At 37.2% G+C, this 121,896-nt stretch overlaps 1 protein-coding gene across 1 annotated transcript; it reads left to right on the top strand.

Annotated features, from left to right (window-relative positions):
* Window positions 1-55,497: 55,497 nt before the first annotated feature.
* Window positions 55,498-121,620, top strand: LOC131036203 (uncharacterized). The gene is made up of 3 exons (XM_057968047.2): window positions 55,498-56,196; window positions 99,370-99,518; window positions 121,086-121,620. The coding sequence occupies exons 1-3, from the start codon at window positions 55,972-55,974 to the stop codon at window positions 121,228-121,230; spliced, it is 519 nt and encodes a 172-aa protein (XP_057824030.2). The 5' UTR covers window positions 55,498-55,971; the 3' UTR covers window positions 121,231-121,620.
* The last annotated feature ends 276 nt before the right edge of the window (window positions 121,621-121,896 follow it).

Consider the following 121,896-nt stretch of genomic DNA (forward strand, 5'->3'; position numbering starts at 1 on the left):
TTTTTAAAGATAGTAATTGGGAGGTTAGGTGGATAAGAACATGACGATTCTTGCAAATACATGACAACTGCTAGGTCTTTCCCCTAATTATTTGTTCATCAATATTTTATACATATTTTTTCAAAGAATAAACTCAGCTTCAACTAGAGTAATTGTAGTCTTGCTTGGTATGATACAATCATGAAGCTAATGCCAACCCAACAACCATAATTTTTATAGACACCCAGAATTAATTATCTCTTGTAACATGGTTAATTTTATTAATAATGTTAGCCTCTTTATCCTTCCAAAATATTAATTTATCAATTAATTATATTCTCCTTCCCTTCAAAAGGTTTGATTTATTTTAATAAATCAAATTTAACCTTAGCCCATGAGCTACATTTTTTTTTTTTATCAATAAATAGGATTATATTCTATTAATCATAAAAAAAAATACATCATCCAATTTTCAAAAATATGACGAAAGTTTAATGCATTATCAATAATGCATGAATCCCTTAACTTGCAATATATTATCATTCAAACACTACATTCCCCTTCATATAATTCCTAATATCCATTTGAAAACATCAAAAAGAGATGAGCAAAAAATATTTTTAGAAATAGATCCATTTCATGGAGGAAAGATTATCTCCTTGCCTTTCTCGCTGGAGGCCTCGGTCCGATTCATTTCTGCATCTTTGTCCTCAATGTCATTGACGTGCTCCCTCGGGGGGGAATCCAATCCACAGTGTATGTTTGGTCTATCTTTTTCTCTCCTTTCTTGGTCGGCCCCTGTTGCGCTTGGTTGGTGAAGAGCTTCCCAAATGGGAGGGCTTGGATTCCCTACTACCCCACTTCGACATGTCCATCCTCAATTATTGCTTCTCCCATGGCCTTAGAAATTCCTTCACACCATGTAAACCAGTTTATGCAGCAGTGCATCTTGCCTACTTGTTACAACTAGTGTTCCAAAATAAGTATAGGCGTAACGAGGGTTTGACGTCACTTGCATACAACCATGCACCATTCGAGCACACAAAACCTGCACCACCTCTTGTCATACAAAGGAAACTATATAGGCCACCACACCATTCTTCTCTCACATATCCTCGGATTAACCATTCGGCATGTTCTTTGCTTTCTAGTTCCAGGCACCAAGCAACGAACATGGAGGCAACTTCAACGTTTGCCTGATACTTAAATTCCCCCCACAAATACTCATCACCTAACACAATCTTCACCCATAAGAAATGCGTGTTCTTCAAAGAGGAAGATGCTAGTCATTCTCTCGTCCAAAATCGGCCCCCAAAACGTCATCATAGGTCGTGACACTCTGGGGGAGAATTTTGGCTCCATGCTTTCCTACTTCTCTACCCATTCGGCAAGGCTTTGTCTATGGTGAGAAAAAACTCATTGACAGCTAAAAAACTTAGCTTCTTTTTGTGACTTACCCAAGAAGCCAAACCCACCAACATCGCATACAATCAAGGTCATTTACTACATTAATTCCTTGATGCGAGCCAAAATCAATGGGGGAGACGTTGTCTTCCCTCACATGTGTGAGTAGGTGTATGTCGTCGCCTTCTACTTACCTCGCCACCCTGATTTGAAAATTATCGCCAATTCCATGCCATAGTGAGATGGCATCGTATCAACAAGCATCTAAGCTGGTTGTCCTTTTGTCCTTCACATTAATGTCTTTTGCTCACCTGACTTTTCATGGCATACTTATCGTTTGAGTGGTTAACCATTGGGAGTAAGTATTTCCCATTTGACTTCGCCAACTTGGAGTTTAAATGCTTGGTTGGCACAACCATCCGCTTCCTGATTCCCTACTCTTAGAGTATGTGAAATTTTAGGATTTTGGAAATGATTAAGGATGCTTCTTATCCACCTAACCTCCTTATCAATCCTGCAATTATGGGTTTCACTACGGATTAGAGCTTGTGTAATGACTTGAGAATCCCCTTCGAGATGAATCCTCTCTATCCCTGGTCTTTTTCCTAGTTGAATTGCCAGTGAAGCGACTTTCACCTCCACTTCATTGTGAGTGCCTTGAAATAGACGTTGTGCGCCTCTAGCTAGTATCACCCCATCGCAATTTTTGGAAATGCATCCCGCACTTGATGGTCCCAGATTACCTCGGGAAGCATCGTCAAAATTGACCTTAATCCACCCCGGCTCCAAAGGTAGCCAAGTAGTAGGATTTTTTTTTGAAACTAGAGGATTAGCCCTCAAAGACCCATTAACGGGCATGAGCTACATATTACTCTAAACCAAATTAGTTAATTAATTCTTGATTAATCAACTAGTACCCTTGATTCCTACAAACCCTCCCAGTAAACTCATTAATTAATGACTAATTAATTAGTGGTTTAGGATGACTAATCCTTATTAACATTTCTTTCCAATTTTAAATTCTTAACACCTACCTAAGTCCACATGTGACACCCCCCTTAAATGAACTTACATGCACAAGTCATTCTTTGACCATGGGTGCTCACACACATGTGAGAATGTTGTTCCCAATAGAGTTGTTAGCAATAGCCAAGAGGGAAGACTGAGAGGGGAGGGGTGAATCGGTCTTCACTAGAATAACAAACTTGACCACAAAATACAGATCTGATAAACTGCAGCAATAAGATAGATAAGAACAATACACAAAACCAAGATTTTGACGTGGAAAACCCGCTTAAGGGAAAAACCACGATGGGAACCTACCCACAGCAAGATGATACTCTGCAGTAGTATGTGAAAATATTACAATGGAGAACGCACATGCATTCAAGCACATTGCCTAGAGCTCACTACTGAAATAATATTTGCCTGGAAGGCTACAACCCTCATGGAAGTCTCACTGACTTACAATAAGATTCAGACTACAGTCTGGAAGAAATGAACTAAAAGAATAGCATCTCCAAATGCCTGATTACAGTTTCGATTAAGTACAGATATCTGCTTTGCAACACCAATCACACCACAAACTCAACACCGAATGATAAATCACTTGTTCGCACACAAACCTCTCTCTGCTAATGCAGACACAACATCAACACACAAACTACATGACTATATCACCTATATATAAAATTCATCAACCTTGACAATAAGTTCGGCTAAACCCTCAATCCTCAATTACAAAATTACATCACACGATACAAAGATCGACCACTAGACCAATATAATGATTTACATAGTATAGCATGGTCCTAAATCAAATTCCCAAATGCACAGCTCCACCAGAAATCACTCCAAGATCAACCACAACATGCTACACCACTAGAAATAATGCATAACATGCAAATCATCACCAATTGATAGAAACCACCAAAAAATCGCACAATGATCAATGCAGATTAATAAAAAAAATAGGACACGACTAGGAAACACCAACAAGTACATTAGAATCATCGGGAACAACTGAACCAACACCACTTTTCAAGTCTTCATCGGTCAACGTCTAAAAGCTCAAGAACACAACCAATCAACAACGGTCATGAAGAAAGATAACTTGCGGAGTACCAAATCATGATCCATATGAAATGAAGATACACAAGACCATCATAATAAATATCCCAAAAGCTTAGCACCAAATCTGATCACATCGGAGTATAATGGAGGATATATCAAACTCTGCAAAACAGTGATCAGCAAACCAACACTACAAATTGGATCAAAAACTCTTCCCAATTCGCAATCACCAAAGAAATACATAGGAATATGCTAACATCAATGATAACAATGTATCCTAGTAGCAACAATGCATGACAATATCCAACTAGAGCCACCCTACATTTTCCCCTTTTCATCTATTTTTCATATCCCCCATCCTACACCTCTTCTACTTTGCCACTTTTTCTTACTCTTGTCATTCTCGTGTTCTTCCCAAGATGTACTCACACGTGTGAGCACACCTTTCCCTCTTCCCCATGTGAAATGTTATTCCCAATATATCCACCTTTGTGACACTTGTCATAAGGTTAAGCCTTCAATCCAACTCACCTCTTCTCCCTCAATCCTAGCCCTACATCAACTTTTAATCTCAACAATTTGTTGTACCTTCCAAAAATATATAAATTGGAGACTTCTTCACATCCATAACACAATCTCGAGCTAAACTTATACTACTATTTTCATTCCAAAATTCTCCCTTTGTTGTGCTGTTTGGAAAGAAATTCACATCCTAAAAGCATTAAAGAGAAAATCAAGTGGAGAAGTGTGCCTCTACTTCTAGCTCTATTTGTGGAGTAGTAAAGGTATAAGTCTTAGTTTTGCATTTATTTTGAATATTTAACTATTGTTTAAACTTAGCATTTGCCTGCTTTCATTTTGACATGCTTAATGGGATCCATGTCCCGAGCTAGTAACCTTGTTTCTTGAGTTTGTTGTAAGTTTTTGCGACATATACTATGGTTCGATGTCTTTGATCAAGATTTGGCATTTGCATCTTTTAGCGTCTACAACTTTGAAACACCATCTCCGCTCTAACAGTTTGCACAATCTATTTTGTAACTAGAATCTATTAATTAAAAGCTTTAGTGTTACTTCCAACTTGTATTTGCTATTTTTCGCTAACATCTAACAAACTTATACTTTGGAAAATAGAAGGAACTATAAAAAACACTAAGCTTATATTTTGCAAGTTTTGGAATTGACTGTGTTTTGCAGATCTAACATTTGGCATCTTCACCTAGAGAACGACGTCTGCATCTGTAGAATGTCATCTTTGCAAGTATAATTTCTCCATCTTAACTTCCTAATAGATTAATCTTTTTCATCTTTTTTTTCTATTTAAAAAATAAAAATAAAAATAAAAAACTAGGAAAAACTATATATATATATAGATAGAGAGAGAGAGAGAGAGAGAGAGAGAGAGAGAGAGAGAGAGAGAGAGAGAGAGAGAGAGAGAGAGAGAGAGATCAAAATTTGATTTCCTAGACTAGTTTTTCTTTTTCTTTTTGTAGAATGGCATATGTGCTCTTTGACATCTCTGTTGATTGACATTTGTCCCTACACTTCAGTGTCTCTGCTCGTGCTTAGGTTTTTAAATTTCCTATTAACTCTAACCACTTTGTGCAGCTTGTTTCATTTGTCCAAGACAAAATTTATCAAAACTAGTGGCCGGTGGTTTTGTAGGTTTTAACATTTACATTGCATTTAGTTACACCTAGCTTAATTAGGGGGAAGTAACTTGATCATTATTTGCATTTGTTAGGGTAGTCAAACTTATCTTAATCTAGAAAGGTGAATCAATTTTTCTTTTTCCTTTTCATTCTCATCTTAGATTACATATCATTTTGTGTTGGCTAAAGTAGTGGCACATAGTTTAATCTAGAAAGGTAAATTTATCATTGTTTGTTGTGCTTCCCAAGGTAGTATGTGTATGCTATCCATATGCTCTCCTCTTGTGCAAACTTGGGTGTCTAGAAACCAGACCTATCCTTGTTTGTGTTTATTCTAAGAACCAAAAAATAGCGAGTTTAATGTTGGACATTGTTGCTACTAGGATATGTTGTTGTCATTGATGGCAATATATTCCTGTATTTTGGTGTTCCAGTGATTACAGAGAGTTGATCTGGCTGGTTTATTTGTTTGATATGCTAGAGTTACTTGATTCAATGTTGGTTTCATGATGCTATGTGGTGATTTGATTGGGTTATGGATTCCGACATGAGGCCTGGTTTTTCAGTGTTCAATGTTGCAATGTTCTGATGTTTGATCTGTTGGGCTCCAGAATGATTACATCTTGAGTTGCAGATTTGGGAGAGTGTTTGGGATGTTCATGTGTATTTATAATTCAGATGGTTCATGATTTGGTGCTCCGCAAGTTATCTTTCTAGTCCCAGTTGTTGTTGTTTGAGTGTTCTTGAGTATCAGCGTGTTGATCGATGAAGATTTGATTAAGTGGTGTTGGTGCAACTATTGTAGATGGTTCTAATGTGCTTGTTGGTGTATCCTAATCATGTCCTATTTTTTTTGTTTGTCCACATTGATCATTGTGCATGTTATTGAGGATCTTATGGGTCTGGTGATGTTCTTCGTGTTATGTGTCAATTTCAGTGGTGTAGCGTGTTGCGGATGACTTTGGTGAGATTTCTGGTGGTGTTGTATGTTTGAGGATTTGATTTGGGTCCATGCTATGTCATATTGGAATTTGTATTGGTTCGATGGTTGATTTATGTATCGTGTAATGTAATTTTATAATTAGGTCCTTGAGGGTTGAGTTGACCTTGTAGTCAAGGTTGATGATTTGTATAAATGGGTGTCATATTCATGCAATTTGGAGATTGGTGGTTATTAGAGGTTGTGTTTGCATTATTAGAGAGTGGTGTATGTCTGAATAATAAAATTCATATTTCAGTATGAATTGTTGAGCAGAAAGTGTTGCAGAGCAGACAAATGTGCTTAACGGGAACTTTCATCAAGCATTGGGAGATGTTATTGTTTCAGTTCATGTAAACTGAATTGTTGTCTGTATATTATTGTAAGGTAGTGAACCTTCCCTAAGGGTTGTATCCTTCTGGGTTATCATATTTTGAGCAGTGAGCTCTAGGTAGTGTGCCTGAATACATGTGCATTCCCCATTGTAATATTTACACATACTAATGCAAAGTATCATCTTATTGTGGGTAGGTTCCCACCATGTTTTTTTCCCTTAACCAGGTTTCCCACGTCAAAATCTTGGTGTTACGTATGTTTTTATTATTATGCTTATCTTTATTCTTGTTTTTGTTGATCAGATCTAAAATTGTGCTTAATTTATTTAATCCAGTGAAAACTAATTCACCCCCCTCCCCCTTCTCAGTTTTCCTTCATTGTTGTTGCCAATAATTGGTATCAAAGCTAGATCCTTTGGAAGAAGCTTGATCGCTTGAGAAGATCCGGGATGGAAACCTATGTTTTCAAGAAAGAGAGTTCAAGATTTTATGGAAGTAATTGCACTGTATGGAAGGACTGGATGGAGTGTCACTTGAAGTTCCTTGGAGATGACTATTGGAAGATTACAAATAATACCTACAATATTCCTTATAATAGACCGGTTACTGTAAGTGAGATCAAGGATGTTGAACATAACATAAGAGCAAAAGAAGCATTGTTGAGTGCCCTGGCTGATTCAGAGATGACTAATGTGATGGGATTACAAGGTGCAAATGAGATCTGGGAAAATTTGGAGACCTTGTATGAAGGAGATAAACATATCAAAGTTGCTAAACTATAGAGTTTGAAAGGAAAGTATGAGATGTTGAAAATGGGAGAAGATGAGAACATATCATCCTTTATCGTTAAAGTGAATGAACTTGTCATGAACATCAGATGTGTTGGTGAAACTATTAAGGAAGATGAGATTTCTACTAAAGTGTTGAGATATTTGCCTCCTTCTTACAAATCTAAAGTTGTTACTATTGATGAGATCCATTCTGTAACCACTGTGACAAGAGACATGTTGGTTGGTAAGCTTGTTGCATTTGAGTTGAGTGAATTTGGAGAATCACATGGTAAATCTGAGACTGCATTTAAAGCCTCTATATTTGGGAAGCAGAAGTATGATCTGAGAGAAAGTTCATCTAGGGTTTCCAGATATGAAAGAGAAATGAGAGAGATAGAAGAACAAGAAAGAGAGTTAGATGAGCTGGAAGCACTTATTGCTTAGAGATTGCCTAAGGGAGCCAGTAAGTATGATGGAAAGTTGCCTTTGAAATGTTTCTCTTATAATAAGATAGGACATTTTGCTTCTAGGTGTCCTGAAATGATGTCAAAGTATGAAAAATTTGATAAGCATGATAAATTTGATAAGCATGATAGATATGAGAAGCAAGACATATATGATAAGCCTTATAAGTCTAATCGGAAGTTCAGATATCAGAAGAAATATTATTATGTTGTTGATGAAGGTGTGACAGATGAAGAGTCTGAGAATGGGAATTTAGAAGATGAATTTGTATTCATTTCTATCAAGGAAGATAATCCAATACCAATGAATTCGACAAGCTGCATTGTTGAGGAGAAAGCTTTGACTGTTAAGATTGAAGAAAAAGATGAATGGTTAGTTGATAGTAGTTGTTCACATCATATGACAGGTGATAAAAGTAAATTTGTGAATATGGAGAGGTATGATGGTGGTATAGTGAGATTTGGAGATGATAAAGCTTGTGTAATTCATGGTAGAGGTGTTATTTCTCTTGATGGTAAGCATAATACTGATGATTTCTTATATGTTGAAGGTTTGAAGCATAATCTTTTGAGTGTTGGATAGATGGTTGATAAGGGATATGATTTGCGATTCAAGAATGGTAAATGCAAGATTCTAAATGCCTCTGGTATAGAGATTACATCAGGAACTAAGACTAAAGTTAATATCTTTGATTTGAATGTTGGTGAGAAAATTTGTTTGATTGCTCAAATAGATGAAAGTTGGTCATGGCATAGAAGAATGTGTCATGTTAATTTTGACTGCATGATAAGGATAAGTTCTACTCAATTTGTTAGAGATTTGCCTAAAATTGTGAAACCTTCTAATCCAGTATGTAAAGAATGTCAATTGGGAAATCAAACAAGAATTTAATTCAAAAGTAAGTTGTATACATCTAATGGACTGTTGGATCTTGTGCATACTGATTTGTGTGGTCCTACAAGAGTGAGAAACATGCAGGGTAACATGTATTTCATGTTGTTAATTGATGACTATTCTAGAATGATGTGGGTTACCTTTCTAAGGGAGAAATCAAAAGCACTGGAGAAATTAAAGATATTCAAAGCTAAGGTGGAGACAAAAACAGGATTGAAGTTGAAATTTCTAAGATTTGATAGAGGAGGAGAATTCACATTCGGTGAGTTTGATTCATTTTGTGACAAGTATGGAATTAGAAGATAATTATTTGCTCCTAGAACCCCTCATCGAAATGGAGTTGTTGAAAGGAAGAACAAAACTATTTTGGATGTTGTTAGGACTATGTTGATTGAAGGAAATATTTTCCAGACCTTTTGGAGAGAAGTTGTTAGCACTGTTGTATACACATTCAACCGGGTGCATATAAAATGTGATTCTGGTAAGACTCCTTATGAGCTATGGTTTGGTCATGTTCCTACAATTAGATATTTCAAAATTTTGGAAGCAAATTTTATATCAAAAGAGATGAGGATAGAGGAAAGTTTTATGCAAGATGTGATGAAGGAATCTTCTTAGGTTATTCTACTAAGATCAAGGCCTATCAGTGTTACAATAAGAGGTTGAGAAAGATAATGAAAAGTGAAAATATGAAGTTTGATGAATGTCATAAATAGTGGAACAAAGCATATGATTTTGATGATTAGGATGTTATTTCAAAGCAAGTGCAGACTAAGAGCCTGAAGCAGAATGATCTGGTAGAGACAATTAATCTAGTTATTGTTATTGTCGGTGAAGAAGTTCAAAAACCAGAGAATCAAAACAATTAGAAGACTCCGAGGTATGTAAGATTAAATCATTCAAAAAATCAAATTATTAGTAAGAACAATAAAGGTGTGATGACTAGGAGAAGGATTGTTTCTGAAGAGATATGCTTGATTTCTAAGATTGAACCTAAAGATGTTGTTAAAGCTTGTAAATATGAGAATTGGATGAAAGGTATGAAAGAAGAGTTGAATCGGATTGAGAAGAACAATACATGGGAACTTGTTCTAAGACCTAAAGAAAAGAATGTGATTGGTACAAAATCAGTGTTCCAGAATAAATTGAATGAAGCGGGTGAAGTGGTTAAAAACAAAGCAAGATTGGCAAGGTATATTCATAGATGGAAGGAATTGATTGTGAGGAGACGTTTGCTCTGGTATCTAGAATTGAAGTTGTTAAATTACTTCTTGCATATGTTGCTTATAATAATTTCAAGGTATATCAGATGGATGTAAATTCAACCTTCTTGAATGGTGATTTGGAAGAGGAAGTCTACATTGAGCAACCAAATGGATTTTCATTATCAGATGAAGGAGACATGGTATGCAAATTGAAGAAGGCACTGCATGGACTTAAACAAGACCCTAGAGGTTGGTATGCTAGATTGGATAGGTATTTGATGAAGTTGGTATTCTGTAAAGGTACTGTTGATAGTAACTTGTACTTTAAGGTTGATAATGATAACATTTTGATTGTTGAAGTCTTTGTTGATGACATTATTTTTGGAGGAGATTATGATTTGAGTAAGAAATTTGTTGATGATATGCAAAAGGAATTTGAGATGTCTATGATAGGTGAGATGAAATTCTTCTTAGGATTGCAAATTACATAGACTAACAAAGGCATTTTCATTTCTCATTCTAAGTATGTGAAGGAATTGTTGAAGAAGTTTGGGTTAGCTGATTCCAAACCTGTTGGAACTCCTATGGCGACTAGATGCAAGTTGTCTAAGCATGATGAATCTCATAAAGTTAATTAGACCTTGTATAGATCTATGGTTGGTGGACTGTTATACTTGATTCAGACTAGACCAGATATTATGCATGTTGTTTGTCTTTGTGAAAGATTTCAGGCTAATCCTAAAGAAAGTCATGTTACTGTTGTGAAGAGGATTTTCATATACTTGAAGGGGATAGTTGACTATGGCTTGTGGTATCCGAAGAATGATGATTTCATGTAATGTGCTTATACTAATTGTTAGAATCAGGGAACATTGAGAGGGGGGGTGAATCAGTGTTCTACAAATTTTAAACTTGTTATTCTAATTCTTTAACCACCAGATGTATAAGAAAGAAAGTAAAGTGCAACAACACAAAACAAACAACCATGCAACCATAACACCTATATTTTTACGTGGAAACCCAAATGGGAAAAACCATAGTGGGATTTGAACCCACAATATTATTCTACTATGGCTAGTAGCAAAACAATATTACATAAGGGGAATGCACTTGCATTCAGGCTCACTGCCTAGAGCTCACTACTCAAGTATAAAGGGCTACAACCTAGAGGAAGGCTCACTACCTTACAATTGATTACAAATTGATTACAATAAGAAGTGAACTAGAAAATAGCATCTTAATATGCCAAAAATCAGTTTCAGTTAAGTGCAAAATGATCCGTTGTAACTAACCTGCTTATCTGCTTTGTTCTGCTCTGCAACTGCTTACTAGATCAACCAAGATCAAAATGCTCACGTGAAACTGCATCCAGTCACTCTAAAATGGTCTACCATATCACACATCACCCCAAATGCATCATCCAAATCGATCTTATATATCTACAATCACAAAATGAAACATTCATCAAGTCGGTCATCCATATTATGCAATGTAACGTGTAACCAAGTGTCGGCTTAGGCAAGATCTAAAAAACACATGCAGATCAATCAAATGATGTCAAAATAATTTATACACATCAGCCCTATCATTCCATGAACGAATCTGTCCATCGAAATCACCACAAAGATTCTGGACCAAAAGTGCTCTACTATCCTGAAATACCAGTGATAGATTACCGAACCACTCACTCTTTCGGTTACCAAAATCCATAACTACCGGATAGGATTTCCATGTAGAGTTGCCATCAATGAAAACCCCAATCCATTATCCATGCATTGGTATCCACCAGATGAGTGTCAATTGCCAACAATCTTCCCCTTTGGCATTGATGGCAACACTCATGAAAAATGACTAAGTGTTGAGTCAACCTGTATACTGGATCAAAAATTCTAAGGCTCCCTCTTTGACAACAATGCCAAAGTCGGGGTGTTGCACAAAAACTTATATACAAGGGTATATACCGGATATTCTATACATACTTGAAGATATCTGCAAAAAGGGTCTTCAAAAATCCTAAGTGGGTATCCCACCCATTCTTCAAGTTGTCCAAAATAGTAATGAAAACGTTGAAAACAAAAGCATATATCTCCATATCTTTCAAGTTTGACGGAACTAGTTGCACCATTGTCTTCATGCAATCTACTTTTCTACTCAACATGGTGTCTGTCCGGGGGGCAATAAGGTTTTGAAGTTCACCAACCCACCTCAGTATTTTGTCCTTTTTTGTATATAGGCTCAAGATTTCATCAATTAGAGCCATCACTTGAACTTCTATACTACTGGTAAGGGCTAAATTGGAATCAAACGACTGAGATATACCACCAAGCTTTCCCTGGCAAACACTGATCTACTTGTCTATATTTGATGTGAATTTGGGCAATATGAGGCATGACTTATATATCTTTCCTCATTCACTCAATGCCTCAAAAATTGTTTGTAGTCTTTTGTTAAATCTGACCCTATCATCTTCAATCATCTTACGAAATGTTTGCATACGCATGTCCTTGAATTTGTCCAATAATTGCTTGGCAATTGCATTTTCCAATGACTCAAAATTGGTACTGATATTGTTCATCAACTATAACAGTTTGCCAGAGGGGTTAGAATTTGGATCCAATTGTAGTTTTGGTACCACCTTTTGCAAAAAACTTACAATGTTCTCAATCAACTTTTTGTCCTCACTCTCTGACTTAACCAAGTCCTAACTAGCTTGAGCCTAAACTGTTGTAGCAACCATCAGCCTTTTAGCTGAAGACATCTATCCAATGTAAAAAGGTCTATCAAAATTGATGGAGATTTATGGGAAAATCTTTTTCCCCTTGTCCGTCGATGTGTCAATTGCCATGATGACCAGGACATCATCAATTTTCTACCTTCCCTTATTCACCTCTTTGCCCTATCCTATACCTTGTCCTTCTCTGATTCTCCTTTTGCTGCATCTTTTTCTTGATCCAGTTTCTGCTCAGTATGTGCTTCTTCTTTATCCTTTTCTTTTTCTTTCGCATCTCCTTTTCCTTCATCTTCTTCTTCTTCTTCTTCTTGTTTTGGTTATTGCAGAGAGTTGATCTAGTTGGGTTGTTTGTTTGATATGCTAGATTTACTTGATTCAATGTTGGTTTCATGATGCTATGTGGTGATTTGATCGGGTTATGGATTCTGGTATGAGGATTGGTTTTTCAGTGTTTAGTGTTGCAATGTTCTGATGTTTGATCCGTTGGGCTCCAAAATGATTACATCTTGAGTTGCAGATTTGGGAGAGTGTTTGGGATGTTCATGTGTATCTACAATTCATATGGTTCATGATTTAGTGCTCCACAAGTTATCTTTCTAGTCCCAATTGTTGTTGTTTGAGTGTTCTCGAGTATCAACGTGTTGATCAATGAAGATTTGATTAAGTGGTGTTGGTGCAACTATTGTGGATGGTTCTAACATTCTTGTTGGTGTTTCCTAGTCATTTCCTATTTGTTTTGTTGGTCCACATTGATCATTGTGTGCATTATTGAGGATCTTATGGGTCCTATGATGTTCTTCATGTTATGCGTCATTTTTGGTGGTGTAGCGCGTTGTAGATGATCTTGGTGAGATTTATGGTGGTGTTGCGTGTTTGAGGATTTTATTTGGGTCCATGCTATGTCATCTTGGCATTTGTATTGGTCTAGTGGTTGATTTATGTATCATGTGATGTAATTTTGTAATTAGGTCTTGAGGGTTGAGCAGACCTTGTAGTCAAGGTTGATTATTTGTATAAATGGGTGTCATATTCATGCAATTTGGAGATTGGTGGTTGTTAGAGGTTGTGTTTGCATTATTAGAGAGTGGTGTATGTGCGAATAAGTGAATTCATCTTCTGGTATGAAGTGTTGAGCAGAAAGTGTTACAGAGTAGACAAACGTGCTTAACCAGAACCGTCATCAGGCATTAGGAGATGTTATTCTTTCAGTTTATGTAAACCCGATTCTTGTCCATATATTATTGTTAGGTAGTGAACCTTCTCTAAGGGTTGTAGCCTTCTGGGTTATCATATTTTGAGCAATGAGCTCTAGGTAGTGTGCCTGAATGTGTGTGCATTCCCTATTGTAATATTTACACATACTACTACAGAGTATCATCTTATTGTGGGTAGGTTTCCACTATGGTTTTTTCCTTAATCGGGTTTTCCATGTCAAAATCTTGGTGTTATGTGTGTTTCTATTATGATACTTATCTTTGTTCTTGTTGTTATTGATCAAATCTAAAATTGTGCTTAATTTGTTTAATCCAATGAAAACTGATTCACCCCCTCCCCCCTCTCAATTTTCCTTCATTGTTGTTGCCAACATTATCTTCTTTCCACACTCTTGTGGAGTTTAGGCGAAGAAAACTTACATTATTTTTATTGTAAAGGTCCTACCCTTGGAGAGAACTTTCCTCCATAGAAGAATGACCCAAAGTAGTACTTCCTTCGAGTCACTATATAAATGATTGAAATGAAAGCCATGGTCTAACCGGTGAAAACCTTGTTGACAGTGCCAATCTAAAAGGGGAAGTGTTGGTCCAAAGAAATGGATGAATAACTAGGCACTACACCCAAACTTAGAGAAATGAATTCTTTATTGAGCAACTATCAAACTCCATTATTACGGTTCATATATCTTTTCAACCTGAGGATGTTAACTTGAAATGAGAAAATACAATATGTGCACTAAAAGCTTCTAGGAGGTACTTTCATCCTAAATTTGAACATATGAAATGCTATAATGAATCTTCACAAAAGGAAATACTACTAACTATATTGTAATACAAAGGGATCCTACTACTTATTTTGAAATGGAAATTTTCTAATCGAACATAAATAACTACTCTACTTTGCCTTGGCTCTAGGAACAGACATACAATTACAGTTCAGTGGCTATAGGAGAAAGTATGGGTTAACTTGCTGAAATAGAATAGAGATAACTTAGAAAATAAAAGTGCAAAAAGTAAACATCTAGAATCCTCACTAAGTGGGTCCCCTTGGATGAGTCTTCTGAAGTAGTAACTACAGAATTAGATTGCTAATATCACACAACCATATCAAATATTGGACCAAATGAAAATTGAACTTTATTCTTGTTCTCATAAATGTTTTATTAGTACAATAAACATAAACATAACTTTAACTAACTTATTAAGAAGCTCAAAGAAAGACTATATAATGACTGAATCCTAACAACCTTTCATAACAACCGCTCCACTCCTAGTATATAGGAGGAGGATTTTTATTAAAACATAAAATCTAAGAAGCAAAGAAGATGAAACTCAACACAACTCTATTCTGAAATTGCATTCATTACAACCTTTCCTAAATCTGCTCCATTATCTAACATGACAATTAATGGCAGAGCAATTTCCCCCTTGATTGGTCTTTGAAGCCTTTAAATAACATAAATATTTGGTGTCCATGTTATAACAGTCTTGACTTCTTCTTGCTTTGTTGTCCCAAACTTGTTCAGAGATCTGCCATGTTTTGTTGATGGTTTTCTTCATCTTGTTTCAACAACATAGGACTCCTTTCATCCAGCTACATCACCAACCTAGTTAATGTACCAAAAATATAGCACATTCATGATTATTAAAACACAACATATAATATCATCTAAAAATAAAGATATATTCATATTGCATCCATTAAACTACTATAACATCACCATAAGGATTTTTAGGATATAAACGATATGTTCAACATGTTGACTTAAATTTTTTTTTATCACAAAGTATATATCCCTAAGGGTATTAAAACATCATAAAATATTTGTAATAAAGATGCATAAAATAGGCCTCATCAGGAAGTACCCACATTAATGTGAGGTATATAAGTCTCCAAGTAGGGTTGGTCAAATCCTTAAGTGACTTGTTAGACATTAGAAACGTGTCAAGTCCTTGAAAAGCGACTAAAAAACTTTATTCATAAAAGCCACCCTTTTTTTACCGAACATTTTGTTGGTGTTGGTGCAAGGGGATAACATTATTCTCCGAAGTTACTCACCATATGGCTCCCTTCAGATGAGATAGAAATCCCCATCTTAGCATAAGCTACTTGTAGATTTTGGGGAAGAGGGTGATTGGGTCATCCTTCCAGTCTTGGAGGCCCCTACCTATCCTCTCTTGAAAAGATCACAAGTTTCCTCCACCTCTTAAGGTTATTGCATACTTGGGTCAACGTAGATTCTAAATTCACAAGCCTGGCACCATCGCAATGAGCTTTGACCTTAGGATGTGCAAAAGTGCTTGAAGTGTTTTTGTTTGTGTTGAGGGCAATAGAAATTGGATCTGAGGATCCTTCTTTAACTTACTTTGATCACCTAAAACTTGGCCAATGTGTATTTGTATTTGATATTTATTGCCAAGAGATTGACAGACTTGACGTTGCCCTTCAGTTTTTGTGCCTCTGTTTTGGTTTCTGCATCTAAGAAATATAGTCTTTGCCTTTCAACATCTAGGCCTGATAAATATTGTCTCCACCTGGACTTCGTCATCTATATTGTCATAAAACAAAAACATCATTACTTGACACATCAACTGACAAACAAACCTCTAACATTAGAGACAACAAACTTGTGACCCTAGGGAATCCAAATAGACCTCTAAACCAAATAATTCCATCCTAGTCACCTTCCATGTCATTATCCTCATCATCCACTTTCATTCCACTCATCCTAAAACCAATCCCCCATTATCCTCTTTAGACTTAGTAAAATCTTGATGAACCCTATCACTACTAGTCCTTATCATTATCCAAGGTCAAACTAAACAAAGTTTGTCTAAAATCCTAAATCCTTTGTGATCCTTAATTAGTATTGTGCTTAATAATTTTTCCTATCTTAATTATTACACTTAATTAACCCTAATCATTGGGTTAAAAAAATCTATATCTGATTTTTCTTAGGAACTTTGCATATCCCGAGTAAGAAAATACATAAACCAAATCAAAGACCTTCACTAAAGATCTAGGTTTACCTAGTTTTTTGCCCTTGCCTTAATCTAGATCCAAATCAAATTGAATTCAAATTAAACCTTAACCCAATCCAAATCAGATACAATCCAAAATCACCCTAATCCATCTAATCTAAAAATATATATATATACTAAGTCCAAAGGTCATTCAAATCTTCACCATTCATCTTAAGCTCAAAACCTTGTATCCAACCCATCCACCCAACATACACAAGCTAGTTTTATTTTGCTTCCTACCATCCTAAAAGGTTTGCTCTTGTATGGTCTACAAGCAAGCTCAAAAGAAAAAGCTAATGGATTCTCATGCCAGTGAGCTCCCCGATCCAAACCTCCATTATGGGGTGCATGAATTGAACCAAGAGGAAGAGGTACTAGTAGATCAACCCAATGTATCCCGGTGATCATCCTCTTTCCTAAATGATCCATATAACCAAGAAATGTTAGAAAATCTAATTAAGGCTAATCCAAGTGCCTTTTTGTTGAACCTTGTTTGACTTGGGGCTAGACTCCCCCCAAACTTTGACACTTCCATCCTTACTACTCCCACAACCGATGAGTTCCTTCATATCGCCCAACCCATTCTCAATTTTGTCCTTAACCCGTCACCATATAATTCCATTTCATCCACTACCACCAATCCGACCACCACTCCACCCATCACTTCTACATCCTTAAACAACATGGCCAACTTCATCCACACAAGCATTCCACCTCCAAGTATCACTCAAGTATCCCAACATCCTAATACTATTTCTACTACTATATCCGCATACCAATACATTAGTTCTGACATTCCCCCCACTTCTACCTACCATCCATCTACGTCCAATCCACGCCATCAATATCATCTCCTTCACCATCAACAATCTAATGACCATCAACTTAGAAATTTGGAAAAAGAGATTCAAGACATGAAAAAATTACTTAAGATCCTCAAGGATGGACATCAAAAGAGAGCCTATACATTTGAGGAGATATGTCCTTATCCTTTTGATAAATTGATTTATGTGGCTCCCTATCCTCTTAGCTTTGAAATTCTGAAATTTGATAAATATAAAGGAAAGGGAGACCCTAGAGAATATTTCAAGGAGTTCTTCATAGCTTGTTTAGAGGTCTCTTATATTTATGTCTACCTAAGGAGACTTTTCCCAAAGAGTCTAGGGGGGGCCCACTCTCACATGGTTCTCCAACTTGCCACATGGATCAATTACTTGATTTCTTGATCTAGTTGAAAAAGTTTGTAGCCCATTATAAGTATAGCATTGAGAATGACACATCCATGATGGAACTATGTAATATCAAGAAAAGAAATGGAGAGACCTTTCCCAACTTTTTGCGAAGATGGAATCACCTTGTTAAGAGATTTCCTTGGGACATTCCCAAAGCACAACAAGTTTAATTGTTTATTCACAATATTATTCCCAAAATGTCTTTCTATTAGGATTCCCAAAGATACTGAGAGGGGGGGTGAATCAGTATCTGACCAGTATATTAATTTTCTTATCTTATGACATGAAAAATAGATTAACTGTGTACCAGCAAAGCAGAAATAATGCAGCAAATAAGAGTAACAACCACAACATGAAAATCACACCATAACACAATATTTTAACAAGGAAACCCAGTGTGGGAAAAACCTTAGTGGGATTTGTGACCCACAATATTCGCTTACTGGCCAATAAGTGAATATTACTGCTACAATAGGGGCCTGCACATGCAGGAAGGTCAAGTGCCTAGAGCTCACTGCTCAATTACAAAAGAAGTCACACTGATTTACAAAAATGGATTATACTAATCCAATGTCTTGTACTACTTCAAATTAGCATCTGCTATGCCAAATTCAATACCGGTATAAGCTCTGCTATATACATAAACCCTTATCCAATAATTCACATATTAGGTCTGTTACCTTCTATCTTTCGCATCATATCCTACACACATATCATATCACACATCCCTTAAATGATCTACAATGATCTCATACATATATGAGTCATATTACAACCCACCATGTCGGCTTACAAAAAATTTTACAATTAATTACAAAATGCATTTATACAAAACTGTTGCCAGCCAAGGTGTCGGTATTCTTCTTTTCGGTGTCGGTGTTCTATATGCCGATGTAGAGTTTGTCGGTGTCAGTGCCTATGTCTTCCTACTGGTATCACATGATTGCAAGGTTTCCGTCAATGACAATACCTTCAATCATGTACAATTTCTCATTGGAGTGTGCATTTGCCAACAATCTCCCCCTTTGGCATTGATGGCAACACTCATGAGAAAAATTCAAGAATGTATCCAAAAATTAAAGTCCAAAAATCTTGCCAAAAACTATATGTCCAAAAATGTGTTATCAAAACTGTATGCCAAAAATGTATGCTCCCCCTGAGTAGATAACCTCTACTTTTGGATTTTTCTCATTTCTACTACTCCCCCTTTGACATCAATGACAAAGGTTGTCATTCGCTGTCAGTGGAGTCCTGCCTGGATTCTTGTAACCGGTGGGTTACAATCTGAAAAATATCTGTCAAAACCAAATTTAAACCATTACTGAATGATTTGTTGTCTTTTAGTGCCTCTTGAGTTATTTGTACTGTACCAGTGAATATGTGCATTTGCTCTTTCGGTGTCTTCAGTCCGGGAACCAGAGCCTCGGATATTTATTTTCTCAAAGAAATGAGGTAATCTAGTTTTGGACCAAGTCTAATTTTCAAGTCCTTTGCTTTATCCTTTATTCTCTCTTTGTCCTTCTCTAACTTCTTGATTTTTTCTTCTAGATTTGCAATCTTCTTTTCTATCTCCAAAAATGAATCCAATGTACCTATCAGATTGTCAGCAATATTGTTAATCTTATCTTGTACTTTGTTGATTTCCTTGTCTAGATCTTCTGTTAAAATATTTGTTTTACAAGAATCTCTATACAGTTTCTTGAAGTCAAAAATTGTCTCTCCAAGTTCCGGTAATAATGTGTCCATTTTCTCTTTGTTCTTCTTTACAATTTCCTCAAAGAATTTCTCTTTTTCTTTAATCATTCTTTCCTTGAATGTGTCCTCATTTATTTGATCAATAGTCAATATGTTGTCAGTGATGAACTTAGACAATGTGTCTAGTTGACCTAAAGAATCCTTAATATCAACAATGCACTTTGGTGCTATCAATTTAAGAATGGGAATGGTATCATCAATAGCCTTATAGGCTTGTGCATTACATTCTGTGATCTTCTTTATTGAATCCAATAAGACCTTTGTTACATTTGTAGGTCAGAATTCTATCATAGAAGTACCAGATGTTTGTCCAACTATCTTCACAATAGCCATGCTACCAGTTGTAGTAATCACCTTGCTTGATTCGACCTTTGGTAGGTCAGTCTGTGTTTGCATTTCTATAAGTAAAGGTTTGGGCTTTTCAGTTTTAGCTGGTGGCACTGTTTCTGTCTGAACTTGTGTCTCAACCTGTACCTATTCCGGTTTCTCCATCTGTGTCTCAGAAGGTTTTTCTGAGCTCTCAATAGCTGGTTTCTCAGGTGTAGCCTCTGTATGTACTTCTGGTTTCTCTGTTGGTTTACCAGTGGTATCCTCTATCGGTTGCTCTGTCTGAGTAGGTTTTTCTGTGTTTATATTTACAGTTTCATTTACCTCAACCTCAGCATCTGCAGCCGGTGACTCAGTAGTCACATTTGTCTTCTTGTCCTCGGTGGTTTCTCTATCAACCACAACATTTACTTCTTGAGTATCTATATTTACAATGTACAAAATTTCAAACTTAGGATTAGTATCCTCTAGTGGAATCTCCATACTCTCAGTGGCCGGTTGACTATCAGTAGTATCTACCGGTGGAGTATCTAAAGGAGGTGGGGGCACATTATCGGTTATTTTAAGGCTTGGAGGTCTGCCTACCTTACCTTTCCCCTTATCCCTATCCTTTTGATATACTTTAATAGTCTTTGGTCTAAGTAATTCTTCCTGTTTTTCTTTTCCACAAAGAATATATCCTATGCATCTGTTGTTTCCTCAGAGACTTCTTTTATTCTTCCTGCCATCAGTGATACATGTCAGTGAGCAGTGGAGAATACTGTCTGGTTTGCTTCACTGATTAGTTTATTTATTTCATCAGTTGAGTTGACTGGATGTACTACAAGTAATTTTTCAATCTTGATTTTCTTGTCTAGCTCAACGATGGCTAACCTTCTAGCTTCTAATCTCCTATACAGATCATTTGGTATTTCATCAACAACTTCCATAAAAATTTTCTTGTATATATCTAAGTGTAAGATTACACTATTCTCTATGCTTTCCTTGTCATCTCCAGATAGTGTGTTGTATATTTTGTTGATGTTTTTCAATTTTTCCATCTTCAGTTATTTCGCTCAAGAGTATCCAATGGAGCAATGTCTTGCTTTACCATCTTTTTTCTTAGGAGTCAACTTTTTTGTTGGAGGCCTCACTGCATGTTGTTTTTTCCTTGTTTTCCTGGGTATAGGTGAGGGTACCGATGAGGGTTTTCTTTTTCTATCTACCCTTTTGAATGCTACCAGTATGTCACTTTCAGAGGAGGTTCCAACCGGTGAAAGGTGAGCTTCCGGTTGAATTCCTTCCAACTCACTTTCCTTTATACCAATTTGTTTCAAGACATCTTCTTTAATTGCTTTAACCTGTCAGGTTCCTTTTCTTACTATTTCTTCGACCTTCTTAACCCATTTTCTAGATTGAATTCTACTTTCTATTGTTTCAGCATTTCTAAAAACTTTCTCAGTGGGTTCCTTCGGTGCTTCAAGGAGGGCTTTTGCATAAGTTTCAATAATATTATCATCTGTTTCATAGCCCATTTCAGTTACCCAGATAGTTCTAGGGACAACTGTCTCCATCCAGATTTCATCTTTCTTGATTACAAAATAAATTTCTTTCTGATATTTGTCCACAATAGCTTGTGATGGTCTTACTATAGTTTTCATTCAAGCCTTCAATGCTTGAAAATGTTCATTTAAGTTTTTCTCCCATATTGCTCAATAGATCCAACAGTTGCTTTCCTATCGGTATATCAAAACCAAAATCCCTTCTACCAATACTGGGTACTTGTTTAGTTATGTACAACATTAGACAAACAAGAAAATTTCCAAATCTAAATGTTCCTTTCTTATCTCCTTTGATCTTCTTCAGATTATCTATCGGGCTCATCTTTGAGCCATTCACATACATCTACTCTTGCATTATCATTAACCATGTCATAGGCACTTTTAATATATAGGCTAGAAACTGATTTCAACCTATTTGCATGTGTAGCTTTATAACCTAAGATCGTTGATAAATCTCACATTGATATCTTTTACATCGTTTACCCTTAGAGACATTTTGTCAAAAGTTGCACCTGTTAAATCCATCACTGTGTCATTTGAGACTCTTTTGGTTCTATCAGGTCTGCTACCGGTGGAAGGTAACCCTGTTACTGCCTTAACGGCTTCCTTTGTGATTTTATGAATTGAGTCCAACCAGAATAATTCACCATGTACTCTACTTAGAACAATTCTTATAATATCCTCAGGAAAATTAGGGATGCTAAGGATGTCCACAAAACCTAGGGTTTCTACTATCTTGTTTTTTGGCTTGACATTTCCATCTACATCGCAAATCATAGTCTTATACATGTTTTTGATCTCATCATTACCCAATTCCTCAATATGACAATGTATATACATCCTAGGTCCTTTAGCATATACTACTCCCTTAGGAATTTGAGAATATGCACCTATGCTACCATCTTTCTTCGCAATTTCAAGAACCAATTTGAATACGGGTCTAGGGTGCTTAACAAGCTCAACAACAGTGGGGTTTGCAATAAATTCAGGAGTGGATGAAGAAGCCATAGTTATAAATACCTCAATCTGCCTTAAGGATGAATGCTTGGATAAATTGCTTCACTTCTTCGCTAAGAATGCCTTTGCTTGGGAATTTTCGCGCTCTCAAAGATTTGAATGCTCGATGAATGAAAAAGGAGCCAAAACACTTGCTTTATAATGTTATTTTCTCCAAGTACCATATTTAATGCTCTTCAGTTAAGTCACAACTTAACTCATCTGCCGATATAGAAGTAATTTCAATTTCTCACCATCAACCGATGGAATAATAGCATGTTTTTCATTTTGTTGCTAAACCCCCTGATAGGGAGATTGCTAGGAAAGTGCTCAAAAAGGCCAATTTTCTCAATAAGTTTAATTTGTTACCCAAAAACTTGTTTGAGTTTGTTGTAAGTGTTTACAAAATCATTCTTGTGGTTATAGTGCCAAGCACTTCATGTATCACTTTCCTAACTGTTGGTGTAAATAAATATTCATTTTGGATATTATTACACTTTACTTAAGTTGACTTAGGATAATGCATCTCTTTGTAGTTTGGATTTGAGACACTTAGGGAAGTGTGCACATAGGGATAGAGCTTGTAGGAGAAATTCCACCTTTTGTGGTCTTATTTTACTGTTACACTCCACATTTGGTGGGTCATCCACCTCTTGTGGAATATTATATTATTTCTCCTACCTACCCCTAGTATTTCTTACCTACCCTTGTTTCTCATTGAGCCACATGTCATAATTGTGTGCTTGTACATCCATATGGCCTTGCCTATATTAGCAGGCCTATATTCATTGTATTGGTTAATCCAATTGATCATTTGCATATTGATGAGAATACAGTTTGTTCTTGTCATTCTATTGTCTCTCTTTTTATGCTTTTCATTGTGCCCTTGATCTTGGCAAAATCCTACACTAACGAACCCCCTCTTTTGGTGTTGGCTCACACCCATGCTCAAATCTACTCAAATTGCTCACTCCACCCATCTACACACCCTCAATATCTACTCTTTGGGATTCAACCCTCTGTTTTAGAGTGCTTTAGGAGTCTTTTGCATGGACAAGTAGGGGCAGCAGGGTTTTATTCAAGTTTTGATGCTCACAATTTAGTTTAAGGCCCATAGCCTTGGCTTACTCAACCCACCAACCAAGGGTCAAACCTCAAAAAGGGGCTCCACACTATCCAAGGTTCCATTTTACATCTAATTCACTATCTTAGGATGATCACATAAGATTTCATAAGTTCCCAAGTCCTCCTTGCAATCGGGTTCCAAAAAGTGTGTGTTATGCAGTCAAAGGGCTACTAGCCCATGGAGGGGTAATTGTCACCTTTTTACTCACCCTACCCAATGATGGGCTTCTCCTTCAATAAAATTGTTTTGGAAGGTGTTTTAGAGGTAAATACTGAAGTATTTTCATGGTTTGGTCCACTGTTAGAGCTACAAAAGGACTGTCCACCATTTTAGGCATATTTGGAGGGTTTGGTAGGGTTTAGAGCAAAAAACATTGGAAAGTCTCTCCAACTCCACTCTTCGAGCCTCTAAAATGGCTTAGGACTTTTGCCAAATCAAATAGAACCTTCCCCTGTTGTTGCTCTGCAAGCAAAATGCCAAACACTTGGCAAACAAGTGAGAAAACAGTAAAATTGCCACTGTCACTGTCTATGTGTTGCCCTTTTACCAATCAGCAATCATTACACTTTGGGACCTGCATAAAGAAGAGTTTTGGATTGGAAATACACCCCAATGAGGTCTAAAAACATTGGATAATCTCCTATTACAATGCCTTGTCAATTACAAGGCTTGGATGATGCTTCTGAAGCATTCCATAAGCAAATTGACAACATAATTTAGAAAAACAGTGAACTCATTGTTTTTTTTTACAAAGTGAGAATGATTAAATGGAACAAGCTAGTCTAACACATCAAGATGATGCTTCACACCCTTGGTCACATTTCCAAACCTCTGCCTCATTCATTTGTTCACTCCAAATTACTTTTGGGTGCAAATCTTGAGTTTTAGTTCATGCTACTAGCCAAATAACCAATACTTGCCTAGTATTCACTCAAGTCCTTCTTCCAAGAATGCTCTTGGCATAAAATAGAGCATATGTACAGTATATAAATGAATGAAAACTTGACTAAATCCATTATGTGGGATCCCAAACCTGGATTAGTCAAGTGGTGACATTTTAGAACTTCAAACCCTTGGCAGGGCAGTGAGCACACAATTTGCAAATAATTTTGTACAATCCAATTTACAAGAGAAACCAATACCAAAATCAACTAGAGAGAATTATACAACTATTATGAACACTTCCCAAAGGTACAATACAGACTATGGAGCTACAGTATAGACTATTTCATAAAGGAAGGAAAAACCAGTCATAAAAGCCAAAATTTCATGATTTCGTTAAAAAGCTCTTGCTCATACAATCACCAACCTTATTCAAGGAAAAGGGAGGTATTTTTATATTCCATCCAATTATTTATCAATCCCTTTATGGATAGGAGGCTTTCACAATTACATTTTGCAAGAAAAACCCAAAAATGACAACTTTGACAACTTTTCAAGCCAAATGACAACTCTTCTTGCTCAAAGAAGCATTTTTGACAATATAACCTTATCAACTTGTCTAAACAACTTAGAAATGCTTAAAAACATCTAACAAACATGCTTCAATGCTTTGGAAAATGTTAGAAGACCTTTTTGGCAATTTTGCACATTTTTGCCAAAAATTGTCAACTCAAAGCATGAAAGGCAAAACTTGATCTCTAGAGCCCAAAATGAGATCAAAACCACTAAAAATGACACAAAACAACCTAAAAAAACATTAACAACCTAACACAATACATTATAAATATGAAAACATTAAATACTCAAAAATGGGAGTTTCACTCTACTAGGTGCTCCTACACCATCCCCAAAGGATTTTCCTTCAGTTAGATGAAGAGTCTCCTACCGGTGGAGTGTTACTATGTTCTGTCAGTGGAGGAGTATTCCCATCAACATTCTGATTTGACTTTCTGATCCATTGATTTGAGAATTCTTTCTTTACCTCTTCAACCTTTTCTTTACCTTTCAAACTAGGACCTTTGTTATTTCTCGGTGATGCCTTACTTCTACAAAATTTTGCAATATGGCCAATCTTATTACAGACCTATAACAAGTCACATTGTTTTTCCGAATAGCTTTCCCATATCCTATGCCAGTATGTGTTCTGCATTGATTAGATAGGTGTCCAAATCTTCCACAAATATAACATCTTACATTCATTCTGCAATTTTCTGAATTATGACCGACTTTGTTGCATTTAGAACATTGACCGGTGGGCGTATTAGTGTTCTGATAATTTCTAGATCTACACTAATTTTCTCTATGACCATACTTGTTACAGTTAAAGAATTTCCCATTAAATTTGTAAGCATTAGGTTGTCTTACCTGTTTACTATGATCATGATTGTTTGCAGTACCAGAGCTTTCACCAACTTCAAAGTCAAGGCCATTTGTATCACCATTAGGTTTCTGATTATTCAGCATGTCATCAAGTTCCTCTAAACTTTTCTTGAATTTCTCCTTGTGTTGATTTGCAGTAGCCAATTCATTTTCCAAGAAGTCCTTTTGTCTCATGAGTTCAGTTTTATCATGTTCTAAGTGAATTAGATCTGTCTTTAGCATATCATTCTCATGATTGAGTCTTGTGTTTTCATTTCCAACATCATTCAGTCTTCTAACCAAGTCTTCTTCATTATTCTTTCTATCTTCAATTTCTTTACAAAATCTCATAGTCATATATTGCATCTCATTCTTTGTTGTACTGATTTCTTGTTTTAGCTTGTTTACCAAAATTAAGAGTTTCCTTTTCATCTTCATCATTCTGCATCTTTTCACAAAGTTCTCTCCTCTTGTTCCTTGCAATAGTAAAATTCTCTTGAAGTTCTTGAATAATATCCTGAGCAGCCTTCAGATCATCCTCAAGTTTTATATTCATCACTTTTTCTGCATCATAGTCTAAAAGAGTTGTTTCCAATTACTTTCTCAATTTTCCATCTCTACCGGTGTCAAGATCTTCCTCAAGCTATTAGGCTTTTGAAAATAGAGGACCAGGCTCTGATACCAATTGTTAGGATTCCCAAAGATACTGAGAGGGGGGGTGAATCAGTATCTGGCTAGTATATTAATTTTCTTATCTTATGACATGAAAAACATATTAAAACGGTGTACCGGTAAAGCAAAAATAATGCAGCAAATAAGAGTAACAACCACAACATGAAAAGCATACCATAACACAATATTTTAAGGAGGAATCCCGGTGTGGGAAAAACCTCGGTGGGATTTGTAACCCATAATATTCGCTTACTGGCCAATAAGTGAATATTACTGCTACAATAGGGGCCTGCAAATGCAGGAAGGCCAAGTGCCTAGAGCTCACTGCTCAATTACAAAGGAAGTCACACTGACTTACAAAAATGGATTATACTAATCCAATATCTTGTACTACTTCAGATTAGCATCTGCTATGCCAGATTTAGTACCGGTTTAAGCTCTACTATATACATAAACCCTTATCCAATAATTTGCATATTAGGTCTGCTACCTTCTATCTTTCGCATCATATCCTACACACATATCATATCACACATCCCTTAAATGATCTACAATTATCTCATATATATATGAGTCATATTACAATCCGCCATGTCGGCTTACAAAAGATTTTACAATTAATTACAAAATCCATTTATACAAAATTGTTGTCGGCCAGGGTGCCAATATTCTTCTTTTCGGTGTCGATGTAGAGTCTGTCGATGTCGGTGCCTGTGTCTGCCTAGCAGTATCACATGATTGCAAGGTTTCCATCAATTACAATATCTTCAATCACGTACAATTTCTCATTGGAGTGTGCATTTGCCAACACTTTATGCTTGCATGTTCAATTCCTTGAAGACTGTGAAGAAGTCACTAAGAAAGGCTTAGCCTTAGAAAGGGCATTAATAGAAAAAGGTTTGATTAAACATTGTCAAAAGGAGTCCCAAGGTTCATCCTCTAATGACAAACCTAAGTTTTGGCCTAAAAATAAGAATGTGGTAAATGATGGTGTGACGGATGCAAAACATGTCCAAACAATTCATGTACTGGTCATCCAATCCACCTTGCAATCCTTGACCTCAACAAAATCAAACCAAAACCAATCCCAACATTTTTGTCACCTATAAGCCACTGTAGTCCAATAATCAAGCAAAACATGAGTACACATGTCTCACTCAACTTATTGATGTTGTTTTTCAACAACTATTCAAGGCCAACATGGTTCAATATCCTATTACACAACCCTATTATGAGAATTGACCTAGACCTCCATGGTACAATAACAATGAATAATGTTAATACCACCACATTAAAGGTCATGACACTAAAAAGTGTATGCAATTAAAAAACTATATCCAAGACCTTATTTATAGAGGTGAAGTTGAAGTTGAAGGGGCCAAATCAAATACATCCAATGAAAATCCAAAGATTTATCAAGATCCCTTCCCTAAGCATGATAAAGGAAGAGCCTCATCGTCTCATTTTGTAGCTTATGATTATGCCAATACCATATCATCTTTTGATTCCCTTATTGGTTAAATAGAATCAACTGATGACTATATTAACAATATCACCATCAATGGCGTTGATAATCATACCACTCCCCAAAGAGGGAGAGTTGTTATCCAAGCAATACCTCCCCCTTCCGTCGATTTTAATGTAACCACTTGTAAAGGAAGGGTAACTATCCAATGGGCTCCTCATCCTCCCCCTTCATCCTCCAACGCTCCATCCATGTCTCACTATAACATCCTTGATCACTTTGGCAAAACTCTTGCACAAATTTCCATCCTTGAGCTTCTCAAGACATCACTTGTTCATAAGAAAATCCTTGAAAAAGCTTTACTTCAGTCACGTGTCCCTGATAATATTAATGGCTCGCAATTTCAAGTTTTGATAGGAAATATTGCCGCCTAGCACCAGCTCATCTTCACCTCAAAAGATATTACATCCAATGATATATCTCATAATAAACCCCTTCATATTGAGGTCATTGTACATAAGCATAAAATCAAAAGGGTCCTTATAGATGGTGGATCTAGTCTAAATTTTTGTGCATATAAGTTAATAAAACAATTGGGATAGCCCGAGGATATTATTGATTCAAAAGAAAAAATCACAATCAAGGCATATGATGGCGTAGAATGTGTCTCCAAAGGCATGACCACATTACCCCTCCAAGTGGGCCTAACAATAGTGAAAACAACATGTCAAGTCTTAGACCTTGATCTCCCATACAAAATCCTCCTTGACCATACTTAGATTCACTCCATCTAATTCATTCCCTCCAGTTACCATAAATGCCTTAAATTTAAATATTTTGGTAGGGAAATCACAATTCCCATCGATCCACAATCCTTCCAATATTGCAAACTTCTTAAAGGAAAACATACCCATCATTGCCCTCTCAACACCTCCACTTCCACACCTCCCATTGATCACTATAACATTTCCTCTATATCCAATTTCACCAAAACTAAGATCAAGGCTAATATTGTTGACAATGGATGTGGAGAATATATTCTTCAAAATACATTATATGTGGGACATCCCCTACCTCCCCTAAGTCCTATGAAAGACCTAAAGATATTAAAATATAGAAAAATCCCACCATTCATTGTGAAAATACTACCTTCCAATAGTGGGACCCATTAGATGAAGAAAATCTTGAAGCAAATGTCACTTCATGGCTCTATCTAGATGAAAATGAAGAACCCACCAATATCCCAAAAGATAAATATCCTAAAGCATCAGCCATTGTGGAAAAAATGGGATATCAAGGACATGGCTTAGGGCCTAAAGAACATGGAAGAAAATATCCTATTGCACCTATCTCCCACAAGCACAATAGATGATTGGGTTACTTCCCTGAACCTAAGTTAACCCTTGTAGGTGTTCCAACAACTCCTCTTTTCGATGTCAAGAACTTTGATGAAGAGGAATTATACAAAGTGCCCTTTGAATACCTCAATGAGCTTTCTTTTGAGATCCATGTCTACACCATTATTCCTTCCACCTCATTTGATCTTCCACTCGTATACCATAAGCTCATTGATTCAGACCAACAAGGACTGCCTACCCTTGACACATGTGTTGATGATAAGGCCCTCTTGGTACTTTTGGACATGCAAAACCTTGATGATCACACTACCTTTTATGGCATCCAAATCAACGATGATGCATACTTTGGTAGTCAAGTCAACTCCCTTAAACAAAAAAAATGAAATAAAAACCACAATTCCCCTCGTGAAAACCTCAATGAGATGCTATCGAACGATGAAAAAGTAAAAAGAAATGACGTATACCCCAGTGAAAACCTAGATTAGGTGCTAGAGGATGATAGAATTGACTTGCCTACCATGGTCCCCCCATTATGAGAGAAAACATATATCTTTACTAGAAGAGACTAAGGTATTTAACCTTGGGACTAATGAAAATCCAAAGAACACCTTCATTGCCAAAACTCTCAGTGATCAAGAAAAGTTGAATATCACAACCTTTCTCAAAGATGCACAAATTAAACTTTGCATGGTCATATGTCGACATGCTAGGTTTGGACCCTGACCTTGAGGTCCATCATCTTGTCATCCATCATCATCCAAAACTTGACAAGGAAAAATTGAGAAAGATACATCCCCAAATTTCCCTTTTGGTCAAAGCATAGCTACAAAAACGTTAGACTTGGTATTCATCCAATCCATTGACTATCCAGAATGGGTATCAAGTATAGTACCAGTTGGTAAACTAGCAAGGGGCATTCAAATTTTCATAGACTTCAAAGACCTCAATAAATCATGCCCTAAAGATGATTTCCCTTTGTCCAATATTGATATAATAGTAGATCTTATAATGGGACGTGCAGTTCTCTCCTTAATGGATGGATTTTCAAGTTATAATTAGATTAAAATTACCGCAGAGTATCAGCATAAGACAACCTTCACCACTTCATGGGGAACTTTTTGTTACCAAGTCATGCCCTTTGGACTTAAGAATGCCAACACCATTTATCAACGAGTTGTGACAACCATTTTTCATGATCTTCTACATGATACCATGGAAGATTACGTGGATGATCTCCTAGGAAAATAGAAAACAAGAGTGGCATATTTTTGTGTTAACCGAATTTTTTTAAAGTCTTGAAAAATACAAACTGTGCCTCAATCCTAAGAAATGTGTCTTTGAGGCCACATATAGAAATTTTTTAGGTTTCATTATATCAAGACGTGGCATTGAAGTTGATCCCACCAAGGTAAAAGTTATCATGGAAATTATACCTCCTATGAATCTCAAACAACTTCATAGTTTTCAAGGAAGCTTAAGTCCATTAGCAAATTCAATCCCCAACTCATAGATAAATGTCAACCCTTTTCTCATCTGCTTTGCAAGGATATAAAATTTCAGTAGAATTGTCTATGTTAGAAAGAATTCGATAAACTCAAGGAATATTTTACCTCTCCACCTATGTTAATGTCCCCTATCCCAAACCAGTCGCTACTCTTGTATATATCAGCTATGACGGTTGCACTGGGGGTACTACTTGCACAAGTTGATCAACATGTAAAAGAACGTGCTATATATTACATCGGCCTTACTCTCATGGGTTATGAGCTCAACTACATAGCTATTAAACACGCATTCCTTGTCGTGGTCTTTAGTACCTAAAAACTATGCCAGTACATGCTTAATCATAAGATCGAGCTCATTGCTAGAATTGACCCACTAAAGTATCTTCTTTCCAAAGCTGCTCTTACAAGGATAAAAACTAAATGGGTGATTTTATTGAGTGAGTTTGACAATGAATATGTGGATCACAAATCTATTAAGAGAATTTATTGTAGAAAAACTTGTTGATGCACCACTAAAGAAGATCGTCCTTTGGTTATAGAGTTCTCAAATGATGCTATCATGACCATCACACAATCTTCTCATTGGCAACTATACTTTGATGGCTCCTACACACAATATGGGTCGAGGGTAGGCATTTTATTTGTTACCCTTCAAGGAGATTATATCCCTAAGTCATACAAGAGAGCATTCCAATGTACCAATAATGTTGTTGAATATAAAGCTCTCATCACAGAACTCCACATTGCCATCAAATGAAAAATAACTAATTTACATGTCTATGGGGATTCCCAATTGGTCATCAAATAAGTTAATGATGAGTACTAGACTTAGGATAATAAGTTGTTTCCTTGACGTCGCATGGTTGAGGATCTTAAGCAATACTTCACCTTTATTCAGTTTGAGCAGATTCCCAAGGCAAACAATGAGGTTGTTGATGCTATGGCTACTATCGGATCTTCTCTATAGAGAATTTCTGGTTGAGCATCTTCTTATTCCAGGATATGATGTACCTCATGCGAACTTTGTGAGGTACACGAGGGTATCTATGGAGCACACTCAAGTGGTATAACTTTGGCTAAGAAGCTCCTTCAAATAGGATATTATTGTCTTACAATAGAACATGAGGCTCATCACCTGCAAGGTAATGGTCAAGATCATTTACAACTCAATCTCACCCTATGGGCTTATCACACCAGCATTCATACACCCACTAGAGCCACCCCATATTCCCTTGTCTTTGATTCTGAAGGTGTCCTGCTAATTGAGATTGAGCTTCCCTTGTTGCAAGTTTGATTGCAAAACATCCTCCCTAATTACAAATATAGAGTCGCATGACCTTAGGAACTACAATCACTAGATGAAAGGTGCCTCAATGCCTTGAATCACCTCCAGGCATATCAAAACTACCTTCGTCTCTAGTACAATGAGAAATTCAGAACCCGTGAATTTTAAATTGGTGACTTGGTGCTTAAAAAAAATCAGAGAAATCTTCAAGACTGAGAAAAGAAAGGCAAGTTTGAGTCTAACTGGTTAGGGCCCTACATTATCACTGCTAAGTATGGATCTAGGGCCTATAAGCTAGCAACACCTAAAGGTGAACCCTTGGATGACTCCTTAAACATCATTCACCTCAACATGTTTTATGCCCGAGTTCTCAGAGTATCCCAATTTTTGAAATAAATTAAAAAATAAAAAAATAAAAATGTTAATAATCCAAAAAAAATAAAAATGATACCAAAATACAAAAAAATAGTAAAGAGAAATAATTTCATCCATTAGTGAAAACACTTTGTAGCACTATGGGAAAGTACCATGGTGAAAACCTGTTTACAAGCGCCATGCATAGTTCACTGACTCCACCATCTATTTTGGATGCCTCTCATCCCCCTTCCCCACTCGCTATCTAATCTTTTATATAATTGTCATTTCTTTCTCACCTCCCATTCATGTTGACATTCTTCGTATTAGCTTAAAGGCATTCATTTCATACATCACTCCCCATTTGTGTAGGAGTTCTTTACCTTTGCCTCATGCATTCATTCCTCCAATCAACTTCTCCATCCTAACTCCATCTCCCACCTCTCCTTATGAGATAATCATGAATGATCCATTCCATCACACTGAGATTTATTCCCAATACATTAAGATTCCCACCAACCTAAGCTTACTTGACTTGCGCATGCACCAAACACCTGTCAACACTGTGTTCTACAAAACTAAGCTTGTATTACCTTTGCTTGTGTTCTTTAACTAGCATGATAGTTGTCCCACCATTAATCTTTTTCATCATGCCCATTGAGATGTATCCTTCCCACGATTGATAATTTAATCCAATCCTTTTCCCACCTCTTGGTAAGATATGTTTGTTAGTCATTTGCATGTGTTGTTCTTTTGCTTTGATTTTATATGTTGCCCCATGACTATACCTACTTAGGATCACCTAGATCTTTCTATATCTTGGTGTGTCTTGAGAGGTGTACATTGGGGCATGATTTATGCTGCATGACATGTATTTTTGTTTTCTTATGCATGTTCCAACAAGTCTAGCTATAACTATGAATATGCAGGTATGTCGGTGATGGTTCTCTTTTGAATATACCCATTAAGTTCCTGTAAAGGACTTTTGTGCATAAGGATGTCACCATACTCTTGTGCATCTTATATACCATCATATTTATATGTGAACTTGCATATGTGAGATAAACTTTTATTTGAGAGTCTAAGTCCACGCATAGGGTTCAAATCATTACATCCTAACTTTTATAACCAATGGTGTTGTTATCCCTTTACAATATTAAAACTAGGATTTCTCTCCACATAAATGCACAAAAATCCCATCATCCTCACTCATAAGCCTTCCATCCAACCTAGTCCATCATCAAAATCAATCAATCGGTCAAGGAAGACTCTTTACTAACTAGGGGAAGGACCTAACAACTATCTACCCTAACTTCATGCACCCTAAGTTCCTAAATGGTATGTTGGATTTCAACAATTTTTTTGGGTTTCTTAATATGTTATGTAAGAGCTTAAATCTAATGTTTCATCTTATAGGTAGTTACAATAAATATGAGAGGATTAATTATGTGCATAATAGTAAATAAGTGGTCATTTAGAAGTGATACCTGATACTTATTCATAAACGCTCTAATAATTGTGTACTACAACCACCCAAAAAAATGCACAACTAATCTAATAATAAATCTTTTTACCTATACGTATGCATAAATGTCACACCATGGTTATCAATAAATTTGCACAACTCCTCTAAATAAATATTTAAATTTCAACTATTGGATGTACAAGTGGACAACTATTGGTACATATGAAATATTTTAGTAGGCTTTCAATGATTATACATTGTTTATTTTTAAAGATAATAATTGAGAGGTTAGGTGGATAAGAACATGATGATTCTTGGTACATGATAACTACTAGGTCTTTCCCCTAATTATTTGCTCATCAATAGTTTATAGATATTTGTTAAAAGAACAAACTCAATTTCAACTATAATAATTGTAGTCTTGCTTGGTATGATTCAATCTCGAAGCTAATGCCAACCTAACAACTATAATTTTGTAGACACCCAAAATCAATTAAATTTCATTTAATTAATTATTCCTTGCAACATGGTTAATTTTATTAATCATGTTGGCCCTTTTATCCTTCCAAATTAATTAATTAAATTATATTAATTATTTATGCCCCCAATTCCCCTTTCCTCCCAAACATTTGATTTATTTTAATAAATCAAATCCCACCTTAGTCCATGAGCTAAATATTCTTTTAAACGAAATTAGTTTATTAATTTCTAATTAATTAACTAATAAACTCGATTCCTACAAACCCTCCCACTAAACTCATTAATTAAGGATTAATTAATTAGTGGTTTAGGTTAACTAATCCTCATTTGCATTTCTTTCAATTTTAAATTCTTCACACCTACCAAAGTTCACATGTGACACACCTCTTAAATGAACTTGCATGCATGAGTCATTTCAAGCCCCCACATCACTCTTTGACCATGGGTGCTCACACATGTGTGAGAATTCTCTTCCCAATAGAGCCACCCTACACTTTCCCCTTTCATCCATTTGTCATATCCCCCATCCTACACCTCTTCCACTTTGCCACTTTTGCTTACACTTGTCATTCTTATGTTCTTCCCAAGACGTGCTCACACATGTGTGACCACACCTTGCCCTCTTCCCCATGCCAAGTGTTCTTTCCAATATCTCCACCCTTGTGACACTTGTCACAAGGCTAAGCCTTCAATCCGAATCACCACTTCCCGCTCAATCCTAGCCCTGCATTAACTTTGGATCTCATATGTCCATTTTGCCTTCCAAAAATTTATAAATTGGAGCCTTCTCCTTCACATCCATAACACAATCTTGAGCTAAAATTATGCTGCTATTTTCATTCCAAAATCATCCCTTTGTTGTGCAATTTGGAGAGCAATTCACATCCTAAAAACATCAAAGAACAAATCAAGTGGAGAAGGGTGCCTCTACTTCTAGCTCTATCCGTAGAGTAGTAAAGGTAGAAGTCTTAGTTTTGCATTAAATTTGAATATTTTGTAATATCCCAGTTATTTTTTTATTTTTTTTAGGCCAATAATAATCATCCACAAATAGATAACCCCTTAAGGTTATAAAGCATAAACTGAAAACTTGCTGAAAATGCAACCCTTCCACTTTCTGATCACCAAGTGCCCAATGTGGGAAGGTGAGAGCATACAGTGAATAGTTAGATTTCAAATCTGCTGAAAGATGAAGTGGAATACAATACCGGGCAGCAAGCTAGTCCCTTCCGCTTATCCAATGGGAATGCAAGAAACTTGGCAATGAACCAACCAAGAGAAACACACAAAGGCACAAATCACTCGACCGCGATATTTCAGCGGGAGGACTAAAATTACAAACAAACTCAACTCAACCGCTTATGCAGTGGGAGGACCCTTACAATCAATCATCACTCGACCGCTTTGTTAGTGAACAGATTTTGTCTTTCTTTTAATTGAATTAATTCAAAGCTCTGTTACCCTCTTTGAAAAACAAAAAGTTCAACTAAACAGTTGGGTAAGTGTGACATACATCACTTCCCTCTGAATTTTAGATAGGTACAACTCCCTCCATTAGTTATTTAGGGAATAATCTAACTAAATAAAACCAATATACTTTTAACCTGAAAGCACGTAAGGTTGCCTACTTCATTCTTAGATGAGAGGTTGGTAATATGCAAATATTTCAAAAAAAAAAACTTTCTTCAAGATGATTCACCATGAAAATCATAAGTAATCAAAGCAAAGTTCAATAACACTGATTTCAACACTTCATAAAAATAAACAAGAGAAACAAAGTCTCTTTTCAACCAAATATCTTTCTACACAACATAGAAAGAAGCTCCAAATTAATAATAGCATTCACCATCAGAAAGATAATCACAGACAATTTGATTGGATTAATATTTGCAAAGAAACATTACTCCATGGATTCAAACTCGAAGATTTAAAACCTCAAAATGCATATGATCTTTATATGTATATTCCATGTAACAAAGACATAAAGATACACACATAAGTTCCTTCCAATTTCAGATTCTAAAAAAAAACTGATCACTTCCTTCAGAAACACAAAATTTTCTATATCTTTTTCATCTAACTGATAACTTATACTAGTCTACTATTCTAACCTATTCTATATCTTTTTCATCTAACTTATACTAGTCTTTTTGAAGAACAAAGGAGGTCTCCCTGAAAACCCGACCTCCTCTAAAACAATTATAAAACTAACAGAGTATTTAGGGGACAAATGCCTCGAAGTAATTGCAAGGTTTTTGAAAAGATTTTAAAAATAAAAACAAAGCATAAGCATCAAATTATGCTTAATCTCTAGCATCATCTCCTCTCCCACTTTTTTAGGCATCATGGGCGGTTGTAAGCTCCTGAATCATAGATTGACTTAGATTCTTCATGGCATTAGTCTTCGCCTTTGCAACTTCCTTTTCCCACCTGTGTTTTATCATTTTCTCCGCATGTTTAGGTAACTGATCATTGCTAATGAACGTCATGGATTCAATTCGGGCAATCTGTGTTATATCTTCAAAAGTAAAGTTTCCTTTGGCCCTAATTTTCTCCATGTGGAATTTAAATGCCTTTACTGCGTCCTGTGTATTCAGCCCATAAAGTCCTAGTTGCCAATCATGATCTGGGTTAACCACTTTATTATCATTGACCAAGCTATATTGGAGTTCATGGAGCTCGTAAACGGAGGATTTGGCATCAGAGATTATAGCCTTGAATGTAATTACCCGCCACGCTATGGTTTTCTTCAATACAAAGAGCTGGCACTCATCAGTTACCAATTTTATTGATTTTTCTGTTAAAAACTTAGTGGCTCCATATTTTTCTATCTTGGCGAACATGGGTAATACGTTTTCCCACTTATGCTCCTCCTTTTCCCATTGCATAACCTGATTTTGGATCTTCGCAATGAGGTTTTGAATTTCATCGCATAGCTATCTAGAATCTGTAATATATTTTTTGCCATCCTTGATCACCCCTTCAATCCATTTTTCTATGGCCTCTGCGATTCTCTTGCCTCACTGAACTTGATTCATAAGTTTCTTGTTCTACGGTAAAGTAAGATCGAAGTTTTCTGAAGCTTGCGATATAGGGAGTGCTCCAAAACAGCCTAGGCTATCAATGAATTGGGCTAAAACCTTGATGTGTTGTTTCAGTTCCTTTTTCTCTTGTCCATCTTTCTCTGACCTGGTGAGAATTTTCTTAGTCGTCACATTGAAAAGGTGGTTATCAGAGTCCCTGCTCATGTTTCTCAGATCTACTTTGGTGACTTCAAAATCTTCTGCATTTATTTCTTTACTTTCATCCTTGGGTTTATAGGAAGCAATTTCAGCAACCCATCTCCCAGTCTTTTCATCAGCGTCCAACCTGGTGGTTGTTTTGAACTTCTTCTGTCCAGGACCTTTTTCCATGTATTTAACCACCATGTCTTGAATTGGGATAGACACTGGGATCGAGCTCTGTTTCATACTTATTGAAGTAGTTAACCATTTGGGAGTTGTGCTTGAACTAGCTGTTCTTCCAGTTACTTTAGGTGGCGGTGTCATGGCTACAGTGATTGCATGGGAATTTGTCGTGTTGATAATATCACCATCAAGGTCCACGACCTCAAAAATCTGAGGGTTGAGGGTCTTGTCTTTCACCTCTATGTCTCTGACCAAGTCCATTTTCTTCTGTGCACCACTAAGTGACCTTGTAAATCAAGGAGCAGGACAATTCAAAGCAGGATTAGGCTCGTGCTTGGTGTGAGATGACTTCTTATTTTTACTTGCATGAACAAGCATAGAAGTGGGGTTAGAAAACCTTTTTGGAGAACGTAGAGAAACCACATTATCTCTTCCAGGACTGATCCTGCCTGATTTCATTGCTCTTTTCTTATTAACCCAATTTGTTGTTCTCTCCAAGACTCTTTTTGTTTTGAGTTGTATATCATCTTCTTCTTCTACATCCCAATTAATAGAGGATTTTTCAAGTTTAGTTTGATCTGGATGCCCAGGTTCAAATAGCTCTATATTATCTTCTTTGATCCCACTTATATCAAGTTTCACCTGCAGTGAAACTATCTGTCCCCAAACCATTCTCATATTTTATCTCCTGAAAACTTCAAATTCATCACAACAATCTTCCCAAAAGTCTTCCAAGTGTGGGATAGGAGGGTGCACCATCAAACCAAGGCCCCATGAAAAACCTTTATTATCAAAGCCATTCCTTCCTTGATACAGTTTGAAATTAAAATTCTTCAAGTCAGCTCCTATGCTCAACGCATCTGACATTGAACTACAAGATAAAGCGCCCAATTGAACCGGGAAATGATCTTCTCATTTATCTTTGGGTTGATCTTTCTTAATTATAGCAGACAACTGTCTACAAATCTCAGCAAGGACAAAGCAATCTGAACAAAAATGAGGAAGTCTGAAAGGTTCCTCTTCGAAACCACCTACCCTTACGTAACAAAAATGAGGAAATTGAACAAAGAAGCTACCATATCTTTTCACCAAGGCCTGGGCATCTTCAGACATTCTTTTTGATTTCATGTTCTTCAATTCATAGCACAGGTCCCCCAGGAAAGCATTATGCACTCTCCTGAAATCTTGTAATTCATTATCTCTTTGTAGCATGGGGTAAAAGTCATATACAGAAACATCTCCTTCAGTAGGTTGCCTAGGAATTCCCATTATCTCTTTGGTACATGCCAAACAATATATCAAATAAGAAGACATGAAGAAATTTTGTTTGAACCTCTTTGCCATGCTCAGTTGTTCTCTCATAGAGTCAACAATAAGCTCTGCCCAGTCAAGGAACTACTTTTCCTCCAACACCAGTTGCACATAATAGTAAATCCAACCATTAAAGTTGTAGGCTTCAGCCGAACCTCTAACTCGGTGTAACAACAACATAACATCATGAATATGGGGAAGCATGTGATTTTTGTTGGGGTGTTTAGGTAGCCTAGAGCCACCTTTCTGAGGAACTATCAACCAATGCTTCGCTATATTGTTCTGGTGTCTTGTCTGCATTGAACTCGGTGATTGATTAGGTAGGGGAAAATTTTGAGAACTTGTAATCTAGCAATTTGAAAATAGAAGAAATGACTTCCCTATTAATCGCGAAGAGGGTTTCACCATTGTCCCTCTTGATAGTTTCAGAAATAGGGTCATATCGCGCAATGCACTCCCTAACTAATTCTGGGCAAGGAATAGTAGGTGGGAAAGTTGTTGCCTCTATCAGGCCACTACTTATAATTTCTAGACCAAAAGAACCATCAATACCTTTAAACATCCTTTCCTTCAAGGCTTCCAAATTCTCCCCTTTCAGGTCTGTGTCACTGACAATGGGTCATGTACTAGCAAGACTGAAAATATTTCTGAAAAGATGCAAAGGGGACTTCATAATTTATAACCAACAACCCTTATCTCTCCAAGCAATTTTATTACGAGAGAGAAAAATAGCTAAAAATCACTAAAGAAGATAGGAATCAAAACTTACCTTCATGGCCGAAACCAATCGAACGACTACCAACAGACAAACCTGTAGCGTCCTAAAATTGCGACACTTGTAATTTCGACCACATTTGGGTCTTCACGATGGCGACGCAACACTAAACCTGAATGGAGACCCCGAAACTTGTTCATGACATCAAAAACTGCATTTCTCAGCACCCTAGCCTGATCCTCCTTGCATCCTGCTGTCCCGGGAGGTGGGACCAGAGCGCCCAGAGCCCTGGTCCTTCGGGACCAGGGCGCCTTGGTCCCCCAGGACCATGGCGCCCAGCGCCCTGGTCCCTGGCCCTATTTTGGGCCCGGTCTCCTATGGGACTTCGGGTCTTTTTGTTTGCAGTTTGGAAAATAACATTTCCTGGTCGGCCTAAGGTCGGGAAAATCAGTCTATCAACCCTAATTGGCAAGTATATAAACTACATTTCCTCTCCCATTTGGAGGAGGAAGGACATATATGTACAAGACGCGAAAACGATATTCAAGCATTCAAGCATTCCTTCGAGCAATTGATCATTCTAAGTCTCCATTCAAGGCTAGGTGTTGCATTCAAGACAAGGATTCAACCATTGAAGAGGAGATCACATATTACAACATACAACATACAACATACAACATACAACATACAACAACATCTATACCTTCGCATATAAGGATACAAACATCCTTACAACAAGGTATTAGTACTTGTTTTACATTACATTTACAAGCGTTTCTCATTTCTTGGTTAATTCCAAAACCAGGGTTTGACCTAAGGGCAAACCCCTAATCCCTAACCCCCCAATCGTCTTCGCTTTTCTGTGTGTAGGTTGCAGGTACGCGGCTGAAATTGAAGATCTGGAATCCTTGTGTAGAGACGAACAGATCCCCCTTCGTTTCGCGGATTTTTCGGAGGACCATGTGCACGCCGGGCGCCATCGTCCTGTCAACTTTTGCTCAAATTTGCAGGATAGAGCCGTCTCAACATTTTACTGCTAATTCCAGGTCCGCAGCTTCATATCATATTCCTATCTCTGTTTATAAGTGAATCTTTCCTACTTTGCATGCATTCCTAGTTCAATCTTTCTATCTACATTCTTTACAAAAGAGGGTATCTTTGCTATCACAACCCTTGAAACTCATATAGAATCCAATCTTGCATTGCGTGGGATTGGATCTTGCGGGTTTCAACCCCTCTTTTGAATGTAAAGTCCCTCCTAAGTGAAAACCATCAACTCTAGTGACTCTCCCTTCTCTCTCCTTGGAGTTGGGGAGGGGAGGACGACTAGGGTTCGATTTTTCTGCTTTACAAAACCTTCGACCAGACACTCCGCAACAATGAAGAACAAGTTTCAAAAATAAATCACTTCATACCTTATAACAAATGAAGCGTCAAAAGCTCATTTAGTGCATTAATTTTGACCATCAACTCAAATGAGCCGAGCATTGGGATTTGACATCACACATGTGTATTGAATGCACGATAGCGCTCGGCGGTGTAACTGCCAATTCCCAAAAATGATTACTTGCCTTCAAAAATCGGTTGGTTGACGTCACTTGAGATATGGCCAAACCTTCATCACACTTAGCAATAAATGCACCATCATGTCATTTAGTCTTTTCTATGGGACCCACCTGATTTGAACATTCATGAACCATTTGAACTGACTTCATGAGGGTTTAGGTAGTTCAAAGCATGTGCTACGCCAAAGAGATTTTCCTTTGGAAAAGATTAACTTTGTTGATTGCCACCGGTCCTTTGAACTTCATTGAACATTTTGAACATCACTGAATTGTTTGAACTAGGTTCAAACGGTTCACAGTCTGGAGAAAGAGTATATTAAACACCATCCGCTACAGTGAAATAGAGCTGTTGCAAAACACTTGATATGAATGTTATCCTAAAAATATCTTAGACACAACTTAGAACCTGCGGTACCTAAATGGACACTATGAACTCTTTTCAAGATGGTTCAAGGGGTTCATGAGGTTCAAACCAACCATTGAAACGTAATGCTAAGGGTTTAGAAATGATTTACAGGAGGATTAGGAATTGAACCAATGAACTTTTAACAAGATTTCGGAAAAAGAGGGAGAAAAGGACTCAACTAATTTTTTTTTGCAAGGCGACTCACTATTGTTATGAGGATGAATGACAAGGTCACATTGGCTCTGACTGGGGATTGCATTTTGTGAAAAGTGCAAAGAATTCTAAATCTCTGGTTTAACATAGCAAAATATAAAAAGGACAAAAGGACACACACCAAAAAGACAAAAACAAACAACTAATCTACTATGTACAAGAACTCTTGATCATAGATTTTAAAGTTTATAGAGCTTCAGGTCTTGCCCATTATAGGTATAGGGCATGACCATTCCAGCAGGATAATTCAGTCTAAATGCATTTGGTCCCACCACTTCATGGATCTTGAACGGACCTCTCCACAATGAATCATATTTTCCATGGGTACCCTTTGGTTCTCTTCTCTTGTCCTACAACAGTGCTTCATCCCCTTTGAGGAACCCACTTGGTCGAGCCTTTATATCGAAGATTTTATTCACCCTATTCTGATGTTTAGTAATTCTGTCCACTATCATCTCCCTTTCCTCTTCCAACTTCATCAAATACATGACTCTCTTTTCTAGAGCATTTTGGAAGAAGGAGTCCTCAATTACAGTTTGAAGCTTTGTTGCTGCCAATTCTAGAGGTAAAGAAACCTTTGCACCAATTCCATACACCAGTTCATAAGGTGTCATTCCAATTTCTCTTTTAGGGGTAATTCTATCTGCCCATAAGGCTTCATATTTTTTTTATGCCAGTTTCGGGTATTATCATCAACTAACTTCTTCATGATTGCTACCAGGTTCTTGTTGCTCGATTCTGCCAACCCATTACCTTGCGGGAAGTAATCAAAGGAGTGTGAAAGAGTAATTTGATGTTCATAACAGAACATGGTCAATTCCTCAGAAGAGAAATATGATGCATTATTAGCGACAATCTTCTGAGGAACCCCAAAACGGACTAAAATGTAATCTTTGAGAAAATTACATACTACCTCTAAGTTCGCCTTCTTAGTTGGGTAGCCTCCACCCACTTAGTAAAATAATATGTTGCTGTCAGAATATACATATGGCCAGCACTGGAATGAGGATTTATTGGGCCAACGAAATCAATACCCCATTGTTTGAAAGGTCCATCCACTACCACAGATTTTAAAGGTAGGGCCGCAAACTGTGGTTTTCTAGAAAAGAGTTGACATTTTTCACATCCCTTAATATAGGTATATGCATCATGGAACATACCAGGCCAATAAAAACAATTTCTTAAAATCTTAAAAGCAGTTACTGAGGATGAGAAATGTCCACTGCAAGCTTCATCATGATAAACTTCTAGAAGCTTTCGCTGTTGTGGCTTATCTACACATCTCAAATAGGTACCATCCAAGCCTTTTTTATACAAAACATCTTGCCAGATAACATACTTAGCTACTTTTAATATGAGATTCCTTTGTTCTTTAGTTGAAAAATGACTCGGGCAACTACCATAGGTCAAGTAATAAGCTACGCCAGAAAACCATGTATCTTGCAACCCAACAAACAGAGTCAATGGTAGCTCTTCATTTGTTTCCACTTTATTCTCTGCTATCAATTTGCATAAATCCTGTCCTTTAACCATCTTTGTAAGATGAATATCCAGATCATATTCCTGAATTTTGGTTACCCATTTCGCTCTTTTGTTGAGCCCAACTTCCTACTGAGTCAAAATACTTTTCACAACAGAATCTGGAACAAACACCACAGAGTGAGAATGTAGAATATAATATCTGAATTATTTAACAACTTTAACCATGACAAAGGCTTGTTTTTCTGAGAGCGAATACTTAAGCTCATGTTTCTTAAGAGGGACACTCATGAATGCTATGGGTGCTTCAGTGCCAGATTGATCTACCTATAATAACATTCCCGACATTGTATGTTCTGAGGCATAACAGTAAATGATAAAATCCTTTTTAAAATCTGGGTTGATGAGGGTTGGTGCACTGACAACTAAACTTTTAATCTTTTCAAAAGCTTCTTTGGCTTCATCAATCCATTTAAAAGGGTACCTCTCACTCAACAAGCCGATGATATGCTTAGTAGTTTCTGCAAATTCAGGTACAAACCTTCTTAGGAAATTTACCTAACCAAAAAATGACCTTACTCTAGTCCGATTTGAAGGCAGGTTGAGGTGTTGGATTGCATTGAATCTTTCAGGATCAATCTTGATGCCTTCCTTCGAAATGATGTGCCCCAATAGTTTGCCTTCAGTTACACAAAACATTGATTTTTTTGGATTCAAGGAGATACCATGTTCTCGACAATGTTGTAGAACTGCCCTCAGATCTTTGAGATGATTCTTCCTTTCTTTAGAGAACATGGTCAAGTCATCTAGGTAAATTACAATAATCCTGTCACGGAAATCCCTAAAAGAAGAATCCACTGCCCTTTGAAAAGTTGCTCTGGCATTAATCAAACCAAAAAGCATACGATTATATGCAAACGTTCTCCAAGGGGTGATAAATGTTGTCTTATGTTGTTCATTCTATGCAACACTAATTTGATTATAGCTAGAAAATCCATCCAACATTGACATCATTTATGATCTAGCTAATGTCTGCAAAATATGGTCCATATTGGGTAAAGCATAATTATCTTTAAGACTTGCCTGGTTCAGATTGCGAAAATCTACACAAATCCGGTTTTCCCCAATTTTCTTCCTTACAGGTACTATATTGGCTACCCATGTGGAGTGATGGATTGGGTATATAATTCTGGCTTTTAGCATTTTATCTACCTCTTTGAAAATTGCTTCTGCCACCATGGGATTGAAATTTCTCAATTTTTGTCTAAAAGGAGAAACACCAGGCTTAAATGGAATTTGACGTTGAAACAGGCCATTCCTAAATTCCTTCAAATCATCATAACACCAAGAAAACACGTCAATGTATTCTTTCAATAATTCAATGAGCATTCGCTTCTCCTCATAAGAACAACATCTGTCGATTGTCAATATTCTAGGATTAGATTGATCACCAAGATTGATCTTTTCGTAACCCACCTTACTGTCATCATCAAGAATTTTCTTGCCGGTGAACACATCATTACGGGTGAAAAACCTCTCTAGAGTCACCAAACCTTTTAGGATTTTGTTCCCCTCAAACTGAATGAAATTCTTATCATAATCAATACTAGGATCTGGACAAAATTCTTTACAAATATTCCTTAGAACCCTCAAAATATGATTGGACAAAAGAACGGGCACACTCCAAAAAATCTTTAATCTGAGCATCTGCATCAAATACTTGTCAATGATACACATTGTCAGGAACACTAGGTCTGTAAATCATTTCAATTCTATAAGAATCATTCTTAAAGTCTGGGTGTGGAAACAAGAGAGATGCTGAAACAACCAATGAATCCGTCCTAGTGTTCTGCTCTCTTGGTATAGCTTCAATTGAGAAAGCATCAAAAACTCTATCTCATCCCAAACTCTATTTCTATAATGTTTCAGTCTATCATTTTTAACAGAGTAAACATTTCTTACCTGTTTAACAACAACTCAGCATCACCTTTCCCCTTAAGCAATTTTATGCCCTTACATTTGGCTTCATTCAACCCTAAAAGTAATGCCTCATATTCCACAATGTTATTTGTATTCTTGAAATGCAATTTGAAAGAAAAAGGAAAAACATTACCATTAGGCGAAAGCATAACTACCCATGCTCCTGAACCAGAGTTGGCACAACTTCCATCGAACTCCATTTGCCACAGTTCGTCTTGTTCATCAACTGTTTCTTCTAACTCTTTTTTATCAGGTGCAAGAATGAGATAATTTTCAAATTCACATTCTTGAAACAAAATCTGGGCTTTGGGATTATCAGAAGGAAAAAATGTATATTTATTTTTCAGTTCAAGTTCAAGTTTGATCTTCTGTTTTCCTAGTGGAATGATAGCCTCTGACCAATCCATCTTGATCTCACCCCCCCCCCAGATCTCTACAGAAAGTCCTACTTAAACACATCCCATAACTTAAAGGAATTTCAACAACCAAAATGGTTAGCTTTACCCTTTTATCAGGACACGCTGCGAGTACTGCTTGAGCATCCTTTACTTGCCCAATGAGAGGGACCTATTTTCCATCCATCGAGTAACATCTCCCAAATGTCTTGGTAAGTGTTAAACCCAAAGCTCTAGCAACAAATGATGGAATTATGTTATTTGATGCCCCTGAATCTATAATACAATTACTAAGCTTCTGACCATTGAAGAGGAGAGAGATATAAAAAGGTTCGGGTTTCAGAACTTCAGTGTCAAGCTTATATTCAACACTATGAGAGGCACCGGGATTAATCGAATCAGTGGGAGGGCTAGAAGCAGATGTAGGTTTTTCAGCAACAAACAAACCATTATCAACCATACACTCATACACTGAGGACTCTGAGGTAGGATCTCCTTTTACATATTTGACCAACTTGTCTAATTCCCCCAGGTTCAGTTTCAAATATTCGGCAGTGGAAATTTGAACAGTTGAGGATTTGCAAAATTCAATTATGTCAAAAGAGGGAGAGGGAGAAGAATTATTTTTACTTTTAGTATTTCTTTGCAAAATCTTAACTTCAGGAGTTTTTGCATGAAAGGAAGAATCATTACTTGTGGGACCCTTACCCTTGAAATTAGTTCCGGGAGAGTTTGCAATAGGAACAGGTTGGGGGGTTCGTTGATTCCTTGTAAGGATTGCACATGCAGGGTCTTCAAGAGTTACCAAAGTATTACCAACTCTTTCTGAATCTGATTCGTATTCAAGGTAAGATGATCCAGAGTCGTCAGGTACTTCTTGAATCTTCTCTGCTTCAGTGAACTCCCCGAGTTCATCCTTTGTGCTTCCTATTTGGACATGCCTTATCATGTCAGGACAAGAATTCCTATCATGATCTAGAGTAAGGTGAAAAGAGCACATAGCACCTTTATCAGGAGGACCTTCTATCTGCAATCTTTGTGGGGCAGCAGGGAGTTGCAAAGTTCGCCCATAATTGTGTTGGTTTGGTTGTTTCCTACTTATATCTTGATAGGGTTGTGGGTAAGAACCTCCATTTTTCAGAATTTGCCTCTTCAAGGCAATCATATCATTGACTAATATTTGGACAACTGGATCAGTCGACGAAGTGGAAGCTTGAAATTGACCTCGAGGGATTTGCACATCTTTCGTCCACTTCCCTGCTGTTATTAAATCATCTTCAAGCTCCATAGCTAGGTTTTGTGCAGTATCAAGATCAACTGACCTATTTCTTCTAAGATGGAAACCAACATCAGGAGGCATAGAATTGATAAAGAAACATTGTTGGTTATCAGCAGTTGGTCTTTTAGCAAGGGGAATTTTATGAATAATTTTATTATACCTAGCCACATAATCTCTCATTGGCTCATGAATCTCTTTCTTCATTTGTGTGAGCTGAGCCAAAAGTGAGTGCTCATCATCAACACTCTTGAACCATTTCTCGAAAGTAGTTTTCATTGTTAGCCAATTAGTTATAGATCTTGCTTGCAGATGACTGAACCAATCTGCTACTCCCTCAGTAAGAGTTTGAGCGAAAAGCCTAACAACCACATGTTCATGCTGCACTACCAGTATCCCAGTCGCTACATTAAAGGAGTTCAAATGTTCTTCAACTGAGATTTTCCCATCTCCATTGAACTTAGGTAAAACATCCCTAGCCCCTTTTGGGAGAGGATTATGGGCACCGAGAGCAAGAGGCCCGACTGCAGCGCCCCATGGTTGAGCCATGATTGAAATAGGGAAAATAGTTACAAGAGGAGGAGCTTGAATTCTAGAAAGCGTTAATGTTTGTCAATTGCTAGAAGAGAGAGATACTTTGGGAGTAGTTTTAGTAGGGGAAGAAGGTCTACTTTAAGCCTTCCTCTTGGGAGTGAAATTTGTAGAGAGTGATAACCCTTGCAATTCTTCGAAAAAGTTATCAAAAACTCCCTCCCTCCTTTGTGATCTAGTATAAGGACGAGAATCCAGTGTTATTTCTTCTAGGGCCTCTGAACAACTCTATCAATCACAACAACTTCTTGGGCTATGGGAATCCTTCTCAACCATTCACCTATTTCTTCTGCTCTTTCCAATACCAGGCGATCTTGTTGATACTCTTGGTTATGAGTTCTAACTTTCCAGGCAGCAACATTAAGGTCAACAATAATATCTTCCTAAGTGTCTTCAAAATGTAAGCCAGGTTGAAGCACAAGTTGAACTATGCGTTGTCGAGAAATTCTATCATCAGGTAAAACCATGACTTACTCAGTTTTAAAAAATATATAACATACTAATCTATTGAATGTTGACTTCCCCAACAGAGTCGCCAAAAATCTGTTAGTGAACATATTTTGTCTTTCTTTTAATTGAATTAATTCAAAGCTCTGTTACCCTCTTTGAAAAACAAAAGTTCAACTAAATAGTTGGGTAAGTGTGACATACATCACTTCCCTCTGAATTTTAGATAGGTACAACTCCCTCCATTAGTTATTCAGGGAATAATCTAACTAAATAAAATCGATATGCTTTTAACCTGAAAGCACGTAAGGCTGCCTAGTTCATTGTTAGATGAGAGGCTGGTAATATGCAAATATTTCAAAAAAACAAACTTTCTTCAAGATGCTTCACCACGAAAATCAGAAGTAATCAAAGCAAAGTTCAATAACACTGATTTCAACACTTCATAAAAATAAACAAGAGAACAAAGTCTCTTTTCAACCAAATATCTTTCTAAACAACATAGAAAGAAGCTCCAAATTAATAATAGCATTCACCATCAGAAAGATAATCATAGATAATTTGACTGGATTAATATTTGCAAAGAAACATTACTCCATGGATTCAAACTCGAAGATTTAAAACCTCAAAATGCATATGATCTTTATATGTACATTCCATGTAACAAAGACATAAAGATACACACATAAGTTCCTTCCAATTTCAGATTCTAAAAAAAAAAATTGACCACTTCCTTCAGAAAATCAAAATTTTCTAATCCCTAAGTCTACTATTCTAACCTCTTCTAAATATTTTTCATCTAACTTATAGTAGTCTTTTTGAAGAATCGAGGAGGTCTCCCTGAAAACCCGACCTCCTCTGAAATAGTTATAAAACTAACAGAGTATTTAGGGGATAGATGTCTCGAAGTAATTGCAAGGTTTTTGAAAAGCTTTTAAAAATAAAAACAAAGCATAAGCATCAAATTATGCGTCATCTCCAGTGTCATCACCTCTCCCACTTTTCCGGGCATCATGGGCGGTTGTAAGCTCCTGAATCATAGACTGACTCAGATTCTTCATGGCATTAGTCTTTGACTTTGCAGCTTCCTTTTCCCACCTGTGTTTAACCATTTTCTCGGCATGTTTAGGTAACTGATCATTGCAAATGAACATCATGGATTCAATTTGAGCAATCTCTATTATATCTTCAGAAGTAAAGTTTCCTTTGGCCCTAATTTTCTCCATGTGCAATTTAAATGCCTTTACCGCGTCCAGTGTATTTAGCCCATAAAGTCCTAGTTGCCAATCATGATCTGGGTTAACCACTTTATTATCATTGACCAAACTATATTGAAGTTCCTGGAGCTTGTAAATGGAGGGCATCAGAGATTACAACCTTGAATGTAATTACCCGCCACACTACGGTTTTCTTCAACACAAAGAGCTGACACTCATCAATTACCAATTTTATTGAGTTTTCTGTTAAAAACTCAGTGGCTCCATATTTTTTCTATCTTGGCGAACATGGGTAATACATTTTCCCACTTATGCTCCTCCTTTTCCCATTGCATAACCTGGTTTTGGATCTCCGCAATGAGGTTTTGAATTTCATCGCATAGCTTTCTAGAATCTATAATATATTTTTCGCCATCCTTGATCACCCCTTCAATCCATTTTTCTACGGCCCCTGCGATGCTCTTGGCTCACTGAACTTGATTCATCAGTTTCTTGTTCCCCGGTGAAGTGGGATCGAAGTTTTCTGAAGCTCGCGATATAGGGAGTGCTCCAAAATAGCCTAGGCTATCAATGAATTGGGCTAAAACCTTGATGTGTTGTTTCAGTTCCTTTTTCTCTTGTCCATCTTTCTTTGAACTGGTGAAAATTTTCTTAGTCGTCACATTGAAAAGGTGGTTATCAGAGTCCCTACTCATGTTTCCCAGATCTACTTTGGTGACTTCAAAATCTTCTGCATTTATTTCTTTACTTTCATCCTTGGGTTTATAGGAAGCAATTTCAGCAACCCATCTCCCGGTCTTTTCATCAGCGTCCAACTTGGTGGTTGTTTTGAACTTCTTCTGTTTAGGACCTTTTTCCATGTATTTAACCACCATGTCTTGAATTGGGATAGACAATGGGATCGAGCTCCGTTTCTTACTTACTGAAGTAGTTAACCATTTGGGAGTTGTGCTTGAACTAGCTATTCTTCCAATTACTTTAGATGGTGGTGTCATGGCTACAGTGATTGCATGGGAATCCGTGGTGTTGACAATATCAATATCAAGGTCCTCAGCCTAAAAAATCTAAGGGTTGAAGGTCTTGTCTTTCACCTCTATGTCTCTGACCAGGTCCATTTTCTTCTGTGCACCACTCCGTGACCTTGTAAATCGAGGAGCATGACAATTCAAAGCAGGATTAGGCTCGTGCTTGGTGTGAGATGACTTCTTATTTTTACCTGCATGAACAGGCATAGAAGTGGGGTTAGAAAAGCTTTTTGGAGAATGCAGAGAAACCACATTATCTATTGCAGGACTGATCCTGCCTGATTTCATTGCTCTTTTCTTATTAACCCAATCTGTAGTTCTCTCCAAGACTCTTTTTGTTTTGAGCTATATATCATCTTCATCTTCCACATCCCAATTAATAGAGGATGTTTTAGGTTTAGTTTGATTTGGATACCCAGGTTCAAATAGCTCTATATTATCTTCTTTGATTCCACTTATATCAAGTTTCACCTGCAGTGAAACTATCTATCCCAGAACCATTCTCATATTTTCTCTCCCGAACACTTCAAATTCATCACAATAATCTTCCCAAAAGTCTTCCAAGTGTGGGATAGGAGGGTGCACCATCAAACCAAGACCCCGTGAAAAACCTTTATTATCAAATCCATTCCTTCCTTGATACAGTTTGAAATTAAAATTCTTCAAGTCAACTCCTATGCTCAACATATCTGACATTGAACTACAAGATAAAGCACCTAATATAATAGGTAAATGATCTTCCCATTTATCTTTGGGTTGAGCTTTCTTAATTACAACAGACAACTATCTACAAATCTCAGCAAGGACAAAGCAATTTGAACAAAAATGAGGAAGTCTGAAAGGTTCCTCTTTGAAACCACCTACCCTTATATAACATAAATGAGGAAATTGAACAAAGAAGCTACCAAATCTTTTCAGCAAGGCCTGGGCATCTTCAGACATTCTTTTTGATTTCATGTTCTTCAATTCATAGCATAGGTCCCCCTAGGAAAGCATTATGCACTCTCCTGAAATCTTGTAATGCATTATCTCTTTGCAGCATGGGGTAAAAGTCATATACAAAAACATCCCCTTTAGCAGGTTGCCTAGCAATTCCCATTATCTCTTTGGTACATGCCAAATAATATATCAAATAAGAAGACATGAAGAAATTTTGTTTGAACTTCTTTGCCGTGTTCAACTATTCTCTCATAGAGTCAGCAATAAGTTCTGCCCAGTCAAGGAGCTGCTTTCACTCCAACACCAGTTGCACATAACAGTAAATCCAATCATCAAAGCTGTAGGCTTCAATTGAACCTCTAACTCGATGTAACAACAACATAACATCATGAATACGGGGAAGCATATGATTTTTGTTGGGGTGTTTAGGTAGCCTAGAGCCGCCTTTCTGAGGAACTATCAACCAATCTTCACTATATTGTTCTGGTGTCCACTCTTGTCTGCATTGAACTCGGTGATTGATTGGGCAGGGGAAAAATTTGAGAACTTGTAATCTAGCAATTTGAAAATAGAAGAAATGACTTCCCTATTAATCGTGAGGAGGGTTTCGCCATTATCCCTCTTGATAGTTGCAGAAATAGGGTCATATCACACAATGCACTCCCTAACTAATTATGGGCAAGGAATAGCAGGTGGGAAAGCTGCCGCCTCTATCAGGGCACTACTTAGAATTTCTAGACCAAAAGAATCATCAATACCTTTAAACGTCCTTTCCTTCAAGGCTTCCAAATTATCCCCTTTCAGGTCTGTGTCACTAATAATGGGTTCTGTACAAGCAAGACTGAGAATATTTCTGAAAAGATGCAGAGTGGACTTCATAATTTATAACCAACAACCCTTATCTCTTCAATAAATTTTATTACGAGAGATAAAAATAGCTAAAAATCACTAAAGAAGATAGGAATCAAAACTCACCTTCACGGCTAAAACCAATCGAACGACTACCAGCAGACAAACCTTCGATCAGACACTTCACAACAATGAAGAACAAGTTTAAAAAATAAATCACTTCATACTTTATAACAAATGAAGCACCAAAAGCTCACTTAGTGTATTAATTTTGATCGTCGACTCAAATGAGTCGAGCATTGGGATTTGACATCATGCATGTGTATTGAATGCACGATAGCGCTCGGCGGCGCAACTGGCAATTCCCAAAAATGATTACTTGCCTTCAAAAATTGGCTGGTTGATGTCACCCGAGATATGGCCAAACCTTCATCACACTTAGCAATAAATGCACCATCATGTCGTTTAGTCTTTTCTATGGGACCCACCTAATTTGAACATTCATGAACCATTTGAACTAACTTCATGAGGGTTTAGGTAGTTCAAAACATGTGCTACACCAAAGAGATTTTCCTTTGGAAAATATTAACTTTGTTGATTGCCGCCGGTCCTTTGAACTTCATCGAACATTTTGAACATCACTGAACTGTTTGAACTAGGTTCAAACGGTTCACAGTCTGGAGAAAGAGTATATGAAACACCATCTGCGACCGTGAAATAGAGCTACTGCAAAACACTCGATATGAATGTTAGCTTGAAAATGTCTTAGACACAACTTAGAACCTGCGGTACCTAAATGGACACTATGAACTCTTTTCAGGATGGTTTGAGGGGTTCATGAGGTTCAAACCGACCATTGAAACGTAATGCTAAGGGTTTAGAAATGATTTATAGGAGGATTAGGAATTGAACCAATGAACTTTTAACAAGATTTCAGAAAAAGAGGGAGAAAAGGACTCAACTAAATTTTTTTTGCATGGCGACTCACTCTTGTTATGAGGACGAATGACAAGGTAACACACTTATGCAACAAGAGTATTGAATTACAATTCAATTGAAATAGGCGGCAAGCTAGCCTCTTCCACTTTTCAGCAGGATGAGAGTTACAAGCCAGAATTGGTTAGTAGTACTACTACTGAACCTTACAATAATCAAGATAGTGAGAGAAGAAGAGTAATGCTTAACATCCAAATAATAAGCATGAAATTTTTGCTAACATCAAAATCTGCTGGCTGGAAATGCAAAAATAGTAGCCTATGGATTCACTAAAATGCTCATAACACTCTCATTACTCACCCAATTCACCCAAAATCAGTTCTAAACTAAAGCTACACCAGCCACAATGAAAAAAAACCCAAAGGAAGCTATCAAAACACCCATATTTATTTTGCATGCTTCTCAATGCACTCACTAAACCCAACGCCTAACTTGGGAAGTTGGATTTTCATTATAAAATTCCACACTCAACATAATATGCTAAAAACTTACAAGATGCATCGCCAGTGGTAGGAAAGATGGATGAGCCGGTACCCATAATGATGGAATTGCCTGGCCAAGAGGTATGAGCAAAATACACTTTCAGCAGTTCCATGACTAGCAACCAGAAAACACTCCAATCTCACACAAAACACTCCACAATTTGCAACTCACTCACCAACAACACTGGAAATACATGGACACAACTAGGTACTATCTTGCAAGTACAAAACTGAGACTTAGCTAGGAAGCCACACTTCGAAGCTCAGATTTTGAATCGCCAATTTGACAACATAACAATGCAAATTCATATGATAATCAAAATGGGAGCCCAAGGCTCTTATTTATAACTTCTAACTCCCCAAAACCAAATGCAAATGCTTACAAATTCGCCCCAAATCAACTTCTTCATTTGCATTTCCTTTACCACGTGGACCAAAGGATGGCACCCAAACCATAAGTCAAAGAATTACGCCAAAAAGCACAAGACCACAATTTTGACTTAGCAAACATTTGTGGTGAATAAAATAATATCTCCCACATCAAATTGGCGTCCCTTTCTAGACATAAAATTCGCCTAGCACTTAGGAGACAATATGCACAATTTCCATAGTCATTAATCAGTAGTAAAAATAATGAAATTAATTAAATATTAAACCTTAGGATAAAGAAATAATATTTAATTATATCACTTATGACTTCAATAATAATTATTGCCAAAACCAGGATGAAGCTGAGCCAGGAAGACCACTGAACTGCTGCAGGATCGGGACCCTATCCACTGCCAAAAATAGAAATATGCCATACTGCCACTTACTAAAATAGTAAATCATGAACTACTGCTCCGAAAAGCATGATCTTCGCACCCAGTGACAGAGCATGGAGAGCTCAGTAGGACAATATCACCAAAATGGTCAACCCCTGACTTACTAAAAATAGTAAGTTCTCGCCTCATCAATGCTTGACCCTCATTCTTCATTCCACCTAGCCTACCGGTCTCAAGAATAGGCTGATGGACCACTGGAAAGACATCAATGAGGAGGGGACATTACATACTTAACTATTGTTTAGAGTTAGCCTCTACTTGCTTTCAATTTTCATTGAGCTAAGATAGATAGATAGATAGAACTTTTAACGCCCACAAGACTAAAAATAGTCTATGGGACAATCAACCTTGACATAATGATCTTTTGCATTTCTATCCACTTCTTATTCAATAAGATGATAAGCATCCCGACCTTCTCAATTATCTCCGTACTAATAAATTGTGCCAATAAACAACTATCATTAAATTGGAATACTTGTCTTTGATGTCTTTCAAAACATCACATTCTAAAATAAAATGTTTTTTTGATTCCACCATACAATATTGCAAAAACTACACACCCTTTCTCCTTACCTCTAAATTAATATATTGATCTCAAATTATTAATAAATTTAACTCCAAATTAATATATCATAACTCATTTATTAACCATCTACTAAATATTAACTCATCAATAAAAACTTTCATTTCATTCCACTCACCAACAAACACCATTAAATACACACCCTTTCTCTATCATAAATAATCTATTAACTAGCTACCAAATATTATAACTCACCAATTACGACTTTCATTCACCAATTACGACTTTCATTCACCAATTACAACTTTCATTTCATCCTTCACAAACGAATACCATTATTACATTTCTACAAACAAATACTCCATTGCGCTTGTTACCATCGTTCTGGGCGTGTAGATCAATTGGATTTCATTTCTTCTGCATTCAATTCGAATTCTAAACAAAACCTCTCAGAATTTTCAGCACCCCAACAACCCGAGAAGCGCTTGAGATTCGGTCCAATATTTATTCTTATTTTTAAGTTGGTTATGTCGACTCTGAACAGCATCCAATTCAGAGTTCAAGTTTGAATTGGCTGCATACTTTCCCTCGTGAAGTCCTTTTTATTTGAAATAAATAGCTCAGATCGATTCTTTTTGTGTGTTTGAGATCAACTAAACAATAAGCCCTCTGAAACGTCATTGCTATCGGCTTTTTCCTTTTTTTTTGGGTTTAATAGGGTGAATTTTGTTTAATTTTCTGTCAATGATGAAAAACCTAGCTGGGACCACAGAGGATGGCTTGGTGAAGAACCTTTCTGTAAAAGTAGTGCAGCCTGTTGATATGAACAAGAATACATCATGGTTTCATTACCCTGGTGTCTGGACATGCTACATTCTCATTATTTTCACTGGGTGGCTGGTAATTTTATCTCTCTTTGGCTGCAATCCAGGAACCGCATGGACTGTTGTCAATCTCATTCATTTTCTTGTAAGTGGCTTCCAACTATCTTAAATTTTGTTTTTCATTGGTTAGCTGTAGTTCTTTGGGTTTCCAATAAATGTGAAGAATTGGTATAGCTTGAAATTTGATTTTATATGGTAGTTAGTGTTCTCACAATCGCTTGAGAATTGGCTGTTTATTGATTTTAGGATCTCACATGCATAAAATAATATGCATAAGAAAATAGGATGAGTACAAAATTTTAACTAAATAATTCAATGCAAACAAAGCCTCAATTCAATGGAAACAAATCCTTTTGTTGTCATTCACAACGGGTAACTACATTGGAATCTGGCGTGACTCTTTATATACACATTTCTTCAGGTTCTCGAAGAAGGGTCTTTAGGGCATTGATTTATGCTATTGACCTTCAGGTCAAAGGTTTTTAGGCATTTTCCCACAAATAAACACATTGCGGAGGAAGGGCCTTTAGGGCATTTATGCCAAACACTCCTTTGATGAAAGGAGGATCGGGGTCTCATATTGACGTTGGGGTATGTATGCTAGCAGAATTTCTGTTTCATGTTATAAAATTGGCTTCATGTAGTTTTTACTTTTTAATACTGTTAATTACCGTGGAGAAGAAACAGGAAGTTTCACATAGTGATACAGTGATTCAAATTTGTTAAGCGGGGTGCCTGAGAGCTTTACCTCACCTTTTAATAATGTGGTTGGTAGAAGCTCTCATTGACTTTCTCACCGTTTTTTGAGAATGGATGTGTTTTGGTACAAGGATCTTACACACATAAAATAATAGATAGAAAAGAAAAGGTTGGGAATAGGTTGAATAGTTGATAAGATATAACCTAAAATTAGGCAACAAATTCTCTTGTCGTCGTTCACATGGGGGGTGGTTATGACGGAATCTAGTGATTCTCTGCTTCCCTCTTCCCCCCTCCCTCCCTCTCTCTCTATATATATACATACATATTTATGCACTATCCAGATTTTGGAGGAAGGGTGTTCCATGAATTTGTGTGATCGACTTTAAGGTTGAGGATCTTCAGGCACTCCTCTATCGTAAGGACGATATCCAGAGTCTGTAGGAAGGGTTTTTAATGAATTTATACAATCGGCCTTAAGGTTGAGGATCTTCAGACACTCCTCCATCAAAAGGACTATATCCAGAGTCTGGATCAGCCCTTTGATCAACGGTCATTATATATGTGTGTGTGTGTGTGTACTCTCCAGATTTTGGAAAAAGGGTGTTCAGTATATTTATTTGATCAACCTTAAGATTGAGGATCTTTAGACACTCCTCCATCAAAGGAGGACAATACCCAGAGTCTGGAGGAAGTGTGTTTACTGTATTTATGCGATCAGCCTATAGGTCAACAGTCTCTATACACTCCTCCATCAAAATGAGTACTACATATATATATGTTAATTAAACATCTGTAGGTCTTCTTGACCTTGTAGAAGAATTATTTTGATTATAGGTACTCCAGATAAACTGATAATGAGTTTTTACCAGTGGTATATGAGCATTGCCATCAATTTTTTCTGCTTAAAAGGTCTTTTTCCTTTCTTCTCAACTTCTCTTTGCCAGGACTCAGGAGTTATTCATGTTGTGTAGAAACATCTTACTAGGAAATGCACATTTTCCTGTAAACTGCAGCTGAAGGTTGCAGCCCACCATCAAAATGGAAGATATATTTGTACAAATGGGTAAGAAGACCTTTGAGAATCATTCAGACCTCATAACCCACAGCTGAGATGACAAATCAATGCCGTAACAGAAAAGCCATGAAGAAAAAAAATCTTTCCTCATTTTCCAACCATTGAAAACATTTTAGAAGGCAGAGCAAAGGCTCTAAAATCTCATTTCCCTTTTTCTTTTACTGAAACCCTGAGGTATGTTGCTTTCCATGAATCCGTTTGCCATGTTGGCTAGCTATTGTGCCCACTTATTCTTCTTTTGTGGTAAGGATCCCATATACCTAGTTGAGCTTCATGACTATACCCTTGAGCTAGAAATAAATCACCACAACTCACTTGGAGTCTCATCCAAATCAGTGCTAGGATGGCTGGAATGAGTGTCCTCCATGATAGATCCCTCCCACCAGCATTTTCATGCAAGTAAATCCTCTCAAAATGCATCAATATGCTGCTGTCTATGACAATAAACATCAAAACCAACATTATAAAAATAACGCAACAGCTGCAGGTATGGAAAACCCTGCCAAACGTTAGATATGTGATTGGTGCAGATGCAATGAATAGCCAAACATAGACTAAAAACTCTCCATTAGAGGTTTCCAACTGAAATTTATTTTTTCCCACGGCTGGAAACTCTTGCAAAACTACTTGGGTAAATGCTAATGGCATAGGTGGTGGCTGCTAACAATAATGACAGCAATGCTAGGACTGGAAGTTAGGTTCATAGCTACTCTGGGAATGCTTCTGCTGTCATATGAGGATAATGCCTCATCATTGTTCAAGCTCCTCATGCTTTGTTGGTGGCCCCTCACACTAATATCTCAAATCAGACTCATCTCATCATGCTCATGTGGTACTAGCCTTGCAGTCATAACTTCTTCTATTGTTGTACCAAGTTTTGTCTTACTCATGAAGTCCGCTTGTGTGCTAGTGTATTGCACTGGAATCAGCAATTTCAAGTCTAAATATATTAAGATCAGCAATATAAATTTGGTACAGCAATCATTAATTAGTAACATCAACAATTTGGAGGTTGTAAATAACTGAACAATGATTAAAAATCCTCCCACAAATAGCTGCACACTTTTGAGATCCATCAAAATCAGCAGCCGTGCAATGGAAAATATTTGTTCATCAGCTAGTAGTGCATAGTAATGGCTGGACATATTGAGAATAACAATACTAAACATGTAAACCATTTTCACTGTGGCCTTTGGTTCATATATCTTGCAGCCAACACTTATCCCTATCATGTTTAGTTGGTGATTTATCATAAACCTCCTTTCATTTTGCTCTCATAAACCTCCTTTCATTTTGCACACAAGGAATGGAGAACTCAAATGCGTCACTGGCTCCTCTATCCTCTTTGACCCACAAGAGATTACTTGGATCCCATATGGAAAAATCATTTGGAACTTGAAACCAAGAGTCCACATGCCCTATACTACAAGTTGTAGCTCTTACTCTATCACCTTCTTTTGCATGCTTTCCATGGTGACAAAATTTTTGCAATGATATAGGAAGCAATAAATATGAAATATTTGCATACCTTGGGCTATGAGCAAAAGGGTCAACCTCTTTTGGCAAAAGAGAGGTTGTTGGGATATCTTCAACACCATCATTTTTATAACTCAAAACTCCTAACTTGGGAAAAATCAGTATAATATCCTCAAATGCATGTTACTCAATCAATGGTTCACCATTCAGAAGTTCGAAAGATGGTGCATGATTTGGCACATCTTCATTCAACTTTAATTTTTCACACGCAACAAGAGGAACCCTTTCTACCTTTACTTCATCAATATTTTGTTGTTGCATGTAATTATGAGAAAACAATAAAGCATTTTTCAGAGAATCTTTATCTTCTACTTGCTTGTTGAATCCCTCTTTTTCTTGATCCATGATGTCTTGTGTATCCAAATTTGATTGTTCATTCCTTAGCTCACGCTCCTTGATTTCTCCAGCCTCCTTTAATTGTTCTCTTCTCTTTTGATCCCTCTCCTTTATTTAATTATTTCTATGAATTTTTCAAATGGAACAACAAATTTAAAAACTCTAGATTTCTTATTGTACTCTACATAGAATTTTGTAGCTGGAGATCTTTTAGTTGAAGCAGTAGGAACAATTTCTTTTTCTTCCACACTCTTCTTATTTTGCTTTGGCCACATTTTCTCCACAATGAGATCCAATTTATCAACAGTTTCCATGAAATTTTCTCCTGGATCTTCCTTATGCTTCCCTCTTTCTTCTTAAGCCATAGATTCGTCTTTTGGTTTTTCCGCCACTTTGAAATATCAAATAGTCAAACCCTAAAGGTTGGCAAGGTCATGCTTTGATACCACTGTAATGTCCCAAATCAAATAATTTTTAAAAGTAGCCAATGCATAAATTTAATCCATAAACTGCTCAGAAATTTTAAGTAACTAGACAGCTAGATTATATCATAAACATCCCAAATCTTATCAAAAGCTTTCCAAACAGTTAATTATCCATCTTCAATATATTATTAAACTCTTAGGATTTATTTTACAAACAATATCTTCACTACAGATTACAGGAACTAAATCAGAACATTGCACAGTTTGTGCAGAAACAGCAAGCCAAAATTGAACAAGAAAATACCACAATCATATTTTATTCAAAGTTGCATGGACACGGATACGGATACAAATACGGACACGGTATTGGATATGGATACAGCCATTTTTTAAGACCCCTAATATGGATACGGCTGGATACGTCATTCATAAAAAAACACATACACACATATAGTAAACACAATTTTCGAAGTTATTAGAGGATATTTTCATTACTCCAAAAGCAAATATAGACACATAATTGCTACATAAACAATGATAAGTTGATTTAACATTGAAAAAATAGTAGAGTTGCATTGGAAGATAACCCAAAAAATGGGTCTCTGAAGTAGAAAAACATTTCATTTGTCTTTCTCATTTGGAGTAGGTTTTGTTTATACCAATTTTTTTTTTTTAAATGCATGAATGAAGTTTTTTAAAATTAAATTTAGGAAGATGTACATCAAATTTTTTAAAAATAAAATCATATAGTATCTAGCATGGTTAGAAATCAAGGTTTTTTGGGCACGTGTGTACAGTATTCGACGTGTATCTGAGCTGTATCGGATACGTATCCGTTTTGGATACATGAACGGATATGGGGGTACGTGTGCCCAGGGAGGGACAAAGGAGTTTCCGGCTACTCTGATTTTATTTGATTTTCTAACATAACCACATGAAATTAGGTGTGAAACAAGGATTTACATAGCAGTAGTCTTCTGAGATAATGAATTCCCACATCATGAAGGAAAGAAAACCACCAAAACAACATTGAACAGTGCTCTAGCAAACAATACTTCTGGAACAGTACTCCAAGAACAACACTTTTGGACAGGAATTCTAGAACAGCATGACTGTAAACAATAAGTACAACCAAAACAATCCAACATCCTCTGCAAACACACACCACAACCCACAACAAAACCAATAGTAAACTGAAGCTCACACCTGCAAACCCAAAACACACCAAGTAGATGATACTGTTGACTGTTGAAGCTCTGTTGCACCCCCTGGATGAGAATGCCCTCTAGAATCAAAGGGGTTTTGTCTACGAGCTGAAATCTTATCTGGGTTTTCGTCCAAAAAAGATATTGTAGAACAGAAGTATTCATACAATATGAAAGAAGGGATAAATTGGCAAAAAGATTTCAATTGAAATCTCCAACTAACTATATATAGCAAATCAGCACCAATTTGGGCACCCAAGAAAGCCCACGGCACATTTGGAGGGAAAACCAATTTTGAGTTTGGATGTAACTCCCACCAATGTCAATAATTAATTTATTTAATATTTAATTTGCTGGATAATGTTGATCCGGGTTTATATTGATCCCAAATTTACTATTTTAAGAAAGGGGACATGACAATGCCCCCTTTTAAAGTGTAAGTCATTGGGAAACCTTAGCCTATTGTTTTATTTCCTTTCGGCTATTAGTGTGATGTAAAAGGAATAATTTAATAATATAACTTAAGTTGTCTTAAAAGTAACATATTTTTATACTCATAAAAAGACAATTTATGTTTTATTATTAATAAGAATCTTTTTAGAAAGAGGGACAATAAAGTGTCACTAATGTTGGGGTCCAAAAGTGATTTTTGATTGAAAAACCTTTTTTTTGGAGGGAAAAGAGAAAAATAATATAATATTCAATTATATTTTCTCAAGAGTCTATATAAGGAGTTGGGCATAGAAGAAGACATCCATTTTATGAAATTAAAACCCTTTCTCCTGAGATTAAATGTATGTTCATCTTTGTGCCTAAGGATGAAAACCCTTTTGGCAAATGGATTTGAGGACAGAAATTCTCCTGTTCATATGAGTAATTCCATTCACGAATTATAAATGTGCTATAAGGTTGCAAAAATATTTTCAATCTTGGTTGGTTTGGTGTGTGGTGTGACGATTTTCAGTTTTGTTGTGGATTTTGGATATTGAATGAAGTTTTTTAGATTTGAAGAAAATCTTGATTGTATTTGCTTTAGCTGAACATGATCTCTGCTTCTATCGGTTTGTATCTGTTAGCTGTATTGCTCTATGAGGGCTGTACATTTCTAGATTTGAATATTGGTTTGTATGATGAATGAAGACCAAAAAGGCTTGGTTGCTGGTTTAACTCATTTTTTCAGCACCTAAGAAACCTGATCCTAAGTATAAAGGGGATTGTTTGCTGTAATTGCTTGGTTGCAACTCATGCCTGAAGCTGTACCACTTTCAGATTCGGCCATACCAATTTATGAGTTGAATTGCAGTTCTTTTTGATAACATTCTGGTCTATTATCACAGGCTGTACCATGTTTGGGACTGGATATTATGCTTTGACCTGTAGTGTGGTCTGTTGAACCTCCATTTCTGGGTGTTGCATGTGTAATATCATTGCCGGAGTGTAAAACAGTTGTTGCATTGTTATTTTTGCGATTTGCTTGGCTGCACTATCTAATTCGAGCCACTAGTCAGTCTATATAACTGGTTGTACCAACAAACTGTGAGATTATTTTAGCATTGCTGTTTGTGTGACTATTGTAATCAGCTGAGCGTTTAAGGAATATTACTAATTTTCCAGTTATAACATTCTCATATTTAACTAGTACTCCTTGTTGCAGTTGCCCAGTGTTAACCCACCATTTATAATCAATGTGAGAGTCTAAGTGGGTTTTCCACTTGTCAAAAAATTGCCTAAGTGTATCTTTTGTTATCCCTTTTGTACTTATCAATGTGTTGGGTGTGGCAAAAATCTCAAACAATCTAAGTGTGTGGGGTTGTATTGTTCAAATTCTTAAGTTTGTGTAAAGCTGTTATACTTTTGAACTTTTAGAGTTTCCTTTCCTTCGATTCCAATTTCATGATCCCCACAATTTTCACAATCTTGACCCCTTACATTATTTCTTTGTTTTTTCGAAGTTTTGTGCTTACCCTCACCTTGGCATTTGGTATGCCTTCTCAATTCCTAAAACCTCTAAGCTTTGGTCTTTGCACTTAAGTTACTTTACGTGTCGGAGTTTTAGACATTTGCTTTCTAGAACACTATTCCCATGTTTTGCTTGAACACTGATCCTTGATTCTTTTCACTATCGACACCTGATTCCTAATCTATTTTTCGAAGTTACCTATCATAGTTGGAGTTTCAGCCATCTCTTTCCTCAAGTACTGATTCCTTAGATCTTTGATCCTTGAACCCCAAAAGTCTAAATCTCATTAAATCTCTCACCATTGATGCCAAAATTTGATGTTGCAAAATCCATTTGAGTCCTTGTCTTATCCCCCACATTTGTTTCGCAAGAAAATGGCTAAGGAAAAAGAAATTTTGTCAAGACTAATTTTTTACTTTAGTTTCAAACTTTGTTTTACTTGAGTTCTTATTATAATCATTCTCGACACCCAACTCCTCCTTTTAATTAGTATCCAGACTCCCAACTGTTGACTCAATAGTTTCACCAAGTTACGTTGTTGGAATTAGACTTTCAGCCTTACCACTACCTGAGTACCTATTCCTTGTCACTCCCAAAGTCCGAACTTTGTTGTTTTCCTCATATACCTTTTTGGAGTTGGACTTTCACTCATCTCCTTACCTGAGCACTTCCCTCTTGGCATCTTCGATGCTTGATATTTTCTTGCATGTATCCTACTGGAGTTGGAGGTGCGGGCATCCCTTTATGTAATGTCCCCTTTTGGGATTGGCCTAAATCTTGCCTTTGTACATATCAAAGTCTGCTAATTTTCACCCTTATTAATTGTGATATTAGATATTGATCCATTGATTTTCTTGTCTTTTTTGATCTTAGGATGATTCCTCCAATTCCCCCTTCTCAATTGAATTAATCTCTTCTTTATATCTTCATTTGTGGGAAGTCACACCTCTTCATAAGAAATGAGTCATCACTCTTCATTGCTGCCCTTTGAGAATTATAAATTATTCTCCAAATTGATCTACCTTGGATGTCCTCCTCAAATGAGACTTTCTCCTTTTTATATCCTCCAATGTGAGGGAGAGTCACACCCCTTCACCATGTCTGCCCCTTTGCAAGGGTCACAACCTTTCATAATTACCACTCTTTGAAAGAGACACAACCCTTCATCATTTCTACTTATTGAAGGAACCAATTTCTTATTTTTTTCTCATTCCTCTTACGCATCTTCCATTATTTCTTTCTTCCTCCATCCTTCACCCCCTTTCAAATGAAGTTCTCTTCTCCCTTTTATATCTCATGTTTGAGGGAGTCACAACTTTTCATCTCATGCCTTTTGACCATTCATTAAACTTAACTAAATTTTAGTTATGGTTATGCTTAATTTGATTCTTTTATATTTATAATTGAAATTTTATTTTTTTATCCTTTTACATTTTAATTTTATATTATTGTTTATTATTAAAGCCTATTTCAAAAAGGGGACATTACACTTTAGCATGGTAATAATTATGCGATATTCTCGAACCTTGACCCTTGACAATGGTATGAGTTATAGAGTACCCCAATTGCTTACATTTCCCTTGTTTTATTCTGCACTTGTTGATGTCATCATTGAGCTAAATTTTGGTTAAGTGTTGAAGGCTTGATATTTTGGGGAGTCAATAGTTCCATAATTCCCTGAAAGTTTGACATGTAAAAGAAAAGACCAAGAAGAATGGGTGTCGACAAGTGCAAGGGTTCATGAACTTTTCAAAATTCTAACAAAAGAAAGAGGCAAGGTTCAAAATGTCACAAAGATTGCGATTTTGTGAATTTTGCAATGTGGTTCGCTAGGTTGCAAAAGTGTGACAATGAGAACAAGAAAAGAAAGAATTAAGGAAGAAAATTGACGAGGTCCTTAATATCGCAAGGTTCATGAGTTTGCAATCTTTTTGAAAATCTTATGGGTTTCTTGAGTCCCTTCTCCCCTTCAATTCTCCCTCTCAAGCCCCCACGCTTTATTCCACCCCATCAGGTATTGGGCTTACAAAGGAACCTTGGATTTTGGTTCCAAGTTCCCTGCCAAGTTTTTCTTACACCCAATTACCCACTCCCTTTCTTTTCTTGGATCTTGATCCATATTCTGTCCCATTTACTTTGATGCAAGTTCTAGTGTTCCTCTTGGACTTGGCCTCTGCTAGGCACCAAAATGTCCCAATTTTACACCTTGCACGGCCCTCTACAAACCATTGGGATACGTTTTCACCAACATCCATGGATCACCGATGTCACCCCATCGATATTGCATTTGATCTGTAGACATTAGCTTGGATTTTCGTCACATTGAAGCAACTATTCAATTTGAAGGCACATATTTTTTTGCACTATCAGCAATGGAGAAGGAGGACGACCTTTGCCTTCATTTATGCAGTGGTTGAATTTCAAAGTTTTGATGGCTCTTAGGTAATCTCCTAGTTATTCTAATGGATGTCCAAGGATTTTTCTTGGCTTACATGATAATATCTGGTGGCTATTGGCACGAAAGGTCAAAAAATGATTTGTTGTAATAAAAAATTGCAACGTCCAAAACATATTCACAATTTCTCGGCAAGGGTTTCACATGTCTTGTTAGAGTAAATATTATTCACTCGTGCTTAAGTCCAACTTAGGCATTTATCATTTAGTTATTATTGCCAGTATTTAATATTTCCTAAATGAAATGATATACTGCTGAGATATATTTAATATTTACAAATGTACAATAGCCTTGCTTATATAGGCAAAGGTGAGAGATAGGAGATCACATGATATGGACATGTGTCTCAATCAGATGTAAGGGTAGGTACATCTACCATGATGCAAATACCAACGCACTTAGGAAATATTAAATAATGGCAACTAATAACTAAATGATAAATGCCTAAGTTGAACTTAATTATGAGTAAATAATATATACTTTAACACCCCCCCTTAAGTGCAACTTAGGGAGAAGAATTATTATGCAAAATACAATATGATATGATGATTATTCCTGCCAAATAGGCCATGCTAGGTACCCATGTACAACTAATCATGCAACTAATCTCTTACAAATGGAGAAAAGGAGAAAATCTTGTGGGACAAAACTCCTCTCCAAAAAAGAGATTACGCAAATCATGTACAAGTGAGGAATGAAGTGATGTATGGAGGTTTCAACACCAATACTCCCCAAGAACTACATCCATCACAAGAACACAATACAAACACTCCTCCAATGAAGGGAAAGATAGAGACAACATTGGCCCCCCATAATGAAGTATCCTCAAAACCAATGAAGCATGGTGGAAGCCAAAAGAAATGTTCATGACGACAAACAATATGTCTCCCCTTGGGAAGAAGTAAATCCAATGGTGCATGTAGAAGAAACTCCATATCCATGATGAAATGGGAAGGAAGAAGTCTCAGACTCTCATCAATGAAAGCTCTAAAGAAGAGTCAAGAGCCTCCAAAAAGGTCTCATCAAGACTAGGAAGATCCCTAATCAAGGAAGAAACAATGGATGAAGGAGGCTCAAGAACATCCTCCAAAGTGGAATCTGCAAAGAGAAGTGATACCTCCTTAAGCATGTCCTCCAAATCTGAAGTAGAAGAATGAGTAGCCAAGTTGGAAAGTCCTGAAATAAAACCATCTTGCAACCCCAAATCTGAAAAAGCAAATGGCTCCTGCTGTGTCAAAGTCCTGGTATCCATGTTAACTCTAACCTTTGATGTAGTAAGTGATGGAGGAATCAAGAGGAAGATTCACAAACCCATTAAGAGGAATTGAATTACTCCCCTCACTAGATGGAGTCAAAGGAACATATGGATCATCATCATTATCATCAATGAAGTGGTCAAAGGTAAACACCTTGGACTGATGATCAACCCTACCAATTGCAAAAACCTCTCCTATAGGACGACAAATGAGCACTGAATCTGTAGTGATTCAACTGTGTTGATATACCAATAGTAGATAATGAGTAATGTCAAGAATCCAATGAACATTAACTACTAAACCTGTACCTATAACACTATCACCAATGCCAGCAACATGAACAAACTGATAATTTGCAGTCAGAAGTCTATCTTGAAGTGGTGCTCTTAGAGAACCTGAAATCATGGAATCATGCGAACTGAAGCTTTTGAATTAATAATCCATCCAACATCTCTAGGTACATGAGTGATAATCAAGGGAAGTATCCTCATGTTTGGAAGAAGAAGAAGGTAAACTAGAAGAAGGTGAAATATGATACTCCTTGAGCAATTGTTTCAACTCATGGATTTCCTTCTTGTAACAATTTTGTTCATCATGTCCCTTTTTTTTAACAAAAGCTACATGTGGGTCTATCCTTCTTATAGCACTTTTCATCACTATGCCTAGGTTTCTTACAAAGGTGCATTTTTGCCTCTCCTCCTTAGAATTAGCCTTTGTAGAAGAGGTGGGGGGAGACACACTAGATGCTATCTTGGGCTTGTTCTTATTCTTATCCTTGCCTTTAAAAGATTGAGCCATCAAACCACGACTTTTAGGAAGAGCATCCATTTGAATCAACTTGGCCTATTCCCTAGTCGATTGATTACAAAACACCTCAAATGAAGGCATCTTATGGTCTTCTCCCATAGCATTCATAGTAGAATAGAAGGTAGAGGCAAACACTTGGAAAGGACCTTGAAGCTTAGACAGAGCAAGAAAATACACTCCTTATCTTCTTTGGCATGACCACATCCTTTTAACTGTGACAAAATCAACTTGAACTATGCAAGGAAATCTTGAATAGTGGGAAATGCATCTGGAGTGAGAGAAGTGAGATCAGCTTCAAGTTGCGAAATCCTGAACTGATGGACCTTACCATACAACTTTCCAAGCTTATTCCACACCTCTTTAGGTGTTGTACACCCAGCAACATGAAACACCATGAAGACCTATGAGTCCTTTTGCCTCATCCATTTTGTTTCTATGAACAAACTGCTCAAAAGCCTTAGTGAATTTGGGTTGGTCAGCATCCAACATTTGCCAAATAGCTTAAGATTGCAACAATTGTGACATCTTGAGCTTCCATGTGTGATAATTGTGTGGAATGAGAAATTCAATTCTAGGGTATGACATGATATACAAAGGACCAATATAGAGGTAGGGGTCCCCCCTTTTCTACAGTATAGTAGGGGCCAAAACTAATTCCCAAACACCAAATTTGGGAAGAGAAACAACAATGACAACTTGCAACTTCAAGGTAGTAAAACTGGCATAAAAGGGAAAATTTTCAAAATGTACCTCCTTTACAACAAAGTTCATTAAAGCAACTTTCTGACGATATCTTGTTTGTTGAAATCTGCCTCCATTCGCAAAAGTTGTGCAAGTTTGAAAAACACGCCTATAAAAGGCACTTTGGAGACCAAATCATGCCCGTGGTTGCACCATATGACCACAGATGATATCGGGGACTAAAAGTTAGGGGCTGTGTGGCTGATTATCGATGAGTTGGCGGGTGAGCCACGCCAACTAAGCACCAATCTTCAAGCGCACAATGTCACCAAAGCATTTAGTCACAAGTCTAGTCAACTTAGATGTGTGTCCAGGCAGGCTTCCCACTAGCCTTGCAAGCCTCTCCAAGCGCTCACTTATAAACAGTGACCACACACATATAAAAGCTGCTAATAGAAACCTTGCACCATCGACATGGGACTAAAGTCCCAAGAACAATGCCTCCGTCTTCTGATGCTGGGCCCACCTTCAAGCAAATTCCTCACAGGAGCAGCAATCCTAAATCAATATATTGGAGCAAACTTTATTATGGATAAAGTCTGATCATTGTTGCACCAGCCAATGAGTACAGAGTTTACAAATAATGAAGAGACTTGTGTGAGCCTGCAGAGGAAAGAAGAACCACAAACTTGACAAATTGAATCTCTGCAACTCCACTCTCCACGGTTCTGCAAAAAACACAAGCCTTAACTCACCAAGATGGATCACCCCATCGTACGGGTTTGTCAAAATGGAAGAAGCTGCTGCCAATTAAATGTTTGAAGCCAAGAGTGCAATCAGATCTGCTGCAGACAATATGATGCCTGACCATACAAGCAATTACAGCCTGGCAAAGACAATAGCAATCGGCCAAAGCAAAACAACCAATAATAGACTGAGGGCTCTTTCCCTAACTTGATGCAGCAAGGGCCAACTTAATGTAGCTAGGTCGTATCCCTTGATTGGGCCGACCTAGCTTGGTAAATTTTAATGTGGCCTTCGGCCTTAAAATTTATTGTGTATGGGCCTATTTGGGATATTGTGTAACTTGTGAATTCAATAGGTCAGGACCTATTAATATGTAACTTGTAAAGTGTTATTGGTCAGGTCCTAACCGATGTAACTTGTGATATTGGTCTGACCCTATAATGGCGAATGTAACTTGTGGTTATAAATGGGTCTGACCCTATAATGTAACTTGTGGTTATAAATGGGTCTGACCCTATAATGTAACTTGTGAATTTGTAATTTGGCGCCAAAGCCGACCTAGGCATAAGGGTTAAGGGCATGTATATAAAGGAAGTGACTTGAGGTCACAAGTCATATAACATAAGCGGATATCATCTGCCTTAATGCGATCTGTTCTGCTCCAAAAGATCAGCGAACTACATTTTGAAGTCAATGAAATCGTCTTCTAGCTGGGCGAACATCTTCCTAGGTCTGCTGAGCCTGCCCCAAGGCTGCCAAACCTGCTCCAACGCTGCTGAACTTACTTCAGACTGTGCTACATCTGTTCTAGGGCAAGCGAACTCCCTCACATGATCTGCAATCAACAATCTGGGCGATTGTTCAAATCTGATCTGAACTGTGATTCAGATAAGTTCTTTGTATGCCCTAGAAGGGCAATATTGTAATCTGCTGCTATACCTAATCTAATCAGATCTGAGATCCTTGGTTGCTGGGTTTTTCCTCCAAGAGGGAGGGTTTCTCAAGGTACATGTGTGTTATGTGTATGATTTACTTTGCATTCCGATTTTCTGTTCTATACTTCTAATCTGATCACTAAAAACTAACATGGTATTAGAGCCAGGTTCATATTAGCATAATCAGATTAATAGATTCGTGAAGTATATCAGAAGTTTTTGGAGGTGTTTGAGAGGCTTAATGACTGGTGGTTTAGCTCTCCTGTAGCTGGTCGTACCCTCATGCTAGCCATACCTTTATGCTGATTATGTCATTACTTCCTACAAGTTTGGAAACAGATCAGAAAGGAGGAAGATTGAAGGGGCCCTACTATTTTGGCAGGCCATAATAGTCAGTAGGTAAGTACGGGTGAACATGGTGAGAATCGCTGCCTTTAATCATAAATGTTTATATGGCTCCTTGAGTTTACATGTAGTTTCCAGTCACTTGCAAGGTGAACATCTGATGTTTCATTGAATTTAATTAAGTTTGTTATTGGCTGACCTAGCTGTTTGGCTAGATTGAGTTAACAGATCTGCTCTTTCATAAAATAACCCTTAACAAGTTGATATGTCCTTATTCAATAATTTTCTGAGTGTTTTTTGGTAAGCTATAATTTGGTACAGTATTTCCCAACATTGGCATGATACTTGGTTTGTGCAAGTTGACAATGCTGCAAATTAGTATCAAGGTTACTTTTTCAGTCTGCTGTGTTAACAACTTTGAGTGATCCTCGCGTGCAACTCCTACATGTCGTCACTGAGTTGAAGATAGATGATAAGTGATGGTGAGGCCCGAAGGCCATGCAATCATCATCAGATGCTTCATTATGACCTAAGTGGATGGTAATTTCATTGCTAAGAAAAATTAGGAAAGAATGTTGAGGACTAACTTATAAGAGAAGTATTTTTTGAATTTTTGATGTTGTTATCAATTCATTGGATAGTGAATCATGTATGATAGCCTTGAACTATTAATAACCTCTTGTAAATGCTTTCAGGACGGACTGAGGAGCATAAAGATGATGATTGTATTCAAGAGAGGAAGGTTTTGAGACATCTTGTGAGGAAGCATCAGAGGCTGAAAACTAAGAGACATAGCTTAGTTGGTGATACTACTATCAGGTTCAGCTTCAGAGGGAGCTTGTTTGTTGTTTCAGTTTCAGAGGAAGCTATATCCTTGGTTAAGGCAATCATCCAGGAGAAGGTTGAGGTGAAAGCCCTCGTTCCACCCTCTGCAAGTAGGCATGCTGGTATTGCATTCTGCTCTAGGAGAAGTTTGAGGTTAGAGCCCTCGTTCCACCCTCTGCAGAGTGCAACCGGGGATCACCCTCTGCGGAGTGCAAGGTGGTAGTTTCTTTGAGGTGTAAGACCTCTTCCACTCTCTGCGGGCAATGCAAGGTGGATCCATCCTCTGCGGTTGTGCATGATGGGTATCATGGAAAGAGTCCATGATGTACGTAGGATTCATCCTCTGCAGGTATGCATGATGAATATCATGGAAGGAGTCCATGATGTATATTGAATTCATCCTCTATGAGAATGCATGGTGGATATCATGGAAAGAGTCCATGAAGCATGGTCGCGATGTAACTTGATTAATCAAGGGATCCTCCCTAGCTAAGAGGGAGTGTTGAAAATGTAGCTAGGTCGTATCCCTTGATTGGGCCGACCTAGCTTGGTAAATTTTAATGTGGCCTTTGGCCTTAAAATTTATTGTGTATGGGCCTATTTGGGATATTGTGTAACTTGTAAATTCAATAGGTCAGGACCTATTAATATGTAACTTATAAAGTGTTATTGGTCAGGTCCTAACCGATGTAACTTGTGATATTGGTTTGACCCTATAATGGCGAATGTAACTTGTGGTTATAAATGGGTTTGACCCTATAATGTAACTTGTGAATTTGTAATTTGGCGCCAAAGCCGACCTAGGCATAAGGGTTAAGGGCATGTATATAAAGGAAGTGACTTGAGGTCACAAGTCATATAACATAAGCAGATATCATCTGCCTTAATGCGATTTGTTCTGCTCCAAAAGATCACCGAACTACATTCTGAAGTCAGTGAAATTGTCTTCTAGCTGGGCGAACATCTTCCTAGGTCTGCCGAACCTACTCCTAGGTCTGCCGAGCCTGCCGAACCTGCTCCAATGTTGCTTGTGAGATTTTGCCAAGATCAAGAGGAAATGGAAAGCACAAATAAGAGAGAACAAAATAGATGATAGAAATAAACTGTATTCTATCAAGATGAAAATACTGATCAACTGTATCATCAATCATTCAATTACATACAATGAATATGAGCCTCTTTATATAGGCAAGGCTATATGGATATCTGAGAACACAAACATGACATGTGGCTCAATAAGAAACAAGGGTAGGTAGGAAATAGGTGTGGGTAGGTAGGAGAAACAATATAATATTCCACATGAGGTGGATCACCCACTGAATGTGGAATGTAACAACAAGATAAGTCCACAAAAGGTGGAAATTCTCCTACACACACTATCCCAATGTGGCACAAACACCCAAGTGTCTCATACCCAAACTACTATGAAATACATTTCCTAAGTAAACTTAAGTAAGGTGTAATAATATCCATGATGAATAATTATTTACACCAACAACCCCCCTTAAGTGCAACTTAGGGGAATGCACTAAAGTCTACAATGCAACTAAGAAATGCAAGATGGGTCCCGGCTACAAGGCCATGTTAGGTACCCATGTACAAATGCAAATGCATCCAAACCAATGCAATTAAATCTCTCACAAAGCGGGGAAAGAGAGAAAAACCCAATGGGAAAAAACCCTTCCCCAAAAGAGAGATGAAAACCAGATACAAAGAACTCTCATAGAAGTATGTGAAGGACAAAACCCCATGTGAGGAAAAAGTCCCCCCCATATGAGAGAAGAAGAAGAGAGACTAGGAAGCCCCCCCTCAATGTGGAATCTGCACCAATGAGAGAAGCTTGAAGATGAATGAAAAAACTGCTCCACGAATGTCGAACCACGTTCCTCCCCTTAGGAAGAAACAAAACCAAAGGTGGATCCAAAAAATCTTCCTAAACATGAAAGGAAGATGGAGAAAAAATACTCATGATGAAAGGAATCTCTGAAAACTGCTCAAGTGTCCCCATGTCGATGCTGAAAGTTACCCCCTCCAAAGGTGGTAAATTGCGCCACATTGCTGAAAAAGGCACTCCAAGATCTAGTGGAGATGAATGTAGAACAATATCCAAAGACTCATATATCTCCTCAAAAGATAAAGAGAACTCCTCCAAGTGTTGTACAAAAGTATCCACAATCATGTCAACCTCTAAAGTTTGATCATGTAGAGAATGCACAAGAGGGTCAGAGTGATCCCTCGCAACAATCAAAGAAGGATCATCTTCATCAAAGAGAAGATGAATGTCATCAATGGTGTCTCCCAAATCTGTAATGTAGGACTCCACAAACAAACCTGCAATGTCTGTCAAGTAGGCATCCCAACCAACTGAAGCTGGAAGACATGAAATATCCTGCTGCACCGATGCACAAGAAGGCAAAACTGTCGCACTAGCTGCATCATCAGGTGCAATAGGTAGTGTGATATCAAGAGAAGGAGATGAAACACAAGGCTCAAGAACGGGGTCACAAGTGAGAATCCCCAAGTTCAAATGCCCAAAGTTCTCCTTAAAATCTGAATCATCAACATAGTAAGAATCAACCTCACCAATAGGACCAAAATCTGAAAAAGAGTACAACCGAGATGCATGATCAACCACCCTAGTCGTAATGATAGCTCCACTCTCCAAGTCTCTAATGATAACTGAATCAGGTGTAAACTCCACAGTTTTCCTAGTTGCCCCATGTGCGATTTGATAGATGGAAAGAAGATTATTTGTCAAGTGGGGTACACACAACACATCATTGAAGGAGTTATCCCTAATGGCAATAGATCCTTTCCCAATCACATCCATGTATGTATGATTGCCCATCAAAATCTGTGGCATGTGGCAAGGCTCAAATATAGAAAACATAGACTGCGAAGATGCCATATGATGAGAAGCCCCCGAATCTAGAAGCCATCTCCCTGAATCATGACTTGTAGTAGCACAAAGAGCTTGTCCCTTTCCTTTATCTGTTCCAAAAGAGTGATCCTTTCCTTTATCCTTATCTTTGAAAGAAGCCGATGTAGACATTCTGGAAGGTAGGTTGATTCTATTCTTCTCAAGAAGATTCTTCAACTCATCAATATCCTTCTTATAACAATGATGTTCATCATGTCCTGACTTCTTGCAATATCCACAAAAAAGATTGTCCTTATATGATTTCCTCTTAGGTGAGAATGGTGTATCACCTTGTTGTGGAGAGGAAGATTGTGCTCCATCTTGTTGTGGTTTTGACTTAGGTTGCTTATGATTTTTGCCTTTTCCTTGATTACTTTGATTCCCTTTGTTAGCCACCAAAGCTTGTGACTTTGAAGATTTGAGAATCCCCATCGCGGTCAACCTATATTGCTCAAGTATCAACATCTCCGTGAATGAATCAAATGAGGGAGAAGTGTATGAGGAATCGAGCTAACCTATGGGTGTGAAAGCTAGATACAAAGGCTGCATACTCTAAAGGAAGCTTGTCCAACAAGTTATAAACCAATTGAGCATCCTTTTTGTCAATTCCACAATCCTTTAGCTTTGCTCTTAACTCAGTTGCTTTTGTGACATAATCTTGGATTGTATCAAAATCCTTGGGATCCAAAGTTGTGAGTTTACTATCAAGCTTGTAGTCCTTAATCTCATCAACTTGACCATACAATTTCTTAAAAATATCCCAAGCCTCTTTAATTGTTGTACACTTATCATTGTGAAAAATGAGGTCATCTGATACATCCTTTCTAAGAGTTCCAAGTGCCATAGCATTCTTAGTAAGCCATTCAATTTGAGCATTGGGATCAGCCTTAGGATCAACTAGTGCTGTTATAGTTTCATTTACATAATGAATGAGTCCTTTTTCCATTAGTTTACTCCATGTCTTAATTTTCCATGATGCATAATTATGAGGAATTAAAAGTGGAAATTTAGGAGAACCGATAGCACCAAAATGAAAAAACACAAGATAGAGAGAGGCACAATCACACAAGACACCCCCCCAAAATACTCAATCAAGAAAACCACCCCCCCCAAAAAAGGTGATTTGGCACTTTATCCTTAGTGCATATACAATGGGCCACTTGCAAAACAAGGCAAAGTGGATTTTTGATTTCAATTTACAACTTCTCAAAATGAGATCTAAGAGACTTCAACAAATACTGCTAATGATCTAAACTGAGATCCAAGCAAAATGCAAGTACCAAATATGCAAAAAATGGTCAAATACTGAAAGTACAATTTCTACTTAAAATCACTGCAAAAAAATGGCAGATTATGAAAGTAGATGAAAAAATATGCACTTTAAAAAAAAACGACACTTGAAATGGAGTCCATATGAGCCCAAATGAAGCCTCCAAAGTTGTAAAAATCGGGATTTCACGATTTTCGAAAAACCTGTATCCGAAAACCAAAAAAATCTTGCACCATTGTACAGATCACAAAATTCTACCCCAAAACAAAAAAAAAATTGCTCGAAAAAAAGAGTCCGGATGAGTGAGATATTGCTATTTGAGAATTGCCTGCAAAATTTTAATTTTTGGAAAATTTCCACCGCAGCCTCAAACTTCAAATTCCTCTAGATTTGGCCTCTGAAGTCCGATTTGGATGAAACAAAAGGCAAAACTGACTTTCTTGGACCTCCTCAATCCAATGGTAAGCTCAGATTTGACCCATCAAGCCTCAATAAAAACTTGCAATAGAAAGATCCAAAATGCAAACCCCAAATAACATCAAATTTCTCTCAATTAGCAAACCAATGACACTCTAATGGCTCAAATACCATGTGAGATTTTGCCAAGATCAAGAGGAAATGGAAAGCACAAATAAGAGAGAACAAAATAGATGATAGAAATAAACTGTATTCTATCAAGATGAAAATATTGATCAATTGGATCATCAATCGTTCAATTACATACAATGAATATGAGCCTCCTTATATAGGCAAGGCTATATAGATATGTGAGAACACAAACATGACATGTGGCTCAATAAGAAACAAGGGTAGGTAGGAAATAGGTGTGGGTAGGTAGGAGAAACAATATAATATTCCACATGAGGTGGATCACCCACTGAATGTGGAATGTAACAAGAAGATAAGTCCACAAAAGGTGGAAATTCTCCCACACACACTATCCCAATGTGGCTCAAACACCCAAGTGTCTCATACCCAAACTACTATGAAATACATTTCCTAAGTAAACTTAAGTAAGGTGTAATAATACCCATGATGAATAATTATTTACACCAACACTGCTGAACTTACTTCAGGCTGTGCTACATCTGTTCTAGGGCAAGTGAACCCTCTCACATGATCTGCAATCAACAATCTGGGCGATTGTTCAAATCTGACCTGAACTGTGATTTAGATAAGTTCTTTGTATGCCCTAGAAGGGCAGTATTGTAATCTGCTGCTATACCTAATCTAATCAGATCTGAGATCCTTGGTTGTTGGGTTTTTCCTCCAAGAGGGAGGTTTTCCCAGGGTACATGTGTGTTATGTGTATGATTTACTTTGCATTCTGATTTTTTGTTCTATATTGCTAATCTGATCACAAAAAACTAACATACGTTCTAAATTAATAACAAGTCGTTTAAAGCGAACTACTAAAAAGCTAAACGCTAAATAAAGCTTAAAAGCTAATTAACTAAAAAGAAAAAGCTAAACGCTAAATAAAGCTTAAAAGCTAATTAACTAAAAAGCTAAATGACCATTAAACAAGGAACTAAATATAGGTGACTAAAATATAATTAAATATTCTAATACCCTCCCTTAATGGTCATTCTATCTACTAACTACCCTACAAAAGACATTGCAGGTCTTTTGATCACAAACGAAAAGAACACTCTGCTGTGGTGGAGACCCTCCCTGGATCTGAAAAGTGTTAATGACCAAGAATACCAGAATCCATCCAACTTGATGTTGGGTAACCAAACTGAAACTTGAAACCATGATTTTGTGGAAAAATCAGCAAACCCTCTAAAATTGAAGATACAAATCATCATTTTTGTGGAAAAAAAATGGTAAAAAACCCTGAAACGTCGCGCGGTAAAACCCCAAAACATTACATGGTAAAACACTAGTCATCATGTGGCAAGACACTAGACATCACATGACATAACATCAGACATCACATGGCAAAACAACAAACATCATGTGGTAAAACAACAAACGTCACGCGACGAAATAGCAGACATCACGTGGTAAAACAACACTCCCTGATTTTTGAGGAAAAAATCAAGCAAAACCATCCCATGATTTTTTGTGGAGAAAAACTAGAAAACCCATCCGATGACAAAATCAAAAAGCATAGAAGGCTGACTCCTCTTCAGAACGCTTTGCAACATGGCCCTGCACTTGCTCTTGAGACCCTCCCTGGTTGGACTTCTGATCAACCAACCTCTTCGTGCAGAACTTTTGGATATGCCCAAGTCCACCACAATTATGACATGTGAATCTCTGCGTGAACCCCTCCTCAGAGTTGTGCTGCCTTTTCTGCTGTGCGTACTCACCTTTGCCCTTGTCCTTGGTAGTAAAAGCTTGTTCCGCACTGACACTTTGACTACCAAACTGCTGCTTCCATCTATCTTGTTGTAGAAGCTTGGTGCAAAGATCAAGAAACTTTAGATCAACACTAGTAGAAGAGATTAAGCGTGTCAATGAAGTGCTCATAAGAGTGAGGAAGACTTTTTAGCTTGATCACTACCATATCCTCTTCCACCATGGTTCGACCAATAGCTTCGAACTGGTCACAAATCTCCTTGATCTTCGTAAGATGTACCTGGATAGACGTCTTGTCATCCATCATGATAGAAAACAACATATTCTTCAAAAAGAAAGCTTGGCTCTTGTCGGACGTTTTGTGAAGATCCTTCAAGAGATCCTAGATCTCTTTAGCTGTTTTACTTGAAGGCACCTAAGGGAGTTGATCATTTGTGATGGATAACTTGATAAGCATGACAGCCTTTTGATTCTTCACATCATGTTTGTCTTGATCATCACTAGCTATTGTAGGACGAGATTCCTTGCCCAAAACAATTTGATCAAGACAACGATACTTAAAAATTGAGAGCATTCGTTGCTTCCAGGTATTATAGTTTTGCCCATTGAACTTCTGACTGCTCTCCAACATGACATTGGTCAAAGATGCCATTTTGGAAATTGAGGTCAACTCTGGTCAACTCTGTGAAGGCACAAAAATCGAGGCAAAAGCTGTTGATGAAAAATCATAACAGAACTAGTCGGCTCAAAATTTGAGCACGGAACCCAAGGCTCAAATTCTGGAAAACCCAGAAAACTAATGTTCTGAAAACCCATAACAGTTCGTAGGAAAAACTTTGATTTTCCGATAAAAATCTGCAAAAGCCCTTTTTGTCTCTGAAAATTCAGAAAAGATTATTGGCAGAAAAAAACGGTTGATTTTTCTTGAAATCCTAGTAGGATTAAGAACTAGAAAATCCTGCCAAAAATAGCGAAACCCTAGGAGAGGATTACAGAACCACGTAGAACCAAAATTTTTCTAGCAAAAACCCCAGATTTTTCTGTGCAAAAATCGTGGGAAAAAAATGTGGGCAGAAGTCACTACGCCAAAAACGAACACAGAGAAAAGCCCTTTTCGCACCCAAAAAAAAATGCGTCAGATGCTGGCGCCAAAAATCTGCAGAGAGCACTCCCGCCGCCCAGAAGACCCTAAAAACATGAAAAATAAATATTGCGGCGCCAAAAATGCAGAAATCGCGAATAAAAAATTGCGTCAATGTGCAGGTTAAAAAACACGAAACATTCTACCGCTGCCGGAAGGCACATGAAAATGCGAAAAAATCACGTGGGAACCCTCGGCTCAGGACTTGCAAAAAAAAAAATTCCGCGCCTTCAATAAACCTAGCCGGAACCTGCAATAAATTTCGCCCAGAATAAAAACTTTAAATCAGAAATTTTTCCATAAAAAAAACTCTTAAAAAAACTTCTGGAAATTAAATCCAGGTAGTCGGGCACAAAATTTTTTGATGGCTCGTCACCTGCTCTGATACCATGAAAAATTGATTGCTCAAATAATTGGATAATCTATTCAACAATATACAAGTGTATATATATAGATTACAAGACGACGTTCTAAATTAAGAACAAGTCGTTTAAAGTGAACTAAAAAGAAAAAGCTAAACGCTAAATAAAGATTAAAAGCTAATTAACTAAAAAGAAAAAGCTAAACGCTAAATAAAGCTTAAAAGCTAATTAACTAAAAAGCTAATTAACTAAAAAGCTAAATGACCATTAAACAAGGAACTAAATATAGGTGACTAAAATATAATTAAATATTCTAATATGCATGATAGAGAAACACTGTATTGACCACGGCAGAGAAATAAATTGATTGCCAATCATAAATAATGGCCAGTGATAAAAAGTGATATGGTAGCTCAAGCCAATAGAAATCAGACTCCAAAAAATGCAGCCACCAATAATATAATCGTAACCCAGTTGGTACCAAAACAGCGAAATAGATTTTTTTTTTTTTTAAATTTCAAACACCAATAGCTGAAAATCGTACAAGAGCAAGGCTATTGTACATTTGTAAATCATCTCGGCAATATATCATTTCATTTCCTAGTGAAATATTTATCTCTGTCTTTTTCTGTGGAAGCTGTTGTGGTTGTGATCCTGGTTTGGGAGGTTGCAAACTCCAACACGTGTTGCTGTAGGCAGTTTTTCTAGTGGTTCATCATGTTCTCATTGACTGACACACATCATACATCCATGGAGATCACTGGTGTAATCTTTTCTGTTAGATAGATGTATTCTTTCATTTGTAGACGTTGGAAAAAGAGGGAAAACACTCTGTATTGTATACTAGTGTTATTTTTGCAGAAATACAACAGATTCATTATTTTTACGCAATTTGTGATGATACAAACTTCTGGTTGATTTATTTGAATGATGATTTCTTTGCATTGTCGTCTCCTTTGTTGTATTGTTTATTCTTGAAGAGAAGTACACCTTCAAGCAGGGCTGAAAATCTTTATTGGTACATTTGCTATAGGATTTTCTCTTTTGGTTAGTAAACTTTCAAGGAGATTAAGAAATCTTTTCAGAAAACTAGTGGGATTTGTAGTATTAGGAAAGTGATTGTTAAGTAGAACTTTGTATTCAGATTAAATTTGTAGGTTCACGTTATTGTAAGACAATAACAATCAATGTAAGGCAATGGTTTATTTACTGAACCACTAGAAGAGTTGTTGTTAGGACAAATTGGCAGAAGTTTTTGATGACTTTGTTTTTCCTAAATAGGCACCAGTCAATTTGAGAATTTCCTCCCAGTCCACAAACATATAAAGAATGAAACTCCATAGAAGTGTAGTTTATTTTTTGTAATTTTATCATATTCATACTTGAGCTTTAAGGGTACAAGGAATATATCAATAACCTGAAGAATCTTGTAAATCCATGACAAATTTGAATGAATATGGTTGTTGCTGTACACCGTGACGAGTCTATTGTATCCATATAGAATCTAGTGTGTTACTAGGGCTACCCACCTAGATTTTGTAGAACCTAAGTGCTGGTATGTTTGCCGTTGCGCCAAAAGCTCGAGCTGTCAACGAACGTCACAAACACCAGACTTACCCAGATCCAAGGGAGGCAGTTAAGCCATGTCACGAATCCCGAAGGAGGTGCTGACCACCAAGTCAACAATCTCCTTCTCAGCACCGACTGAGGGTTCTGCACTGACGTAATGAAGGAGACCTCCCGGGATTCGAACCCATAACCTAAGGCTCTGATACCAATTGTTGGTATGTTCGCCGTTGCATCAAAGCTCGAGCTCTCAATGAACGTCACAAACACCAGACTTACCCAGATCCATGGGAGGCAGTTAAGCCATGTCACGAACCTCGAAGGAGGTGCTGACCACCAAGTCAACACTAAGGTGCAGGAGGGAATATTTTATTCTCTTGTTAGTTGGCCATCCTTCCAGCAAACTTTGAGCATAAAAGTTATCAGTAGCAGGTTGGAATACCAATAGGTTGCAATTGTTTCCACACACTTTTGAAGATAAGAGAGCTTGTTATTGCATTTCTTGCTTGATGGTGTATGTCTGAACTTTGGCATAGTGCTTGAGGGGAGGGACAGTCACCTCTACTGCCTCGAGTATTGACATGTCAAATGTTGTAATTCACATCATGGATGAAATTATTGTTATTTAGTTGGTAGGAGGTCCTTGAAATTGGAATCCTATTGGCAATGCCATAAATTATATTATTTGGGCATTTGTTTCCATAAGTTGTTGCGAGATCCTTCATTGTCCTCCAAATCAAAGCCTAAGCAGTTAATGTGTCATGAGAGTTCACCATGCCACATTGTGTTAAATTTTTGACAAAGGTAAATAGATTTTGCATTTAGAAAATTAACCCTAACTATAAAAGAGTAGACCTAAGTATGGTAACTTGCAAATGCACATTGTTGAAAATATGAACAGAAATCACCCCAAATCTATCTAATATTAAGCTGAAATAAATCACATTGCACTAAAAACTGTTTTTAATTAATGCTTTTTGCTCTATTGTTAGTTATGTGCCTTTAGTCTCATTTACAAAATAAGAAAAGCTTTTAGGCTTTATAAACACCCATGTAGTGCCATGTTAAGGAAAAGACAATTTGTCCAAACGAAAAAAGCTAAAGCAAAAGATAGAACTTGTCTTTTTCTAAAAGAACAACAACTAATCTTTATAATTGCTCTAAATATAAGAAAAACAATTTCATGCTAAATAGAAGACCTTTGCTTGGCTAAGGATTGAAGGAGAACAACAATTAAGCAATATATGCAAAAAACTAACACTCCACTCACATTGTGAGTAAGGTGTTTTCAATCAAACCCAACCTTTACCATAGTATTTCAAACTTTATGTTATTTCATTGGTTAAACTATTTGCATCTTGTTAATTTGAGGGTAAAATGTTTAAGAACTATTGCTCCCTTCTAGATTCTATCTTTGAAGAAATTATTAAATAATATAATGTTTCTAATGGTCATCTTTAGTGAGTTTAGTCGTAGTAGTTAGTTTCTACTTTCGCATTCAGTTAATGATTGTTTCTTTTAGAAACATCATCTTGTACTTTTCTATTTAAGTAGATTTTGTCTCCATTGTTTAATAGAACATCAATTTACCATAACATGGTATCAGAGTGGGTCGATGGCCTTTTTTAGGGTTTGGCGAAAATTCATAAGACTACTTGGAATCTATTTTCTAGAAATTTTTTAATATTTTTTTAATGATTTTTAAAAAAAAGTTTTTTGAGGGCATTTTTCGCTGATTTTTACGGAGGGTAGTTTGTGGGTTAGTGCTTGAACTAAATCGTTTTTTTTGGCTGGCATCCTTGTTTGATAGAGGGTTTAGCAAAGCAGATTTTTCTTCTTTTTTTTCTTTCCTTTTTTCTTCCAAAAAAATCGCGTTTATTTATTTATTTTAAAAACACGTTTTTCCTGGCAGTGGGGCTTCCCGACTTCCTAAGTTTTTTTTCGGCGCGATCTTCTACTTGCGAATTTCATGCGACTTTTTGTCGGGATTTTCTTCATTTTGCGCACACGTTTTCATGTTTTCCGCCACCTTTCTGCGTTGCGTTTGTCATGGCTATGGTTCTTTGTCTGCGTGATTTTTGTGCTGTCTATGAGTTCTATGCCTGCGATTTTTTCGTCGCAATTTTTGAAGGAGGGTTTTCTACATGCTCAGAGGTTGTTTGTTATTGCGTGCGATACTTGGTTTTCTGCAAGTTTCGACTGGCGGTTGTTGGTTTTGGTGGGCATGCAAATTTTTTTTTGCTAGGGTTTTATAATTTTTTCCTAAGTTACCGGTTCGGGTTCGAAGAATCCGGTACACCGGTACGACAAAATTTTGAAAAGGGGTTTGGGTTCGTTTGGGTTTGTTAGTACAAAAACATGTAATTTTTTTTTTATATATATATATTTTGATATTTGTGAAGCCTATAAGCATGAATTAAAAATTTGCATGTCACATAGCATCATATAAACAACAAAACAAACATCAGTCTTCAACTCCTCTTTGATCTTGGAAGCCAAATTTTGTTCACCCTTTCTTCAACCTGCTCTCATAAAACATATGTTTGCAACACAAATGAGGTGAAATGAGTGAATATAATGTTTTAGAAGACACTTTTAGGGTATAAGTTTCACTTTTTAGCAGGTGGAATTTAAAAAAAATAAAATTTTTGCATATAATTTGCTTTTTTGGGCTGCCCAACCGCCCAGGTTCGACCTGGGTTCACTTGGGTTCGACCCGAGTTCGTCCCGGGTTCGACCAGGGACGAACCACCTTTGGGTTTTTTCGAACCCTGGTTGAACCCAATCTGAACCGGACCCGAACTAGGAACTCGTTTGAACCAGGACCGGTACCAGGGGGGTCCAAGGCGAACCCGGTAACTTAGATTTTTTCCATAAAAATCATTTGTTGGGTTTTATAATTTTTTCATTTTCATAAAAATTATTTGTTGGGTTTATAATTTTTTCACCTCAAAAAATTAATTTCGGGTTTTATAATTTTTTGTTCCTAAAAAATTATACTTTTGTTTTATTTTAATAATTTTTTTGTCCAAAAAAAAAAATATTATTTTGGGTTTTCTGATTTTTTTGCCACAAAAAATCATGGGGGGGTTTTAATAATTTCTCCTCAAAAATTATTTGTTGGGTTTTTATAATTTTTTGTCAAAAATTATTTTAATGGGTTTTCACGATTTTTCCCTCGAAAATTGTTTGTGGGGTTTATAATTTTTTCCTTGAAAATTAGCATCTATAATTCGCGATGTTCGCGTGGTATTTTGTTATTCTGGGGTTTTATCGTTTTTCCACAAAAACGATGATTTGTAACCTTAGATTTATGGGTTTTTCGATTTTGTCCTCAAACATTGTGAATTCTCTTTTGGAGGGTTCTTGTTTTAGGGTTCGACGGTTTTCTCCACAAAATCGTGCTTTGTTGCAGTTTGTTTTGTGTTGCACTTGGAGTTGTTGGGGCGAACATTTTCAACTGTGGTATCTTGCAGCCTATTTTAGAGTTGCTGGAGCAAACAGTGCTCAATGCTCATCTACAAAAGTTTTTTTGGTTTTTGACAAATTCGTATTTGTTGCTCTATGGAGGTTTTGCCGGTTTTTCCTCAAAATTGTGGTTTTAGTTTGAGAAGCTGTTCTCGGTGTCTAGCTATAGGGAGGGACAGTTTTTGTTTTCCCAACATCAAGTTGGAAGGTTTTTGGTTATCTTGATCACTAATATTCTGCAGATCCAGGGAGGGTCTCAATAGCATTGGAGTGTTTTGAAGAGAAGGGGCAGCCTTCTTTGTGTTTGTGATCAAAAGACTGTCAGATTGTCTTTTGTAGGGTTGTTAGGACAATGACCATTAAGGGAGGGTATTAAATAATGTAATGTTTCTAATGGTCATCTTTAGTGAGTTTAGTCTTAGTAGTTAGTTTCTACTTTCATATTCAGTTAATGATTGTTTCGTTTAGAAACATCATCTTGTACTTTTCTATTTAAGGAGACTTTGTTTCCATTGTTTAATAGAACATCGATCTACCATAACAGAAATGATATGGAATGTCTATATGCTTGAAGTGATGATGAAACATTGGATTCGTAGAGAGCTTGATGCAACTTTGATTATTGTAGCACAATAGTTTGAAGATGTGGATTTGGCAAAAAACACACAAAAGAAACATAGCTACACAAAAACCAGAAATCAATGCTTTTAGAGAACACAAAAGCCTTTTTTGATAATCAATTTGTCATAATTCAAATATTACATGTCATATGACCCTTAAATGCATAAAATTTAAGAGTTCAAAGTATCAAACCAAACAATACATCGTAGTACAACAAAATTACAAACAATAATTGTACAACACCACTATAACTATTTACATATGTCTCTTCCCTCTCTGTGTAACTTGATCTTTTGGGCCTCAAACAAGAAGGTAACTCGATATCAACATAAGAATTAATTCTTTTCCAAAAATGTCTTCATTTTCTTTTATTGTATCCACTTTGCTACTTTTGTTGTTGCTTTCTCTCTAAGTCGGCAATATTTTTATTAGTAAACATGATATCATTATGTTATTTCATAGTACAATCACCAAAAGGATCGTTGCCATCCAAGTCTATGGCATTATGGGAAAGACCATCCACTTTTTAAGATTGAAGGCAAATTTTGTATTGGATGAAGAGGAGGTCATTGAGGAACTCTTGGTATTAAAGTAATGTTATTAATATTTAGCATATAATGGTCATTTATGTACTTTAGTTAGTTTTAGTAATTTTCCTTTCTTGTTTTAATCTCGATTGTTTTTCTTCTTCTTGGTTAATAAATGAATTACCATTTCATGGTATCAAAGCAGAGGTCAATTTTTTGGCAAACTTTTTTATCAATAAAATCTGTGGACTATTTTCCTAAAAATTCACAATTTTTTAGAAGTTTTTTTTGTTGGATTATTAATTTTTGATTAAAAATTGTGTTCTGTTCTATGAAATTCATAATTTTTTCTCAAAGCGGACTGTGCTTTTTTCGTGATGAGAATTTTTTTTTGTGGCCTCCGCATTCTTTTTCTTGACCTATTTTTTGACCAATTTTTTATAAAATTTGTTGGTTTTGTGGGTTTTGCTTGGATCTAAGTTCTGCTCGTGATCTAGGGTTTTGCAAGTTGTGATCTATTTTTTCTCTGTATTTGAGCAACATGTTTTGCACGATTTTTTCTTAGATCGTGGGTCTGTTTTTTTCCAGCATCGTGGTCTACGGTTTTTGTCGGAATTCTACAATTGTTTAACAGACTTGTTTTTGATGAATTTTTTGTAAAATTCATGGTTTCTCTGTCAAGTTGAACACCTTGGGATATGTGTCAGCAGGGTTTGATTGTTGTTTGACAAAAAAATTTGAGATTTAAGTAGCTGAAGGTGACTTTTGACCTCATTTTTTATGCCTTTGGAAAACAAGAGGGATGGCGTCTTTGACCAACATCATGTAGGAAGGAAATCAACGCTTCAACGGTAAAATAACAATACCTGGAAATAGCTTATTCTCACCATTTTCGAGTATCGGTGCCTTGATCAGATTGTCTTGGGTACATGCACATGTCCCACTGCTGCAGGCAAAGACCAGGATACGTTTGATGGGCATAACCATGAACCGGTTATGTTGTTAAAACTACCAGTCATCGACGAGATGCTTCCAGAAATACCTTTTGGTAAGACATCTGCACAAATCTGGATTCACTTGAAAGATTTCCACGAGATGTTAGACATAGATCTCTATTTTTTTAAAGACCCAACATTGAAGTTATTTGCATCTTATAATGGTTTTCCGTTGCTAATTGCATTTTGAAGTAAAATTTCATGTATTCTTGTTTCTTAAGGGTGATGTGGCCATTGTGGCCCAAGCCATGAGTAGCCACAAGTATTCTTAGTGATGGCTTATGAAATAAATGTGCAGAAACAAGTATTCTTAGTTATGCATTAAGTCCATTACAATGCCATCCATGTTACATATTGTGCATGATGCTAATGGATGGATTTGTGTTTGGCTTTGAATATTCAGTCAATTGTTCTAGATATCATTTGATCTAGGCTTGTCATGGCATTAATGCACCATCACTGGGTATGGGCAGCATAAGGTAGATTATCCCAAAGTTGAACTACTCGCCACTCGACAAAACTCGCCAAGGCCTGGAAACAAAACTCGGCGAAAAACTCGGCAACTTAAAAACACACTTAAATTTAATTAAAAATGCATTTTTTTTGCAAAATTTAATGAGAAGAAGCATCCAATGATTCAATAAATGATAACACAAAAGAAACAAGCTGATTCTAGATATATTTAAATGCAAAGTATCTACAAAATCGCATCCTCATGAGGAATGCTGATGGCTGGAAGCCTGGAAGCAAAATAGTAAATAGTTTTTGTAAAATCAAAAGTAAATACATCATTACAATTACAACTTCCTTTTCCCAGCTCTAGCAAAAACTGGGGGAGAGGTAGAACTAGAGGGTCTAGTCCTAGAAGTCTGCAGTGGGCGTGACTTGTGTGACTGTGCCTCTTCGCTCGGTATGGCTGGCTCATCCTCCATCCTGGCTGAAGCTATGTCTCCACCTACTTGTGGCACTAGCAATGACTCCTCATCCTCATCCTCTTCCTCCTCAATGTTATCTAGCATGAAACCAAATCCACCCACCTCCTCCTCCATAGCCTGCCGCTCGAAATTAGTGATGTCATCCGCGAAAAACAATGGAGGCTGCTCCTGTGATGTCCAATCATTGTAAGGATCTATATCATCCAAGTCAATTGGACCACCTTCTACTTCCTCTACCTTCCTTATACACAATTGAAGATTATATTGCACGAAGACAAGGTCATTGAGGCGTTTCTGTGCTAACTTGCTCCTCTTCTTCGTGTGGATTGCTTCAAACAAGCTCCAATTGCGCTCACAATTGGATGAACTACAAGGCTGACATAAGACTCTAAGGGCAAATTTTTTGAGATGTGGGGTGTTTCCACCCCAATTTTGCCACCAAGCATCTGCAAAATAAAAAAATTTGAAAAGTTAGAAATCAAAGAGAAAAGAGAAAACATAATTTATCAATTTATCAATCACTTTAGATCCCAAAATCCAAATGGTAAATGTTATACCTGGGGTTTGAGTGGTTCTTTCTCTCTTAGCCTGCTCTGAAGAGAATAGCTTACCCCTTGCTTCCTCATAATTTTGGAGTTTGCCCACAATGAGTTCTCTCTCCTCAACATCGGGTACCATCCTCTCAATGCATGTACTGAGGCCCTCGATAACCTCTCCATTAGGATTTGAGTAAGAACCCCCAAACCTAAAATGAGGGTTGAGTAAGTGCCCTGCTGCATGATTGGGTTGGTGGAGCTGATTGTTCCACCTCCTATCAATAATTTCCCAAATGGGATCAAATTTGAGTCTATCCCTTGTTGATGTTATAGCTAGGTCGGATCCCTTCTTGGGCCGACTGTTGTGACCATTTCACACATCGCCCCATCGCAAATGGGGACCCCCTCTTTTTGCTTGTTTTTCGTTCGTTTTTGTTTTCGTTTTTTAGGGTTTTGTTTGTTAGTTAGTCGTCTGGATTTAGGGTCAAGCCTTAGGGTTTTAAATTTTATCTTTTCAAGCCAGAATCCAGTCGTTTTTGAGAGTTTTGAGCTTCTTTTCTAGGATGCAAATTTTGAATGCAATGAGTTCGCCAAAATGGTCTAATTTTCAATAGGAATGTTAATGCAGAGCTTAAATTTGTCTAAGTGTTGAAAGTCAATGAGAATTTTTGTCCGATTGAATATTTTGACCAAATTTTGACTTTTTTTGATTTTGATCCTGGGCATTGGGATTGATTTGTTTTCGCCTCGTGAAGTGTTAAAATGTGAAAAATCATGTTATTTTGGCCTGTAGGAGCAAAATCGCTCCTGTCCCTCAGTGAAGGACGAGAGCTCATTTTCAAATATCTCATCGTCCCTGCAGAGTCCAGACAAATTTCGAGTTGGAAGTGATGGAGAACGGCGATATCTTTCCATTGAATATAAGTTGAAGATTTTCATGAGCACAGAAGCGCCTCCAGGAGGAAAATCGCTCCTGTCCCTCAGTGAGGGACCGGAGCTACAAATTCAATTTCGCCTTGTCCTTGCAAGATTTCGAAGACTTAATGATTTGAGGACGTCCAAAGGAAGATGCTTTGCCAAATGAATATAATTTGAGATGCCAAAACGAAGGAGAATGACCTATATTGACCAAATTGCTCCTGTCCCTCTCCAAGGGACCAGGGCGAGGTACCTTGTAGCTCTCGTCCCTCTCCCAGGGACTAGAGCGATTTCCTTCATTATGCAAAATCCAGACAAAGGTCAAGGCAAGTTTACGTTCAAAAACAAGGAAAAACATGAGATACATGCGTTGAATATAAATTGAAGATTTTTGGGACATCCATAACAGTGCTAAATGCCTAGTTCGCTCCTGTCCCTCAGGAAGGGACCAGAGCGATTTTTGATATAATTGATTTTCTTGCAAAGTTACAAACAATGTTAAGGCATGAACGAATAGAGTGAAGAAGGACGAGTTCGTTGAATATAAACTCGAAACCTGGCAAGGTGAGATAAAGGCTACAAAAGGAGGATCGCTCCTGTCCCTCTCCAAGGGACAAGGGCGATACAAGGATGATATTGCTTCCTACGCAAGTTCAATGACGATCCAAGTTAAGTCAAGGTGGCGAGGGACACTTCAAGACTTTTTTTAGCAAGCACAAACATTCAAAGGTCGTCGCAATGATGAAATTCACACCCTATAGCCTAGATCGCTCCTGTCCCTCAGGAAGGGACCAGGGCGATGTTGAATGCATTGGCCATTTCATGCAAAATTTACGTAAGGACAAGACTTCGCAATGTTTTAGAGGGTCCAAGGCATCGTATGAAGATAATTCGCAAGGGTTTTCAACGTCCAAACATCGCCAAACAATGTAAAAGCCTCACATCGCTCCTGTCCTTTGGACAGGGACCAGGGCGATCTTATCAATGCACTTACGTTCCTTCAAGATCAAAGCAAAGCGAGGTTAGGAGGAGCGAAGGACGGCGTCTAGAGGACATTGCAAAGGAGATCAAAGTGTAAAGTTGCCAAGGTCAAGGAAAAGGACATGAATCGCTCCTGTCCCTCTCCAAGGGACAAGGGCGATGACCCCTTAAAATGACCAAACACATAATGAAGACAAATGAATCAAGCGCAAAAGGAACAAGTAAAGTATGTTATTCGCCAACAATGAAAGATCGAAATTAAAAGATGCAAGATGAACGTGAAAAACATAGATCGCTCCTGTTCTTTGGACAAGGACCAGGGCGATATGCACTTAAAGGACACCCATATGCGCACACAAGGCAATCAAATTCGAAAGACCATCGAGATGATCGATTTTCAACGTGGAGATGAAGGAGTTGGACGTAAGAAATGCAAAAATCGAGACCAAAGTCATGGATCGCTCCTGTCCCTCTCCAAGGGACCAGAGCGATGAGGTACGTCCCTTTGTTTTCCAGTTTTGGCGTCAAAATAAACAATTCGAATTTTCCTCAAATGCTAAATCGATTTAAAAATTGAATATCCATTTTATTTAGCATTTAATATGGCGTTATCTTTTATTAATTATTTTTTGCCTTTATTTAAAAATCGAAATTCACATTTAAAAAACGCAAGGCATTTATAATTAATTAATTAATTAATAAAAATCGATTTGGAGCGCTCAATTAAGCAAGTCGGCCTTGTTATTTTATTGAAAATCATTTAAAAAATGGTTTTATTTATCAAGTCGGCCTAGGGGATGAAAAGGTGTGAGCGCTATATATAAGGGGAGTGAAATTTTCATTTTCACATAATCATTTTTACCTTTCTTCATGCGAATTGAGGAGAGGCGAATATAGTGCGAAGTGTGTTCAAAGGTGGTGCGAATTCAAACCAAGGGTGGCGCTTAGTTATCAAAGGGTGGTGCGAATTTAAAGACCACACCAGATGCGAACTTGAGGATACATTAAGGCGAATTTGCTAAAGACTTGGAGGATTTGTTTGAGCGATTTGTCAAGGGCAAATTTGAAGATCATTTAAGACCACGTCTAAGGCGATACTTGAAGATCACATTGAAATCCAAAGGTGGCGAAGTCTATTTTGAGGAGACCACATTGAAGACTATTTTATTCCTCCAATTTTGCCTAGGCGATTTTGTTCTTTTTGCATTCTAGAGTTAGCTCTCTATCGAGGTATGGCGATTTAATTATTATTGCTTTATTCATTCGTCGTCATATTTTAAATTTTGAAATTTTGAATTTTGAATCTCTTAGCTCAATCGTTGTTTTTTAGGAAATGATAACTCTAAAGACTTATCATGATGTTTCCTAAAACTTTTCTCTCTTATTTACGCTATTTATTGCAAAATCTAGTCCTTATAATGAAATGTTGTGTAGGTATGGCAACCCCAAAGGCGGGAGCATCCACCAGCCGCTCGGCTCTCATGAAAGAAGATCAGAAGACCGAAGAAGTGGAGACCAAGATCGTGTCTAAGTGGAGCAACATTGGAGATACAAACTTAGGGAACTTTAGCACGAAGAAGTTCCGAGAGGTCCCTTACATCGGCAAGCCATCACCTGTCGCCCGGAGAATAATAGAGAGTGGCATCATTAAGGCGGCCGGTTTTCCTCCAGCTATTCAGTGCCACGAGTTGATGATCGAGTGTGCCCGTCACTACAATCCACAGTCCAGGACAATTGTGTCCAATGAGGGAAACACTTTGGCGTACCTTTCAGAGGAAGCCATAAGTGAAGCTTTCCATCTTCCAGAGCACAGGGACATGATATATAAGAGCGTTGAAGGAGCCAGATCAGTGTACGATGATGATCCAGATGCTTGCCTAAGCATAATCAACAAGAACTGGCTACTTAAGAGTCGTCCCCGTCTGAGCAAAGTACCGAACACACCGCATCGGATTGATTTCCAGGAGGAGTACAGAGATTTGATCACCATGCTCAACAGAGTTACAGGAGCACCTCATGCCTTCTATTTTGAGAAATGGATGTTTTACTTCATCCAGGTGATTGTTCAAGGAAAGGGTACGATACATTGGGCTAGGATAATCAGCCATTGCTTAGACGTACAGTTGAGAAGACTCAGGGCTACTAAGTCCTTCCACATGAGTTCATACGTCATCTATGCGTTGATCAGGAGTGTTGAGTACGCAGGACTACCTCACAGAGGAATGATTGGAAGAGGACCCGGCGAGGTCAGAGCTTGTGAATCCTATACCTACTTGCATCATCTGCCAGGGAAAAACTACAAGTTAGTCAATGATACTTTCACGATGAACGTCACAAGGACGTTGCAAGGAGGGATCCACAACAGATTATCTCAGGATGCCCAGGAATTCATCAAGAGGTACGGTGCTTGGTTCATTCAGTTTCCCAAGTTCACTTACATTAGAGTGCATGGATGTCCTTTACCTCCATACATGTTGCCGAGGTACCCGACAGACAGAATTGTGTTACTTGAGGTAACAAGGCAGTTGGCAGCATATGTGAAGGCGTTCAGACACAGACATCAGAATGGAGTTCAGGTACCTATTATTTTGGGTAATTCAGTTGAGGTATGTCCTAATGTCTTAGCCATGGATGACGCAGAGAAGGAGTTAGCTTTGTATTCTTTTTCATCTTTTGCTTGGAGGAATAGTTTTGATCCACATGGACATTTAGAGGAGACGGTCGGTAGAAGATTTAAACATGAGCACCAAATTGAAGATTTTATGATGAATCTCCTAGATGATCTCGAAGTGAAACGAAAGATACATTCTAGATTGCCTTTGGATTTCATCAGGAAATGCAGGATTTACAGAGTGGCCGACCAAGCTCAGGACAACGGCAGGCACATCCAGTCTTCATATGATAGAGAAAGCAAAACAATAAGTTTGAATTGGAATGAACCTGAGGTCGTGGATTTAGATGATTTGATGGCACCAGTCTTGTCTTGTACTCGCAGATGGGTAGACGTTCAACATCAGAAGTTGAGAGAACAAGGCATAGCTATGTCTTTTACTTTGGAAGAGAAACCAGCCGAAGGTGGAGCCAGTGTTAGTGAAGGCAATCCTAATCCTAGGAATTCAGGTGAAGGTAACCTTCGATGTGCCAGTGAAGGCAATCTCCATTCGAGAGGTTCAAAGAGAAAGGAAAGATCAGAAAAGAAAGAGCCTTCCAAGAAAAAGCAAGGTGCCAACAAAGATCAAACACCGGGTACTTCTTCCAGACCAGAGGATAGAACAGTTCGAGTGGAAGAGTCCATGGAGTCGATGGTACAGAATGACAGACAGGAGGAAGGGCAGGCGCAGCATATTTCGTCAGATGGATCTCTCCAAGATTATGAGTTAGAAGAGGATAATGAAGTAACATCTCCTCCCAGACAAGAAGAAATAGTACATAAAGAAATTCAAGTTCAAGAGACAAGATCGAATATCCCAGATTGGTTGAAGGAAAGATTGACTAAGGTGATCGTAGTAGAGGACGAGGACAGTGCAATTGATTTAGAGAGCCTTGTTGGACGTTCACATGTGATAACAGAAAAGAAGAAGGCTACCAAGATGTCCAAGATGATTCGAGATGAGACTGGATCTAGAAAACTGCAGATAGCTACACCGGCAACAGATAAATATGAGGGTGAGATCCTAGCAGAAGATTATGATGTACAGACTTTTGAGTTAGGACCATCCACAGTAGAGCAGACTTTAGATGATGCCACCGACACATTTGAGGCATTGAAGGACAAGTTTAGAGAAGAAGTAGAAAAGAATAGAAAGCTTGAGAGAGAGGTCGGTGCATGGAGGACATATTTCAGTCACATCAATGAACCTTTGGGACGTCAGGATCCAATTAGATCACCAGTGCAGGCATTGCCCCTTCAATCGATCAATGAAGCAGAAAGATTCAGGAACCTGGTCCAGCGTACATGTAGTTGGATGGATAGATCTCATACAGTGGCCATAGAGTTTGTTTCAAGGATGTCGAAGATCACCCATCAGGCTATCCAAGTTCTTGAGATAATCCACAGATTGATGGCAACAGTAGCTGCATTTGCCCATACCAAGGACGTTGTCATCCCTGTCCTGAAAGTAATAAGACATACATCCAGAAGAGTTTTAGTGCAGGAGAGGATCTTGGAGGGTGATTCTCACAGTTTGTTTCAGTGGTCAACCTTGCTCCATATAAAGAGTGTTCTCTTCGAGGACATCAGTGTTAGATGTAGTCAAGTTGAGGAGGTGATCAATCCGATCCAGGACAGAGTATTTGAGGTACTTCGTACCATTCTTGGCAGAAGGATCGAGGTCGAGACAGATGTGGATATCCAAGAATTTGAGGATAGAATCAAGATCATCTTTCGTAAGGACGCAGATGTTACAGATGAGCAGTATGATCAGATGTATGCCACCATGCTCCTGATTGATAGAACAAAGGAACTTGAACCTACTTGGGACGCAGCTCTTCTAGATGCATTCGATCAGGTCATCCACTTAGAAGAGAGTATCAAGAATCTTCCCGAGATTCCAATCACAGAAATCGAAGGAATCGTGACGAAATTCATTGCATATGCTAAGAAAGAGAATTGGAAAGGGAATAAGATTCTAGATGAAAGGTTGTTACAGATGACATGACATCTTATTTCTCATTGGTTGATACCTCCTAGATTTTTGTGCCAAATTTAATATTTGGCTATGTATTTAATATTGTTCAGTAAAAAGGTCATTTGTAACAAACCCTAATTAGGGTTTAGGTGTCATGATCTTGTCCGTTGATTTATTTTCAATCTGGACCTTTCATTGTAACTGGGATGCTATTTATACCCCCATTTTTCATTTCATTTGATAATAGTTAATAGTCGAATAGTCAGATAAGAGTGAAATAGAGAGATTAGAGTTAGAAGCAATTTTTATTTTGTAGCAAGATTGAGTCTTGAAGAGAGAAATTCAAGCAATTGTTTTATATGATGACTTGGAAATCAATAAAATATTGAAGTTATGGTGTTTTGTTGCAAATTTCTTAAGTTATCTTCATGGTTGTTGGATGTACTTGGATCACGCTCAATCAAAGTAGTTTGTTAATTTGAAAGACTAAGTGTGAGATTTGATATTTGGTGGGATTCGCAATCCAAACCACTAGCTTCTTGCTGATTATAGGAACGCCTTGCGTGGTCGACTGGAGAACATTTTGAGTCCTTAACCTTCAAGCATTTTCGTATCTAGGATATGTACCTTCGTAGTAGTGTCCTTGGTCTTTGATGCATTGAACATCATTATTACCTTAGAAGATCGCACTAATTTCAATTGAGTTGTTATCTTATGGCAAAATTGAAGTTGGTTGAGTCTTGCCAAATCTCATTCATGCTAAGTCGTTCATAGGGTTAGGCTAGATTAGACTTCCTTAAACCCTATCCTTTTGCTATTTTTTGAAAGTTCCTTTTTAGTTTAGTAGAATCTTCGAGCCTTTGGAATCCGTAAGACGCCTTGGAGGAAACAGCAAATCACATCATACCACTAAAAAGCTTGTCCACACGTGGAGACCCCACTAAAAGAACCTTGGAGTCCATCTAACTGATCCTTTTTGCAGATCTTCAGCAGTTAGAGACTATTTTCTCAAGAGAGGATAAGATGCCTGTCGGTATTTTATTCTGTGTATGATTGTGTATAAAATACACGTCAACACCGACCTAGCACGTATATGTGACTAATTGGCCTTTGGCCTTAGTCACGCCCTATATGCAGTAATCATGAAACGTGTGGATGAGGTCAACCCCATAATGGGTGCTTAATTGATGGTATTATATTATTATTTAATGATTCTCCTATGAGCCGACCTAACGTAATTAAGGTGGCTGAATCTCATATATATGCAAAGTCTAAATCATTGTAACAACACACAATTCAGCGAATTCATTTTACACTCAGCGAATATCTTCTTCAGCAGTGTTTAGCGAACCATCATCTAAGATCAGCAAATACACCTAAGGGCAGCGAATCATCTTATAGAGACAGCGAACTGCTTTTGGAGACATCGAACTTCACCTTAAGGTCAGCAAACTCCATTCAAGAGACAACAAACTTCCTTGTGGCAGCGAACATCTTCTCTTGGTCTCCAAATAAGTGTATTACAGATAAGTTCTTTCATTGTTGTGCATGCCCTAGTTTGGAGACATAATACTACTGTGCATAGCCTGCTGGTCCTAAATGCTTCAAGTGTTGAAGCCGAATTGTAAAGATACCGACTGATTACTGCATAATAAGATCTGGGATTTATAGCTGGGTTTTTCACCTCCAAGAGGGAGGTTTTCCTAGGGTATTTTGGTGTTCTTTGTGTTCATTGTTTTGATTCTCTGATTTTGCTATCTATTTTTTACAGTCCGATCTTAAAATTAACATCCCTCTTGTAGAAATTTTTGATAGACTCCTTGGCCCTATCCATAGCCTCATAAATATTACCCATTGGGGTTTTATCCCCATCCACCAAGTAGAGAACTCTAACCAAGGGCTCTGACACCTACAATTGAAAAATACAAATTACAAAAAGATTAATTAATGAAGTTATAGATAAGTAATGAGAGACTTGAATCAAGAATAATTAAAAATTAAAGTTTTGAAGTTACTTTCACAATCTCTGTAGCCCTTTGTGCAAATTGGCTATCGAAGACTATGCATGCGACAACCTCTCCTTCAGGCTTCTTTGAATATGGTGATTTTAGCCATGCTCCACTCACAAACATTTGTTTCAAAGAAGTCAATGCAGCAAGAAGGCTTTGCAACGTCAAGAAAATCGTTGCAAACCTTGTGACACGAGCTCTCACCAAATCTTTCCCTTCGGTGTGCTCTCTCATCAAATTTAGAACCCAAGGGTGATTATAAATATATTCGGTGATCCACCTTGCATCTTCCACAACTAGAGTCACCCACTCAAGTTTTCCTATGTCCTCCAAAAGAAGGTCAAGGACGTGCTGCACAAGGTGTCCAAAAAAGAGTGGGGTGCCTCTCTTGGAGGATTCGACCAACAAAAGAAGAAGTTATTCTTAAGAAAGATGCAACCAAGAAAAACAAAGCCACAACAAATGAAAATATTACTAAAGGTGATAATTCAAAAGGATTCTACTTGCTGACATATATGCTGTTGCATTCATCTGTGATGATTTGCACCACATTCTCTACTCCCACCTCCATGACAACGTGCTCCAACATTTCAGCCAATATTTTTGCATTTTTCACCTTGCTAGAGGCATCAACCGAGTTCAAGAACACTACATTTTCCTTGCAAGCAGCCAAAATATTAATGATGGTGCAGTTCTTGCCATCTATCCACCCATCAGAAAGAATGGTGCAGCCATATTTTGCCCATTCAATTTTTTGTTCCTCCACAACTTCTTTTGCCCTAGCAACTGCATTTGTCAGCAACCTACAAGAACAAAGTGAAATTAGTTCTTAGTACACAATTTTGATTTAATAAATAAGAAATCTAGAAAACAATTAAAAATGAAATCAAGTGGATTATTTAGTAATTTACTAACCTCCCACTCAAATCCTTGTGAGAAGGGGCCTTGTACCCCTTTCCTGCAACTGTCATTGCGGTCACCAAATTCAGCCAAAAAGGATTGTCTGCCACATTGAATGCAATGTTGTTGAAGTACCAAAATCAGCACATGCAATGTCGGCTTTCTCATGTGCCTCCCTATTCCATCCAGTGGCATCTAATGATGGTTGTGCTCCAGGTGTGTTCCTGGGCACAAAATAGTCACCTATGGACCCTAATCGTGATGCAATAGTGCCATTGTCAGTGCCAGGTACTCTACTAGAGGAAGCAAAAGCGATGGGCGAGGTTGTGGTGGGTTTGTGGATACGTGGGCCATGCGAGAGCCCACTATGCCCTCAAGTACTTCTTGTTCTTCTTCAATGTCAATAGAAGCACCTTGAGATTCAGCTATGACTGATCTCATGGCTAGCTTTGCCCTCACCCTTTGCAATTTCTTCTCTTCCCCAATTGCAAGTAGGGCATTCATTTGTCTTTTTATTTCAGGAGTTGTCCCTATGCATTCTCTAGCATCATCCCTGTCTATGCCTGCAAGGTGGTATTTGAGGCGGTTGATGCCTCCATGAAGTATTTTTTCACACTTTATGCAAATAACTATCCCAGGATCCAGTCCCTCATAGGCATACCTCCAAGCCCTATTTCTAGCATCTTTAGGACGAGTGCCTATATATCTAGATGGGCATGGTTCTTGTAGCCAATCAGAACTTGCCATAATTAATGCTTAGTTAACCTATACATACACAGTGAAAAGAAAAGTTAACATTTTAGTTAAACAATTTAGCAAACTATCTAAATTAGTTGAAAAAACTTTAGACATCATTCAAAGTTTAAAAAGAAAAAAAAACTAGTAGGGTTTGATTATTTTTTGGAAAATTAGATATTCTTAAAAAAAATAGTGAAAAAATCAACAAAACTTGTCAAAACTAGTGTTAAATCTTGTTCAAATAACTTAAAAAGATTTTAGACTACTTAGGAATGATTTCTAACTCATCTAGATTCAACAAAAATAAACAAAATGTTTTAAAATAACATAGGAAAAAAATAAAAAAACCAATCTAGGAATCTGATTTTTCTTGAAAAACCACCTCAAATCCCCTTAAAATCCACTTGGAATTCGCAAGAATCGCTCAAAATCACCTTGCAAGAGTGTTGGAGTCACTCTTCCCCCTTCTCAGCAAAAAACCCAAGCTAAAATGATGAATTAAATTGTGTTTTTTACGTTTTTCGCTTTTGTGCTGTAGTGGCCAAGTTTTTGAATAAATCTCGCTGAGTTTTTGTCAAAAAATTGGCGAGTTTTATTCGCAAGTTTAAGTCAAAAAAATTTGTAGGGGTGGAAAACTTGGGGAGTTTTTACAACTCGCTGAGTACCCTGTGAGTAGTCCAACTATGGATTATCCTATTGGATTAATTTAATTCTTTATGGAGCTAAGATTCTATAGGTGCATTTAGTTATATCTCTATGTGCCTTCTAGCATAACTTCTATCTGAGTGTCTATTTGAATGAGAGATCATTTGATGTAGGTCGGTCTGCTTCTACTGCCTTCAAAACAGGTGTGCCTGTTTTTCTACACTCTTATGTTATGTGTTAGATACATGTTAATTTACACACAAATTTACACAGGAAACTTTTATTTTATTTGTTAAAAAACTTATTTTTAATTTGTTTAATCTACTTGAAACATTCTGTCTAGGTATTCTGTTTTTATATAAAATTTTATAGATTCAGTTGGAGTAATTTATCTTTTTTGTTTGTGTAGAAATATAAATGTAGAGGTTTTCAAGATATCAATTTCCATTTCACATTCTTTCTTTTTAATAATTGCTTATTTCATTTGTTTTCTTGATTTAGGTGACCTACATATTCTTTCATTGGAAAAAGGGCACTCCATTTGCTGAAGATCAGGGAATGTATAACAAGCTCACATGGTGGGAACAGATGGACAGTGGGAGGCAATTCACAACCAACAGGAAATTTTTGACTATTGTCCCTCTAGCGTTGTGAGTAAACACTTATCAAGTTGGTTTTTTTCAATTAACTGCTATACAATTTTAATTTCTTTAATAGTTTTTCATAGCATTTTTTATTCTGAAATTTGAATTAGGAATTTTTACTGCATTGAATAATATATGGACCTAGGAACATATATTCCTATTAAATAATTGCAGAACTGTAATTCTAGTCATTGTATAAATATCATCTATAACAAAATGTGAGCTATTACAAATAACCATATTATAACTTAAGCTTCTGTTTTGATTTTTTTCCTTTGGAAGTGTGGATTATTTTATTCCAACTTAAAATGAAGCAAGACAATATTGATTCCATTTTCCCTGTACAGTTGATAACAAGAATGATAATGTGATTTATCTTATTATTTCACAACTGATTAGAAGATTGAGAGAGAAATTATACAAGTTAGAAGATCAAGATGGAAAATCTACATTAGATTGCATATTGAAAACTTATTTATACATATTATTTCGATGTAGGTTATAATGTCATGCTTCCGCCATGACTTCCCTCATAACCTACCTTAAGGAAAAACAAATAAGGAATATATCTATATCTTCAGAGAATTATCTTATTATATAAGACTTAACAATTTTCTTAACTAAATCGAACTCAGACATTAATTTGACCTCATGCACAACATCCACCTATGTAAATGATCAAGTAAGAAGATTCGCTAAGACAACATCTCATTATTATTTACTAAGTAGTGGTTTCAATATTTACAAGGGGTGCAATGACAAATGATCACCCACATGTCTTATTTAAAGGGACACATCAAATTAATAACAATTAAGATAACAATGGTCAGCGGTGGCAAGAGGTAAAGGTCACCAAGGAAAGACGCCACCTTAGGAAGGGATGTGATTATAAAAGAGGCATGACCCTTCCCTTCTAAGGAAGAGGTATACATATGGAAGATTAGCATTTATCAAGGAATCATCGATTGAACAGTGAACAGTAGAAAGACAATCAAATATAAAAGATAGATCCAATTATAGAGATATCAATAGTAGTCAGTAGACTTTGCTAATCAAAGTGCTGGGTATGTGTTGTGACCTTTTCACACATCGCCCCATTGCTAACGGGGACCCCCTCTTTTCCAGCTTTCCTGCGTTGTTGGGTTAGGGTTTTGGCTACTTAGTGGGCAATTTTGTGTTTCCCGTGCCTGAGTTTCGGAGTTTTGATCGTACCTAGTGCCGTTTAGGGTTTTGAGGTTATAGGATCATGTGCGTGAAAATTGAGATTTCCAGATGATCCTAGTTTTTCGTCTAAGTGTAGACCCTTTTGGAGCGTTAACGTGTTTTTAATGTCCTCGTCGGTGATTTCAAGTGCTGAGGTATTTTCAAGCCTTTTGGAGTTGTTTTCTCGCTCCTAGAGAATTATTCAAGATGATTTTGCACTTTATCCCGATAGATTCCCGTGTGTTATGCTCCAAATTTTGATGAATTTGCCCAAGTCCAGTTGAGTTTTATTAAGTTTCGAAGTTTCTAAGTGATTTTGAGTCATCATCTTTCGGAGTAAAATCCATATTCTAAGGGTTAAAAGGTCAAAATTCCATGCTAGAGGTGCTTTTCCCCACTCAAAATCCGGACTGGACATGGATTTCCCCTGAAATCCATACTTGCCTCATTTTTCCACCACTGATAATCCATACTAGGGTCGTGTTTTCCCCTGGAAGCATTAGAATTTGACTAAGTGTCAGGATTTATCCTGACTACCCACGTTTTTCCACCAGGGAGGTATGAATAGGTTGCTGATGATGTTTGCATTCATTCCACACCTGGGTCGATTTTCCACCAGGTATTTGTGATAAGTTTCTGAGGATTTTTGTCTGGATTTTTTATCCAGACTCAGCGATTTTCCATTGCGAATGCATTTCATAATTTTTGAGTCCGGATTTTCATCCAGACTGAGGTCGTTTTTCCACAAGAGGGGTATTTTTGGGTGATGACTTAATTTTTGAGTGGAATTTTCACTCCACACTCATATCGATTTTCCCCTAGCCCATTTTTTGTGCACATTTGATGAATTTTGAGTCCGGATTTTCATCCCGACTAGGATCGATTTTCCCCTAAGGGGATACTTGGCGATTTTTAAAGTGATTTTGGTGAGGATTTTTTAATCCTTACTGGGATCGATTTTCCCCAATTGGCTCATTTTGATTTAAATTGAGATACTTTAATAAATGAGCTCCATTTTAATTGTTTTTAATGAAAGACAATGATTATTTAAAAGATGAAAGCAATTAATAAATGATTTGCAACAAGCATTTAATGTTTTCAACCTTCTAGAAGCAAGTTAGTTTCACCCAAGCAAGTATAAGAGCAAGTGTTTTATCCCACATTGCTTGTGGTGAAACTTGGTGATGAAAGTTAGTTTAAAGGGAGGAGTCCAGCAATATTTTATTATTAAGTTTGCCAGGTGGATTCCATGCAAAGGCGATTTTCTCCATTGTTGGCGATTTTGGAGCAAGTGTTGAAGTGAGTTGTTAGATTGGGGTGTGCATTGAAGACATTTTCAAATTTAAGTATTTGGCGCCATAGCTGGAAAAGTTCGATTTTTGTTTTACAAGTGTTGAGGCGTATTTTGGTGAATTCCCTTCACACTTGGTGGCTGCCATTATTCCTACTTGCTGTCATTTGCTTCGATCTGAGCCTAAACGCCATTATCACAGCAAGGTGACCTCCATTGTTGGTTGTACATTCATTTTTTCAGACTTAACCTTTTTTGCCCAGCCAGCTGCCACTTTAGCGATTTGTATTTGGAGACATTTTGGAGGCACTTTGGGATCATTTTCAGACCATTTGAAGGCTGTTATAGGTCTGCAACTTCGCCATGGCTGCTTGTCTTCAGAAAATTTATCTTTTACCAGCCATACCTATGTTCCCAAAATTGATTTGTTTCATCATCAAGGCTGTTTTTTATCAAGTTTGTGCATATTTTTTAGATAATTGCAACATGTTTTGAGAGGTTAATTTATTAGTTGCAGGTTCTCTTCAGATTTGCGACCTCCATTGTTGACTGCGGAAGGTGTCTTAAGACATTATTTTTGTGAAAACACAACCTTTCACACCTTTCCCTAGTCACTCTTAATCTGGTATACTCCTTTGCACTATGATTTGCACGAAATTTCGAAGTATAAGGAGGTGTTGATTTCTTGAGGGTTTCATACCCTAGTCTTGTCACATTTTGTGTTTAAATTGTTAAGATCTACCAAGAGTGTGGACTATTTTCCTGTCTTCATGCTTTAATTTAGCCTAAAATCGTTAGGAAGTCAGGAATTCTATTAAGAATATTGTATTTTTTCCTAAATTCTAACTTCAAGTTTTGTACATGTGTGGTGTCGAAGTCCGGATTTAAGGAAAAAAGAGAACAACAGAAGATACTGGAGACTGGATTCTATCCAGAGTCTAAGATTTCATCCAGATGGAAGGAAATTACGGATACAAACATGCATTTCCTAAGCCTGAACTTGATGCGACAACAGATGTTCGGAGTCGGAAATCAGATTCCTTCACCAGCATATGTAAACATTATGAAGAGTGGTATTTTTCAAGCCGCTAGATTTCCACAGTCCATACAATGTAGTGAGCTTATCTTGGAGTGTGCATGATGTTATGATCGTTGCTCACGAATGATCAAGACTCCAAAGGGCGTTGTCATTGCCTACCTTGCTGAGGATGCGATTACTGAGATGTTTGGAATTCCACGTGGAACAGATATGAAGGATGCAACTAAGGATGAATATGAAGAGTGGTACATGAAGAAGATGGATGCGTGTAAGAGTATGATAAACAAAGAGTGGATGATCGAGCCTAGGGTTCATCATTCCAAGGCTCCCAGGACACTCATGTGCACAAACTTCAAAGAGGAGTATAGTGACCTAGTATTCCTACTTAACAGAGTGATGGGGACGTTGTAGGGTGCAATATTCGATGGATGGATGTTCTATTTCATCCAGGATTGTCTTAGAGGGACATTGGTAAATTGGTCTAGAATCGTAAGTGACAATCTGGACTTTCAGTTGAGGAATGTAGAGCGGTCCAAGTCATTCGCCATGACTTCCTACTTGGTATACCTGCTTGCACGGTTTGTTTCATACAAAGGATTGATATGCAGAGGTGAAGTCGGGAATGGGCAAGGACAATTTAGGAGTCATGAGTGCTATCCCCAGCTGAACATGTATAGAATTGAAGACTATAAGAGAGTGAACAATGTATTCACCATGTACATCACGCGGATGCTGCAAGGCGGAATCCACAAAAGATTGTCCAAGGAGGCAACAAAGCTAATAGAGAAATATGGATCGTGGTATATTCAGTTTCCCACTTTCACGTACCTTAGGATTCATGGGTTTCAATCCGAACCCTACAGGCTTCCTAGGTATCCGTCCGACAAAATGATTTTGTTCAAAGTGGTGAGAAACTTCTAGAGTTTGATTCCATTCAAAGAGAGAAGCATGGGACATGCATGATATTCCCTATTTCAGTTGGGAAGACGTTGGAGGTTTGCCAGTCTGCCTTAGCCACCAGCACTGCAAGTGAGGAGCTTGCATTCTATCGATTTGCAACCTTCAAAAAAAGAGAAAGATTCGATCCCGATAAGAAAGTTGGAAGGATCAGGGGAGAGAAGCTCATCCACAAGGTAGACATAGAAGATTATTGGGCCAACCTGATGGACGAGTAGGCGGTGAAGAGACGAATGTGGTCCAGAATGTCAATGGATTTCATGAGGAAGTGTGGACTTTTCCTCATTCCTGATTAGGTGTCAGATGACAGGGATCATATGCATCCACAGTATGAGAATAAAATGAAGAAGGCAATCTTATTGCCTAATTGGTCAGAATCAGAAGAGATTGATTTGAATATATTGATGAGAGAGGTCTTGAGTTTCTCCCGTACATGGGTAGATATTCAGATGAATAAGTTAGTTGATATGGGTGTTCCCTTCACTTATGAAAAGATGAAGCCAGAAGAGTTTGCTTTCGAAGACGATCAAAGGACTATCAGTGATGTCAGGATTCATGCAGACGAAGAGAGTTAAGCTCCCAAGAGAGTCAAGGCCAGAGGGAAGAAGATTGAGGAGGTGAAGAAGAAGAAACAAAAGACTATCATTCCTTTACCTATCATTCGTTCACCACCTCTCAGTGTCTCATCAATTAAGGTAATTGAAATAACAGAGCAAAATAAGGAAACCCAACAATGTTCCAACATAGTGATACTACTAGAGAATATTCAGGAGTTACATGCCATAGTGACATTTGCATCACCAAATGAGAATGATGATCAACCATGATCCTCTACTGTCCTTTTGGAGGTTAGTTTGGGAAATGAGGTGTACGATTTGACCAAGAATAATCCTGATGATGATGATGATGTTATCTTGGCATTGAGAGGGCTTGATCGAGAGATGTGTCTCAATGATGGTATGGAGATTGCTGCTATTCCTGATTGGATGATGAGAAGTATGGAAAAGAGTAAGAAAATGCTAGAGGTACAACCTATTGATAACATTGATGATTACCTAGCTAGGAGCAATAATGGGAAAGAACCCAAGAGAGCTGAGATTTTGTTGCACATAGCTAGAGATGAGACAAGAATGCCGATTGCACATGTTGTTGTTCCTATTGGAGGTGTGACAACGGACATTGTTACTCCTATGGATTTCTAGATTACTTCAGTTGCCCGTGGCCGTACATCAAGAGAGCAAGAGTTTCAAGAGGTTGGCGATAAACTTAAGGCGATCAACGCAAGGTTAGATAGAGAAATTGAAGAGAAGGAGAAGTACAAAGAAGAGAATATCAGACTTAGAGAGTATATTGCAGGGATAAGGCGTGAGAATCCCACCCTTATTTCCCCTATTGCAGTTGATCATGGACTACATTCACACTATGAGTTAGCGAGAGATACACTCTTGGAGGTGGAAAAGTGGATTGAGAGTGCAAGAAAACAGGCGGATGATTTCCTTACTCAGTTTGTCCAGGCATATGATAGGACAACAAGGCTCGTGTTTAGAATCCGGTATTTGGAGGGAGTTTGGGAAGAATTCCGGCCTATTCAGGAGAAGACTATTCCACGCCTCAAGGCTTTGAAGAGGATTCCTAATTCCACCTTGGTCAGCAAGAGCATTGTGCACAGTGGAGACATATATGATTTCCATGGCTGGTATTGTTCATTGGCCGTGAAGAGATCAACTTATGAGAACGCCCAGTTGAGCTGTATGGAGATGGAGGGATTGATTTAGGACATTCAGATGAAGATCCTTGCCTCAATTGAGGAGTTATTGGGTGTTGATGTTAGTGATGCTAGTGGTTTACATTTAGCCGAATTAAGAGACAAGATGAAATTTATGTATTTTTGTCAGTTGGACTCTTTGAAGAAGAGTCAGATAGATGACTTGGTCTCTTTGTTGATTCATGTTAATAGTTCGCAAAAGATCATGCCAGATTGGGAGATCACTTTGGACGCTTGCTCGGATTCACTGGATGTGATTCATTTGCAGTAGGATACCTTGCCTAGCATTTCCATGGAGGAGTTAGATTCTGTATTGGCTAGATTCTTGGAGTATGCTAGGAGAGAGAGAGATGCAAGGAGAAATCTTCTAAAAGATTCCCTATTTGATGACTAGGTATCTTTTTATGGGGCCATATGTTGGTGGCGCCATTTTTGAAGTAAACCCTAATAAGGGCAATTCTAGGGTTTTCCATTTTGTAAGAGACTCTATATATACCTCCTTGTCTCTCATTTGTAAGAGAATTTTTGTAAAATTGTTCGTATATGCTGCAACTATTTTTATCTAAATTATTGCATTCATGGTTCTCAATTCCTCCAAGCTAGATTAGAATTTTAGATTAAAATTTATTTTCATGTATATTAGATTGAGTGGAAGATGTGTTGAATATATTTGTGTGGAATCCTTAATCCATACCACTAGCCTCTTGCCGTTGGTAAGTGTGCCTTGTGTGGTCAACTGGAGATTTGAGTAAGCTTAACTTCAACTATTATACGTCCCTTGACAAGCATCAACTTGGATGGTGTCAACGTTTGATGGTAATAGTTTGAAAATCCTTAAGTATACCTTAGACGATTGCACTAAGCTTGTGTCAATACTTGTTTGTGAGACCTTGTCTAGTTTGATTCCACTAAATTCATTCATCATTTCCTACATTATTAGGTCTAGAATAGATTTCATGAACCCTATTCCTTTTGCCCATTTTTTAGTTAGAATTAAGTCTAGAGCCATATTGTTAAAGCCTAAGTTGTCAGCACACCTATTCCGCATATTTCATGATCGAAGAAGATAATCCTAACAGTTGCGTAAGCCCCCAAGTGAACACAACAATTCACATCGACCATTGGGTTACCCACTCGTCAAGACTTGACATGTAGAAACCTTGGAATCATTTTAGTTGATCTTATCCTTAGCATCTGAGGTGATTTTGTTCAAGAGAGGGTAAATTACCTTGGTCATGATTCACTCATCATATAGGAGCATCGACTTTGCCTCTAAGTTGGAGCGCTCACCCTAGGAGAAGCCCACGATGCCATTTTATACTTTAAGGGGGCGTATCAGATGTTATTAATTATAATATAGTCTGCAGCAGTCAAGAATACCTACGATTTTGATCTTTAAGCTCAGTTCTTGCATCGATTTACCTATCTAGCTGAAGTGCTCCCTTGGTGAGAGCATGGCGATGATTCTTGGTGTTGGAGGGAGCACTTAGAGGCTGCATACATTTTATTAATTACTGCTTACTACAGAAACAGGGGCGGTAGATTGGGAATCACGATTTGGCTTGTGGAGGATTCATACACAGTGGATATGGCTTGCTTCTTCAAAGATCAGGATTAGGCAATCTTCCTATCAGGTTCATGCTTCACTTTAGTTATAGATTGCATTGTCAAATAAATTGTTGGTATGACTGCCTTGGCTGGTAATTAGTAATTTCTGAGTATAGGAATATGTATGTAATTTGCAAGTTTAGAGCTTGTTGGCTGTAACAAGGATTGTATTGAATAAAGAAATCAGTTCTGAGCCCTATATATGCTGTAATAAGTTTGTTCAAGTCCGAGGATGCATGATAATTGTTTGACAAAATGTCAACTAGCTGAATAGGATGATGGTATGCTTTCTTTATCAGTAATTTATTTCAGTTCATTGCATTCATATGTTCCAATAAGCAAAACCAAAGAAACTGCATAACACGCAGAGTTATACAAAAGCTGTCCAGTGTCAATAACACGCAAGTTATTCAGTCTGAAAATTAGAACAGTAGATTGAAGGTTATTAGTCAACTGTTTGTCAATATTCCCTACACATTTCAGTCATATAACAGCAGGGGATATTACAAAAGGCTACTGGAGGCCAATGAAGTGAAGATGCAGCTGAAAACTCTCATTGAGCAGGGACTTGTAAGACAAAATCAGGATGGAACTTGGTGGGTGTATGTTGACAAAATCAGTGTCAGGAATACACATTTACTACCAAGGATACACCAACTACAACTGGTTAAGTACTTCTCCAAACTTGATCTCAAATTGAGATATTACCAAGCAAGGGATAAACGATGGAGATGTTTGGGAAACTGTATTTAAGACTAGGCAAGGGCTATTTGAAAAGCTTGTTCTTTTGTTTGGGTTGTGTAATGCATCAACTAGCTTCCTAAAATTAATGAGTGAGGTCCTTAGACCACTCCCTGGCTCATGTGATTGTTTATTTGGATGATGTCCTTGTTTTAGGAGGACATAAGAGGAGTATATGTTTCATCTCAAGCAAGTTCAACAATTTTGAGGAAGAATAAGCTATTGTTGAATGGAAAGAAATGTAAGTTTGCGCAAACATCATTTAATAATTTTATCCCTTGAACATTGTAAACATTTGCATTGACTAGATTTATTGGCACAAGGAACATGAACTCACTTTTTTCGAGTTTTCTTCCCTTTGGAGGGTTTTTAGGATGTGTGCTGCCACATTCCAAGCCTTGACTCAAATGGAGGGATTTTTACTTTTCCTAGCCAATAAATTTCCTTGTCTAGCAATTTTGTTCCCTTTTCTCTATAGGTAGGTAGGTGGTATCATTTCCTATATTGATGATGATTTATGTTTTTTCTTTTTGTGTAATGTGTTTGCATATTGTATTGTTTTAAATTTTTGTTTAGGTTAGGTGTTAGAATAGGCTTGACGCTATTGCTCCCATAAGTTCTCTTATGCCACAAGTTTGCTTCATGGTCCCCAAAAAGAGCCAATGGTTGTACTTGTACCCATACGAAACTCAACTATTGTACTCCCTTTTGTAAAGTTTGTCATCAACTGATTGCTATATGTGTGTCAATCCAAGCAATTTTGGTTTCCCTAGGTTAGTTTGCAAGATCATCCTATCAAAATCCATGCACTTCAACTAACACTTTTGCAAGGTAACAGTGATGTCAAAGGAAGCAGGAGATCAGCAACCTGCGAGAGCAGAACACGAGCAATAATAGGGGCAGAAGAAAAACAAAACAACAAAGTGGCAAAATAGTTGGTGAATTCTCCCTAAATTTCCTCTTTTTGGTTCAAGTCATCCTAAAGTTTGCTTAAACTCATGAAACTTGTTTCAATTCATGTTGGTGCACATTTCAATATGGCCAAACCATCGGTAAACTCCACCTTATCTTGAAAACAATGTTGAACCTTAAGTCTGTACGAGCATTTTTATGATGGTTACTAAGCACAATTTCTGCCCAAGTGTCTCTATGCACACTTTTATGATGATTTAACTAAGCTCAATTTATGCCCAAGTGTCTCTAGGCACGTCTATGATGGCTTAACCAATCACAAACTCTGCCCAGGTTTGTGAGAAAGTTGAAATTTAGTAGACTCTCATTTTAACTGGCTTAGGGCAGCAATATTTCTTACAAACACAATAAAATGGTTGAAACGTAAGTGAAGTGTGCACGAAAGGCAACATAAGAATGACAAACTTGAAATCAGGCATACCTTTTGAGTGTCTTTGCCACATGTTATTTCTGCCAGCGGTTATAAATCTTTGGCAAATCTATTAGTGATCTATGCCTTTGACAAAGAAATATAATTAAGGAAGGTTGTGCACACCTTTTGGATGGTTAACCTGTTACTTTTTTTCTTCCAAAACACCTAAAATAAGGCTGACACGTGTTTAGCACATGCCAGGTGTAATGTCCCCAATTTGAAAGGTGACAGTTAATTAAATTGATTTTTATTAAGTTGTCAAAAATAAATAAAAATATCCAATGATGACTTAATATTAATTAATTAATTTAATTAAATAAACAATAAAATATTATCATATTGTCACTTTATGAAATAAAGTTCTCCAAATGTGGCTGGGCGAATATTCTAGAAGCTTCTTGGAGTTTTTTATAAGGAGACTGGAGGGAGGAAGTAAGACATGCTTTTGATTTGATTAATTGTTTATGATTTCTAGAGACGAAAACCTTTAGAAGTTTGAAGTAGGGCTGGATGAAAACCTAGCTCTTCCAAGAGGTGGATTTGCAACGGAGTTCACAGCTGGGCCAAATTTGTGAAGTCTCCGTTGGAGACAAATTTCTAGATAAGTCATACTTTCAATATTAATACTGTATCTACTTGGAATGTTTATTTTGAACTTGGGAAATAAGAATATTTATGTTTAGAGTCTTTCGGAGAATATAAGGATTAGGTATTTTATGACTTTTTCCTTTTGCAATATTAATATTAGTGCCTTTGAAAGATCGTGGCTTATTGAATTTTGGCTTGAAAAATATTAAGGCTGCCAATTATATATGTGCCTAAAGTTTCTAGGCTCTGGAAATAATTATTTTGGGCCGACACGAGAAGAAGGATATTGTCTATCAGGGGTGTTAGATTCGAGCTTCACATAAATTCGACTCATTGTTGCTAATACCTGTGCCATCGCTGCTATTAAAAAATAATATAAAATCGAAGGCTTCAGTATTCCTAGTGTTTGGCAACTAATTATTTCTTATTGGGCCTAGTGATATTGGTGCTGATATTGTACCTAGTCTGGAGAGAATATTTTATAGTTGTTAATGCATGGTAGCTTCGGTAAGATAAATGATTGAATGAGAGATAAATGAAGTCTCTCATTCAATCATTTATCCTATCGATAAACCATCAAGAAAATTTCAAGCTATTTCATTTGATAATCCTTCCTCATTTATATATTAAATATACTTAGTCGATCAATATCGATAATCATATTATAGCATGGCATATCGGTGATCACCGATGGCTATCGGGTTAACCATGTATCGCGATTTACATTGGATTTGTTCCTAGCGATAAACAAATAATGATTATCGAGTTGCTTTCGGGTGGCAAAGTATGCATCGCTTGACATATATAACCTTTAGTTAGTGATCGATGTTGGTTAACTTAGACACCGATTCACATCGGTTAATATGCCATGCAAACATCGTTTGGCATACATCGTGAATACCGATTGGCATACACACTAAGTTACGTGGACCTCGATTAGTATCGGGCTGGTAATTATAGAAACACCGGTTGATAATATATATCAAAGGGTGCGATCAAGTAGTGTCTTGATCGGTCATGTCCATAAGACATGACTGGTCAAGGCACTGCTTGATCCTCCCCTCTTGCATCTATATATCATTTGATATTTGTGAAGAGGATATTGAAATCGATAAATATTCCTCTCACCTGCCAAACAAAGAAGATAGTCAGATTTATAATAGAGATAGATAATACATAGATATAGAGAATACAAATTAGAATACATCTTGCATATTGAATTGAAAATTGAACAACATTTACATGGTATCAGAGCTATAGTTAAATCAAACCTGAGGCCGTTCAATTTTACGTAAAATTCAAATCAAGCATATATTCAAAATCACAATTCTCTCAATGGCTAGCGCTATTAGATTTGAAGATAGACTCGGAGGAGGTGATGACTTCTCAGCATGGAAATTCAGAACTCAAATGATTCTAAAAGAAAATAAAGTCGAATCATTTGTAAATACTGAAACTGCAGAACCTGAGACTGCACCTGACAAAGCAATTTGGAGAGAAGGAAATGATAAGGCTATTAAAATCATAGTTGATGGGGTAAGAAACAATATCATGCTCATCATAAGGAAACATGAAACAACCTTCAACATGTTCAAAGCACTTGAATACGCTTTTGAGATATCTAATGCCAGTAGAACCTTGGCTTTAAAAAGAGAAATAAATCACATAGCCATGATAAAAGGAGAATCAATCAATGCCTACTTCATGCGAATATCTGCCCTAAGGGATGAATTGGCAACCCTTGGATATGAGATCCAAAGCAAAGAATTAACCCTCATTGCTCTAGATGGGTTGCCTAGCATATGGGAAACATTCGTCCAAGGCATCAGTGCAAGGGATGAATTCCCAAAATTCGATAGGCTAAAGGCTGACTGTCTCCAAGAGGAATCAAGGCAAAATAAGAAAGGGATCAAACAGAAGAATATAGGTGATGATCTTCAAGTTCTAAATACAAACTCAAACAAGAAAAGCAACCAGAAGCAATTCAAGAAGAGAAAAAGTCGTCACGGCAAGAACACCTTCAAGAAGGACCTTTCTCAGATTCAGTGTTACAGATGTGACAAATTTGGGCACTATGTTGCCAAATTTCCATAAAGAGCTAAGCAAGCCACATTTGCCAAAACAGGAAAATCTAAAAGGGAAGAGGACTCTGAGAAGTATGTACTCTATTCAGCACTCACAAACCAAGCATCAAACAAAGTGAACTCCTGGGTGATTGACAGTGGCTCATCCAGACACATTACAGGATTCAGAGAAGTACTAGACTCAATGAAAGAGGAGAATGATGAGGAAGTAACTATCGGAGATGTCTCTACACATCCAGTCAAAGGAGTTGGAACCTGCACCATCAAACTAAAGTCGGGTGTATCATTACAACTTAGAGGAGTACTATATGTTCCAAGCATCAAGAGAAATCTAGTCTCAATATCAGCACTGGAGGACAATGGATACACAGTAACCTTCATGGACAACAAAGTATTGGCTTGGCCAAAGAACTCATCCATCAAGAAAGCTAAAACAATTGGTCAAAGACAAGGCTACTTGTATGAGCTATGCACATAGCCCAACTTAGTCCTAATTCATGAAACTACAGATGCAAATGAAATCTAGCATAGAAGACTAGGGCACCTAAATTTTAGAGCTTTATCATCAATGGGAGACCTTGTCACAGGTCTACCTAAGTTAAAGCAATATCATTCAGGGGCATGCACAGGATGTACCCTAGGTAAAAATACTAAGGGTGCTTTTCAGAATAACACTAGGAAAACAAGTAAAATTTTAGAGTTAGTTCACTCTGATGTATGTGGACCTATGTCCGTACCTTTATTGGGGGGATTTTTGTATTATGTAATATTTGTTGATGACTACTCTAGGAAAACTTGGATCTACTTTCTGAAATGTAAAGAATTAGAAGAGATCCTTAATAGGTTTAAAGAATTCAAAACACTAACAGAGAACTACACAGGAAATAAAATTAAAACCCTAAGAATTGATAATGGGGGGGGATACACATCAGAATTATTTAAGGAGTTTTGTAAAAATTCAGGGATTAAGAGGGAGTTAACAATAACTTATAACCCTCAACAAAATGGGATAGCTGCAAGGAAAAATAGGACAATCGTTGAAGCTGCCAAAGCTATGATTCTTGATCAGAATCTAAATATCAATCTTTGGGCAGAAGTAACTAGCACTGCTGTATATATTCAAAACATATGTCCCCACTCTCATCTTGAAGATAAGACCCTTGAGGAAGTCTCTACTAAATCAAAACCTGATATTAGCTACCTTAGGATATTTGGATGCCCTGTCTATATTCATGTACCTAAGGAGAAAAGATTAAAATTAGAGCCTTCTGGAAAAAGGGAAATCTTTGTAGGATATAGTGAAACCTCCAAAGCTTACAGGATCTATATACCTGGTCAAAAGAATATTGAACTAAGTAGGGATGTGATCTTTGAAGAAGACTTAGCATTCAAAAGAGCCTAAAGCTCTCTAGACCCTGAAGTCTATATCCCCACCCCTAGCATAGATAGAGATCCTACTCCTGAGCTTTAGAGGGAGAATCCTGAGGAAACTATAAGTGAAACTCAAAGTTGACCTAGAGAAAACTTCAAGAAAAGACCACTATGGGCCACCAAGATTGTAGCAGAAGCTCAGAAGTTTGTTGCTCCTTCAGGGACATTTAGGGAAAGCAAAAGGCCTAACAATTTCACTAGCTATGTTGCCCTTATGAATGATCTCTCTAAAGTTGAACCAAACAATGTATCAGAGGCTCTTGAACATCAAGTATGGAAGGATGCCATGTCTGAAGAGTATCAATCTATTATGAAAACTGATGTTTGGGAGATTGTGACTAGGCCAACTAAGAAATCTGTCGTTTCATCTAAATGGCTTCTTAAGATCAAACATGCTGCAGACAGTAGTATTGAAAAACACAAGGCTAGATTTGTAGCTAGAGGTTTCTCACAAAAGGAAGGAATAGATTATGAAGAAACTTTTGCACCTGTTGCCAGATATACATCAGTAAGAGCTGTATTAGCCATTGCAACAGCAAAGGGGTGGAAGTTACACCAGATGGATGTTAAGACAACATTTCTAAATGGTGAGATCTCAGAAGAAGTCTACCTAGAGCAACCTGAAGGGTTTGAAATTTATAATGCAGTCTCATGTGTGTAGACTCAAGAAAGCTCTCTATGGGCTTAAACAGGCTCCCAGGGCCTGGTATGAAAGAATTGACACCTATCTCTCAGGACTCGACTTCTCTAAAAATGATGCAGATCCTAATCTCTACTACAAAAGAAATAAAGGTTATATGCTAATGTTGATTTTATATGTTGAATTCTTATTAATCACAAGAAATGATCACCTTATAGATCAATGCAAGAAAGATCTATCCAAAAAATTTCATATGGACTTAGGACTCCTTCATTACTTCCTAGGATTGGAAGTATGGCAGAATTCTGACAACATTATACTAAACCAAGGAAAGTATACCTTGGATATTTTGAAGAGATTCAGAATGCCAAACTGTAGGCCCATGACCTCTCCTATGGAAACCAATTTACATAAACTTAAAGAAGCAGCCGCAAAGTCACAACCCATTGACTCTACTCAATATAGACAGCTGATTGGGTTCCTGATGTACTTGGTGAATACAAGGCTAGATATCTGTTATGCAGTCAATGCCTTAAGTCAGTTCATGTGTGAACCTAAGGAGATACACCTGGTTGTAGTAAAGCACATCATGAGATACCTACAAGGTACCCTAAACCTTGGTCTCAGATATGAGAAAGTTGATATAGACCTACATGGATTTACAGATTCAGATTGGGTTGGAAGTGTAACTGACAGAAAAAGCACTTCAGGGTGTTGCTTCAGTCTAGGTTCAGCCATGATATCTTGGATCAGCAGGAAGCAGTCCTCTATAGCTCAAAGCTCCACCGAGGCAGAATACATTGCAGCTTCTATGGCTGCTCGAGAGGCAATATGGCTTAGGAAGTTGCTTGTGGGGTTATTTGGAGAACCTATGAAACCCACTATTATACATTGTGACAATCAAAGCTGCATAAAACTTTCAGTTAATCCAGTGTTCAATGACAGATCCAAGCATATTGAGATCCCATACCACTATGTGCGAAATATGGTAGACAAAAATGTGATTCAATTAGAATTTGTTTGTACAGGAGATCAAACGACAGATATTCTGACCAAACCTCTTTCCAGAGTGAAGGTTGATCACTTCAGAAAAGGTTTAGGTATGATAGAAAGGTAATTTGCTTTGTAATCTGTATTTACATATCAATAAGATGTTTAATGTGTAAACTTCTTTGTCATGATAGGACATTTTGGATTTTATCCCTTGGGTTCATATCTAAGAGGTGACGATCTCCCAAGATAATGAACACTTGTATGGAGACATTATAAAGTGACGATCTTATAATGTCCAAACCAGTTATCATGTTGGATCTTTGGTGTGTCATGGATGAGCCATGATTGTGTTGTGGTAAAACATTTATATGAGATGTTAGTGCACCTACCACAACTTGGATAAAGATGAGAATTGAATATTTTCTCATATGATTATCCTTAAGTATTGCGTGCTTAGGCAATACTGATATCACATGTTAAGGTGATATCCTGTCATCACAAGATTGATGTGATAGACATGTTGTATCACGTGTTTAGGTGATACTTCATATCATGTGATTAGGTGATATGATTTCCTAGAAAGTTGGATTGTGTAAAGAATGCTAACTATCATTTGAATTGTGATGCTTGATACACTGCTCTCATTTATCTTACCTAGCTAAGAGGGAGTGTTAATGCATGGTAGCTTCGGTAAGATAAATGATTGAATGAGAGATAAATGAAGTCTCTCATTCAATCATTTATCCTATCGATAAACCATCAAGAAAACTTCAAGCTATTTCATTTGATAATCCTTCCTCATTTATATATTAAATATACTTAGTCGATCAATATCGATAATCATATTATAGCATGGCATATCGGTGATCACTGATGGCTATCGGGTTAACCATGTATCGCGATTTACATTGGATTTGTTCCTAGCGATAAACAAATAATGATTATCGAGTTGCTTTCGGGTGGCAAAGTATGCACCGCTTGACATATATAACCTTTAGTTAGTGATCGATGTCGGTTAACTTAGACACCGATTCACATCGGTTAATATGCCATGCAAACATCGTTTGGCATACATCGTGAATACCGATTGGCATGCACACTAAGTTACGTGGACCCCGATTAGTATCGGGCTGGTAATTATAGAAACACCGGTTGATAATATATATCAAAGGGTGCGATCAAGTAGTGTCTTGATTGGTCATGTCCATAAGACATGACCGGTCAAGGCACTGCTTGATCCTCCCCTCTTGCATATATATATCATTTGATATTTGTGAAGAGGATATTGAAATCGATAAATATTCCTCTCACCTGCCAAACAAAGAAGATAGTCAGATTTATAATAGAGATAGATAATACATAGATATAGAGAATACAAATTAGAATACATCTTGCATATTGAATTGAAAATTGAACAACATTTACAATAGTGAAGAGTCATACTTCTCGGTCAGACAGCTCAGTTTGGTCTCTCTGGCGCCATTCATCTTCAGCGCAACTCCTTTAAAGCTAGAGTGATCCTTGAATAGTGAGCTTGGGTTTGTATTCATTCTGGAGGCAGCTGTGTATTGCTGAAGCATTGATTGTAGGGAACTATTATGAGGTGAATGCTTTGTTAAGGTAAATTGATGTTATTAAACAATAGAGACGAAAGCTTTATATAAATAATTTACAAGAGACATTGTTTGTAGAAGAAACAATCGTTAATAGAATGCAGAAAAGGAAACTTCCTAAACTAACTAAGATGACCATTAAAGAAACATTATATTATTTAATACCCTCACTTAATGGTCATTGTACAAACTACCCTACAAAAGACATTGCAGAGTGTTCTGAAGAGCAGGGGGTGCTTCCCAATGCAAGCATTCATATCAGTATCACTTCCTCATGTGGCATTGGTTCAACCATATGAAATTTCTGTGTCCCTTGGTGTGGGAGGAAGGACTTCAGCAATTCGTGAAAATCTCGCTGTGAGTGGAAGTCTCTGATATTGATTATTCAACAGTAGTGACTGTTATGTTCCTATGAGTATTGGAGGCATAATTTCATATTGAGTCACAAGACTGGAAATTCTGAGTTGTTAACGGTCAGAATATTCCATTGCATTCCGATTGTCATGCAGTTGCATATTTTATTCTTAGAGACTCCTTTATCTGCTTGTGGTTGCACTGTTTGTTCATTATTAAATGAAGGGAATAATCATCATCTTTTATGCAAACTGTTTGTGAAAATTCTGTATTGTCCCCAAGTAGGGATTACCTGAATTTTGTCCTAAATTAGTAATTCCACAATATAGTTTTATCATTTTTTCAAATTAAGAGAGTGACTTAATCTAGTCATTCAATAAACTGACAAATACATACATGGATTAATAGCACATATATTACAAAGAATGATAAACATGTCTTTCTACCTATAACCAATCATAGTTTAGTTTGGTAGGAAAGCCTTGAGAGGGCCCCTGTAAACTGCTCGACCCAACTAAGCCCAAGAGCGCACAATGTCACACTATGACAACTCACCTCTTGGCCCTCAAAAGGCAGGAGCGCCCCACTATGACAATTCCATCCGTTGGGGTGGCCTACTTAGCCTGGGAGAACCGGTAAACTGCAATTCCCTAACTTCATTCATTCCTTTGATTGATTACTGTTGAGTATGTTGTCATTGTTCTCAAAGGTTTGATGATTAAGGCCGTATAAATCTCAGCGAATTACTTGAAGTATTGAAAATTGGATTGAACTGATTGAGGTGCTTGAGGTGCTTGAGCTGCTTGCTTGGCTGTCAGCTTGAGCTATGTGGGTGTCTACTTGTGCTGCCTGCTTTAACCTGCTGCTTGTCTACATCACCTGCTTGACAACCAAGTCATACTGACATGTCATCAATTGGAGTCGAATTAATCTTTGCCCAGTGGTTACTAAGGGTACAGGTGTTAATATTGAATGGTGCGTAGAGGTGCAAAAATGAAGGGAATCATATCCTTGTTTAGAATTAATGTGTGGTAAAAGGTTGGAGAAAGTTCATAAGTTTTATTTTAATTAAAGCTGCTGCTTTCATCGTGGAGTTTCTGAACTAATACGTTTACGTGTTGAGTATTTTAGTGACGGGATGTAAAAGAGACAAATATGCAAAGACAGAGTGCATTTAAAGTTTTTTTATACAGCAGCCGATGATATAATTTTGGAGGGGCAGATGTGGTAGAAATTTTTAAAAATAGCGATGCTTGCGGTGGTTGAGTAGTGGTGCACAGCAAGTGCGAGTAAAGTTTTTATAATAGTCAGATATTGAATGTTCTGGTGGTTGCTATTTTTTCTGAAGTTTTGTGCAAACCGTTGGTAAGTGTTTATGAAAAACGTGGTGCATATTTACAGTTAGGAGTGGTAGCATTCAAAAATACTGTGGTGAATCGGGGAATATGCAGTTAAGGAGCAGTCGTGTGGTTAGTTAAGTAGTAGAGTTTTAAAAAAAAACATGTATCTTTTATCAGCATACGCAGAAGTTTAAGAAAAATATATATGAAGATGGTGCAGTGTAGAGTATTTTCATATGCAATATATGTTTAGTAGATGAGAGATAGAAAGTGTGAATGAAAGGGAGTTTTCTATGGCAGACTGTGATTAGATTTCAGAAGTGTTTGATGCAAGGTAAAAGACTGGTTATCATTATGCATGAATATTATTATGGAGCTTATAGGCAGGTGAGAAATTAGTAATTAATCTTGTGAACCAAAGGCTTATTTTAAGTAGCAAATTGTAAAACTCTATAAGGAGATAAGTTCGAGGTTGGTGTCTCTTTTTGATGGAGTAGGTGCTTCGTCATTGTTGATCAAGTTTCTTGGAGAGTTAGTGCTCTCAGAAAACTGTCTTTTTGTAATCAGGGTTGGTGCCCATTAATGTTAATGAAAGCTTTTTGATGCCATGGTTTTTTTTACCCGAGAGGGTTTTCCACAAGAAATCTTGGTGTTCATGTCTTAATGGTTGTTTTCTTTATGCTCTATATGATTTTATGCTTTCATAGTTTTAAAAAGTTCTGAAATACTGATAGCCATATCTTGTAGTGGCTATTTCCAGCATTCTATTCTAGGTAATGGATAAAAGGCTATTTTAGGCAATTTGTATCTTATTAGTTGTTTTAGGATTAGATTTGATCAAAGTTCATATCTTTTTGCCTTTTTTGCAGCTTGTGGACAGGTTTGTTTTAAAACAATTCTGTTTGCGATGTTCTATTTTTATGTGTAAATCCACGAAAGCTATTCTTTGTAACCTATAAAAAAGTGCTTTGAACACAAACTCTTAATTATACTTGAAGTCAAGTTCATGCCGTAGAGATTGTCATTAACATATTTGATCGAAATTTTTTTGTGTTTGTGTAAAGTTTTCATAAGTGGATTATAGAAAAGAATCATGTTAAGCTTTGTATTGACACTGTGTTTCGTCTTAGTAAATAGCTTTGTATGCTTCTAAGGGTTATCTTTTCTCGTATCTTACACCATGGCTTCATTATTAGTAATAGTTTTGCTTAATGCTCTCTTGTTTATTTGGATCTACTCTTCTCTACTTTCAGCCAGTTAGTAAGAATTTCTGTTTATCTTCATTTTGGATATTTGTGAGCTTTATTCATCAAAAAGTTTTGTTTGTGAGATGAGTACCTTTTAGGTCTTGAATTCAACCTTTGAGATCCAAAAGATAGGTCAAGTTTTACTTTCAGTTATTATCTTTAATGCAAGATCCCATTGAGAATCTAGTACAGTGTGCATAATTGTTAATTCTTGTTCATTGCTTTAGGTCTAGGAGTGGTTTTAGATCTTAGGGAACCACCTTTACTATTTTGAAGAGAGGTTGTCCTTGTGTGCTGTTTTGTTTTGTATTTTCTCACAACAGAGAAATTAAAACCCTAATAAGGTGCATTCAATTTTTAATATGTATGCCAAAGGGCACCACTTACCCATGTAAGCTAATCAGATTATTCTTTTCCCTACAAATGAGTGATTTGAGCACATGAACTCTTAAGGATAGTTGAAGTTAAGCTTATGCTGCTATTTGATGTAATTTTATTGTTCATTTATGAATTTCATAAGTGGATATAGTAGAGAATTGAGTTAAAATTTGTTTGAACTCTTGGCATTCATCTTGCATGCTTCTAAGGTTTTCTCTTTTTCAATCTTACAGTATGGCTTCATTATTAGTACTAGTTTTGTTTAGTATTCTTGTTTTTGTGGTACAGTTCGATTGATCTCTACTTTCAGCCAGTTAGTAAGTGTTCATGTTTTAGTTTAGTCGCAAGCTTTTATTCATAAAAAAAGTCCTTTGCCCAACCTTTGAGATCCTAAAAGATATGTTCGGTTTACTTTAAATTATTTCCTTTAATGTAAACCCCTTTGAGAATTGTGTATAGCGTGCAATTCTTGTTCGTAGCTTTAGGTTCAGGAGTAGTTTTATATCTTAGGGAGCTTCCCTTGCTAATTTGAAGAGGTTATCTGTGATGTTCTGTTTTGTGTTGCTTCACAAAAGAGAATTTAAAACCCTAATAGGGCAGATGCAATTTTCAGTATGCACATGAGAGGTTATCACTTAATCATGTAAACTAATGAGATGACTTCTGGTACCAAATTGCAGTAAGTGGTTGATTTGTAGGGTCTATGATGCATGATATATTATTAGTATGTTCATTTACCTAATACAATGTAACTCTTGTATATATCGCTGTCATTGAATGAGGCTGTACTTCTAGAGTTGGGCACAATCTTCCATTTTGATGTAGTTGGTATATTTTTCCACTTGCCTCTTTTATTTTGTAATGTTAGTTCATCATAAATACTTGGGAATGAAGTGCTTTATTTTTAATATTTGCAGGTATTTAATTGCGTGCCATACAACGAACTATCAAAATCCGTCACTATTCTTGAATACCTTAGCAGTGGGCGTTTTAGTTATTGCAAAATTTCCAAATATGCACAAAGTTCGCATTTTGGGCATCAATGCTGATTACCCATCATAAATGTAAACGAGTTACATGGCACTGAATCTACACCTCGATATTCATGTTTGCAAGACTATTGCCATGGGCTCACTACCAATTGTGTCATCCCTTTGATGCAAAGGTGACAATAGATGATCTCTGGGAAATCGGAGTGACTATGTACTTTAATAATTAATGTTTTTTAGATGTTCAGAATTGATACGCATCAATTTGAACTGTAACATTTTCAAATATGCAGTTCAGTGTATAATGTTACAGAGATGCGAAAATTGGTTTTGCATCTGCAGGCACTGTAGGCCCATGTGTTGTGTCACAAAGGATGATTCTATTTTGTATACATGGTGCAATTGTCTATAGTTATACTACAAAATATTCATAAATATGGCAGCTGACTTTAAACAGAGTTAATGGGTCTGCAAATTGTGATAATTATTGTATCTTATATGTTAAACAGGCAAGAAAATGCTTTTAGTTCTTTATTGAAGGAGAAAGTTACATAACAAAACTCAGCTTCAAAGAAGTTCACAAGAATTTCATTAAACATTAAACTCATGAAACTCCAAACTCCAATACCGTAATTGAATGATTGAGTTCAATACAAAATCATAAGTATACAGAGTATCAGTAATTCTGTCAAAATAGCCCCTTAGACTAAGCAAATTTGAGGAATCACAATGCGTCCTC

The sequence above is a fragment of the Cryptomeria japonica genome, chromosome 10, assembly GCF_030272615.1.
Source record: "Cryptomeria japonica chromosome 10, Sugi_1.0, whole genome shotgun sequence".
Classification (NCBI taxonomy): domain Eukaryota; kingdom Viridiplantae; phylum Streptophyta; class Pinopsida; order Cupressales; family Cupressaceae; genus Cryptomeria; species Cryptomeria japonica.

What these genes read in the sequence shown, in the direction of transcription:
- LOC131036203 (XM_057968047.2), top strand. Translation starts at nt 55,972, where the DNA reads ATGATGAAAAACCTAGCTGGGACCACAGAGGATGGCTTGGTGAAGAAC. An exon ending in TCAATCTCATTCATTTTCTT is followed by an intron (nt 56,197 to 99,369) that starts GTAAGTGGCTTC and finishes TTCTTGATTTAG; the next exon opens with GTGACCTACATATTCTTTCA. An exon ending in ACTATTGTCCCTCTAGCGTT is followed by an intron (nt 99,519 to 121,085) that starts GTGAGTAAACAC and finishes TAATATTTGCAG; the next exon opens with GTATTTAATTGCGTGCCATA.